Source organism: Lissotriton vulgaris, chromosome 1_1 (genome assembly GCF_964263255.1).
Source record: "Lissotriton vulgaris chromosome 1_1, aLisVul1.2, whole genome shotgun sequence".
Classification (NCBI taxonomy): domain Eukaryota; kingdom Metazoa; phylum Chordata; class Amphibia; order Caudata; family Salamandridae; genus Lissotriton; species Lissotriton vulgaris.
In genome coordinates this window covers 818167144-818311322 of record NC_141685.1, presented here as the reverse complement: position 1 = coordinate 818311322, position 144179 = coordinate 818167144, and the positions used below count along the sequence as shown (strand labels likewise).

The following is a 144179-nucleotide window of genomic DNA, read 5'->3' as shown; positions in this document are numbered from 1 at the left end:
AAGTCTGGCAAGAAGGCTTGTTTCTCGTTTAGCTGTCAGTCCCTTCCTCACCTTCACAGTACAGAAGGTTCCCTTCCTTCCATTTCAGCTTGGACATCTCTTCTGACAGAATTAACCTTCCTGCGCGGTTGCCGTTTAACAAAAAGTAGGGGAAATGTTTTTGTTGAATTTACAATTCTGGGCACATCGTGCCCCACAGATCCCGCCCACTTAAAAGACCTCTAATTGCAACACATTTGGATATATTTATATCTGCTTGCTCCTGATTTCTGTCCCTACTATTTTTAAGATTGTCCTCTAGGTATTCCTTCAGGACTTCATTGATTTTGTAGCAGTACCTTCTGGGTCATATTCTGCTTTGTTCCATAGCAGTATAGTGCCTGGTACACTCCAGAGCATCCACTCTTACTGAAGGACCCTTATACCCAGTTTACTTAGAAGGTTTTAATGTCTTTGGGACATTTGCTCCTTTTTATGGCTTTACTTTGCCGACTCCTGGTGAGTTTTTTGATGTGAATAAGGAAATGTTACACCGGATGGTGGGTGAGCTGCTGTGTGCCCTTCCAAAATAGTTTTTGGGCATTTGATGGATAATCTTCACGCGGCTTCCAAGGTCAGAGGGGAGGATCACCCTCCCTTGAAAAAGTGAATGGGAGGCTGTAGTTTGGAACTGGCTCCGGACTTGAAACGGCGCAGCGAGCCAATGATAAAGACATTCACTTCAAGTTCCTGGACCTTACTATAAGGAGACAAACTGATTAAAAATACAAAATGCCAATGCACACACTTAGGGAAAATTGTTAATCGCTTTGGGGACCATAAATCCCAGAATGCATCACTGAAATTTGCGTAACTAGCAAAGCCTACCAGGAGGCTCGAAAACCAATTAAAAAACCGGAAATAGGATGCCAAAGCGAGTCGCATTGCTTTTTGAAATCCAGCCCGAGGAAGAGGCAAGTAAGCCTTGAAACGCCTTGGCGAAGGACAAAACTCAACCAGAGGTTTGATGTGAATAAGGAAATGTTACACCGGATGGTGGGTGAGCTGCTGTGTGCCCTTCCAAAATAGCTTTTGGGCATTTGATGGATAATCTTCACGCGGCTTCCAAGGTCGGAGGGGAGGATCACCCTCCCTTGAAAAAGTGAATGGGAGGCTGTAGTTTGGAACTGGCTCCGGACTTGAAACGGCGCAGCGAGCCAATGATAAAGACATTCACTTCAAGTTCCTGGACCTTACTATAAGGAGACAACTGATTAAAAATACAAAATGTCAATGCACCCACTTAGGGAAAATTGTTAATCGCTTTGGGGACCATAAATCCCAGAATGCATAACTGAAATTTGCGTAACTAGCAAAGCCTACCAGGAGGCTCGAAAACCAATAAAAACCGGAAATAAGATGCCAAAGCGAGTCGTATTGCTTTTTGAAATCCAGCCCCGAGGAAGAGGCAAGTAAGCCTTGAAACGCGTCGGCGAAGGACAAAACTCACCAGGGGTGTGATGTGAATAAGGAAATGTTACACCGGATGGTGGGTGAGCTCCTGTGTGCCCTTCCAAAATAGCTTTTGGGCATTTGATGGATAATATATATATATATATATACATATATACATCTATACATGTATATTAAATACCTGCGATCACCAGAAGGTAGTTATAGTTAGGACATAGTTTCCATAGACAGAGCGTTTTTTGTTTTGCTAATAAATTTGGCACTGTTTGACGAACCTCCACAAAATTGACACAGTCACACACACACCCAAACAGCCCGTCAGAGACCCACATAGCCACTTACACACCCAGTAATACACCCACCCATCACACACTCACATGCCCATTTACACAGCCACACAACCACTCACACACCCATACAACCACGTGAACACCCACTCAGAGACCCAGAACACCACACATACTCCCATGTACACACCCATACAGACACTTTCACACCCAGTCACACATCCATACAGTTACTCAAAAATCCTCTCACTCATCTATAAGTCACTGATACATCCACTCAGAAACTCAGAGAACCACTCACACACCCTCTACAGACCCACACAGGTACTCACATACCCACTCACACATCCACTTACACACCCACACCAACACTCGTACAACCACTCATACACCCATACAGCCACTCACACACCCACTGTGTTCAATGTGTTGTTGTTTTGTATGAAATGTGTGCTTTTGGTTGGGAATGGATCCACGGATCGGAGTGAGAAATGAGAAAAAAGGATTTGAAAAAAAAACAGTTTGGTAAAAGGGTTGGCTCTGAAAAGAACCTTTGTGTTTATGGTGTGTAGATGATAATTACACATAGAACAGGATTCTGTCTTTTAAGTTGTTGAGGAACACCCTGTTGCCTGTGTAATAGAGCTGATTTTGTGGTCTCTGAGAAATGCAGAAACCGCTATATTGACATGTTTGCTGGTTATCTCAATCTGCAGATAGAATTGGGTTGACCACTGCCACTTTTGTCTTTGGCAGATGTTGGAGAACACCAAGGCAGTATTAGGATTTCCCGTCCTACCACGGTAATTGTGCCTAGGTCATTGCCACCACAGTGCGCGATCATGAGGTCTGGATGTTGGCAATCCGCAATGCTTTCTACCAAAGGTAGCAATTGATGCCACTTTAACCCTCTCTGGGCAACCCCAGTAACCTCTACATTAGATAAACCACTCTTTATAGCTCTCTATTTGGCACAAAACACAAAACTATGGTCCACAATCCAGACTCTGACCATTTTGGAGACAAGCAGGAGTAGCACACAGGAAAAGGCTGCAGCCTAATGAGGCAGTTTTGAAGATGAAAGGAAGCTAAAATGGAGGACAGCAAGTAAAAACAAAAAGAAAACATTTGATTGGATGGTGGAGATGTGCAGGGAACTAAAATTAGGTAGTGACTTTAACAAACAAGCATTTGCAATGCATAAGGTCTCACATTAGGAAAGTTTGAGCTATTGGTATTGTATATGACACATTTTTTATTTATGTGTTGGTTTTGAAAATAGCAAACATAATAGCTTTGTCATTTACAATGCCAATAGTTATAACTTGTGACACCTATAGCATTTGTAATGCAATATGTGTTGTATTCACGTGACTTAGATGTATTGATATTACAAATAACAATGGCTTTAAAATGTTTTAATAATTAATACTTAAATAACAGTTATTGTAATTTAAAATGGCAATAGCTTAAACTTTTGTAAATAACTTTTGTGAAGAATATGTTCAGTGTATTTTATTGTGACGAAAATCCAAGAACAGAAGTGAAATACTAACCTCTTTTTGTGACATTTGTAATAAAGCTTGAAACATTGAGAGAACATATTTGACCCAGTTGTTGTTGAATGGTTGCACAGATTGATGCTGTGGTGGCGCTGAGTGATGTTGTGGTGGCGACTAGTGATGCTGTGGCATTCAATGATCCTGTGGTAGCGCATAGTGATGTTGTTGTGCCCCTTAATGATGCTGTCGTGGTGCTGAGTGATGCTGTGGTGATGCGATAGATAGAGTGAGGGCGATAGATAGAGTGAGGGCGATAGATAGAGTGAGGGCGATAGATAGAGGGAGGGCGATAGATAGATAGAGTGAGGGCGATAGAGAGATAAATAGAAAGATAGATAGAGTGAGGGCGATAGATAGCTAGACAGATAGAGTGATGGCGATCAGTATCTAGATAAATAGATAGAGTGATGGCGATCAGTATCTAGATAAATAGATAGAGTGATGGCGATCAGTATCTAGATAAATTATCTAGATAAATAGATAGAGTGATGGCGATCAGTATCTAGATAAATAGATAGAGTGATGTGATCAGTATCTAGATAAATAGATAGAGTGATGGCGATCAGTATCTAGATAGATAGATAGATAGAGTGATGGCGATCAGTATCTAGATAGATAGATAGAGTGAGGGCGATAGATTGATATAGTGAGGCCGATAGATAGATAGATACATTGATAGATAGAGTGAGGGCGATAGATAGAGTGAGGGCGATAGATAGAGTGAGGGCGATGGATAGAGTGAGGGCGATAGATAGAGTGAGGGCGATAGAGTGAGGGCGATGGATAGATAGATAGATAGATAGATAGATAGATAGATAGATAGATAGATAGATAGATAGATAGATAGATAGAGTGAAGGCGATAGATAGATAGATAGATAGAGTGAGGGCGATAGATAGAGTGAAGGCGATAGAAAGATAGATAGATAGATAGATAGATAGATAGATAGATAGATAGATAGATAGATAGATAGATAGATAGATAGATAGATAGATAGATAGATAGATAGATAGATAGATAGATAGATAGAGTGAGGGTGATTGATAGAGTGAGGGTGATAGATAGAGTGAAGGCGTTAGAGTGAAGGCGATAGATAGATAGATAGATAGATAGATAGATAGATAGATAGATAGATAGATAGATAGATAGATAGATAGATAGATAGATAGATAGATAGAGTGAGGGCGATAGATAGATAGATAGATAGATAGATAGATAGATAGATAGATAGATAGATAGATAGATAGATAGATAGATAGATAGATAGATAGATAGAATGAGGGCGATTAGATAGATAGATAGAGTGAGGGCGATAGATAGAGTGAAGGCGATAGATAGATAGATAGATAGATAGATAGATAGATAGATAGATAGATAGATAGATAGAGTGAGGGTGATTGATAGAGTGAGGGTGATAGATAGAGTGAAGGCGTTAGAGTGAAGGCGATAGATAGATAGATAGATAGATAGATAGATAGATAGATAGATAGATAGATAGATAGATAGATAGATAGATAGATAGATAGATAGATAGATAGATAGATAGATAGATAGATAGATAGAGTGAGGGCGATAGATAGATAGATAGATAGATAGATAGATAGATAGATAGATAGATAGATAGATAGATAGATAGATCGATAGATAGATAGATAGATAGATAGATAGATAGATAGATAGATAGATAGATAGATAGATAGATAGATAGATAGATAGATAGATAGATAGATAGATAGATAGATAGATAGATAGATAGATAGATAGATAGAGTGAGGGTGATAGACAGATAGTGAGGGCAATAGATAGATAGTGAGGGCGATAGCAAGATAGAGTGAGGGCGATAGATAGATAGAGTGAGGGCTATAGATAGATAGAGCGAGAGTGAGGGCAAAAGATAGATAGATTGATAAGAGTGGGGCCGATAGATAGATAGATAGATAGATAGATAGATAGATAGATAGATAGATAGATAGATAGATAGATAGATAGATAGATAGATAGATAGATAGATAGATAGATAGAGTGTGGGCGATAGATAGATAGTGAGGGCAATAGATAGATAGTTGTGTGTGTGGTTGTGTGTGGTTGTGGTTGTGTGTGTGTGGTTGTGTGTGAGTGGTTGTTTGTGTGTGTGTGTGGTTGTGTGTGTTATGCTTTGTTTTGCTATGCTATGTTTTGTTATGCTATGCTATGTTTTGTTGTGTTTGGTATGCTATGCTATGTTTTGCTAGGCTATGATATGTTTTGTTTTGTTATGCTATGTGTTGTTGTGTTTTGTTAAGCTATGCTATGTTTTGTTGTGCTTTGCTATGTTTTGTTATGCTATGTGTTGTGGTTTGTTAAGCTAAGCTATGTTTTGTTGTGTTTTGCTATGTTTTGTTATGCTATGTGTTGTTGTGTTTTGTTATGCTATTCTATGCTTTGTTTTGTTATGCTATGCTATGTTTTTTTGCTATCCTATGCTTTGTTTTGTTATGCTTTGCAATGCTTTGTTGTGTTTTGTTAAGCTATGCTATGTTTTGTTGTGTTTTGCTGTTTTGTTATGCTATGTGTTGTTGTGTTTTGTTTTGCTATGCTATGTTTTGTTATGTTATGCTATGTTTTGTTATGCTATGCAATGTTTGTTATGCTTTGTTTTATTATGCTATGCTATGTTTTGCTAGCCTATGCTTTGTTTTGTTATGCTATGCTATGTTTGGTTGTGTTTTGCTATGTTTTGTTATGCTATGTGTTGTGTTTTGTTTTGCTATGCTATGTTTTGTTATGTTATGCTATGTTTTGTTATGTTATGCTATGTTTTGTTATGTTATGCTATGTTTTGTTATGCTATGCAATGTTTTGTTATGCTTTGTTTTATTATGCTATGCTATGTTTTGCTATCCTATGCTTTATTTTGTTATGCTATGCTATGTTTTGTTGTGTTTGTTACGCTATGCTATGCTTTGTTATGCTATGCTATGCTTTGTTATGCTTTGCTATGTTTTGTTGTGTTTTGCTATGCTAAGCTTTGTTTTGCTATGTTATGTTTTGTTATGGTATGTTTTGTTATGCTATGCTATGTTTTGTTATGCTATGCTATGTTTTGTCATGCTATGCTATGTTTTGCTATGCTATGCTATGTTTTGCTATGCTATGCTTTGTTATGCTATTTTTTGTTATGCTATGCTATATGTTTTGTTTTGCTGTGCTATGTTTTGATTTGCTATGCTAGGTTTTGTTATGCTATGCTATGTTTTGTTGTGTTTGATATGCTATGTTTTGCTATGCTATTATGTTTTGTTTTGCTGTGCTATGTTTTGTTGTGTTTTGCTATGTTTTGTTATGCTATGTGTTGTTGTGTTTTGTTATGCTATGTTTTGTCATGTTATGCAATGTTTTGGTCTGCTATGCTATGTTTTGTTTTGCTATCCTATGCTTTGTTTTGTTATGCTTTGCTCTGTTTAGTTTTGCTATCCTATGTTGTGTTTTGTTATGCTATGCTGTTTTGTTGTGTTGTGTTATGCTATGCTGTGTTTTGATATGCTATGCTTTGTTATGCTATTTTTTGTTATGTTATGCCATGTTTTGTTGTGTTTTATTATGCTATGCTTTGTTTTGCTATGCTGTTTTGTTATGCTATGCTTTGTTATGCTATGCTTTGTTATGCTATATTTTGTTATGCTATGCCAAGCGTTGTTTTGTTAGGCTATGCTATGTTGTGTTTTGTTATGCTATGCTATGTTGTATTTTGTTATGCTATGCTATTTTTTGTTGTGTTTTGGTATGCTATGCTAGGTTTTGCTATGCTTTGCAATGCGATGTTTCGAGATGTATGCTATGTTTTGTTGTGTGTTATGCTATTTTTTGTTGTGTTTTGCTGTTTTGTTATGCTATGCTTTGTTTTAAGTTATGTTGGGCTATGTTTTGTTCTGCTATGTGTTGTTGTGTTTTGTTATGCTATGTTTTGTTATGTTATGTTATGCTATGTTTTGTTATGCTATGCTATGTTTTGTTTTGCTATCCTATGCTTTGTTTTGTTATGTTATGCTATGCTATGTTTAGTTTTGCTATGATTTGTTATGCTATGTTTTGTTTTATTATGCTATGCTATGTTTTGTTATGCTATGCTATGCTTTGTTATGCTATGCTTTGTTATACTATGTTTTGTTGTGCTAAGCTTTGTTTTGTTGCGTTTTCTTATGCTATGCTATGTTTTGCTATGCTTTGCAATGCTGTGTTTTGTTATGTATGCTATGTTTTGTTGTGTTTAGTTATGCTATGCTATATTTTGTTGTGTTTTGCTATGTTTTGTTATGCTATGCTATGTTTTATGTTATATTATGCTATGTTTTGTTATGTTCTGCTGTTGTGTTGTTATGTTATGCTATGTTTTGTTGTGTTTTCTTATGCTATGCTATGTTTTGCTATGCTTTGCTATGCTGTGTTTTGTTATGTATGCTATGTTTTGTTGTGTTTAGTTATGCTATGCTATATTTTGTTGTGTTTTGCTATGTTTTGTTATGCTATGCTATGTTTTAAGTTATGTTATGCTATGTTTTGTTATGTTCTGCTGTTTTGTTGTTATGTTATGCTATGTTTTGTTTTACTATGCTATGTTTTGTTTTGCTATTCTTTGTTATGCTATGGTTTGTTTTGTTATGCTATGTTTTGCTGTGTTTTGCTATGTTTTGTTATGCTATGTTTTGTTATGCTATGTTTTGTTATGCTATGCTTTGTTTTATGTTATGTTATGCTATGTTTTGTTCTGCTATGTTTTGTTGTTATGTTATGCTATGCTATGTTTTGTTTTACTATGATATGTTTTGTTTTGCTATGCTTTATGTTATGCTTTGTTTTGTTATGCTATGTTTTGTTATTCTATGCTATGTTTTGTTGTGTTTTGTTATGCTATGCTATGCTTTGTTGTGTTTTGCTATGCTATGATTTGTTTTGTTATGCTATGTTTTGTTTTGCTATCCTATGCTTTGTTTTGTTATGCTGTGCTTTTGCTATCCTATGCTTTAGTTTGTTATGCTATGCTATGCTGTGTTTCGTTATGCTATGTTTTGTTATGCTATGCTGGTGAGGGTATGTGAGGGTGTGGGAGTGTGTGTGAGTGTGAGGGTGAGTGAGGAGAAGGGGGGTGAGGGTGTGTGAGGGTGAGGGTTTTTGAGGGTGATGGTGTGTGAGGGTGAGAGGGTGAGGGAGGGTGAGGGTGTGAGAGTGAGTGAGGGTGTGTGAGGGGGTGTGAGGATGTGAGGGTGAGGGGGTGAGGGTGTGTGAGAGTGAGGGGGTGAGGGGGTGTGAGGGTGAGTGAGGGTGAGAGGGTGAGGGGGTGTGAGGGTGAGTGAGGGGGTATGAGGGTGAGTGAGGGTATGTGAGGGGTGTGAGGGTGAGAGTGTGTGAGGGTGAGGGGGTGTGAGGGTGAGGGGGGTGAAAGGGTGTGAGGGTGAGGGGGTGTGAGGGTGAGGGCATGTGAGGGTGGTTGAGGGGTAGTGAGGGGGTGAGGGGTGTGAGGGTGAGGGGTGTGAGGGTGAGGGTGTGAGGGTGTGAGGGGGTGTGAGGGTGAGGCGGTGTGAGGGTGAGGGGGTGTGAGGGTGAGGGGGTGTGAGGGTGAGGGGTTGAGAGGGTGAGAGGGTGAGTGAGGGTGAGGGTGTGTGAAGGTGAGGGGGTGAGAGGGTGTGTGTGGGTGAGAGGGTGAGTGAGGGTGAGGGTGTGTGAGAGTGAGGGGGTGTGTAAGGTGAGGAGGTGTGTGAGGGGTCAGGGGGTGTGAAGGGGTGAGGGGGGTGAGGGCGTGAGGGTGAGTGAGGGTGAGGGGGTGTGAGGATGATAGTGAGGGGGTGTGAGGGTGGTTGAGGGGTAGTGAGGGTGAGGGGTGTGAGGGTGAGGGGTGTGAGGGTGAGGTGTGTGAGGGTGAGGGGTGTGAGGGTGAGGCGGTGTGAGGGGGTGAGAGGGTGAGTGAGGGTGAAGGGGTGTGAAGGTGAGGGGGTGAGGGGGTGTGAAGGTGAGGGGGTGAGAGGGTGTGTGAGGGTGAGTGAGGGTGAGGGGGTGTGAAGGTGAGGGGGTGAGAGGGTGTGTGAGGGTGAGGGGGTGTGAAGGTGAGGGGGTGAGAGGGTGTGTGAGGGTGAGAGGGTGAGAGGGTGAGTGAGGGTGTGTGAGAGAGAGGGGGTGTGAGGGTGAGGACGGGTGTGAGGGGTCAGGGGGTGTGAGGGGATGAGGGGGTAAGGCCGTGAGGGTGAGTGAGGGTGAGTGTCTCCAATGAATGTCGCTGCTTTGAGCATGCCGCCCTAATTATCACAGCATGAGGCCCCAAGGTGATAATTATCACAGCATGCAGAGAGGCCCCCATGCTGCTGGAGCACTCAACTGCACATTAATTATAGTTGAGTGCTCCAGCAGCCTGGGGCGCCTGTTGACATGCTGTGATAAGTGGGGTATCATGCTGTGATAATTGTTACTTGCAGCGCACAAGCTGTTCCACTGTGAAACGTGTTCACAGACCTGAATCGGCTTGTGCCCAGGGTAGAATCGGCTGGTGCACAGGTCTGTAGCTAGCTCTGCCTCCCTTGGAGGCACAGACAGCAGCTATAAGACTCGTGGCGGCAGTGCTTCGCACTGCAACACCACGAGACCTAAAAAGTAACAATCTATGTGATATGCTTGGGGGAAAATGTTATGTTATTTGGGATATGCTTCGAATTGCTACCAGTCAACCACATCTGCTAAAGTTAGTGTGAAGCTAGTATACTATTTAGAGAAAATCTGGTGGATGTTTCACTTACTGGTAGGCAGAGACTATTGGAAACATGGTTACCATGGAAACTGAGGTAAAAGAGTGTAGGGGAAGGGAATGAAAGAAGCTGCAGTGTGAAACTGAAAAGTAGACTGGTGTACATAAATTACTCAGTAGGGAGTGTATGTCTTGTAATTGACAATATTTTACAAACTGAAACATAGATGAGATGAAAAGCATTAACAGCAGATTGGTGAATGCAGCCCCAGATTCACGCAGAGGCCGTGCTGAGTGCCGCAGTGGAGCATCAAAAAATCTACCAAATTGGCCTTCTTTATAGGAAACATGGAAAGGGTTAACAAATAGTGACAGTGGAGGAGTAGTGTAACAAAAATAATAGATTAAAGGAAGTCTGTGATTTACTAAGTGCAGGAGTATGAGTAAGAGCATATGGGGAATGGTAACCATTTTAGGAACTTTTCTACTGAGAGTGGAGGAGGTTTGCCAGGCTTGAGATTTGCAGTGGAAACATATTTTAACGGATAGTACAATAAGAGCGAGACAACAGCAAAGAGGTTTTACAGGTTGGTTACTTAGGTTGTACTAAAAAAGGTATATTGAAAAAATGCTGAGTGTATTTAAGCTGAAAGAAAATGTTTAGCTTCTAGACACTGCATTAAAAGGCAAAATAGAAGAGAGCTTAGATGAGAACATTAACCAAACACATAGTGAGCAGCAAAGGAGTAGGAGAGAGATTGCTATGCTGAAACTAGTTATTTCAATAAGCCAGTATGAATGAATATGTTAGAAATTAGAGGTCGGTGCTTGCTTATAGTATGTAATTTAATAGTATGAAATTTGTACCCACTCACACAGTCAGGCAGACACTACCACAAAAACACTGTGTACCCCCACTCATATAGCCAAACAATGATTGACACACTCAATTGCACACCAATAAAACCATTCACACACCTATCTACTCACCTATACATCCACTGACATAGGCATTCACACATCCATACAAGCAGCCACACCCACTCACACACCTATATAGCCATTCATGTACCCAGCACTCAGTCAGTTACAGATAAACTTACACACCCATACACCCAGTTATACACCCCGTCACCCACCCATATATTAACTCCCATACCTACTTACAAACCCATACAACAACCGACACACCCAGTGAGACAGCGACAGAAGAACTTACACATACATTCACACACCCACACAGCACTTATGTATTCACCACTAGTAGAACCACTTGCATACACAGTTACACACCCAAACACCCACTAACACAGCCAGTAACAATCCATAGAGCCACCTACCTACCCATTTAGACCCTGATACAGCCAATAACACACCCAGTCACATACAAACAGAGCCACTTATACATCCAGTGAGTAGTGACACATTTACAGAGGCACTGATGCACTTACTCACATATCCACTCGCACAACCAGTCACCCAGTGATACAGCCACTGATACAGCCACTCATATACCCATTTATATACCCATACTCAGACATTTACACAGCCTCTTACACACTGACATAACCTCTTAGCTACTCACTTAATTATTGTATGTAATCTAATAGTATAGAACATCAAGTTAAATGTATTCTATATTTGCTTTACAGATATCTTTTTGTGTTCAAAGAGTAATGGAAGATGAAAGGATGAGGTGAAAAAAATATTAAATGTTATAGTTCTTGGCAGTAATCATAAACTGGGCAACAATGACATATTTAGTTCAACTGGCATATGGCATTTAGCACAATAAGTGACCATGTCTTGTACTTTTGGTGAAATAGCAGGGATGGTAAGTATCTGATCAGGTGGTAAGGGTCCCACAGATGGTCCAAGTGCTGATGATAATGCACCACCTGCCGCCGGCAGTTTCTTTTTTTGGGGCTGGGGGCATTGCCCCGCCTGTTTTGTTGCCCCTGGGAGGCCCCATATTAAATGTTTTCAGTCCAGTTAGCTGCATCAGCAAGGCCCCGGCAGAGTTTGCCTTTGAGAGTGAGTGAGGGCGGGCAGATGGCAGTGAGGGTGGTGTGGAGCTTGAATGATGACAGGTTCAGCCGGCCCTAGGAGTGAAGTGCACATTTTGAGTTGGACGGGTGCCTTTCCATGCCCAGCCCGACATGCGCACTTGAACTTTCTCCTACCTGCCTAATGTTAGGAGCCCAGGGGATTACAGCCACAGTTCCCAGGTCTCCTACAGAGCACTAGGTTTGCCTGACCGAGCAAATCCTCACGCTGCTCTCATGCTTTTTACTAACAAAACAGCAAGGGAGCAGCGTCTTGATTGGCTCAAGAGTCTTGGGGGTGGGCGGAGCTGGTGGTCACAACTTTCTCCGTGCACGCCCAGAGGCCGCGATTCACAACGAGTGTACTTCCCTGTGACGCCGGTGTCTAACACTGTGGATGGTGCCTCGATATTTTCAAGCTCATGAAAGGTACGCACTAAAACTTTGTTTTTAAAATTACACTTCTGAATTTACTGGGCGCCCTTTTCGGCACTCTAAAACGTGACTGAGCATGACTGTGTTCCAATCTTGGAAATAGAGCGAGAAGTCCTGGGAGTGCAAGCGGGAGGATGGGGAGAGCACTGCCCCAGCACAGGAGGACCCCAGGAGAGCAAGGGCCCCCATACCAGCTGCAGTTTCTTTATTGGGGCATGGGCGCATTGTCCCCCTGTTTTGTTGCCCCTGGATAGCTCCATATTAAATGTTTTTATTCCAGTTAGCCGCATCATATGACCCTGGCAGAGTTTGCCTTTGACAGTGAGGGAGGGCAGGCAGATGTCAGTGAGGGGGGTGGAGCTTGAATTATGAATGTTAGAGCCGGCCCAAGGGGAGAAGTACGCATGTCGAGTTGGATGGGTGCCTTGCTATGCTCAGCCCAACATGAACACTTGAACCCTCTCCTACCTGCCCAATGTTAGGAGCCCGGGGGATGACAGCCACAGCCCCCAGGCCTCCTATGGAGCGCTAGGTTCGCCTGACCCAGCCAATCCTTGCACTGCACTCATGCTGTTTACTAACATAAAGAGCAAGGGAGCAGCATCTTGATTGACTCAGGAGTCGCGGGAGGGGACCGAGCTGGTGGCCTTCCATGCACACCTGGAGGTGTTACTCTTCTGAATTTACTGTGCGCCCTTTTGGGCACTCTAAAACGTGACTGAGAATGGCTGTGTTCCAATCTTGGAAAAAGTGCGAGACGTCCTGAGAGCACGAGCAGGAATAGGGTGAGAGTGCTGCCCACCAGCACAAGAGTACCCCAGTCCCCAGGGGAGTGAGGATCGGCACACCACAGGCATGCAGTCAGGGGCTGTCCCGCTGCTGCTGCTGGGGCTGTGCGGTGAGGGTGGCTGGAAAGCCCTGGGGCTGTGAAGTGAGCTCTGTGGTTGGGGGTAAAAGCTGCCCCCACCAACGGCGGTGGGGCAGTAGATCCATACCCTGAGTCTCGCTGTAGAGGCCTTGTATGACCGCACAGTGCTTACTCCACGCCCCCTTTCAGGCAGCATCAATGTGCTTTTGTGTGGTAGAGAAGTTGTTTGATGTTGTTGTAAGCTGCTTCAAAGCGCTTGTCACCTATGTTGGATGGTGCAGAGTACCATATATATGAGCAAGGATTTAAGTGGCATGAAAAAAACTGGGGTGTCTCTCAAAGGGGCGTGGCTAATGTAATTGAGGGCGTGGCTTAAAAACAGTACTTAAAAATCTGTGTTTAACTAAGTGTGCCGCCCGACTTGTTGTTCGCTGTTTCTGTCATTGCATCCAGGTATATGACACAACAAGTAACATCATACATACAAGTCAGGACTATTGGATTTGTCAATGATTGTTAGTTGCGTAAGATAAATAACAGCAACTATGGCTTGTATAGAATATTGAAAAAGCTTCTACTTAAAGCCCTGGTGACACCACAACAATGTTACTGCTCTTGTGTTTCAAAAAGAGAAGGGAAATCCAGAGAGACAGAGAGAAAATGACTCTCTTTAAAGGATTTCCCTACATGACCTCATGCCGTAACTTTCCTCTTGTGAGTAGTATAAGCAGAGTACATCGATGTGCCTGCTGTCTCGAAACGGGTCTCTATCGTGCTCTGTTTTGTGCCCTGGCACTTTTTGCCGGACTGCTGTGACAGCAGATTGCTGTCACTACAGTCTGGGAAAAAACGGACCACCTGTGACCAGCGCACAAAACAGAGCCCGATAGAGACCCGTTTCGAGGCCCCCTTTAAACAAGCATTTACAATGCAATGGTTTTGCCTTTGTTAAAGTTAGAGCTATTGGCATTGCTCTTGACATTATTTTTATTTATGTTTTTTTCTAACATAAATAAATGGCATTGTCATTTACAATGTCAATAGCTTAATCTCTCGCAAATGCCACACACAAACACCCACAGAGGGCCCCCCCCACACACACAGAGCCCCCCCACACACACACCCACACAGAGCCCCCCCCACACACACCCACACAGAGCCCCCCCACACACACACAGAGCCTCACGCACACACAGCCACACAGAGCCCCCCTCACACAGAGCCCCCCCACACACCCACACAGAGCCCCCCACACACTGCAAGCCCTCCCCACACACTGCGAGCCCCACCCACTGCGAGCCCCCCCCACACACTGCGAGACCCCCCACACACACTGGGGATCAACATGAAAATAGGGCAATGACTGAGTTAGACCAAGAAGCAGGGGGTCAGTGTATTCTGCACTCCTCAATACGTTGAATAATAGTGGGGCTCACCAATCTATTGTCTTTGAATAAGTCAATAGGAACCCCATTTAGGCCCAGCACTTTGATACCTCCCTTCAGGGTAATTTGGGGGAATCATTACTATTTATGCTTCCTGGCATACACCCACACAGAGCCCCCCACACACACACATAGCCCCCCACACACACACAGCCACACAGAGCCCCCCTCACTGAGCCCCCCCACACACACCCACACAGAGCCCCCCACACACACCCACACAGAGCCCCCCACACACACTGCGAGCCCCCCACACACTGCGAGCCCCCCACACACTGCGAGCCCCCCACACACTGCGAGACCCCCCACACACACTGGGGATCAACATGAAAATAGGGCAATGACTGAGTTAGACCAAGAAGCAGGGGTCAGTGTATTCTGCACTCCTCAATCCGTCAACCATCGACGGTTGTTCTGCCCACCACACTTTTGTTTAAGGAAGGGCAGTCAAAATAGGAGAAATGTACAACTACCCCAAATTCCTGTCAAAAGTTTCCATTGTGTCTCGACCATTGCTTTCCTATTTTTCAACGCAAACCACTTATTTTGGGGTTTGTTTCTTTACAACAGAAACATGCAAGTCGAGCTGGCATGACCAGCAGAATGCTGTTGTTGTGGCATTGGCCTGTTTGTGGGAGCCCTTTGCCAAAAAATGTTCACCTTCTGAAATATTAATTTCTCCTTTTTAGCTTATGAGGCTCAAGGCTGTGTGGTTAGCAAACAAACATCAGACCAAGAAGGCTAAAATGAAAACTAATATATATGTTCTCCAGGTGGGGTACCAAGCACACAAAAGCAAATTTTTCCGCCAACACAGTAGAAACCTTTAATTACGGTGGGTCAGCTTCTTCTAGACCACAGGGGGCAGCAGCCCAACAGCCCAACAGCTTCACTGCTAGCCTTCTGTGGTGTAACTCAATGATATTCAGATTGGGCACTCAATAGCTGAAATAAGTATTTAGTGGACTTTTTCCAAGGTACTCTCTTGTCACAAATTTTCTTTATAAAGTGTCTGGCAGCCTCTACATTTACGAAGACAAGGATCTTGCCCTAGTGTTGCAGGTGAAGTATTGTGTCGTGGCATCAGAAGCAGAATGTAAACAAACCATTACAACGGGTTTGTCTAGAACACATTTACTATTTCCAAAATACACTTCGCCCTGAGTCACAGAAAATATATACGTGTCAATGACTTATTGCTTCAGAATATCTAAGAGGTCGATGGATTTTTCACAATCATAAGAGTGGCGAAGGGTCAGAAACATAATGGTCTCCATGTCGCACCGTAGGTGGTGGCACCTGTGTTGGTGTACAGCCTCAGGTTTGAACCTACCCACCCTGTGCCCTGGGGGGGAGGGGGGGGCACAATCGCTGCAGGGTAAACTCCTGCACCCCCGAGCTGAGTAGGAACTGTGCTCCTCTGGCGTGCTGTGCAACCGCCCCCCACACTAACCAGGGGCCAGTGGGTAAGAGGGACACTGCAAGACCTGACACACCCCAGAAGTACTTTCTCAACCAAGGGCTATACCAGGTGGTGGCCAGGGTCAGAAAGCAGGCCCCAGCACCAGAATATAAGTGACCCTAATTGGCCAATCAAATAGCAAAAAAAGTGCCCGGAGTTCACAAACTGGGGCACTTCTGAACTTGCAGGGTGTAGAAGACTGAGTGTATTTGGGCTTGCTGCAGGCAATGCTTGTTTTAATATCTGGGAAACCTAAAGTAATAAAAACTGGACCAACAGAGCATGAAACAAACCCCCAAACAGCCTGCCTCCTTGGACTAACCTCCACCAGACACCCTGCATTAAAAGTCAAGACAAAATGCATAACAGCCCAGACACCCTGCATTAAAATCCAGACAAAATGCATAACAGCCCAGACACCCTGCATAACAGCCCAGACACCCTGCATTAAAAGTCCAGACAAAATGCATACCAGCCCAGGCACCCTGCGTATCAGCCCAGACACCCTGCATTAAAAGTCCAGACAAAATGCATAACAGCCCGGACGCCCTGCATACCAACCCAGACACCCTGCATTAAAAGTCCAGACAAAATGGATAACAGCCCAGACACCCTGCATTAAAAGCCCAGACACCGTGCATAACAGCCCAGACACCTTGCATAACAGCACAGCCACCCTGCATAACAGCACAGACACCCTGCATATCAGCCCAGACACCCTGCATTAAAAGTCCAGACAAAATGCATACCAGCCCAGGCACCCTGCATATCAGCCCAGACACCCTGCATTAAAAGTCCAGACAAAATGCATAACAGCCCAGACACCCTGCATTAAAAGCCCAGACACCCTGCATAACAGCCCAGACACCCTGCATAACAGCCCAGACACCCTGCATAACAGCCCAGACACCCTGCATAACAGCCCAGGCACCCTGCATTAAAAGTCCAGACAAAATGCATAACAGCACAGACACCCTGCATATCAGCCCCGACACCCTGCATTAAAAGTCCAGGCAAAATACATACCAGCCCAGACACCCTGCATACCAGCACATACACCCTGTATTAAAAGTCCAGACAAAATGCATAACAGCCGAGCCACCCTGCATAACAGCCCAGACGCTCTGCATTAACAGGCCAGACAAAATGCATAACAGCCCAGACAAAATGCATAACAGCCCAGACAAAATGCATAACAGCCCAGGTACCCTGCATTAAAAGTCCAGACAAAATGCATACCAGCCCAGACACCCTGCATAACCGCCCAGGCACCCTGCATTAAAAGTCCAGACAAAATGCATATCAGCCTCGACACCCTGCATTAAACGTCCAGACAAAATGCATACCAGCCCAGACACCCTGTATACCAGCCCAGACACCCTGCATAACAGCCCAGATACCCTGCATTAAAAGTCCAGACAAAATGCATAACAGCCCAGACACCCTGCATACCAACCCAGACACCCTGCATTAAAAGTCCAGGCAAAATACATACCAGCCCAGACACCCTGCATAACAGCCGAGTCACCCTGCATAACAGCCGAGTCACCCAGCATAACAGCCCAGACACCCTGCATTAACAGGTCAGACGCTCTGCATTAACAGGCCAGACGCTCTGCATTAATAGGCCAGACGTCCTGCACAGACAACCGCAGGTAACATATCCTGGCGCCCCCGACACCCGGCAAGGGCGGCCCCATCCTCTGCACAGGCCTCCCCCAGACGCCCTGCATTACCAGTGCAGAGTCCCTGCACCGACAACCGCAGATAAAGTATCCTGCCGTGCCGCTTCCAGACTTCTTGTGCGGGCTGCTCATCCCCTGCAAAGGCCTTTCCCAGACACCCTGCGTTAATAGTCCAGACACTCTGCACTGACAAGCAAATAAAACGCCCCGGCGCTTCCAGACACTGCACAGACCCGGCTGGACACCGTGCATAGCCACCCCCCAGACTACGCATGAGACCCAAAGAGGACCCCTCCATACAGTAGCCCCCCCAGCCCACACCCCCCAACAATCACCTTAAATTAATCCCCAAAATACCATGTATCATGTTCGCTCTGGCAGCCAGCCCCGGTACACGGTCCCACTCCGCACTTCTGCATATTTACTTACAATCAATCATAGCGCCTCGATGCGAGCCGCTGCACGGCAGTCTTGTTAGTACGCATGCAACGACCAGCCAATGGTTTCCTCAGCTGAAGGTGGCTGGGCTGAGGCGGTCGTGAACTTCATGTACACACACACACATATATAACAATGGTATTTACAGAATGACACGTGGGCGGGGGCAGGGGTCACATTGTGACTAGTACGCGCTTCTGCAGTGCCCCAAACCCTCTCTGACGCCCCGTTGTATAGCGCCTAGCCTATGGCCCTGGATGCCCTGACCCCTGCATTGCCTCAGACTCTACACTGCCTGCCCCTTTGTACCACCCAAGCCCCCCTCAGCATTGCCCCATGGCATTTCCCAGACCCTCCTTTATTACCCATCTGCAGTGCCCTAGTGCCCTGCACACCACCTGTGCCCATCTGCAATAGACAAGCCCTCCTCCCTGCCCCGTGGTGTTGCCCGGGGGTCCCTGCATCACCCATCCCTGCCTGCAGTGCCCCCTCCCATTGCCCTTGCATCCAGTGCCAGGCTCCCAGCACCCCCTGCATTGCCCCATCACCCCTGCATCCTGCCAGCCCCCTCTCGTTGCATTGCCCTCACCTGGCATTGCCCCCCTCATCTGGTACCCCGGCCCCATCCCTGCCCTCCAGTGCCCCCTCTCTCATCTGCACCCCTGCCCCTGTCACTCACCCAGCACCCCGGCCTCCGGCTCCCCCCGGGGTTCCCTGGGCTCGGCTCTCCCGGGCATGCTGCGGCTCTCTCCCGCAGCTCCGCCCTGTGCAGCTCCGGAGAGGAGGGACAAAGGCAGGGCGCGGGGCCGGCGGGCGCCGCACACACACTATCGTGCCCGCTGACAGCGGCGGCTCTGTGGATCCTGGGCGCGCGCGGACCCAAGGCGGGCGCAGGAGGGAGAGATACAGAAACAGCGCGCGGGCGGGCCTAAAAACCTCACAATGTCCGCGCAAACAACAAGGATCCTGCGGTTCACTCCCACTATCGCCGTAACCCAGTCACCGGCCGGGAGAAAACAAACACACAGCATTGGCTCCTTGGATCACCGCCACTGTCTCCTCAAAGTGTTAATTGGGAGGGATGGTTTTTTGACAGGGACTGCGGATTACTGGCTGTCCACTCCTCCTCCGGATGACGTGGAGGAGGCTCGGCCAGCTGGGCCAATCCCAGCGCGGCCCTGGCTGGAGGCACACGGCTGCTTCCTTCGGGCCGGATCTCGCTGCGGGCAGCATCTCCGGTCTCCCTCACAACACGGGAGACCGGCAAGGCAGGAAATGGCTTCCCCAAGGAAGGGGGAAGCGGAAACCACGTCCTCCCGGCCCCGCCCACAACCAGGTGGCGGGCCGGACATCTTCTTCCGGTGTTTCCAATGCCGGCCCAGATTGGGTGGGGCGTTCCCGAGAACAGGCTTTCGGCTGACGTCGCCAAAAGCCAAAAATTCTCGGGAACGCCCCCGAATCTGGTCCTGCATTGACGGACAAACGTGTCTTCCAATGGCTAGCCTCCATTTATGGAGCTAGCCAATGAAAGACGGGGGCGGATTCCCAGCCCCCATACTATACTCATTAGCTTTTTCCTAGCACATGCGTACTTCGTACGCATTGGCTAGGCAAAACCTAAAAACTGCTGGTGCTCAAACCCGGTGAGACCCGGCCCACTTTAAGCCCTCTATATGAGAATGGTTGAGAGACAGCAGAGGTGGAGGCATGCTACAGAAGACGTGTGAGAAGCGGGGATAGCAGGGTGAAAAAGATAGGATGGAGTGAGAGGAATGCACAGGATAGTGCAGAGAGGAGTTACAGGCACCACGGGAAAAGCTGCATGATACATCACAAGAAGGATGTGAAGGCACGCATTTTCAGAAATGGATGTGACTGCTGTTAAGTCCTGAACATCTTTCTCCCATTTTCCCCTCCTCTGTTCCTCTTTTGAAAGGCTCTTTCTGATCTCTGGTAAAGCGCCTAGAAGCTGCAGAGTTTACTCTTGCTATGCTAATGAGAAGTGGTACCTCTGGGCACCATAAATACCCCAAGCAAAACTAATAGGAATAAAGTGCTGTGAAGCGTTAGTGAGATGGCCCCCGGCGCTGTGCAAGACGCATGGACTAAATACATGCCAGCCAACATGGGTGGTACTGGGGTGAACTGGGGTTAAAATTACCCTTTGCATGATGTACACACTTTAAAGCTGTGCTTTACATGTCATAACTTCCGGAGAAATCCACTTTCCATGATTGAAGGCTCTTTCAAAGGAAAATCAGCACTGATCTGATCTGATAGAGGAGACATAAAACAGGTATTGAACTGTTAAAAAATGAGCATCCAGGAGACAGGATGAGTTGAATTCCCAGGCATGTAAATTCGGTTTCAGTGCAGGTTGGCTCCAGAGGCGGTCCAACTACAGGGTTTAATCTGTTCATGTCATAACTACACTTTCACAGTTGCTCTATTAACCTTCTTGCTTTCTAAAATATGCTTGAAAATCCTCAATTTTTCCACTCTTTTTGTCAAAAATTTTACTGGGGGAGAACCCCCCCCCCCCAAACCCCACTCATGCCAGTAGGGTTAGCTCACTATGCTAGCTCGCCATGTGGTACTCAACTAAAACTTTTACACCCACCACTTTCAAATCTCACCAGCCACCACTGCCACCTTCCCTCTCTCTTATCGTCCTCTGATACTTCCTTGTATGTATGGTTTTCAGGTGTTCCGAAACAGAGGATGTGCTTGTGAATACTTATTCACAGTACCTCTTGACAGTTTTTGCTACATAGATTGCATTGGGTACATTTTGCACAAACTTTTCTTTCTACTGAAGGTATGGAGAAATATTTGCAAATGTCAGAGGAATTCATTGGAGGTGATAAGTCTTCTTCTTCTTCGTCCTGCTCTTTCCATTCTCCTCTATCATCACCAGAAGAGATCTTAACTTTGAAACTCTTCTTCTTTTGAAGGAAAAGCTATAATACAATGGAGCTGTGCTTCTGAGACTGTCTCCAGAGACATGTGAAACGAAAAATAACTGATTTAGGGTATGGTTTTCGATGTGGATGGATGAACACATTCGTGGTGATCTGCCGATCCATAAAATGAATAGAACACAGAGAAAAACTTTGTGTTTTGTATTTGTAAAAAGTTTAATAAGTTATGTTATGTTCATTTGTTAATTGTTTTTAAAATTTATAATAATAAATGTGTAAATAAAATGCATTTATAAACTTGTTAAAATGTATATTACTAAGTTGAACTTATAGGTGAAATTGTAGTACAATTTATATTTTTTAAAACTGTGAAATTCGCTAAAAACCAAAGGTTTCAGGGACGTTATAGTTAGGAAATAGCATAAAAACGAAGTAGAAATTCACCTAAACAAAACAAAGATTATAGGGACATTATGCTTAGGAAATAGAATTCTAAAAAACCTTAGCAATTCACTTAAAAAAACAAAGGTTACAAAGACGTTATTGTTGGGTTCCAATTTTACACTCACAAAACCATAAAAATTCAGCTTTTATATTTACCTAAGCTAACTATATCTTAAGCCCCGCACTTCACTGCTTATGTCCTCACATATTGCATCACTCATGACATGTGAAGTGACGTCACTGATGACATCACTGATGACATCTCAAAGGATACTTTGGACAGTTACCTGACCACAAAAACGTTTTTGAAGCAAGTTTCCAACTTTAATGGACAATCGCCACAAAGTCAGTGGAGTGGTCCTGATGTTGAGGGATGCAGGCAAAGATGCTCAAAAGTATACCCCACTTTTGGTGTGGTTCGGTGGATGGGGGTGTTTTAGTGATGGTTCTTCAGACCATGGGTGATGTGGGGTGACTTTTCCCATAGATCTCGGGGTCTCTCGAAGTCCATTTACTTTGCAGTAGTCGGACAGCTGATGCTGCACTACTGATCTCGCTGCAGTGCGGTTGGATGCAATCTCTTTGGTGGGGGCTGGTGTCCTTTGTGAATGACTAATCTAAACTTGGACAGCACTCCCGGGTCCATCAGACTCAGATGTAGGTTATGGCTATTTCTGGTTTGCCTTTTGTTGTGCCTGGTGACTGGCAACAGCAAAACATCTGAGGTGACTACAAATGTGTCCATTTGGGCTCTTTCAGCTCTTGTTGGTGCTGGTTCCAGAAGATCAGCAAACTTATCCTCAGATTCACTGGTTTTGGTAGAGCTGGAAAATCAACTTTTCCCAGGGTCAGGAGCCTCAGGCACAATCCCATTCTTAGTAGCCCAAAAGTACAGCAAGTGCAGTCCTCTCAGTGGTGCTGCCTTTCTTTGCACAGTTCAAGGGCAGTCCTTCTTCGGTCCTCTCTTCTTCTCTAATGTGAACTGAGGGGAAGGGTGCCAGGGGTGCTATACTTATCCCAGGAAAGTGCCCAAGGGGACCGTGCAGTCACTAGCCAATGGGCTACCGGGTCCCAACTTCTTCAGTGTCGAAGTTCCTGTGATGTGTGTCATCTGGCTATCCCAGAGTACGTGTATGTAACAAATAAGTGGAGAGGGGTCTAAGGGGAATCGATGTTTATAGACCCAACGGACAGTCTACATCCCCATTTAACATGTAGAAACAAACATACAGAACTGTCAGCGGTCTATACTGTAAACAAGGGCAGAATAGAAAGACTATTGCCCACATGCATCAAAGTCAATTGCATTCGCAAACGGTGCGAATCGCAATTTTCGGCCGTTTGCAAATGCAATTGACTAATTTGTGCCCACATGCATCAAAGTCAATTGCATTCGCAAACGGTGCAAATCGCAATTTTTGGCTGTTTGCGAATGCAATTGACTAATTTGGAATGCATCATGCATTTCGCAATTTTAGGAATCTCAACCATGTTGCGATTTCTAAAATTGTGATTGCATTTAAGAAATCGCAATTTCAGATTTCTTAAATGCAATGCATGATCATTTTTTTATTGCGAATTCGCAATTTGGGAGTAGTAAATTAGCATGAAGTTGAACTTCATGCTAATTTACCGAAAACTTTCAAATATGCACAAATTGCATTTTTGAAAGTTTAATTTACACACACACATGCCCTTGGGGCATGTGTGTGTGTAAATTGCATTTAAAGTCACATTTCAAGGGTGCAGGGAGGGGTTCTTTGGACTCCCCCTGCACCCTTGAAATTGCATTCACATTTTGCGAATCGCAATTTGAAATTCGCAAAATGTGAATGCCTTCCCATTCATTCCTATGGGTCTTTTGGCCCATAGGAATCAATGGGAAGGGTTTTCCTTAATTGCGATTCGCAAATTGTGAATCGCAATTAAGGAAAAATATTGAATCGCAAAAATAAATGCGAATTGTTCATGCATTGCAGTTTGCGATTTCTAAATTGCGATTTCTTAATTTTTGCAATTTAGGAATCACAAACGGGTGCAATGATGCATGTGGCCGTTGGAATGCATCATGCATTTCGCAATTTTAGGAATCGCAACCATGTTGCGATTTCTAAAATTGCGATTGCATTTAAGAAATCGCAATTTCAGATTTCTTAAATGCAATGCATGATCATTTTTTAATTGCGAATTTGCAATTTGGTAGTGGTAAATTAGCATGAAGTTGAACTTCATGCTAATTTACCGAAAACTTTCAAATATGCACAAATTGCATTTTTGAAAGTTTTAATTTACACACACACAAATTCCCTTGGGGCATGTGTGTGTGTAAATTGCATTTAAAGTTACATTTCAGGGGTGCAGGGAGGGGTTCTTTGGACCCCCCCTGCACCCTTGAAATTGCATTAACATTTTGCGAATCGCAATTTGAAATTCGCAAAATGTGAATGCCTTCCCATTCATTCCTATGGGTCTTTTGGCCCATAGGAATCAATGGGAAGGGTTTTCTTTAATTGCGATTCGCAAATTGTGAATCGCAATTAAGGAAAAATACTAAATCGCAAAAATAAATGTGAATTGTTCATGCATTGCAGTTTGCGATTTCTAAATTGCGATTCCTTAATTTTCGCAATTTAGGAATCGCAAACGGGTGCAATGATGCATGTGGCCGTATGTGTCTGATGTAATGTAAGTATCACCATAAACAGGAAGTGAATCCCATCAGCCCACCCATATGGCGGAGCATCATCATCTGGGACTCTTTATGGATACTGGTCCAGATAGGGAGACACACCTGTTGGAATAGTGTGTTATTCTCCACTTCTCCAAAACCACCAGCGATGGATCCAACCATACAATGCCAAAAATGGTTGAAGTGGTGTGAGATATTAATTGCAGTGAGAAAAATGTGTAAACAAAAAACAAGTGTATAACTTAAAATTGGCTACCATGACAATAAGGAATAATTTTAATAGGGAGCATTCATGGTGTCAATGTTAAAAAGGAGTGTATGACAGTTTGACATAATAACTGCCAGGAAAAGATGGTATTGTGGTCAACATGTTTCTGCCATTTCAAAGGGACATTCCCTACTGGCTTTCATCAGGACCTAATAATACACTACTGCAATAAGGTGTGCAAAGCAAAACAAAGTATTTACACCAACACAAATGATACCGGATATATTGTTGTACGCTGAATGTCTTCTGCGTCTCTTTGTCCGGTTCACAGCTCTAATGGATTCTTTCCCGAAAAATTCCAAGCAAAAAAACATACACATAACAGACACATAGAACACATATTTCTAGCCTAATATAATATGTTGCTCGTAGGTCAACCTTCTAAGAGATAGTAATCATATTTATGATGAAATCTTAACTTCACTCACCCAATAATTCTTGGGAGCAAACCTCACCTCTTCTGCCAACTGCTCAGGAATTGGATGCCCGCTCTAAAATAGTGAAAAAATAATTAATGGTAGTATTGGTTCTCTCTCAAGGTGATGCCAAAACCCATTATTCCACTATATTTACAAACTTTAATTGAACCTTGGTATTCAGTTCTGAGGAAATGAAGACAACGGTATCCACTGCAGCCCGCACACAGCGGCAACAGTGTTTGGTGATGTTAAATCAAGCTGACAAAAAAACCCCGGGGATGGTCATAGCTGCCAATTGTATGTTGTTGAAAAAAGCTCAGTCTAAATTAACCCAATGACTAGGGTTATCTCCCCTGAGAATGGTCTATACCAACAGTACTGCTGGCTGGCTGCTCAAGCGGTAATGCCGGTGTTTAAAGAGGCAGCAGTAGATAAATTCACAATCCTGCTAGCCTGGCGGAACTATTCCACAGCACAAGACCCCTTAAAAAACGGTGAAATTCGCTCAATGCAAGGGAATGGTGAAATCCGCTGCATGCAAAGCAGCGCCCGTCGTCCTGCCACCGCTCACCTCTCTGTCGGTACCTCTGGCCTCGTCCCGAGCCAAGGGGGGAGGTACCCACTGAACGAGGCAATGTGCTTTTCTACGGTGTGTGAGCAAATCATGGCCCTCAATGCAGTCACGTGCTAATGCGGACCAAAGAGGGCAGTGCACATATCACCGGCGAACCTCAATGAGGCCCGCAACCTGTCATAGGCACCGCCACCGCCCATTGGACCGAGGTACAGCCAATAGCAGGCGTTGATAGCTGCGGGCTCGTACCCGCTGTACCTAAAGTACGACCTCGTTGTTTAGATAAATAATAGGTATAACCAGGTAGGGCCATGTGTTTTCACAAATCACCACCCTCAATATAATTGCGTGATATTGCAGGCCCAAAGAGGGCAAAGCACGTGTCGCCGGCAAGCCTCGATGAGACCGTCATAGGCACCGCCCCTGCTGATTGGACAAAAATGCGGCCAATAGCAGAGAGCTGTGTCAGAGCAGCAAAGTTGGTATCTGATGTAATATTGTCGTTTCAATCAAATAAATGAAGAGTGGATGTTACCAGAATGCAGGTCAAAAACCTCTCTGTAGTTTTTGTGAAGAAGGCTGTAACAGAAGCCTTCGTTAGTCCGACTAAGGACCGACATGAAGCCCGCTGACTCAAAGCCGTATGTCAACATCCGGTCTATCAGGGGCAGGCCTAGGACATGCCGGAGAGACCGGATCACCTGATCAGTACAGTACGTCAATCATTAGCGGAAAAAGGTCGTTACAGACCATAAGCCTTGCACAGTGGTACCGCGGGTTGGTATCTGGCCCATAGTGTGATCAAAATGTGTATGGCTTTATCAGATCTTCCATCAATATTGAGGTCATACGTGAGCCACAGCCCAAACCCGAGGCCCGCAGCCAGCAATGACAGCCCTCATTGGATCAATGATAGAGCATATGTATGTACCTGGAGGCGAGTCTCAAACTGATGGAACCGTCATAGTTGTAGTAAAGTCGCTACTAACCACGGTGTCTCATGTGAAATATTTGTATATAGGAAGTCTACATGTTGCATCGATATCTATCGCAACCCAGTCTAGCAACTGCTCATCAAGAAGGCAGATTGAGTAGACAGTCTTGAAATAAAAGATGTAGTCGATGTGTATTATCAGCATCTACTGTTGGAACGCCCGGAACATAAATGGTCCTATAAATGTTTTATAGAACAGTTATGATACCTGAGCAGTTGATGTATCTTTGAAGTGGCACAATGGGTCCTAGATAGATACCCACGGGATCTCATTGTTCAGTCCCTGAGTGTCACTCCTCAGCCTATAAACCCATTTCTGTTCTCTGATAAAGAGGAACCTGGAGATGCCTCTTACATGTGGGGGCACCCAGGGTTTTTCCAGAACTGTCCAACTCATTTCTTCCGGAGCATGTTTCATTTGTATGAAATGGGTGGTCAGTCTGGTCGCCTGTTTGTTGCACCGAATTGTGGTCTTATGCTCGTTTATTCGCAATTTTATTTTCCTGGTAGTCATCCCAACATAACGCAGGGAGCAGGGACATGTGATTAAGTATATCAATTTGTCTGAGTTATAATTAGTGTGACTCTTGAGGACCCATGGTCTCTGAGTCCCTATCTCAATCTTTAAGGTCTTTTTCGTTTGAGGACAAGCGGTCCCAGAGTACCCCATAATTGCCACTTCAAGATGGCACGACCTTTCCTTGGTTGTCAGGAGCAGGATGCCCACCCTAGCGGTGTGGCTGCTAGTGGCCTACCTGCCCACGGAAGAACCATTTTGGACACAAGTTTCCATCCCTTAGCTCTGTCTCCTAATTGTCTGCAGAAACAAAAGACATCCTGCTCAGAGATGTTGCTTCAAGCGGCCCTTCAAAGGTGGCTTCACCTTTGAAGCCTACCTTTTGGGCTAATACCCTGAATGGCCATCCTGGGAGAGGAGGTGACACCTCGCTCTGTGGCAACTGCCTTTGTTCCCGGGCCTGGGAGTCATTTACACATCTTCCCAGGCTGTCAGAAACCCATCTTTGTGTCAGTGCGTTTGTGAGGCTACTGGACTAGCCGGAGTGTAGAGTGGCAACATTCTAAAGTTTGCTTAACTTTAATAGTGACTTTAAATCTGGCCTGGGCATCAGGTCAGGTTTAATGTCACAATTAATTTGATACCTTACTTGTCTTTGGTAGGTCGTCCCATTCAGAAGTTAGCTTGCCGGTAACCCTGTGTTTGCCAATGAGCCTCTAACCTTTCCACAGCAAAATGACAATTTGGAAGTGTTGCTGCTAAGATATATAAAAAGCATATGTCTTACTTGGCAGAATGCAGTTCCCTGCCAAAGGAATCTATAAGCCTTCTTGAGGGGAGACATACAGATATTACTTAAGGGAAGTGGTGGCTTTTCCATTAGGTGTAATGGCAAAGTCAAACTGGCAGTGCCACACTCTGCCCTCTCAGTCTGCAGTGGCAGGCTGAGATCCATTTTGTCTCTGTCACATGCAGAGTGGCACAACCAGTGTGGCAGCCCTGGGTGAACACTGGATTATTATCTGGAGCATTGCTAGAGTTGCTGTTTCAATCTGGCATCTGGCATCTGGCATCGCCAGATGAGAAACCTTATCTTAAAACCAGGAAGACCCTCCAATCGTAGCACAGAAGACCAGCACTTCACAGTATATAAGTTAACTACAGTCTCCAGACACCCAACCACCCCCTTTCTTTCTTAAAATCTATGCAAGTATCCATTGTATTATTGGTCACCTGAAGGGTGGAGCCATCGGCCTCCATCCTTAAGATCCATGTACATATCCAATCAACTTTGTCTTCAGAATCCCGGCTTCGCTAATTGATACATATGGTGGTAGATGTTCTACAGCGTTAAGAGCAGTGATAGGAATATGTGATTTAAGAGAAGGTTCCTGAAAGAGTTTTTAACAAGAATAGGGACCGAAGAAGAGAGCAGGACGTCGAAGGAAAAGATGGCAGGTGGCACTGTAGATACTGCCAGGAACGCGGAGTCAGCCTCTGACGTCATACATGTTTGTTTTGTATTTGGCGTTAAGGGAGATTATCTTTTAGAAAAAATCTACTTCCACCGCCTTCCCTGTCAAGTGAACTTCACCCTTGAAAAGACTGTGACACAAATAAAGGCTTCTTGGAAGTCTCCTTGCAGTGGCAGAAATACAAACGTCGCTTAGTGACAGCTCTTTCTAGGCATGAGCTTGTTTTCTGACATAACTGGCCCGCTGAAAGAGCGCCTGCTAGATGGCACGTGCCGGAAGGGGCGGCGCCTTATTGGATGTCACTCAGTGCTTAGTTTGCGACAGTGGTTTCCTGAGGAGCCCATCTGCACTGGTTTTTGGGGGGCCGGGACTTATTTTTCATCGTCAGATTTAGACCAAGAACAATCATAAAAAAAGAGAAAAAAGCATAAGAGGTAGAAAGAAGATGGAAGTGAAAGACGGACATCTCTGGCAAAGGGAGGAAGCTGGGATGAAATGGAACCTATGAAGAATGCGATATTCTGCATGCAATGCCGCTGGCGGGCTTTTTAAGAAAATGTAGGCCCCGCTGCGGCACTTAGGGCCTTATTTATGAAGGACTTGCGCCGCTGGTGCGTCACTTTTAACATGGGAAAAAGTGACGCACCGGTGGCGCAAGGCCTTCATAAATAAGGCCCTTAGTCTTTTACAGATTAAACTCCCGATGACGCTCATTAGTAGGATGGGCCCTGGACAGGATAAAGGAACACTGTGGAAAGAAGTGCCATCTGGACCTTAATATGTCCAAAAAACAGCAGCATGTAACACCTCAAGCAGTCCTGGCGTTTATATCTAGAACCACGTTACAAATTTGGACTTGTAGCCTGTGTTAAGATGGGAACCATATGTCCCGAAACAGTAAAATCCCAGTACGTGTAAAGCCCATATTTTAAAATATCAACTATAAATCATCGAATTCAAAATTATGTTGACTAAAAAATCCAAATTTAGTGGGCTGCACCCTAGCGTAGTGTCACTCCTTTTTTACTCTGATCACCTGAGTTTTGGGAAGTACATGGGGCCTTATTTATGAACGCCTTGCGCCGCCGGTGCGTCACTTTTAACATGGGAAAAAGAGACGCACAGGTGGCGAAGGCTTTCATAAATGAGGCCCATGGAACTTTATTGAATTAATGTTAAATACTGCTGTAGAACAGACTTCGGGGGTTGACATAGATAAAATCAGGCGCATGTCTTTCCAGGCTCTGGTTGGATTCACTGTGTGGTTTTGGGCAAATGAAGATATCTCCCTATCCTGGTAGGCGTCATTTTGGCTGCCAAAGATCGCAAAATTCACGCTACGAGTGACTAGGCCTGCACGGGATACTTTTTCACTCGCTTACTCGTATACTGACTTTCCTACTCACTTGTTTACTAACTTTCTAACACGCCCACTTTTTGCTTCTCGCTTGCGCTCTGCAGGGAGGGGCGTAGCTAAATTTCCAATGGTGTAGCGGGTGCAGTGGTACCGGGGAAAAGATGCTTAAGGAGCCCACTCAATCCTGGTCATTGCTGTATCTCACAGTTCAAACAGCAGCCCGAGGGCCCGTTTTCTTCCTTGCACTAAAGCCAGTGACACACTGGTTACGCTACTGGCTTCCGTTTCTTCTCATACCCACCCAACCACTCTAACATGCATTAATCTACTCTCACTCACTCACTCACTCTCATTCACTCTCCATGAGGCTCAACAACCTTCACACACCCCCATTCGTGTCCAGGGCATTGCGGGTTAAATAATATAATTTGGGAAACAGTGATGCTTGAAGGATTTCCTCAAATATACGTAACCCTGGACTGTCTGTCTTCGTACATTCATTTATTCATGATATCAACTCATTAAGTCCCCACAGTGTCAACCTAACGTAGATACACGTTTAGAATCAGTTATGGATGAGGTGAAACCCAATCTTGCTAGAAAGCTGTACCTACAGTTTAGACATGGGTCACTACCCTTGTTTGCTTTCACCCATAAAAGGGACTAATCATATAGTGGCGATGACCAGGTGTGCCCGGCCTGTGGCTGGTCTGCTGAAACTATGGCACACGTTATGTCCTTTTGCCCAAGGTACAGATTGGCAGGGTTAAAATGGATTATACCTATTGGTAGGAATTTGACGTTTGCCCAGCACATGAAGGCTTTGAGAATGCTCCAAACGGACACAAGCCAGCATATTGTTTTTGCACTGTCAAAATATTTGTTTGCAATGTGGTGCATTAGGAAGAAGTTCATTTTATCTGGTTCAGTTGACCACACACTTAGGACTACAAATGTCAATATCAAATAGGCACGCAAACTTAAGACTAAAGGCCAAGAGCTTGTTCCCAAATCCCAATATTTGATCATTAATGTCTGGTAAACATAGTATTTATACATTTGCTAGGATATGCACGGGGACATGTACCTTTTAAATCACCTATCCGAGACAAACTGGGCACACATCACTAATCACATATGTGCACACATTATGTGACTGTTGGACCCGGCCTCGTGGCGTGGTCCCACTCCTCCCGCATGGTGGGTCCCGGACTACCTCGACCCCTGTTCCCCGGCCAAGAGCAGCACCTTCCACCTTCCTCGAGTGCCGCCCCTCCGGGCCGCACCAGCTCTTCCCCGACGGAACTCGACCTCATCTCCTCAACCCTCTCGGCTGGCCCGGACCCCTTTCCCGGACCACCGTCCGGTCCAGCCGCCATCTTGGACCCTCCACGACTAGGCCTCGTGGCCTCGGCCCGACCCCAGCCTCAGGCCCAGCAAAGCCCCGACATCGAGGCACCACAAACCAACCAGGGGGTAAAGAGACCACTTGACGAGTCAATGGGGAAAGGAGTTTCGATGGTCCCCCATCCGCCTTGTTTCGATCGCCCCCGGCCTCCCTGGGCGCTGGCTCCACCCCCCTGCTGGGTGTCTGGACTCGCACATCCCAGACCCCCGACCTCCAAGTGTGAGGGTCCGGACATCAAAGGGCTCCAGACCTATAACTGGGGCAGCTCCGGAGCAGGTCGGCAGTTGTATCCTGGAGTCGAGAGACACCGAGGCGAACTCATCTTCCTGCAACCATCCTTGGAGTCCTGCTGGCGCTGCCGCGGCTCATCGTCGTGAACCATCCTTGGAGTCCTGCTGGCGCTGCCGCGGCTCATCTTCGTGCACCATCTTTGGAGACCTGCTGGCGCTGCCGCGGCTCATCTTCGTGAACCATCTTTGGAGTCCTGCTGGCGCTGCCGCGGCTCATCTTCGTGAACCATCCTTGGAGTCCTGCTGGCGCTGCCGCGGCTCATCTTCGTGAACCACCTTTGGAGACCTGCTGGCGATGCCGCGGCTCATCTTCGTGAACCATCCTTGAGGCCCTGCTGGCGCTGCCGCGGCTCATCTTCGTGAATCATCTTGGAGTCCTGCTGGCGCTACCGCGGACCATACCAGAGAACCCTCCACCTCGAGGATTGAGAGCTGTACGCCAGATATCCCTGTACCAGACCGGTACCAAGACTGTCCCGCTACCCCCTTCCCACAGAGACTAAGTTTAAAGGGATCTCAGCATCCCGTTCCTACTGTATCATTAAGATAACCTGCCTAAGAATACCGATAAAAGTGTTGAGAACCTATCTTTGTGTGGTGTCCATCTGTAGGGGGGTGGTTGCTTGTCCGTACGATCTGAGGAGAGGGCCCTCGCCAGGAGGCCTCTCCCCCTTGCTCGGCCGACCCTCAGGTTTCCCGTCTAACATTGGTGGCCAGCGGCGCGATCCGAGCCGACGCAAATCGTACGGAGAGTAACTCGCCCCACTACAAACGAAAAACACACAGCGACCATGACGACGAAAGAAACCGGAACAACCGCAAAATTCCAAATGGAACGGCTGGAAGAGTACAGTCACAAGGAATTGAAGCAATTCTGCATAGACTTGGGTATCGCCACCACCGGACTAAGCACCAAAGACGATCTCAAGCAGGCCCTGCAGAATTGGGAGGAAACAGGAGCGTCGCCTACCCAAAACGAAAACATTACAATCACTGAGAGCCTTGAAACCCCCCAGGAAGAGAGGAACACGGGCCTCTCTCACGAGGATGCCCGAGAACGAGAAAGGAGCCGGCTCCACGAGTTAGAACTGGCTAGAACTCCGCCTAGATGGAGAACTGAAACTAGCGGAAAAAAAGATAGCTCTGGAACACCTACGATTACAGGGAGAACGGGAAGAGAAGAAAAGCCAGAGGGAGCTGGAGGAGAAGAAGCTCGCGTACGAACACGAGTGCGGTTTGAAGGAACTAGAAATTAGGAAACAAAACAAGGACACCGGCATCTCCGAGAACCAGAGCTCCGCTCCCTCTACGGATACCAAGGTCCACATCCCCAAAGATGTCGTCCGAGAGTACTATAAGAATGACGACATCCAGCAATGGTTTAAGGCCTACGAGGTAGCCATGACCTCTCCCCGGCTCCGCGAAAAGACTGGGGGTCCGGATTGTGGGGGAGATTCGTCAACGAAGGGAGAGACCCCTGCTACAGCTCCCCGACGCTGAGATGACCTCCTACGAGCATATGAAAGCCGCCCTCCTCACTCGCTATGGGCTCACTCCCGAGATGTACCGGCAGCGATTCCGAGACTGTAAAAGGATCCCCGGTACCACCTGGGTAGAATATGTGAACTTTTTTAGCAGAGCCTTAGAAGGGTGGATCAAGGGCAGCCAGGTCACCACCTACGAACAATTGGTCGATCTCATCTTATGGGAACACCTCTCCAATAACTGTTTCGTCGAACTAAGGCAGCATCTCCTCGACAGTAAACTGACCGAGCCCCGGAAACTCGCCATTGAAGCGGATCGATGGGAGAGCACCCGGGTCCCCCGGAACTGGGCGGGAGACCAAGGCCGAGCCTCCCAGGGATCCCACCGTCCGCGAGGAGGCGGAGGAGGCCAGGGCCGGGGCCAGGACACCATCACGGTGCCCCCCACCAACACTCCCCCGCCCCTGGCCGGGAGAGGAAGTCCTCCGGCCCGGCCGGGATACCGCTCCAACGTTACCTGCCACAAATGCCAGCGACCCGGTCATTACGCCAATGACCCCAACTGTCCAAGAAACCAACAATCCAATACCACGGGTCCGCTAAACCGCCAGATGACCGCCGTCGCCCTCGGGGAGGAACAAGGCGAAGAAGAAACCGAAGACTGTGAACAATACCAGACAGAGTGGGAACCCGCAGCCATGTCCCTGGTATGTCTAGGCGAAAGAGACATGGTCCCACGGGCCCCCATCCCGGCCAACACGCAGAAGTACAGCCAGTGGGTCACCATTAATGGACGCCAGGCCGAAGCCCTCCGCGACACGGGAGCCAGCGTGACGGCCATCCGTTGCCATCTGGTGACCCCAGATCAAATCTTGCCCAATGTGCTATGCCCAGTACGGTCTGCGGACAACTCTGAGAGCCTGTGCCAGATGGCCCGCGTCCCCTTTGAATGGGGGGGAGTGTCGGGCATGCTGAAAGTCATCCCGTTCCTACTGTATTGTTAAGTTAACCTGCCTAAGAATACCGATAAAAGTGTTGAGAACCTATCTTTGTGTGGTGTCCATCTGTAGGGGGGTGGTTGCTCGTCTGTACGATCTGAGGAGAGGGCCCTCGCCAGGAGGCCTCTCCCCCTTGCTCGGCCGACCCTCAGGTTTCCCGTCTAACAGTGACGTTATGTCAATCTAATTTTTAAAGGTATTTTAATGTTCTTAATGTTTTAATGTTTTATTAACATGGAGAAGGATGATAAGCACATTTTATTTGTCTATTTTTTTTGAAGATTTTTGTACTTGAAATGTTTTTATTTGCTTTCTGTCTTTTATGGTGTAATGCCCAAATGAAGATTTTGTAATGTAACAATTACTTAATCCACCATTGATTACACATATTATTAATAATTTTTCCACAAGTAATCTCCGAAGTAACGTGATTATTTGTATGGCAACCAACGCGAACACCATGTTCCTATTCCGCATTTTCTTTCGAAAAGGATTTTTTTTTCGAATCAGAGGCATTCATTTGTTCTTCCTCTAAACCCCACAGAGCTGCCGAAATAGTGTTTACAGCATTCCAAAAGTAATCTGTAGCAAGTTACATTTGAAAACTAGTCACTTCAAGGTGGTTTCTGCCTCAGTGTTCGGTAATATGACGAGAGTGCGCTTTTCAAAAGACATTTTAAAACTAGATTAGAATTGTTTGCGCAGTACCAAATGCAAGGAAGTCTTAAAGAGTCTGACTAGGGGATAAAAGCAGGCAGCGCCTCAAGGCTGTTCGCTGGTGCATAAATTACATCCATTCACCAAAAGTCACGTTTCCAGCGCTCATCTCTAAAATAAAGGGATAAACGTAACCTGCTCTGTTGTAGCCTCTTTGCGTTTTTAACAAGCACTACTATTGGTAGGCATAAAAAAGTTGAGTTTACAGACCTTTGAAAGATGAGAGGTTGAAGACGACATGCTGGGCTCAAGACAGTGACCCATACGTAGCTCCCTGATCGCTGCAGCAAGTGCATGAACTCACCGAGCTACTCCAATAGGTAGCCAATCTTATTGCAAAACCAACTTTATTAAAGTATACAGGCTGTCTCTCAAGACCTGTCCGTAAACAGCCCTGGTAAAAAATTACATGTGACTTAGGTGTGCTATAGTTCAACTTTGAAAAGTTACCTTCACAGTTTGTGGCCTAATGTTCTACTTTTCAGGCTTGGGCGCTAACACAGACCCCTGTGGCGCAGTGGGCCTCACAACCATGCAGGGGCCCCCTAACCTTCAAAAAAGTAAAGGGAGCCCCCCCCCCCACACACCTCCAGGCCAATGCCTGTGAGATATGGGAGACCCAAGGTCCCCTCACCACATTCTGCAGGGGGGGCACCATTTTGTGGTAAGCCACTGGACTTCATGCCCAGTTTTTTCAAGCCTCTACCCCCGGCGCGGTTCACAGCAGACACTTAATGCACTTTACGAGTCATTGTTGCTGCACACGGGCCTGGTTACCAGGCGATGGCTTCCAGCTCTCTCTCCCTTCCAGCCACAAAGGGCTGCCTATTCTTCTTATGGCAGTCAAAAGTGACAAAGGCGCGGGGCCAGAGAGTACAAAAGGAGCTGCCAGGGAGGCAGACCTTCATTCCAGCCCAGGCCGCCCAGGCACACACCGCCTGCAGCCAGGATCAGCCCGCCTCCGGCTGTCTGCTGGGCCTGGCACGTATCTAGTCCTTCGTTTCACTCCAGGCCCCAAGGCTTGCACAGTCCAGGGCCAGGATCAGACCCCACCAGGCTGTCTGCTGGTTCTTGCAGAGTTCCAGATCCGCATTCAGGCCCTTTGGGATCAGTGAATGGAATTCAGTAATCTATCTTCTATTTTGAAGTTTTTGCCTGGAGGAGCTGGCTGCACTAGGACACTTCTTTTCCTCAGTCTTGGTTTGGTCTGTGGAGATTTAGAGGGCAGAAGGGACTCTGAGGCGGGCGGACACTTGACACTTGATGCAGACCTTTAACCCTTGGGCCAGACCATTGACCCTTGGTGCAAGTTAGAGCAGGCTGCCGAGGCTTTAACTGGTGCCAACATTCACAGCATCCCACAGTGCTCTATAATTGTACCAGGTAAGTGTCACCCAGGGCTCATCAGCTTATAACATGAATACTATTAATTAATTGCATAGCGAATGCAGCATACTAAATTGCCTCAAATTAATATGAGGGGTGCTCATTTTGTTACCACTGGAACTGGAAGGATGAAATACTGAGCCATGTGTACTGTGTGAATGAATGCTGTTGTTAGCACACACTGTGAAATTAGTTCTTTTTGTGCCATTCCAGGCACAGTTATTTAAAGAGGGCTGTCCAGGGTCACACTGTTTGGTTAAGTAGGGAAGGTGCAAAGCTGCGATTCAAATAATAATTTTAGCCCCAAGACCAATGGCTTGCTTCTTTCTTACATGCACATAATTTTTGCATTGGGCAGTCATTAATGAACTATTGAACTAAGCAGAAGAGAAGGTAATTTTAATTTTTTTAATTGACATCACATTTTGTGCTGGGCTACTGACTCTGATATTAATGCTGTTAAAAACTCCTTGCAAGCAAGCATTGGCAAAACTAATAGGTGTGTCTTGCATTTTGAGTCCCGACTTCAATATTTTTTTTAAAGTCGTGTATAGTTCATTGAAACCTGTGCACCCACAAAAGCTTTAAACTTTCAAAAGGATAAAATTAAGCACATGATACATGTTTGTAATTGTAAGGAGTTGCTAAAGTGCATATGGGCTGATAGGACAGGCAGTTATCAGAAGGTATTCTATGTGGCCAGAGACGCCATTTTGGACTTGTGGTTCTATAACATAAAGTACCGGCGTTGATAAAGTTCAGTCACAAATTTGGGTCAATAGAGTAAAGTGCTGGCACCATTAAAATGCATGTAGGCAGATGGGTTAATCATTTCTCGAGACAGTTCTTTATGGGGCCAGAGACACTCAGAGACCTCCCACTTAATGAACCGGCTCTTGTTTAAGTGAAAAAGTTGCAATCCTTTGTTCTGGATTTAAAAATACCCAGGAACTTCGCAACCCGAGTATTTAAAAATGTATTTTTCGGGTTTAATGCTGCGTTGAGGGCTTGCCAAATAATTAAAAAGCCTGCTGGAATGAAAAAGCAAAACACAAAACCAATTGTTTCATTATGCAATGTATTTTGAGGTTAGGAATTTAACGTGATGACTGTGTACTTTTAAGATGCAAAAAAGCTCCTCGTGCATTTCATTCTGGCGCAGGCACTCTATAATTAGCGGAACGATACACCAACAGTCAATAGCACCAGGTGAAGCAGCGCTTCTTTGGGCTGGTTTAAAAAGTCCAATCTATGTATATTCTAAAGAATTTCTAACAGTAGGCCATTATACACCTGTGCTGCAAAGAGAGACTAAAAAAATAATAATGATTATTTTTGCAACCAAAGATAGTTCTCTGCTATTTGTACTATCTTTATTATCTCACAACGTAAGAATGTCCATATTTTCCAAAGGGATACGCTCACGACACAAGTTCAATTATCTCACGAAGCTGATGATTCTGAGTAGGTATTGTTTTAAAGCAATTTTAAAGCACTCGTTTTAACCAAAAAGCATATAAGGCTGAGCCGCCCTGATGAATTTGGAAACTGAATACATGCTAGAGTGACTCAGCAGCAGGGGCATTGGTCAACTGAGCTATTTGTGCAGCTTGTATGTCAATCACTTCTCTTCTGTGATACAGCAGCAGTAGGTGAACTGGTATCTTGGTCATTTTTTACACACATATTGTGTTTTTGCAAAAGTAAAACGTTCCCAGACTACAATTTGAGAGCTCTGCGAGATATGCTCAGGATGACACAGTGCGTCTACAGGGGGGCGATTAGAAATCGGATCTAGTGGTTCCGCAGTCGGGCTAGCTGTCCCCTACCACTTCCTTGCAGTGTGCCCGATCCTTGCCGCTCTTGCCCTGCCATTGATTTCCCCCACATTCCTGTTCAGCCTGCCAGGCAGGTAAGGTTGGTTATCCCTTATATGCCAGGCAGGCTCGCCTTCAACTTAATTTTTGTTTTTTGCAGTTTTATTTAGCTGGAACTCGCCCGAACATATTGGATCTCTTTACACAGGCACCAGTTACATTACACAAGGACGTTTGATAGGCACAGGAAGATTAACTAATTTGCTGAGGATTACAGGATGTTGAGCAGACACCGAGACTTGAACCTGGGGCCAGATGTACATAGACTTCCGTTTGCGATCTCCTAATAGCGAGTTTTTGTGATTAGCTATTAGGAAATCACAAATAGTTCTGTACAGCAGTGTCTTTTACACCGTTTGCGATTCCCAATGGGTTACAAGGGCCTGAATCATTAATATTCATGAGGCAGGTCACAATGTGCGACCCATTGGGAATGGGTGGCACTCACAGGGATGGTGGCCTGCTGTGGTCAGCAGATCACATTGTCTGTGACTGCTTTTTAAATGAAGCAGTTTTTTATATTGAAATGCAGCCCGTTTTCCTAAAAGGGAAACGGGATGCATTTAAAAAATGAAAAGTTTCCTTTTCATTTTTTAAGAGTAGGCAGTAGTCCGTGGAACCACTGCACCACTGCCTGCTCTAAAATAAATGTTGCGCGAGGGTCCTGTCCTACATTCTAATTACATTTGTAGTTTTATAAATGTAATAAATTTAATAAAGCCTTGTTTGACCTTGCGCCTAATTATTCACCAGGCTTGGATGACATGGAAGTGGCGGCCAGCTCGGTGAATTCCTGGCTTTTTGAAGCTATTAACATCTGTCTCCCCCTTGCTCAAAAGAAAAAAACTGTCCATAAATCACCTGCCCTCTGGTACAATGAGACACTTCGTCTTCAAAAATCCAGATGCAAAAAACTGGAACGGGCCTGGAGAAAGGATTACTCCATCCCAGACGGTCTTATTTATAAAACGGAACTAAAACAATATCACAAGGCTTGCGCTCACACTAGAGCCACTTATGCTAACAAAATGATCACTGAAGCAATAAACAAGTCCAAAGTACTGTTTAATGTGGTCAGAGACCTTCCCGGCTCTCAGACTACTGCTATACCCCCCCTCTCTCTAGCAGTAAATGTGACGAACTTGCCCAGTATTTTATCTCTAAAATCGAGAATATTTACCAGGATATTGCTGCCCGTGATGACAACAATGCTTTGATGTATTCACCTTCCATTGTGAATAATGGTGCAGACCCCCTGTCGTTTCCCACTGAATTATGTTCTCCTTCGGCCTCACTTTTGACCTGGCCTGATCTTTCGCCTTCTACTTTACTGGAGACCTTGAACAACATTAAGTCTGGCTCTCCAACTGATCCTTTACCTATTCCGATTCTACGTAAGTTAGAGCTCCCTCAACTTACTATGATTTGCACTTTACTCAACTTCTCACTTACCTCGGCTACAGTTCCTAGCTGTTGGAAGCACGCAATGGTCTACCCTGTTATTAAAAAAACGACAGCAGATCCTAATGTTGCCGCTAATTTTCGTCCCATTTCATTATTGCCTGCATTCTCTAAGATCCTTGAAAGGCATGTTCATTTGCATTTATCGCATTTTGTGGCAGTTAACAATCTTCTTCACCCCGCCCAGTCTGGTTTTCGTCAGGGCTTCTCTACAGAAACCATCCTCCTAGGAGTGACTGAGAATCTTCGGCTGCTACGGGATCGAGGCGAAGCGGCTGCACTGATATTACTTGATCTCAGTGCAGCCTTCGATACTGTATCTCACAGTATCCTTCTAAATAACCTTGCTTCCTTCGGCATTGGCGGAAAAGCCTTATATTGGCTTACGTCTTTTCTCACTGACCGGACTTTTCAAATTTTCTCTCACACGTCCACTTCCGAAACCACGGGACAATCTAGCATCCAGAGCACACTACAACAAAGCATATCGCATTGGGATATATTTATATCACAAGTTTAGTTTTTAAATCATTTTTAAATTTATAATGCGCAACAGCTACCCAAAAATGGTTTCCCGGCGCAAGAGGCAGGTCAAGGCGTAGGAGACAGAGAAAGCATATTATCTGTCTAGGTTTTCTCACATCCTTAGAGCTTATCAAAGCTCAACAGAGCGCACCACAGCACAGTAAAGTGTATAACTTAAAAAGAGGACCGCCATAGCACGGTAAAACACAGCAGTATTAGAAAGTCACGACTCACAATAAAGCGTTTCACACTCACAGTGACACTATCTACACCAAAATAAAGTGCATGGCAACATAACAGAACATAGTTTTTCCTCAGAATGAGGCCATGTTGTCCACTCCAGAGTCACCCCTTTGACTTCTACTCTTCTTGCAACCTCAGGAATGCTACTCACTGTACAGATGGCCATGTTTGTGCCCCTCAGGTGATAACATGTGTATTTCTCTGTAACTACACACATGTTTTAGCCGTTCATTGACTTTATGTTGCAAATCGACACAGTATCACATTCTGCAGGGAGGCCTCATCATTTTGCGTTACCCCCTGTAACACACCCATGTCATTAAACAAATGACCATATTTCCATACCTACTCCTTAATAAAACTCACGTTAAAGAACACTGCGGACCACATATGAAGTCTTGCAGTCTATTTTTTACTATCGTGTTTATCTGGAAATCCGCCTCGTTTAGGAGTCAGGTACTGCTAGGGATACAGCTAATATTATTGTACGTGCAGTGGTACCAGAGCCATGGGTCTGAAGGGCACCCTAATTCTGAAGTTATTTTACTACCTAAGGTAGTGTTATTTTTCTTACTTGTATGAGGGCTCCATAGCTAGTGGAATGAAGGGGGCCCTCTTGAAGGACTGGTCGTGGGGCCTTGAGGGTTGGAGGCCCCATCCCCGTAGGGGCTGTAGGGACTTGACCCAGAAGGAGTCTGTAGGACCAGTGTTACGCCTCAGTCTACGGAAAATCAGAAATCGCCCAATTGATTACCGTTTAAGCCAATTTATTTTTTATGTTCTAGATTTTATGTCGGGGAAAGGCAGGTCATTCTAAAAAGTACCTTCACACACCCTGATGAATGTCATGCTTCAACATTGGGCCTGCTCCTCGTCGGGCCGGCGCTGCAATGCCCGACGGGCACCCACGAAGTAGCTCTTCGGCGGAGATCTTTTGTTGATGACGCCGTAGGGTGAGTGCAGGTGTGAGGGCTAGGTAGTGCGGTGAGTGTGAAGATTAAAATAGACCTAGAACAACCCTAACTACTAATGTTTTTATTCCCAGGGAGCATTAGCCTAACTAAAAATTGGGAGCCCCGGCTGGATTTAATGATCCTATAGGGCTAGTGTGGTGCATAGGGTCGACATGTTTCATGCCAAAGAAGCAACCTAAGGGGTCTGGTGACACTTCATCAGGACCAAAAAGGGATGTGATAGTACTCTAGCACTACCCCAATACTGTTTCAAGGATTCGTATAGTTGGCTAGTAACCAGATGCAGTTGGTTAAACCAGGTCCCATTGACCCAGAGGAAGAAGACCCCTAGGTAAATGGGGCTTTGCTGACGGGATTACAGAACTCTTCGTTCCTCTGATGGCAAGGAGGCGATGCAACTAGCTTCAGTCCTACCCTGCCATCAGAGCAACAAAGTGCTCTGTAACCTCTTCCGCGCTACCAAAGTATTCTAAATTTAGTTGATTTTTCCCCATCAGCTTGGTGGAGAAGAAAATTCTACTGCAAGGGCAGACGCAGAATCCCCCACCAAACTCTAAATCAAGCTTTGAATCAAACTCGGAATGTATTCCATTTCTCTGCTGTTCTTTCACACATTTTGCTGGCTTTGGAAAACAGCGGTTTTAAGTAAATGGGCCTCAGTAACATAAGTTTTAATATTTACACTATAAGTAAGTAATTAAGTAATAATTTTATTGTTTAGTTAATTAAAACCATAACAATTTGAGCATAAAATAAACAAAATATACCCGATTTCTCAGTTAAAAAAGACTTCACTTCTCAAAAGCATAATAACACTATAACCCTAGCTCTTCAGTGAGTGTCTACAGCTCTCACCACTTGACCTTGACTACAGTTTCACTGGGATTAAGTGTGCTTACTTTCATCTTTCGTGACTCATCCAAGTATTTTAGCTTCAAGCATGATTCTGAATAGCGGAGCCTTCGTTTTGTAAGCAGTGGCATTACGGGTGCCTCTGAACATTAGGAAGGTGTCAAACTTTCTGCAAAGCTAACCTGCCAAGCATTCTTCATTTACTTAGAGCATTGAAATGCGAGAGCTCCACCAATGAGAAAGGAGTGATAGAAGGCCAATGATGGATGGTATAAGTCTTCTGCTCCAGAATTCCAATGTTTCTTTGTAACACCTAGTACATTGCATGCTTTATATTGCATGAAAAAAATATTGCATCCACTTAATCAAGCTAACCATCACCTAACAAGGTAAGTGTAGGTTATAACATATGCTAAGCCTGATGGGGGGATTATTAGTTATATGTGACTATTCCGTAAATAACGATGTAAAGTGATCCTTGAGTCAAAATTTGATCTATATTTTGAAATGTCAATAGAAATTATACTTTAGAACAGAGTAAGTGTAGGGAAGTTGATGGGGGTTATAAATCGAAATTATATATTTACCTTGACGATGTAGCGGTAGGTAATGTAGGTAATGTAGTGGAAGCACTATTTCAGAAGTTTGATAATATTGACCTCAATATAGTGTCAGAAAATCCAGTTATTGGCAAATTTCAGGATAATAGAAAAATTGAGAAGCTGAACTCACCTAAGCAAGACTGAGTGACATGTGCCAACTGTTCTCGACACCAAACACACCACCTGCATTGATCCACCCGCAGTAACATGCACAGGATGTAGCAAATGGATAATCAAAATAAATCCCTCACGCCCTAACCCTCTTTGTAGTGTACCACCATAATACAGAGTTTTAAATATCATCCCAAAAAAAATTGCATACAAAACAAGGATTACAACAATATTGTGAATTTAAGTAAATCGAAGGAAGTCAAGATTTGCTATTCTCAACTCCGCATCTACAAAACTTGCAGCTATATCTTCATCGCTCCTATCTTCACAATATTGTGGCAGTCAGTATGCTTGATGCAATATTTTTGTAGGACAATAAATATCTTCAAGGTTCATAGATGTGGAGTGAAGAGTAGCAAATCTATACTGGTCTGCAGAGTTTGATTGACAGAACAGGGCTTGAAAACATAGGCAGCTCTCACACTGCATAGGGTAAGCAGCATAATGTTTGTCCATATGCCGCTCGCAGTCGCAACTGTGATTTTGCCCTGTTTCCAGGTCCAAGTACCGTGAGGAACTGCCCCAGCTGCCATCACTTCGTGTGTGCTTGTGACTCTTGGGGTGATTAGACTACCGCCTTTGGATTTACGAGTCCGGGACTGCGAGGCCCACAGGTACCTCCGCTCACCACACGACGCGCACCTGTTGCCTCTTCCTGGACTCCTCCTCCTCTCTATATCAATCCCGCGCTTACCGCGATAGCGGGACGCGCGCGGGACCAAGCCCGGGGCTAAGCCCGGGCAAAGGGCGGGCCGTTTGAGGCCGTACGAGGACGTGAGAGACTGGACTGGGCCACCCCTCTAACTTCCATCTCCTGCAATCCATTTCGAAACATAGGTACTGTCTTTTCACTGATTCTGCTCCTGCGACCCTCGATATATTCTTTCTCGCTGATCTTACATCTATGTTAGAACCTTTTCCTCTGTATTTGTCCAATTGGAAAAATGGTGCTAACTAGAGGAAACAAAACCAAGGCCCCTGGGAGTGTGGGTAAGCTGTTAGGCCCCATGGACGATTTTATTACCAAGGCAAACTCATTCATTGATCAAAGTATTTCTTTGATGGAGGAAAGGGTGTCCTTGGACTTGGCGTTCTCTAAGAGATCTTCTATGGGTAACTTGGCTGATGCAAGAACTCCCGCACCTGATAATAATGCAGGGCAGAGGTCCCTTTGTGAGGACAGGCGTAGCCTGCCAAACAATGTGGACCTGTCGGCCTCCCAGCTCTCTGACTCCCAGATAAGCTCAGACCTAGAAAGAACACCAGAGCTAATACCTCAAATTTCACCCCAAATTACATCAGATTAAAGAAGGCAAGCAAGAGGGAGGAGGGAGGGCGCAATAAGGAAAAGAAAGAACGGTCTGAAAAATCCCATCCTCAATGAGATCAGCAATATCTCTAGTATGTTAGAGAATCCACCCCTTAGAGCAGAACAGCTAGTAGTTTCTGCGAGTATCCATCACCCCGCACATGACACTCCTGCCCGCCCCCATTAATTTGGAATCCCCTATTCTTCTATCCTGTAGTAAGGAATCAACTGATAGCAATAACTCCCAGCTGCTAAATAAGATTGCTGACTTATTAAAATCCTTTCTTCAACCAGTAGAAGCAAAGTTAGCGCAGATAGATGTTCAGCTATCCAAGTTTACTAATCTCCCACAATTTAACCAAGTGCCAGGGGCTCAAAAAACGGGGGGAAACACACAGAATAAACAAACCCTCTCTAAGCCGGCAACTACACAAAAGAACGCACCTTTACCCCCAGTTGCAACAGCTAAATTAACACTTCCGGAAACACTGAATAATAAGAGCACAGTGAATCCATCTACCAATGTCGCCACAACTCTGTCACAGGGAAATGCCCTGTCAACAATAACACCTGCACCTAAGACAGCGGCATCAAAAAAAGTGGCATCTAAAACTCCGGTGACTCAACCTCCAGCCTCTAAAACCCCGGCCCCGAAAACCCCGGCCCCAGTATCCAATAGAGATGGCCTTAGGAGACCCACCGAAGTTAGATTTCCTGCTGACATGCCACCGGAAGCATGCTCTTTTGTAGTGGTAATGACAGGTGTGCCCGAGCTAGTGTACCACAATGCAGAACCTATGTGGTCTTTGAAAAATAAGGCCCAACACTGGCTAAATACCAATCGCCCCATTCCGCCAATTTGGCAAGGTAGGATTCTGACGGTACGTAGGACCCCATGGGTGGGAAATGCAGAAGAACAATCCCGGGAGACTGCATTGTGATTACATTCGAAGACCCCCGAGTAGTAGATTATATTTGCTCTTGGGACCACACGAGTGTAAATGGAGGTATAGGTACTAAACCACTTTCCTTTTTCTACCCCTTAAGACAACGTAAAGGTCCTTTTTATGACCATGACACCCCTTGGGTTGTAGCACCCCCCGTCACTTCGAATATGCCAATACAAGGCAAATAGGGGGCTCTCGTCACCATGACTAGGATAGTTCCTTGCACACAGTCGGTCCGCGTTATCAGGGAGGAGGATGGGATGACTGGGGTCCACATACGCTGAGAACGGCTCATAGAGAACCGCCTCGCTGGGATCCCTGGTTCAGCATCCCGACGAGGAATAGATTTAGCGGCCTCGAAATGGTCGACTGACCATTAACGGAGATCGAACCCACGAATTCTAACTCACCCCAGTTAATGCCTAAAATAAAAATAATTTCTCCAGCAAACGAAGCTGTAGTGACTAACTTAGAGCCACAGCCCATACCTATCCTCTTTTGGAACGTTGCAGGTTTACGCCCTAAGATCGAGGATGGGACCGCCATGTATTTCCTGGAGCCATGTAAAATAATCTGCCTCCAAGAGACATGGTCTATGATAGAGCTTCACCTCTTGGGCTATAAAACATACTTTACCTCAGCCCTGTACAGTACTCTAGGTAGACCTAAGGGAGGGCTAACCACGTACATTGCAAACTCCGTGAACCACCTAAAAGTGTCCATTGTCGACTCCGACCCAAATTTCCAATTACTCTCTCTTTCCTTTGCGAACAAGGAGTCCATCCTCTTGATTAATGTCTATAACAACTTAGAGGATGATCAATTCTTTATTCTTCTGTGTAACATTCAAGAGAGATTAACTCAGCTTTATCAGCTGAAGGCAGGACAAGGGGCAATTCATCTTTTATGGGGAGGGGACTTTAATCTCCACCCATGCCCACAGACTAAAACAAATTGCTGCGGGATAGCGGATGAACACAACGCTCCACTAGTGTATTTTGTCCATACCAAGGTGGGGAGTGCTATGAACAATCTGCTATCTGACTTGGATCTTGTAATAGCCAATAGCCCAAGTTCAGGCCAAAACTCCCTCCAACCGACTTATGTGGGTAGGGGACACCAAACGACAGTTGATTACATCCTCCTGTCATCTGGACTGCTACATACAGCTAGATCCTTTCAGCTTATGGCTAATACACTCAGTGATCACTCCGCTCTGAAGATGGATCTTCACTTGACTGATTCCAAGCCCCGAAATACAGCTATAGCGAAAACTCTTACCCAGAATAAAGTTGAGTTAGGCAAACAAAATGGATACACATTAAAATGGGGAAAAATAAATCCAAATGAAATTACAAAAAAACTGGTAAATGCGGCATATCCAAATATAATTAAATGTCTGGATCTATCAGAAACTGATGAAGAAGTCCTAAATAATTTCACTCAAATATTAGAGAAAATCAAGGGACTTCTCACCGTGAAACCAAGGGCCGCGAACCCAATTAGTAAAGGGTGGTTTAATCATAGTTGTACCGTGGCCCTAACCAATCTAAAGCTGGCTCTGCATAAAACACCCAGAGACTTGGGGCAGATTCAACTCCTTAGGCGGCATTATGGAAGGGAACGTAAACTAAGAATCCATGAATTGAAACAGAAACTTTGAGAAGACCTGCATACGAGTGCCGTCTCCAAAAACAGTGAGGCTTTCTGGCGAATTGTCAGATCACCCTACTTAACAGATAACAACAGTCCCAAGATAGAAGTGGCTATAGACGAAGATACATGGGTGTCCCACTTCACCAAAATCTTTAAAAATACTCCAACAGCAGATGGGACAGAAAACATACTCCCAATAGTCGAATATCCAATACCCCTGCACTTTGATATTCCCGATCTATTAGTGGCACTGGAAACAAGTAAAAATGGGAAAGCTATAGGCCCAGATGGGGTCCCAGTGGATCTCTTTAAACACAATTTGGATCTCTGGGCCCCCATTCTTACTAGAGTGTGTACAGCAGCTGCAAACGTGGGACTGTTAAAATCTTGGACCAATTCCATCATGGTCCCCATTTTTAAAAAAGGGGACAGTCAGGACGTGAAATGCTACTGCCCCATCTCATTGCTGGACTCTCTGGGTAAGGTTGTTGGTAGAGTAATACTTGAGCGACTCCAGCAATGGGTGGAGGAGGGAGGCATTATTTCCGACCTCCAGTTTGGATTTCGAGAGGGGTTTCGAACGGTAGAGCAGGCCCTTAATCTTAGCCTGATATTGGCCAAATACACCCAGGCAAAGAAGGACACGGTTTACATGGTCTATGTAGACCTGTCACCCCGCTTTTGATTGCGTCTCGCACGCAAAACTCTGGACGGTCCTAAGACAAATGGAAGTGGATCCTCCTCTCCTAGATTTTTTGAGGGAGCTCTATTCTAAAGCATCGGCGAGGGTGCGCTTTGGAGTAAATGGAGAGTTGACAGCATCTTTTGGAGTAGAGCGTGGAGTCAGGCAGGGGTGTGTCCTGGCCCCCTTTCTCTTCTCACTGTACACTAACGGCTTGGAGCTAGAGATGTTGATGGGGGGCCAGGATCTCCCACGGGTAAAACAGCGCCTGATTCCGCTCTGCTTTATGCAGATGATGCTGTCATCCTGGCGCGCATTCCGCGAGAATTACAGAAATCCCTGAATAGATATACGGTCTTCATGGGTGGATTGGACCTACACGTGAACGTTAAAAAACTTTTGTTATGATAGCAGGTAGAGGGAAAAAACGAGTAAAGGACATCTATCTCGACAACCAAAAACTCGAGGTAACCGCCCAGTATCCATATTTAGGAATCATGATCGACGAAAGGCTGACTTCGAGGCCAGCAGTAGAGGCAAGGTGCCACCTGTTTAAAAGATCCATAGCGGCCCTGATGAGCTTCTCCCAGAGACTGGGGAGGAGGGCACCAGTGGAGCTATTAAAAATTTATAGTGCCAAGTGTCAGGCTATTGCCTTGTATGGAGCGGGCGTTTGGGGACACGTAGATGTTAGCGCCCTTCAGGTAGCAGAAAACATCTTCCTCAGATTCCTTTTAGCTACTCCGAGATGCACTTCAATTTACGCATCCCATTTAGAACTCGGAATCCCCTACCTAGAGGATTTGCTAAAGATCCAACCATTGATGCTATGGCGGCACATTTGGACCTCAGACAAAAATGCGCTGACACAAGCAATCGTGGTAGACACAATGGCTCTTGATCAATCCTCAAAAGTAAAGTGGCTTTGCTATATCAGAAACTTCCTTAAAGACCTTGGTATCGAGAAATACTATTTCCAACCTGAAGCTAATATTGACCTTCCTAAGGGAGTCCTGAAACAACTGGCCCTCAGACATTTAGAGTCCTTGAGATTGACTTCTGAGTCGTCAAAACCCTCGGTCCTTCATGCGAATCTGATTCAGGCTACATATTCTATCCAGCGGTACCTAACATTACAGATTAGTACACATGAGAGAATGTTAATGACAAGATTCAGATTGGATCTTTTTTATAGATTAGTAGCATTTCCTGAGAGTAACAGATGGGACCTAATCCCCCCTCCCTGTCCCTGTGATGAGGAATCTAAACAGTCCAACATGCACACAATACTGTTCTGTAAATTCCATCATCCACACAGGAAAATCTGGCTATTACCACTACTAAGGCGTTGGGGATTTAGACAGTGTCGTCCTGCAATGCTACGTCTCCAAATGCTAGAATCTGAATTTGTTTGTTATCTTGTCCTTAACTTCCTAAAATGTGTCATGAAGCACAGGAAAAATCTGTAAAATGTATCCCGAACCTAGCCCCAGTTGATGAAATGAAATAATTTGACACTCTGTTTTAAAATATATTAATTTGTCTTTGTATGAATTTTACTACATTTTATAACATGTTCATTCGTTTAAACACCTAATTGTATTTTCAAATGTTGCTTTTATGGTTTTCCTTTATGCAAAGCCGAATAAAGAAATTTATAATTATATACTTGTCTTTACGGTATAGTGATAGCTGATGTTCTGGATGCAGTATTTTTGTAGGAGAGTATTTTTGTTGTCAATATTGTTACAAAGCGCCCCGCACTGATGCACTCACATCCTAAAGCACACCTCCATTACAGTAAGTGGCTTGTTCTGTTGGCATATTATTATACTCTAATAATCCCGAGACTCCAGACAAAGAAAGCTTCTTTAAAGATCTTGACTCAAATCTGGATTCTGTTCCACTATCTACCCCTCGCATGTCCTCTTTAGTTTCAAAGCTAATCTGAAGAAATATCCACTAACCACTATCTTCCACCAGATTCTGAATAGCCACTGACTCTTCAGTACATACTCCCTTTCACCCGAGCCCCACCCACTCTCCTATATACCTTCTCTCTTCAACACCCACTCTGCTTCAAATTAACTTCTTCGTCTCACCTCTCTCATAAAGCAGATTTCCATATTTTAAGTAACCAGCCTGTTGCTTGTTCCACCAGTCTCCTTTACCTTCATTTAATAATACCACTAGCATCATTGTCTAGGAGAGGAGTCTCCAACCTTTTCTGTAATAAGGGATACTTATGAGCAATGAGAATTATCCTGAGCTACTAATAGTGTTATTACATTCACAAGATTACATTAGCGGCTCCATCATCAGGCACAGCTGCAAGCAGTAATGTAAACAAGCATTTACAATGCAATGGTCTCTGCATTGTTAAAGTTAGAGCTATTGGCATTGCTAATGACATAATTTTTATTTATGTTTTTGTTTTTAAAACATATAAATAAATGACATTGTCATTTACAATGCCAAAAGCTTAATCTCTCGCAAATGCGAGGCCTATTGCATTTGCACCCACACACAGAGCCACACACACAAAGCCACCCACACACACATACAGAGCCACCCACACAGAGCCACCCACACGGAGTCATTCACATAGAGCCACCCACACACACACACAGCCACCCACACAGAGCCACCTACACACACACACAGAGCCCAACACACACACACAGAGCCCAACACACATACAAAGACATCCCTCAGTCTAGGTCAGCCACATGCCCATCTCTGCCCAGTAATGCCCCAGGGAACAGAGGCAAGAAAAACACGATCAGAAGCAGGGAACAATCAGAAGCAGGGAACAGAGGCAAGAAAAAAAATGATCAGAAGCAGGGAACAGAGGCAAGAAAAAAACGATCAGAAGCAGGGAACAGAGGCAAGAAAATCGAGCACAAGCATGGAACAGAGGCAAGAAAATCGTTTTTGTTTTTTTTGATGAATATGAATGATCTCAATAATTGGAGATCCCTAGTCCTTAATTACTTTGGTCAACATGTTTCTGCTATTGGAGCCCAAGTCGCTCAGCATTCATCAGGACCAGTAATGTGATCCTCTGGCGGTCTGCACGTGCTAAGGTGCACCCAACCGGGAGGATATATGTGTGAAAAAAAGTGAATACATTTTTTTCAAATACTCACGGCTTGCAGCCATGGGGGCACATCCAGCAATTTGCTGGGGCCAGATACAGGAGGTGTTTTTCACCGTGCTACATGGGCGGACACGGCAGGGGGTAATCTTCATGCCGTGTTCCTAATACGCTGACGGCTCCCCGCAGGCTACCTAGCCTGTCACCACCGCGGCCCGAATGAATACATTCAACACCACAAGCCGCAGCACACGGCCCTGCGTCACCGCACTCAGCATCGCGAGACCAATGAGGTCCTACACTCTCCTAGCGCGAGAATATGAAAACAACCTCCATTTCAATATGACGTCATTCCATTTTGAAATGGTGCTGGATCTGACTTAGTGGCGAGTTCAAAACTAAAAACAAAAGTTGATACAACTGGTATAACATGCAAACACCTATCGAACTGATTTTAATCATGTCTGCTATAATACATTGAAACAACACTACAATGCTAGTTTAATGTTTTGAATGCTTGCCATATAATACGAACTACATGTGTGTTTTCAATGTCACTAAATGTAATTCTATGAATATCTGCGGAATGCTTGTGGTGATAACACTGCTCTCATATTCATAACCGTGGGTGACGTTTAGGTGTGTGAACGTGGCCACTATCTTTAAACTATCCACACAGGGTTATTTTTCACAAGCAGACCTGCAGCGATCGAACCCTTATTTTCGAGGAAAGAAAATATCAGTTTTCTGGAATTAGATTTATTTTTCTTGAAAAATATTTCTTCAACATGCAAACCATTCTATTAATCCCAATTATATACGTGAACCAATATATTATTATCTTAGTTCACTGCTGTTGCTGCGATGGATATAGATTTTTACTGCCATCTCTCGCAGAGAGGTAACAGGTGCTATGGCGGTTCTCATTTAACTAACCTTGGAAGAATGAAAACCTTTGTTGCTTTGAACAAGACTGCAAAGTTGGTATAAGGCTGGCCACTTTATCAATATAGCCCACTGAACTAGCTTAGCCAGTAAGATAGGCCAATTGAGCAAGAAAAGACGAGCGCAGGCAGGGAACAGAGGCAAAAAAACTTACCGGCTCAGGGGGGAGTCTCTGTTTGTTGCGCGGCCGGTCGGACAACGCCATGCCCACCACCATGTTTCTCCGAGGCGCAGCAGAAATGCCTCGGAGAAACCACCATCATTTTCGGGATTGAGGGGCGTGTTTTCGTTCTCTCCTCTTCCTATTGGCTGGAATGTAAAAAAAATCCAATGGGAAGAGGAGAGAACAAACCTAAAAAAAACACGCCCCTCAATCCCCAAAACACGGGGCTTAAACGGACAGACGCCCACCCCTCTCCTCCAATGTCTGGCCTCCGTTTAGGAAGCCAGCCAATGGAGAAGAGGGGCAGGTTCAAGCCCCCTACTCTAAGACATAAGATCTCGCCGGCGAGACTGCGCAAGCGCAGCCTACGCAGGCCGAGACCTAAAAAGAATTTGCTATTGAGGAACGCCTCTTAGTGAATAATTTATGACAGCTTAGCTACAATGCCCTTGGCACACAGTTAATACACAAAAGTAATCTGAGACAAAATCCTAACTGTACAACTTTCGGTATTCACAAAGGGCATTTAGGAGTAGTAAAGTTAGGATGTTGTCTCAGTTAAACTTAAGACCAAAACTTAAACTTAATACCAAAACTTTGTCTCAGTTAAACCTAAGTTTTGGTCTTAAGTTAAACTTAAGACCAAAACTTAAGTTTAACTGAGACAAAATCCTAACTTTACTACTCCTAAATGCGCATTGTGAATACAGAAAGTCGTAAAGTTAGGATTTTGTCTCAGATTACTTTTGTGAATCGGGCCCTGCATATCCAATGCCTTCTCATTTATCAATGAAAAATCAGCCTTAAATATCTTTTGAAAATTCAGCCATTTTAGTCCAAACTTGAGCTTACGAGTCATGAAAATGCACACATTTTATTAGAATTTTGCTATACATGTATGAATTCAACCAAACCAAAGCTTCTAGTTTAGTAAACTGGGCTGCACACAGGAGAGCTACTTACAGGTAGTTGGAGAGCTACCAGTAGCTCATGAGCTACACTTTAGTGAAGTCTCGTCAGGGGTCTTCAAATATCTTACCTTTCTCTTGAATGACTCCCTTTTCAATGGCTCCTACATAGAATGCTTTTAATCTGTGGTTGTACTACAGCCGCAGTCCGTGCAGGTAAGAGCGGTTGGGCAGGGTCGGGGGGGGATTTCGACTGACGGCGACGAGGGAAAATGTATTATCTATTACATTTTCCCCTCGTGGTCGTCTGTGAAATACCGCCACCCCCCAACCCAGCCCCACGCTCTTACCTACACGGGCCGCGACTGTTGTTATACCTTCGTTTACCGCATCGCTGCGGCGGCTTTTCCCGCTGTGTGCGGCAAATTACGAAAAGCAGCGTTACATGACAAGCTCAGCTCGTCATCCGCACACGACCACCGTGGCTGATGACGAGCTGAGCTCGTCATCAGCAGCAAAGGGGTTAAAGGAATGTGGGAATAACCCTCCCTTACCATCTTATTTCTGTCCATCACCTTAGCTACAATATAAAATGCATGGTGATCCTGCACAGAATCACAACAAAAGTGTCCCTGACATGTTGGAACAAAACTCCTAGCATGTCAGAGTCATATTGTATCATTTATGGACAGTTTAAAATTAAATTTAACTATCAAAATATTTAAAAAGGTCACAGTAAAAGCAACAATAAAAATAGCAGTAAATATGATGGTTAAAAACAGATATATATCAACAATTTTACCTACGGCTATTTCACAATTCATCATAACTTCACCAAATCCAATACCCTATGGTAATCGATCTGTCCTGCTATCTATTACATTTTTGCCTCACTGACCATACTATGTAATTGCATTTATATAGCGCTTACTACTCCAGGCGAGGCATCAAAGAACTTACTCTGGAACTCAAACAGGATTAGTGGTGAATTACTATACGGGGGTCCCACAATTCAACCAGGGTAACTCGATAACTTTTTATAGTACTATTAGAGATTTTAAACTCTCATTGACTGTAGATATCTACTCAGTGAAAGGTTTTTATATTTTGCTATTCGCAACAGAGACTAGTTTACGGTGGGTGTATTAGCACACGCCACCCGTGGGTGATGACGAGCTGAGCTCGTCATCAGCATCGAAGGGGTTAATAAACCGAGTGCTACTCGCTGGATTTTTTAAATGGTGATATTCTTGTGAGGGGAATATCCTTGTTGTCTTGAAGAAAGTGGTTTCATATTTCATAAACCTCAGAAAAACATGTTGACGCGTACTGCGTGTTAGATTTGAGGCACAGTTGATCACATTAGAAAATAAATTGATTTCTGATTTGTGGCGTTTTTACTGATTCTCACAAATTTGCCTGAATTATTGACAGATGTATGTTTTCTCTCCTTTACATTATTGCATTCATGTAGTCTTTATGTATATATAGATTTTATGTCTTCTTTTTATATTAATAACATTTCAAACTCATGAAACAATTGCAATTCTTTTTGATACATTGATGGGAAAAAAGTTTTAAATTGGAGATATAAAGATTTGAGTTACTGTGCAGCAATCGACTCATTCAAGACTGGAGGTGTGAATGTGAGGTGATTGGATGTCTGTATGTTCAGTTAACTGAATATAAGTGGTTCCAAATGGAGTTATTCACGACTGGAAAGTCTATTGCCGAGTTCTGTCCTTTTGGATTGTGGGGCTCCTCTTTCTGCATTTGAGGTACTGGAAATGTAACATTCCTTGGAGGTACATTTGGCAGCATGGGCCCCAAAGTGATTGCCGGGAGACTGGTGGGAGTCACCTCTGGGGAGACAATAGGGAATGGGGTTAAGGGAAAATTCTTACATCAATGAAGAAAAGCTTTCAGCGTGGTGAACCATCCTCTACAGGTGTAGGATAGGTGTTTTCTTCACTGGTGACTGGGCAGTGTGACCACCAAGTGTAAATGACCCTCAGAGTCTTCATCGTTTTAAGACTATTCGCCACTATTTACCACTGCAGTTTGTTTCGCATAAAGATATGGTCAGCAGGGGTGATTTGACATAAAATCATGTCTGTTTTTAAGCCTTCGCAGAGATGCATCGGTCGAACACACAGGGGCAGGCCACGGATAAGCAATGGGAGATCGGACGACGCGATGACCGGCGGACAGACGTCAGGCTCTCCCATGGCCTGCAAGACATCGAGGAGGCCCGGAGGTATCACATCAACAGCATGGCCTGGGAGAAGAAGCGTGTGCAGCAGGACCTACTGAGAATTAGGCAAGGTGAGGTCACGTGCTTCCCTGAGGGGAGGAGATAGGGAACAGAGGAGCGGGGCTGCTGCTGCTCAGAGAGGGATTGTGGTCTCATGAGCTGGGGTAGGGGCGTGGGGGGTGGAGATAAAGACATGGGTCATTCTACTGTTGGTCACTGAGAAACCCTCAACTCGGGGTGGGCAGAGGGGAGAGAGAGGGAGAAGGGGTTGGGCTGCTGTTGGTCTGGGAGGGACTGAGGGCCTTGTAGCAGCAGGGATTGCGTAGAAGGGGTGACTGTGGCTGCCCGCGGCACACACAGTGGTCCCTGTAATAGGGTGGCCCTCTTAGTGCCGCATTAGGCACATCCCCATGCCCTGTCGCTGGGACCCCCTCCTTGGGAGTTCCTCCTAGGTCTGGCGCCTCAACGGCGTAATTTCCAGTGTGCCGTGAGCTGGGGACAAGTATTTGTACCTGCCTGAATCTGCGGCAGCTCTATGAGGAACCTTGAACCAGGGGAACTCTGGGCACAGGGAGAGGGAAAAGAAACTGGGTAGCAGAAGAAAGGGTCTGCTGGTGCTCAGGGAGGCCCCCAGGTCTACTGTGCTGGTGGGAAGCCACTAGGATCCCCACCACTCCCAGTTTATACTGGACAGCTCTTGATTGATTTACATTGAAAGTTTTGTCCCACGTGGGACGGACAGTGAAACAACACTTTTAGGGTATTGGGTTTCAGATCTAGAAACTGTTGTTTTTGTGTGCATAGGAATGATGTTTATCAATAACTTAGGAAATCAATGAATAAAGGTTTGGCAGCGCCTGGAAAAGGAAGGTGCTCATCATCTTGTCATTGGGGAGACAGAGCTAGTCATGAAGCTATCAACAGTGCAGCAGGTGCAGTGGCACAGGAGTCCAGAGATGTGAGGGGCCCACTGCACCAAAATAAAGGCAGTGTTAGCATATCCAACAGAGGGCAAGGGGGGCACCTGCTCTTGTATTTGGGCCCAAGGCACACAGGGCTGAACATCTGGGGAAGAGGAGGACATTACCTGCAAGGGTGCCCATGCTGTTCTTGAAGCCTGCTGGTGTCTGTATTAGCCATAAAACTGATTACTCTCATTCGCGATCCTTGAGCTCACCTCATAGATTTTGGACCCATTTACTCCAAATTGTGGGTCTCACCAGCACACCCACACTCTACACTTTTGCTCCCTTCCTTTGCTTGCCTGAACTTTTGTAGCTCACCCACAATATCGGGTTAGCTAGGAAAAAGATGTATGATCCTAACAATGGTTCAAGAAGCAATTTGCTTAGAAATACAATATTTACACACCAATCCAGAACAGAGACAGGACAGATAAGCAACAATATAGAAAGAGTAAAGAAAAAGAATGCCCATATGCAAAAGACAATTTCTGAAAGATTATCACAAATGTATTATACATTATAAAACAATTAAGATAATAGCGCTCAATACAGAATGCTGGTATACAAACAATACATATCACAAAACAGACAGGTGGCAAACGAAAAATACACGTTACAATAAAGGAACAACATGTACAAAATGAATGTGTCCTTCGTTAGTTTTATGGCCACATAAGCGCCAACGGCGTTTCGACCACTGTAGAGTTACACGGTCATCATCAGGACTGAGGATTCCATTGAGCGTCACAAACAGTTCTATTTAAAAGAGAAATCCAACCGTATTTACTTGAGTTGGTCAAAGAAGAATTTCAAAATATCATTAAAATAGGCGAGTATGACTTCAATCAGTCCCAGAGAAGGGTTAGTTTCAAATTGGCTGCATCTATCCGGACATTATTTTCCTAATCATAAGGATAGATGCAGCCAATTTGAAACTAACCCTTCCCTGGGACGGGAAGCAAAACACTGCAGAGACACCTTGCGGTTGATGGCTTCATGGTACAAACAATAAGAGTTTTCCCTCACCTGGTTCAGGTGACCACTGCCCTTGTTCTCTGTCGTCCAGACTATGCCATCTACCTCTACCCAGGTGTGCCTGAATATCTGCTATGTAGACTCCGGCAAAGACAATACATAGCAGCAAGACTTCATCTCCAGGAATGGACCACATCAGCCCAGTGATCGATAAACTATCTTAGCTACCGGCAACAAAGAGAATCTATTTTAATGTCCTCTTCGTCATCCAATGGTCATGCCATGGAGGATGGCCTTGTTTCCTCCAGTGGAAGACACATTCTTCTATCTTCGCCCATTAGTCTTATCTCAACTCATAAACAGGTACTCCAACCCTTCAGCTAATAGACCCTGCCTCTCAAAAACGTCTGCCATGCCTGCACTAAAAATGCGGTGAAGGAGTTTGAATCCTTCAGGGAGCATGGGCCATGACATTGTCTCCTGGGCACTCTAGGCAGAGCAGTGTCTATAAGGATTTGTGGAGGCCCATAATATGTCCAGAGTTGGACTGGCCTAAAGGGCAATCAGAAAGTGGTCCACAGTCAGTGTGTGTACCGGTTTTTCGGCTGCTTGTGGGCTGGTTTTATGGTCTGCTGGGCCGGTATGTACGTTGAAGCCATGTGGTGAATACATCTTGGAGACATTCAAAAAGCTTCTCTGGGAATGCATTCTGTCCATTGCTTACCATTTGGCTTTGTGGTTTGTAACTCACATTTCCCTGCTTTCTATTTGCTGGCTCCATTTGTTTTGGGTTGCCCAGCTGGAGTTCATCCCTGCCCTTGTCCAAACCTTGTTTACTGAATCCTTCCAAAACCTTTCTTTCTGTAAACAGGCCTTTAAATCCTGTTCTTCTATTATCACATTTGCTGTGCATTTAAACACAAAGTCAAAAGTCAGGCTCATTTTCTGAGGGTATAAATTAACAATAGAGGGGAGGTAGAGTATAGAGATAGGATTCTCACTCCACAGGCACTGTTAATTAAACAAAAAGAATCCTACTCATGGTGGACAGGAAGAGTGTAGACCGCTTGAAAGGGGGACACTCAGTGTTTTGTTAAAATACCCCTCACACACCAACAGGCCCCTTGGTGTCATGCTTCATCATCGGGGTCTTCGCACCCCACTAAAGGGATGCGGCGTGCTGCGACGTGCTGCGACCTGCGACTACGCGGGAGCACTTTAAGGGTAGACTATGTGTGGTGTGTGTAAGGTGTAAGTGATGGGGTATTACTGAATGTGAGTGGTGAGGTATAGTGAAGATTAAAAAGTATCTGGCTCGTAGGTTCTAAGAAAGAATTTATTTACAGTGGTGAACTAAGGCTATGGTGTGCCTACAGCAGAATAAGTCTATGCAGCTGCATGACTCATTATTTCATATTTTCTTGCTTCATGAGCATTTCCAGAACGTCAGGGTTGGTTGATAGATTCAACCAGCGGAGCAGCGTTAGGGGTAACACAGAGGTAATCTCGTTCGGATTCTATTACGAATCTATCAACCAACCCTGACGTTCTGGAAATGCTCATGACGCAAGAAAATATGAAATAATGAGTCATGCAACTGCATAGACTTATACCGCTGTAGGCACACCATAGCCTTAGTTCACCACTGTAAATAAATTCACTTTTTATTTTTACACCAAGGAAATTTTTCTATAAAGAAACGTGAGTAAGGTGGGGAAGTTGTGCCCCCGTCCTGAAGAAGGAACACAAGTTCCGAAACATGTAGACGCACACCAGAGGTAACTCAACGGCCTACCACCAGGGCCGGATTTAGCACTGCTGGCATCTGGTGCGACACTCTACGTCACTTCACTCTATTCCTTTCTAATCTACTCTGAACCACTCTACTCTATTCCAGTGCACTCTACCCCACTCCACTATGCATTACTGCACTCTTCACCACTGCACTATACACCAGTCCAGTCTAGGCTACTCCACTCTACTCTGCACCACTCCATTCTATGCCACTCTACTCTGCAACACTGCACTCTATGCCACTGCACCCAATGCCAATGCACTCTATGCCATTACTCTATGCCACATGCAAAATGAACAATTGATGGACAGAATGCAGAAAAATGTCATACATTCACCCCAGTACAGAAATCTGAGCCTAAATCATTGTTTGTTGCTCACCATGCCATTCCAGTTTGGATCCAGCCATATGCAAATCAGTCTTGACCCTGCGCCCAATGGAAACAGTCCAGCCTGAACTACCAGGCCAGGTCCTCCCTGGAATGGAAACAAGCATCCTAGGACTGGTTCCGGGCTTTCACCCCTCATCAGCCTGGATCGCTTGACTCCAGTGGCATGGAGAGCACGGGACCCACATCGGGGCATACTCGTCCCACTCAGGGACAAATGCAAAAACAATTGATGGACAGAATGTAGAACAATGTCATACATGCACCCCAGTCAGGACCGGCTCTAGGGCGGTGCGATCGGTGCCGCCGCACTGGCTGCTAACTTGGGGTGGGGGCGCCATGTTTATTGTTTGCAAAGCACCTGATGCCACGTTTCTTGACCCAGCAATTTTCAAGCATCAATAAAAATGTTACAATAACTCAGGTGATTGATGTTCTTTCGGAAATACCGGAGCCTTGTCTGGAAGTGGAAGTTTTGAAACATCACAGTGCAGAAAGTTAATATGCCTGCTGCAAAGAACTTGTCCCATTCAGATCATAAAGTGCATACACTATAAATTAGTCAATAGGTCATGGCTTTTGTCATAGACATCCTTTTGTTACTTGCAGTTTAAAATGTTAAATCCTAATATAGAGATATGAGGTATTAACTGTCATCAAAGAGCTGCATGCAAACGTCAAGGAATATATTACAGCTACATGTTTTTTTTGTTAGGGCTCGCCCCTTTCCTATTCCGCAGGAATAGGAAAAAGAGCCTTAATGCAGTTAAACCACTACCAAGGGCTCTCCCCAAAAGAGGATTTTGGGAAGTGCACCCCTCGTGCACAAGCTTGCCTGAGCCTTCTGCCTATCAGCCTGCCAGTTCTCCTCCCCTAACTATTCACTTCACTTATTCACGGCCGCAGGCCGTGACTCTGGCTCTTCAAAGGCTCTGCTCCCCGCCCAAACCCCCCCCCCACCCTCCCCCCGCCTGCACTTCACGGCCGCCAGGCCATGCCCCTGTCGCCTTAATCTCCCCCTGACTACCCCCTCACCTCTCCCACTCCACTGCTTCAGGCCCCCACCATTGGCTCAGGACATTGCTTGTTGAAAATTATTCCTTTGTGGCCCGGCCAATGCTTGTTTTTGTAGGAGGTTCGATAGGAAAAAGTCATTTTAATAACACTGTCAAGCAGAGTACGATTAACGTTTCCATTATAAATATTAACAATCTAATGTTTTATTTGCTTTTTATAACATTATTGTAACTGACTATACCCCAATAGTGTGCTCGGTGTCTTGGAGTACGTATCTCTGTAGCTGATGCACTGTAAATACACCATGATTATGATCCCCCAGCCCCACTAAAGAGGCCGAAAAGATGCTTTTTTTTTGGTAGGAGGTTCGATAGGAAAAAGTCATTTTAAAAATACTGTCAAGCAGAGTACGATTAACGTTTCCATTTTTTGTATGTGTTTTTTCCGTCATACCGTGGCCTAAAATGTTCTGCATGTTTGGGTTTAAGTACAAGAAAATATAAAACGTAGGAAAGCAGCAAGAAAGTTTATAAATAAAAGGACCAGAGCAAGAAGGCGTCATGGTATAAATGTTCGCAGCAGCACCATCGTCTGCAGTCTATTCAGCTTAAGGTGTTGGTAAGTAAATCAGTTTTCGCTTGCAGTGACAAAACAGACCAGGCCTGTGCAGCAAGTCTTACTGTTCACACCCGGTAAAGTCCAACTGTGGGCAGTAAAACTATTCGTAATTTTTCATGGCGCTATGGTGGATACAGATATGCCTTTTATAAACATTCTTTTCCTTATTTGTTTGCATTCAGCACGGGTGTAATTTCCTTTTACGTTGTCCTCAACTTTATTACTTGCCACAGTCAGGCTATCCATGTCATTGTTTAGAGCGACTTTTTCTGTACCACTGCAAAGGAACACGTCCAACTCAACACATTTCAACAAATATGAAAATATTACAGCCAAAACTTGGTTGTGGGATTTCCAACTTACATTTCCCTGCCTCTGGGGGAGGGGGGAAGAAAAGTACCATTTTCCCTACTGGAACTTCTTTTTTTGATGTAGATGGGTTGGCAAGCTCGTTCCTTGTGTGTCCCATTAAAGAAAAGCCAGTTTTCCAGCACATGTTGGTTTAATGTAAAAGTGTTTTCCACTACAATCCATTGTTCGTCAGTTGGAGGGAGGGGGGGTCAGCCTTCGTTTATCCCTTCAAATATAAATATTGCCTTGCAAACATTCCAGGTATTGATCAGGGGCACTTCACAATATATATGTGGCACATTGATATTTTAGCCCTGGGAAAAAGTGAGACCTGTTGCCTTTACTGCTGGTTCGGCCCTCTAGGCTATGTATCGGAATTGTATATTTCGCTTGACATATGACCAAAATTATCCCTTTGAAACGCATACTTATATCGTCTAAACCCGTCATATTAGATTACTGGCTTTTCTATCTACTTTGCTTTGAAAGCCTTAGCAAAGCTTTTTTTATGTCATTTTGGGGTTGAGGGGATTCTCCTACATTAATTATTCACTCGTGCACGGCTTTTCATTTATTGGGAATAAAACACATTCAGAGACATAGCCCTGCGCAAGTCAAACAAAACTGGAAATATGTCATGTGCTTGGGAATATTGCCATTCGCCCAATGTTTGTTAAATAGATGCTTTTGAAAAACGAACACTTCTGGTGTTCCTGCAGCAAGGTCAGAAACCCTTTATTTAGTGTTTGAAGTTCAAAAAATGCAGACAGCGCGGCTTGGTGTTTGAAGGAAACAGACGAGGCGCCACTGTGGCATCCTCTTTAATTCCGGTTTCCCCTCCGCAGGGCATTTACCACTGTGTTGTTGAAGTCACGTAATTTTGGCATATGGGTGAACGACTGCTAAATGGACGACTCAAAAATGGAGGCATTCAAAATCTAACAAAAATTGTAAAGGGATTTATTTTTGGGGTAACATGGACACGGATATGATTTCATTTGTGTTTTGGTTTTACTGTGACTGTTTTACCATCGCTTTTTATAACCTTGTGCTCTCTCTGGTGTGTATGGATGGTTCGTATTATTGCCTCGTTTATTTTCACCTTTTATTGCTATTTATGTTATATTGTTCTTTACAGCCTAATTAACTATAAATGTAGCGCTATTGGATAATTTTTTTTAATTTGCTTTATTTGTTGATGCGCAGGACAACGACAAATGCTTGTAACTAAGACAAATTCCAACCATAGACCTGCATGAGTAAATCGAAAATGGTAATATTTCCAAGCGCACTCCACACGCGACCTGGTTTTGTTTGCTTGTATTCAGATAAAAGTCCAAGGTAACATTAGCAGTGGAAGGCTTTGGATTCAAAGCCTTCCACAACAATAGCACTCTCCATAATCACAGAATTACTCAGGGCCACCCCAGCATTACTCAGGGCCACCACAGCATTACTCAGGGGCACCACAGAATCACTCAGGGTCACCACAGAATCACTCAGGGTCACCACAGCATCACTCAGGGTCACCACAGCATCACTCAGGGTCACCACAGCATCACTCAGGATCACCACAGCATCACTCAGGGCCACCACAGCATCACTCAGGGCCACCACAGCATCACTCAGTGCCACAACAAAATTAATCAGTGACACCACAGCATCACTAAAGGCCAACAACAGCATCACTCAGGGCCAAAAACGGCACCACTCGCAATCACCACAGTATTACTCAGGGCAATAAAAAACATCACTCAGCACCAGCACAGCATCACTCAGTGCCACCACAGCAGCACCAAAGCATCACTCAGTACCACAAAAATATCACTCGTCACCATCAATTCAACACTCCCCACCACCACGGCTTCACTCAGCTCAACCACAGCATCACTCACCGCCAACACAGAATCCCTCTGCACCACCACAGCATCACTCAGCATCACCACAGCATCACTCAGGGCTGCCACAGCATCACTAAAGGCCACAACAGCATCACTCAGCACCTCCATCGCATCACTCAGCACCACCACAGCATCACTCACCACCACCACAGCTTCACTCACTGCCACCACAGCTTCATTCACCGCCACCACAGCTTCACTCAGCACAACCACAGCTTCACTCACCGCCACCACAGCATCACTCTGCACCACCACAGCATCACTCCCTACCACCACATGTTCACTCACCGCCACAACAGCATCACTCTGCACCACCACAGCATCACTCTGCATCACAACAGCATCACTCTGCACCACCACAGCATCACTCTGCACCACCACAGCATCACTCTGCACCACCACAGCATCACTGCACCACCACAGCATCACTCAGCACCACCACAGCATCACTCAGCACCACCACAGAATCACTCAGGGTCACCACAACATCACTATGCGCTACCACAGCATCACTGAACGCCACAGAATCACTCTGCGCCACCACAACATTAATCTGTGCAACCATTCAACAACAACTGGTTCAAATATGTTCTCTCAATGTTTCAAGCTTTATTAGAAATGTCACAAAAACAAGTTAATATTTCACTTCAGTTCTTGGATTTTCGTCACAATAAAATACACTGAACATAATCTTCACAAAAGTTATTTACAAAAGTTTAAGCTATTGCCATTATAAATTACAAGAACTTTTATTTAAGTATTACTGATTTAAAAAAATTAAAAGCCATTGTTATTTGTAATATCAATACATCTAAGTCACGTAAATACAACACATATTGCATTACAAATGCTACAGGTGTCACATTTGCAAAATGTATAACTATTGGCATTGTAAATGACAAAGCTATTAATTTCGCAATTTTTAAAACCAACACATAAGTAAAAAAATTGTCATTTACAATACCAATAGCTCAAACTTTGCTAATGCGAGACCTATTGCATTGCCAATGCTTGTTTCCTTATCCTAATATTGCAAAAAGGGTTCAGTTGGGTAGACATCAAGTTGTCTAATTGAAGAAAACCCCTAACAATGGTGTTACATTTTAAATTCTGAATTTGTGCTTTACCAGACCAAGGTCTCTTAAACTATACTGCCTACCAGTATGGATGACATGTGACTCCTACACCTTCTAGACCTCTGTCTTATGTCACATTTCCTATGCACTGATGTACACATGTATGATTGTCTCTGTGCAACATATGTGTGATGTAACGTGTTCTGACACCTTAAACTGGTATGACAGGAGCTATAAAACTAAATGAATCTAAAAGACAGTGGTTATGGAGACTTGGGGGTTATTGTCAAATGGTGGTAGTGAGGGAATCTGTGGTGAGGTGGTCATGGAGGGTGCAAACAAACATGGTCGCACAGGGCACCACCAGGACTAAAGCTGGCCCTGACCCCAGTATGGAGATCTGGGCCTAGAGCCATTGTTTTTTGCTCATCATGCCATTCCAATTTTTTTGCTGTAACACTTTTCGCCCTAAGTGGGATGGGTATGCCCAGACGTGGGTCCCTGCTCCCTGTGCCACTGGATTCAAGCTAGTCTGGCTGAAGAAGGGTGACATACCCTGAAACCGGTCCCAAGTTGCTTGTTTCCGGTCCAGGGAGGATCTGGCCTGGCAGGTCGGCCTGGACTGTTCCCATGGGGTACAGGGTCAAGACCGATTTGCAAATGGCTAGGTCCAACCTGGGGTGGCGTAGTGGGCAAAAGAACAATGGATTTAACCTAGATCTTTTGACTGGGGAGAATGTTTGCATTGTCAGCATTCCGTCCATCATTTGTTTGCTGTAACCCTTTTCGCCCTAAGTGGGATGGGTATGCCCAGACGTGAGGCTCTTGCTCACTGTGCCACTGGATTCAAGCTAGCCTGACAGAAGAAGAGTGACATACCCTGAAACTGGTCCCAGGATACTTTTTTCCTGTCCAAGGAGGACCTGGCCTTGCAGTTCGGCCTGGACTGTTCCCATGGGGCACAGGGTCAAGACTGATTTGCAAATGGCTGGATCCAAACTGGGGTGGCGTAGTGGGCAAAATAACGATGGATTTACCTAGATCTTTTGACTGGGGGAGAATGTTTGCATTGTCAGCATTCCGTCCATCATTTGTTTGCTGTGACACTACTCTATGCCACTGCACTCTTCTACACTGCACCTCTCCACTCTATGCCACTTCACTCTACTCTTAAACAATTTACTCAACACCACTGCACTCTACACCACTCTATTCCACTCTGCGGCACTCCACTTTATGCCACTACACTCTCTGCCAGTACTCTATGTTACTGAAATTTACCCTGCACCACTCCACTCTGCACCACTTCACTCTACTATGAAACAATCTACTCTACGCCAATCTACTCTATGCCACTCTACTGTACATGACTCCACGCTATGTCTCTAAACTCTGAAAGACTGCACTCTCGGCCACTGAACTCAATGCGGCTCTACTCTGTACCACTGCACTCTACGCAACTGCATGCTACGCCACTGTAAACTATGCCACTCTACACCTTTGTGTTCAGTATCACCGCACTCTATGCCATTCTGTTCTACTCTGCACCATTGAAGTCTACACTAATGCTCTCTGCGCCACTCTTCTCTGCGCCCCTCTACCCTATTCTGCAAGACTGCATTCTTCACCACTGAACTCAACACCACTCTACTCCACACCACTGCTTGCTATGTCACTGCATGCTACGCCACTCCACACCATTGTGCTTCAAGCCATACTACTACACTCTGCGCCACTAGACCCCACTGCACTCTATGCTGGCCCACTCTATTATACACCACTGTAATCTACACCAATGCATTCAAAACCACTTTACTCAAAATATCTGCTCTCTATGGCAACTACTCTGCATCACTGCACTCTCTGCCACTATTCTCTACTCTGCAAGACCTGTTTCGGGCTCATAAAAACTTTGAGAAAGTTTTTTAATCTGATCCCTTTGGCCGCCAAGAAGACAGTGGCGGTGGCTCTCATACTATCGAGACAGGACTACTGCAATAGTCTCCTTGCAGGAATTAACAAAAATAACCTGAGGAGACTACAGGTGGTCCAGCACGCAGCAGCCAGATTAGTTCTAGGTTTGCCGCGTAGGGCATCGGTTCTCCAAGGGCTCCCGGTCCATAAAAGAATCCTGTTTAAACTATTACTGACGACTTTTAGAGCCCATCGTCATCTGGGCCCAAGATACCTTTCAGTAAGATTCAGTCCTCATACCACTGTAAGAACATTGAGGTCCACCACTGCAAGCTTGCTCAGAGTTCCGGCATTCAACTGAGCCACCAGAGGCAGAAGAACAGCTACAGTTCTGGGAGCAAAGGCCTGGAAGAGTATGCCTAGGGAACTTAGAGTTATTGAACAAGAGGGGCAGTTCAGGAAATCGTTAAAGACGTGGATTTTCTAAAATCTGATGCTTGTTGCCTAAACCTTATTTAGATTTTTCCTTATATAGCTGATCTGTTGTTACTCACAGCGCTAGCAGACTCCATTAGGAGTGGCAGTTGCGCTATAGAAAAACTACTTTTTATTTCATTTCACTCTAGGCCACTGCATGCTACACAACTCTGTTCTACTCTGTACCACTGTATTCAGCGTCACTGTACTCTTCACCACTCTACTCTACTCCACTCTACACCACTGCACTTTACATCACTCTACTCTGCAAAACTGCACTCTGGGCCACTGAACTCAATGCCACTCTACTCTGAACCACTGCACTCTTTGACACTGCATGCAACGCAACTGCAAACTACACCGCTATACACTATTGCGCTCTGTTACTGCACTCTATGCCACTCTGTTCTATTCTGCACCACTGTATTCTATGCCACTGCCTTCAGTGCCACTCTACTCTACAAGACTGCACTCTCTGCCACTGAACTCAACACCATTCTACTTTCCACCACTGCTCTCTAGGCCACTGCATGCTACACCAGTCTACACCATTGCGCTTTACATCACTGCACTCTACTCCACTCTATTCTACTTTGCACCAACATTCTCTACGCCACTGCTCACTGCACCACTCTACTCTATGCCACTGCACTCCACACCTCTGAACTCTACTCTGCACCACTCAACTCTATGCCAATCTTCTGTACTCTACACCACTACACTCTGCATCACTCCACGCCACTCTAATCAGTTCTACACGACTGCACTCCATGTCCATGCACTCTACACCACTCTACTCTACACCGTTGCACTCTACACCACTCTACAGCTCTGCACTCTACCCAGCACCACTCCATTCTACCCTGAAACTCTTTACTCTATGCTACCCCACTACTCTGAAATAACCTACTCTACGCTACTCCACTCATTACCAGGAAGAAGCCACGACCGACTGATCCGGACTAACTACCTTCATCCATACGCAATCGAGCACAATGCTGACGCGTCCTCACTTGGCTCCCTGATTGCTAGTTGCCAGGTCCACTTACACAATACTTTTTGTTGTCCTGCCCTGATTCTTTAGGGTGGGAGTTATCGGCTACAAAGGTGTATATTGTTTAGGCATTATCAATGTCCTGATGATGATCCCCATGATTAGATAGTGGGAACGAAACGCCGTCGACTTTTCTGTACACCATATACCTATAACGTACATCATGTGTTATATGTTTGTAATGGTGTGACTGGAAATTCTGTTCCATTATTATCTACAGGAATCTGAAGTTCTTGCCTAAAAGCCTTGTGTTTCTGTTTGTGACACTCTTCACCATGCCAATTTGTATGTGGTAGGGTACAGGCTTGTGCCCCACTACGATGAATTGTTGAAGGAAATTCTTGTTGATTTTTGTGAAAAAGTAAAAAGATTGAGACCTCTGTCCGGCTGGACATGTCCAAAACCAATATATTATCCATTGTGTCTATATTGATTATTGTAAGAATTTTGATTATGCATGGGACCACTGTTGTTTTCATAAATATGTTCCCCGAGGTCCCTTGCTGACTCGTATGGGTGCCCTTGTTGACCTTTAAATATACTGCACTCTACTGTGCACCACTCTACTCTATGCCACTGCACTCTACATCACTACACTCTATGTCAATGCACTCTACACTATTTTACTCAAAAGCAATGCATTCTGTGCCACTACACTCTTTGCCAATCTACTCTGTACTGCTGTAGTTTGCACCATTACACTCTACTCCACACTACGGCACTCCACTCTGCAATACACCACTGTGTGAAGCTCTACTCTAATCTACAACAGTCGACTCCACTCTGTGGCATTCTACAACACTACTCCATTCAGTGATGCTCTACGCAACTCCCTCTATGAAATTCCATGCCACTTTACTCTACTGTATTGTGCAGCACACTACTCCACTCTACTTCACTTCACTCTGGCCACTCCACTCTACTCTGTATCACTTGACTCTACAACACTCTACTCCACTTTATGCCATTCCACTCTCATACACTACTCCACTCTATATCATTCTACTCTAGGACAGTCTACTCTGCACCACTCAACTCTACTCCACTCTACACAACACCCTCTACGCCACTCCAATCTTATCTACACCACCCCACAACACTCTGTGGTTCTCTATGACACTTTACTTGAATCTGACACTCTACACCACTCAACTCTACTCCACTTTACACCCTTCTACTCTATGTCACTCTACTCTATACCACTGCACTTCAAGCCACTCTATTCTACTCTACACCACTGTACTCTACGCCACTACTCTCTGCACCACTCTACTTGGCACCACTCCACTCTATGCCACTGCACTCTACACTGCTGCACTCTACTCTGTACCGCTTAACTCTACGCCACTACACTCTGCATCAAACTACGCCACTCTAATCTATTCTGCAACACTGCACTCCATGTCACTGCAATCTGCACCACTACACTTTACGCCACTCTGCTCTACACCTTTGCACTCTACCTTGCACCACTACACTCTACGTTGAACCATTGCACTCTACGCCACTTCACTCTACTCTGAAACAATCTACTGTATGCCACTGCACTCTAGTATGCACTACTCCATTCTACGCCACTGCATGCCACTTCACTCTGTCAATGCACTGTACACCACTGTACTCAAAACTAATGCACTCTACGCCAATCTAGTCTGCATCTCTGAACTTTACGCCACTTCACTCTACTCCACTCTGTGGCATACCATTCTATGAAACTCCACTCTACGACTCTCCGCCCTACGACATTATATTCTACGACACTACGCTCTACGATAAACTACTCTGATGCTCTACTCTGCTCTACCACACTTGTGCCACTCTACAACACTACTCCACTCTATAATGCTCTATGCAACTCCCTCTATACCACTGCATACCACTTTATTCCACTCCTTTCTGCGACACACTACTCCACTTTACTCCACTCTATGCCACTTCACTTTATGCCACTCCACTTTATGCCACTTGACTCTACAACATACTACTCCACTCTATGCCATTCCAATCTCGTACACTACTCCACTCTATACCACGCCACTCTGTGACAATCTACTCTGCTCTACGCCACTCTACTCTACAACACTCTACTCCACTTTATGCAACACCCTCTTCGCCACTCCACTCTGCTCCACACCACTCCACAACATTCTACTCCACTCTGATACTCTGTCACTCAACTATACTCCACTGTACACCCTTCCACTCTACGTCAATCTACTCTAAGCCACTCTACTGTACATCACTCCACGCTATGTCTCTAAACTCTGAAAGACTGCACTCTCGGCCACTGATCTCAATGCGGCTATACTCTGCACCACTGCATTCTACACAACTGCATGCTACGCCACTGTAAACTATGCTGCTCTACACCATTGTGTTCAATATCACTGCACTCTACGCCATTCTGTACTACTCGGCACCATTGTAGTCTACACTAATGCTCTCTGCGCCACTCTTCTCTGCACCACTCTACCCTATTCTGCAACACTGCACTCTTCACCACTGAACTCAACACCACTCTACTCCGCACCACACTTGTTATGTCACTGCATGTTATGCCACTCTACACCATTGCGCTCCGTCACGGCTTTCGGCACCACTCTACTCTTCATCACTCTACTCTTTGCCACTGCTCCCTACTCTGTACCACTTAACTCTACCCCACACTAATGTACTATACGCCACTACATTCTGCATTACTTTACACCACTCTAATCTATACTGCACCACTGCACTCCATATCACTGCACCCTACACTACTCTACTCTATACCACTGCCCTCTATGCCACTCTACTCCTCTTTATTATTATTATTAAACTAATTTTTAAGGCGCACAAATCATACCCCAAGGGATCTCTCGGCGCCTGAGAAAGAGACAGCTGGAGGAGAAGTAAGCAGTCACTTTTCAGAATAGCCAGGTCTTAAGTAACTTTTTAAAATGGACAAAATTGGTGCAGGTTCGGAGAGACTTAGGAAGCTTGTTCCAGTGCGTCGGGCCAGGTAGGAAAAGGCACGTCCTCCCATTTTGACCTTCTTGATTCTTCTGCCACATAACAGGTTACTGTTACTCGACCTTAGTTGTCTTCCTGGTTGGTAGCCTTCGATCTTCTTAGCCAAATACGACGGACCCAACCCATGCAGCGACTTGAAGACCATGCAAAGCAGATCCTCTGCAATCTGCCCTGCACCACTTGACGTTACCCTGACCCACTCCACTCTATACTATTTCACTATACTCTAAAACAATCGACTCTATGCCACTACACCACTCTACGTCACTGCACTCTATGTCAATAAACTCTAAACCACTTTACTCAAAATGAATGCACTCTACGCCACTTCATTCTATGCCACACTAGTCCACTTTACTCCACTCTATGTCACTTCACTCTATACCACTTCACTCTACTCTACACCACTTGACTCTACCACACACTACTCCACCATATGTCTTTCCACTTTTTTACACTACTCCACTCTATGCCACTCCACTCAATGGCAACATACTCTGCTCTATGACACTCTACTCTACATCACTCTACTCCTCTTTACAGTACTCTCCGCCACTGAACTCAACGCCACTCTACTCTGCACCACCTCTCTCTAAGCCACTACATGCTAGGCCATTCTACACCATTACACTCTACGTCACTGTGAAGCCAATACCTATTGCATAGGCGAGACCTATTGACTTTGCCAGTGCCTGTTACTGTTTTATTGCTAATATCTCTGATATTAAAAAAACAATGCCAGCAGCAAGCTAAAATCCATACAGTTGTCCATGCCTGGCAAAAACATGTATACTGCATGTCAAGTTCAAAACTGCCCCTGCTTGCAAAAAAGGTCCACTTTCTTAGCTTTCTAATTCACTAATGAGGGGCACCTATATTTTGGTGCCCAGGCCTATTTCTGCCCCAGCTTGACTCTGGTCTGGGCGATATTCACTGGTGGTCAGGGTGATGGCACTGCCCAGAATGGGGGCATTAGTGTATAGTGAAGGAAACCCTGCTATCAGGAGCACACACTAATGCAAGAGAGGAGCAGCTCAGGTATTTCAAGAGACTCCGTGCACGACACATGCACTTGTCATTCCTCCTTCCAACCAACCTGTGTTACCTCTGGACACCTTGGATTCTTCTTTTTTAGGTCTCGCCTAGACGAAAGCAAAAGCGAAGCTTTTGCTGTCTAGGGCGAGACAACTTATGTTGTTACTTTTGGGGGAATGTGGACAGCAGAGTTCCACGCGCTTTTTCTGGCCGAGATTTCACCTCGGGAGCGTGCCTCATATTCCCATTCGCAAACAAAGCCACACTCACACATGCGCACATACACAGCCATACACAGGCAAACACACACTGCATACACACACGCACCCCCCCTTAAACAGACACACGCGCACACAGACAGACAGACGCACGCACGCACAGACACACTCAAACAGACACACGCGCGTACACCCCCACCCTCAACCCCACTCACCGGGCTCCTCTCCCCTTACGCATGGGAAGGCACTGTGGAGCTCTGTGCCAGAAGGAGCGCTGTTTGAAATCACCGCCGCCGCCTGACCCGAAGGAAGCGTGAAGCGCCGTGCGGGGGAAGCGCTGTGTGCGACTGTGGCCCACATATTGAGGAAGGCAGCGTGGTATAGACTCCCACAGCGGCATTGTAGGGACATTCAAGGTTGCCTCCCCGTAAACACCGCCGCAGCCCGGGAACTTCGGGAGCCTCAGAAATCCCGAGCGCAGCTCCTCTGACGTCAGACGAGGAGCCGCGCTGGGATTGGTGCCGGTGGGGCCGTTGCCTGGAAACGGAAGACTCGTCGACGCCGGGCGGGAGGGGCTGCTTCGCTCCTCACCCGGGCAGCGCCTGCAAGGATCTAACACCCCGGAGACCCACGGAGCCTCGCACAAGTGCCTACAATCCCTGCCGCAGGTAACCATTGTGGGTTCCGGGTTGCTACGAGTCAGCGGGTTGTGGGCCGGGCAGGAGGGTTACCTCGCTCCTCCTGAGGGGCCTTCTCTTTTTGAGCTGCCGGGGACTGTCTGTACACCATTGGGGGCCTGTTTGCCTGGACTGGTTGCTTTGGGGCATTTGTTGAGCCGACAATATCATTGTCAGGGACAGCCTTTCCCTACAAGTACAGCGGGGGCATATTAACACTGGGAACTACCGGACCTGGTAGTGAGGGGGCTGCCCGCCGATGTTCTTCACGACGGGACATTTTCACTGCTTTTTTTAAAGTCAGTCACCACTGGTGTTTTTTGTTATTGAAAGAGGACCGCGCTTGTTTATAGCAAGCGGCGTGTGGTAACTTCTCTAGAACTGACTATCCACGCATGCACTGATTATGTATTCACAGTTGTGTTGGGGGCCTGCTCACTCCATAAAACTGCTGAAATTATTTACATTTCTGTTTACGATCCAGTCACCTCCCATTTTGTTTTCTATCCGTTGTGTTCCTCTTTTATATAGTTCTACATAGCGCGAACTAGACCCGAAGGTATCGGAGCGCTTTAACATGAGCGTACGTTTTGTTACATAGTTCTCGTATCGTGCTCATTTTCCGTGACCCAGCATGAAACCACAGTACCAAAGTACGTCTTGAGAAACCGCAGGCACAGCTAAAAACGTTCTAGTTATAAAGACAATTTACAGCTCAACCGAGCAACACTGGCCAGTAATATATTAATTACATGCATTTTAATAACCATGTTTCCATGTAAGAGCAGATAGTCTTGGTGTAGATTCCTGAAATTATTTTTAAAATGTGGCCGTTAGAAAAGCAATTGCGGAAAACGAATTTCACTGTCAATGCAGAGTGCTAAACTACTCGTCATGTGGTTGTCCTAATCCGTCAGCTTTCTTCTTGCCACAGGGACTCCCTCAACCCTCTTTTGTATAAAATACTAAGGGGGTCGGCTTCCTGCTCCAGTGGCCAGGAGCTCTCCCTTCTCTCTACGATTATACCGAGGAGCCAGCCCCATGCGACTAGCAACCACACCTGCTTCCATGGAAGCCAATGTGTAGCGAGCCTGCACTTCCCTACCCTTCCCAGAATGTAAGGCGCTTTGCCCTGAGAACGCAGCACCGTGTAAGGTCTCAGAAGGGTGGGCAGGGACAGACCCCGTCAGAGGAGCTATAGTGAAAAGGCCGGCGATATAAAGGGTCAGAACCCCAGAGAATAGCCAACGCATGGGGCTGTAGAGAAGAGGTTGTGGAGAATGGGGGGAAACAAGGAACAAAAGCGTCTCTTAAGGAGCATTAGGGGCAGGAGTAGCCAGCCTCCTGGGTGGGGGGGGAAGGGAATTGCAAACTATTACAGATCTCCGATGGCACTGGGAATACCAAATTTGTGTTTATTGAACAAATGCAACAATCACCATTAGCTAAACCACAACAACGCCGTGCCACCAACACCAAAAACACAACACTACCAACATAACTGCATCCATATGCCTCATACTACTCGCATCCACACTCACAAACCTTCTAGCGCACACTGCTCTTCTCCGTAACACACACCATCCTTCTGCTTAACACTGCTCTTATCCTCATCACTCTGTCCTTCTGCATCACACTGCTCTTCTCCGCCGCTTTCTCCTGCAATCTCCCTCACAATACTCTCCTACACCTATCTACTTCCTTATGCCTAATACTAAGCAAAATAATCTTACCTTCCTGCCACCTCACTCTACTCTTCTACTTCTCACACTCCTTTCATATCCTTCCTACTGCTTGTTTACTCCTCTCTCCTTCCTTATGCATCATACTGCTCTCGACACTTCCCTTCCTTCAAAATCCGCTAATCTCCTCCACGCTCTCTTCCTTCTCCCTCATACTACTCTCCCCACTCCCATTTCTTCTTCCTCATGCTCGCTGCTCGCTGTGTTAATAAATATAATGGGCAAGACCCAGTGCTGATCTGAAAAGGATCCACTCTCACTATACTTCATTAACGCTTATGCTGTTCTTCTACTAACTCCCTGTCCCAAATCTTAAACACTGCTCTTCTCCTATTAACTACTACACACATAACAATTACAATTCAACCAACATAAAGGCACAACATATCACATGCAAACACTCAATAAGACATAGCTAAAATACAATACCATTAGCAAAGCAAATGCTTTAACTTAAACAAAGGCAAGACCTATTGCATTTCCAATGCTTGTTAAATGGGTCACAGAAGGGGCCGACTTATTATGTGTGTGTTGGGGGGGGAGCTTTACAGGTCCACTTTTGTGAGTTAAAAAGACTTTTCTGACTCTAAAAATGTTATGATGTTATGTTATAGCATTTTGTAACGCGCACAGCTACTCTAAAGAGTGTTCTTTGCGCGAGCCCAGTGTGAGGGAAGGAAGAAAAGAGAGACAGCTAATTAAAAAGAACGGTCTTAAGTCTCTTCCTAAAATGTTTGGGATCTTGAAGGTTGCATAAGTCAATGGGGAGTGGTTCCAGGCTGCTGCCACCATGTAAGCTAGGGAGCTGCCACCTACCCTTTTAAGACGGAACCTGGCGGTGCAGGCCATCAGCAATGTGGAGGAGTGGAGCTGCATAGAAGGCACATAACACTGAAAGTGTTTCCTTAAGTACAACGGGCCACGCCCATAAAGGGCAGCATCCGTGCTTTCACCGGTAACTAGTGCAGGTTACGAATGTGCGGCCTATCGCTGGCCCTCTTAGGGAGATTGAGAAGGATTCTGGCTGCGGCATTCTGAACTACCTGAAGTTTGTCCAGAAGGTAGCCAGGCAGCCCAATATACAATGCATTGGCGTAGTCAATACGAGAGGTAATGAGTGCATGAGTGACTGTTTCCCTAGCGGAAAGATGGAGTAAAGGCAGAAACTTTTTTAGTGCTTTCAAAATGCCAAAGCACATTCCAGTCTGCTTTTTGATCTGAGGGCCGAAGCCCAGCTTTTTGTCGAGCCAGATACCTAAGTTCTTAACAGGTTGGCCCCGGGGATGGGCCAGGGAGAATCATCTGGTCAAAAGAAGTGCCAGTACTGGGGAGGAAATTTACAGAAGAAAAGGATCTCGGTTTTATCCTCATTCCATTTAAGCTAGGCAGCTTTGAGCCAGTCAAACACTGCAGTCAGACAGGTTTTGACATTGGAAGAGGACGTCTCATTTTTATTCTAAGTGAAAAGAAGCTGAGTGTGATCCGCACCCAGCTCTTCTGCCATTCAAATGAGGGGCGAGGTATAGATGTTGAGCAAGATGGGACTCAGGACTAACCCCTGCGGAACCCCGGTAATCAGATTCTGGGGGTTAGTCATAAAGCGAGGGATCCAGACTTGCTGAGTTCTGCCCTCGAGGTAGGATTTCAGCCTCTTCCATGCAGAACCTGTAATGCCAATGTCCTGAAGACGAGATAGGAGTAGAGCGTGTGGCACGGTGTCAAACTCTGCCGAGAGGTCAAAATGGGCCAGTGCCTCCCTGCCCCCCTCATCTAATGTTTCGCGTTTGGATTCCCAGATTTCCACCAACGCAGATTCTATGCTGTAGGAGGCTCTGAAGCCTGATTGTGCTGGATGCAGAAGGTCATGCTGTTCCACAAAAGCAGACAGCTGTTTGTTGACCAATTTCTCACAAACCTTGGCCACAGCAGGGAGTAGGGAAATAGGGTGATAGCTGGAAGGAAGTTTGGGATCTAGTGGTGTTTTTTTATTAAAGAGGGACAATCCGCGCTTGCTTTAAAAAAGGAGGAACTGTAGCAGAAGCTAAGGAAGCATTTATCAGTGAGTTCATCAGTGGATTGCACGGTCCGAACCTTGTTAATAACAAAAGCTAGAGAGTTTCTCACACCAAGGAAGGGACGGGGTGTGCCAGTTGGTTTCTGCTTTAGGAGCTATAAAGCTTTGTAGGATATTAAAGATTTCTCTGGCGTCATTGCCAGATAGGGCAATACACTCAGCATAGTAGGCACTCTTTGCTTGGGCAATGACGGCATAGTAAATTTTTGTGCCTTTTTGAGTGAGGTTCTGGCCATAGGGCAGTATTCCTGTCTCCATTTCAGTTCCAGTCTTTAAATTGCTGTTTCTGCATTTTCAAGGAGCTAGAAAACCAAGGCTTAGTGAGGGGATTTTTAGTGCGCCCAGGCGGTGACTCAATCCAATTATTGAAATTCTCCAGTGCAATATTCAGACCTACAGCAACCCAAGGGTGTGATTCGGCTAGAGCAAGACTGAGGGCAGGTGGGTCAATTCTATGGACAGCTTTAATCTTATGTTCTCTAAGTGGTCGAGTAAGCATAGATTCACTATGGGTTTTCCATGAGAAGTGAATCAAGAAGAGGTCTGACCAAGATACTGGTAATGGGGCAGCCACGGTGAAAGGGGTGCTGGAACAGATTAGGTCCAGAGTGTGGGCCTTGCAATGAGTAGGATAGGTAACACATTGTTGAAGTTGGACCAACTGCAGAGAATTAAAATCTCCAAGGAGCACAAAGTGGGAGTAGCGGAGTGCCCGACGGGTGATCAACTCGTCGAGGGTTTTTAGAAAAGGACCTGCAGGACCAGGAGGTCTATACATCAGTATCCCCTACAAAGAATATTGAGGGGAGAATTTGATGCAGAAGTCGAGGTCTTCAGTCTCCGGTAGCTCCTTAAGTTCGCTCCACTGACACTCCCATTCATCCCTCACCACCACAGCTACACCACCTCTACGCCCAGATTTTCGATCTACTCTAGAGATTTTAAAGCCATCAGGGATGGCCATCTCAATCACAGGGCTAGAGTGCTCCGCTAGCCAGGTTTCTGTGAGAAAGAGCAAGTCTTAAGACTTGTCAGAGAGAAGATCAAAAATGTTATGGGAATGTTTATGACCAAGCGAGAATTAATCAGGGCCGCCTTAATCGTAAACACCCTATGTCTGCCTCTGGTCAGATTAGAACAGTGGGAGGTCACCGGAGGTAAGCGGAACTTGCATTTGTCACAGACATGAACCATGTTAGCATCTATGTCCCACCTACAAGTTCCACCACACTTCAGGGAGTTTAAGGAAAAATCTCTTCCCTGCTATAGGAAATGGACAAGAACTTATAAAAGGGGTTTAGGGCATGGGACAGCACTATTTTACTTACACAAACCTTGCGATTTTACAAATTGAGGATTTTTAGACAGCAAAAAAGTATTGTACCCTAAGCCCATAGTGTCAAATATAAGAAAAATTTCAGGGTCGATTCTTGAATGTACCCGTAAGGGCTGTATGGTGTAACTACATTCGTAGCCACGGGAGAGTAAGATGGGCTATAAATGTGTAGCCTTGTGACTACTTCTGGCCGAAGCAGAATACAAAACATTGGCTTTCAACTAATTTATCTCAAACGAACAGGTGGCACAAAAGATATGCTTGAAAGACCAGTGGCTGAGGAGATGCATGTGTCAAGGTCCTGAAATAATGAAAATTCAGCAAAGATTTTAACCCGCTAACTCTGTGAACCACCTAACCACAAACCAGTCATAAATTTGCACCTAGTGTAATAGGGTCATGTGTTACCCCCTACTGGGTGGAGTAGCATGGGAGGGAATGCAGGAACCTTGCTTGCCTCTTGGCTGCACTTCATTTTTACGTCTTGCATTAACCAAGATCTCATGGAGCATATTTACAAGAAATTGATGCATCTGTATGGATGCGTCAGTTTCCCTGCAACTGTGTTTGAAACCCTTGCACCACCATGGATGAGCCGTATTTACAATACGGTACACCATGGTGCATGGATATACAGATGCATCAGAAATTTTGATGCATCTGTTGGTGCAAAAGTCACGCATTGCTGGAGTTGTGTCATAAGCACGACGCAAATCCAGGAATGCATGACGAGGCCTAATCCTAACACACTGCGTCACTCCTTACACCTGCTCCAAGCAGGCGTTGGGTTTTGACGCAGTAGCATCCTAGAAATGGCGCAGTGAAATCTTGTAGATTTTACTGCATCACTTCTATAAGGCTTTCCCACGTGGGAACGCCCACTTTGCATACATTATACCTGACACGGTTATAATGTGGCACATGGCTTTGCAAGGTGAGGCATCTCCCGAGATGCATCACGTTGTAAATGGGGGCAATGTGGCGCATTGTTTAGGCAGCCTCTGGGTCACAAAAAGTGACACAACAGTGGCGCAAAAGGGTTGCAAGGGGCTTGTAAATCTTCCCCCATGATTTTTCCAAAATATGTGTAAAGTATACTTACTTGTAGGTGTTTTATGCCAGCCAGCTTCAGCCATTGGTCAGTTTTAAGTTCGATATACATTCGCTGTGCCTACACATTTCATACGCAAGACGACACGGTCACAAGTATACAACTCTCTATGATGCTGTGTCATTCATCCATCTTTGTGACCTTGTTCCTCTTGGCAATGTTACTTTGGAGGGAGCAGCAGATGCAGGAGGGAATTATGTAAGAACACTTCTGTCAATAATGGCCGATCATTGGGTTGTGGTCATAATATGAAAGCTAAAAAAAATCACATCCGCAATATCAACTACCACTATGTTGTCTAGGAAAGTAGATTTGAAGTTAAGAATAAAAAATCTATACTTACCTATATATATATTTACCTGGATGATCAAGTCCACCTTTCTCAGGAAACTCTAAAGAACCGTCTAGAGGTGGAGCGGGCGCAGAAGATCCTGACATCGAAAGAATTGGTACAGTGATTATTCTTGGGCATATTGTGGCGATATCCTGTCTCAGGTGTGATGAGACAGCGAAGAAAGGACCACACTAGTATAATGGACACTCGCATTCGCAGAGAGGTGTTCTACAAGTCTTGCTGAATCCACTTGCATGATGATAGCCCCACATGTTGTCTATGATGCACTCCAATATGCTCATGATAAGTGTGAATTGTATCAGACCTTTGTATTCAATCAAGCTTTTCTTTAAAAATAAAGGTATCCATTGTAGTGGATGACATTTGCTTTTTTCGTCTCATTCGCAGCGGGTACTGTATCAAAGAAAAGTTTTGCCACTGGTGCATTGTCCATTAAGAAGAAAGGAGGTTGGCATGGACATCCAACTACCACCAAATTTGCTCACATCCCTAATATGGACGAAGAAAGGTAAGACTAACTTTGTAAAATAAGGATTGTGCCCAGCCAAACAAAAAGCTGGGGATGCCCACCTGACTCATGTATAGGACCCTTGCAAATATGCAATTCTGCAGCCCGTTTTCCGCATAATGATGAATTTACTGTACTTGCCACATAATCCACCCTCTACTGCATTACTTGTAGGTATGAAGAAAACAAATTGTAACTCAAAAGGGTCAAAAGTTGCTGATCAAAGTGCCCCATATGGAGCAACACATTTGCAGATCCTTTGCAAAGGTTTACTGGTCATATTTCAATTGCTATTTCTCTTATGAAGGTGAATTTTTGTCCAAATAGTTCTAATGTGTATTTATGATGATATGAATGTGCAATAATACTGCTACAGGATATACAACATTACACTGCACAATGCGCCATTTCTTGACACATATTTTGGTCCTCCATTGCCTCATAATTCCAGTGACTTTGCTTATGACTTGTCCGCAGTCACCATGTGCTCTTAACCACTTGGATGCTAATGACAAGGGTAACTCGTCATGCACTGCAGCAGAGCTGACCATTCATTTCAATGGAAATTTAGGGATGCTGCTCAAATTGTCTTAGCACTAAAGGGGTTAAACAGCTTATTTGTAAATGTATTTAGCAAGCAACAATGTCACAACAGGAGGGGCGTGGCTTGGATACCGAGGGGACTGGCAGCGTGAGCCCGGAGCTCCGCGTCCGATCCCCGATAATATCTTGAAAACGGCACGAAATCCGGCATGCACAGAGTTGTCCTGGCAGCACAGGACATCGGAACGGCAGCGGAGCCCCAGGAACCGGACACAACGCCCCTCTGGCGGTATAACGGCCCATTAGGAAGGACAAAGGAACATCGGGCGCTTTGGCCCAAAATGGCGGATGGCACACAGAGCCGGCGCAGCTGAGAACCGAAGGTGCACGGCGGCCTCCTTGGACGAATCGGGAAGGGAGGCGGCGCCACTCGGGTCCAGTTTGGAGAGCTGATTTTTGCACCGGGGCTGGCCGGACCCAGAAGTGGAAAGCTGGGTGTGCCTGGCAGAGGAGCGACCCCTCAGAGCTGGAGGCGCATACGACAAGGCGTTGAGCAGTGGCTGGGATATTGGCACTCACCGGCACCTATGAACTAAAGCCCGAAGTGTGTTACAAACGGCTTGAGAACCCGGACTAGCAAATCTGTTGGCCCGGAGTGTGCGCCTGCTGAGATTCCACTGCCTGGAGGGGAGCGGAGAGAACCCCCCTCTGGATTTGCGGAGAGGGTGCTGACGGCTGGCGAAAAGGACAAGATGGGGAAACCCAAGGGGAGAGTGGAGGGACCTGCCGGCTCTGAGGCACCGGATGGCACGGTGCAGAGCCCTGCGGATTTACAGCAGCTACAAGATCGTATCCTGGAAGCCATTACGGCCACGAAAGACGCTCTGCAGCAGGATATAGCTCAAGTGGCGACGGGGTTGGGGCTTCTGGGAGCAGATCACGACAAACTGAAAGACAGGGTCAAAAGCACGGAAGATACCCTGCAAGAGATGGTACCAGAGCATAAATCCATGGAGGGGCGGTTGGTGGATGCACTTGATCGTATACAGGCACTGGAAAGGCGGGCGGAGGACGCTGAAAACCGCAGCAGGCGCAACAATATACGCTTGGTGGGTCTGCCGGAGAATAAGGAAGGCGATTGCATAGTTGGATACCTTGACAACTGGTTACGGTCAGAAGTGGCGCCGGAGTGCCTTTCACCTTTCTTCACGTTAGAACAAGTGCCCCGAGTCCCAGCTAGGCCTCCTAAGCCGGGCCAGCCACCCCGTCCAGTGGTGATAAAACTGTTGCACTATAAAGACAGAGACTGGCTGTTGCAAAGGGCCAGAGACGTGGGCCCATTCCAAGTGGATAACAGCAAAGTAACACTGTTCCCTGACTACACGTTTGAAACTCTGAAACTGCGTGCCTCCTTTTTGTCAATCAAGCGGGAACTGCGAGCAGAGGGCATAAAATACTCGCTCCTATTCCCAGCCAAGCTCAGAGTAGTGGTGGATAGCAAGACACTCTTCTTTCCTACGTCAGCGGATGCCTGGGCGTGGTGGGACACTTACAAGGCCGGGACGGACGGTGCAAAATTCAGAGCCGAAGAGGAGCAGCGTCAACATCCGGTGCAGAAATCGCAGAGGCTCCGGAGGCATCGGCAGAGATCTAGAAAACCCACGGAGTCTCAAACGGAAGAAGAGAGAAGAGCAGCGCTGCAAGCAGTGGTGGATTTATTGGGGACTGTGAGAACCCTTTCACGCAGGGGCTCAGACTCAGAGGGCCAGGTTACGGGCTCGGAAACAGACCTATCGGAACTTAATGGCACCAAGGGCCCAGTGATAATGCCGCAGACATCGGAGGAAATTATTGAAGCTTGAAGAAGGAGACGAACAGTGCTAACTGTATAGGATGCCTGGGGGGGGGCTGTGCCTACCGATGTTGAAGCATACGACAAAGCAGATTGGATGTTCGTGAGTGTTTATGGGGGATTGCGGGGCGGGGGGGATGGGACTGTGGTAACCACCTTCGGAGCCGAGATACGCCCTATTGGCCCATAAGGCCACCGTAGTGTAGACTGCGGAATAGGTGGGTAGTTGAGGGGGGTTATCTTGCCCTTTCTAAGTTTGAATGGGAGCTCCTTTTGCGAAGTTAGGTCCTGTTCTGGGGGGGAGGGAGCCGAGAGTAGTTGGGGGGGCTCGAGGCGGGGGACTTGGGGAGGGGAGGACTGTTGCTTTGAGGTTGGGAGGGTGCCACCAAATGCGCCTGGATGCGGACTTATGCTACCTCATGTCGGTTAATATGGGACTATGGCTAATTCTGGAACAGTGAAATGTGTTACCTGGAACATGAGGGGGCTACATACTATGGCAAGGAGGCATAAGGTTCATGCTTATTTAGTTCGTAGAGGGGTTCAGATTGCGCTACGGCAGGAAACAAATCTGACAAAGCAAGAGGGTGTTGCGCTGCAGCGAAGGTGGAGAGGGCAATTGTTCAACACCACATACTCTGCATTTGCAAGAGGCGCGCTGATCTGGATACGGGCGGGGACTCCTTTTCAAGTGGTTAGGCATACAATAGACCCAGAGGGTAGGTTTGTGGCCGTAGAGGGGAAACTTAAGGGCCGGGATATAGTGCTTTGTAGTGTGTATGCACCGAATGTCGACCAATCATTTATCTTGACGAGGCTCTTTGGCGCGCTTGCGAGCTACTTAACGGGTCCCGTCGTCGTGGGTGGAGACTTTAATTCAGTGGCAGACACTACATTGGATAGGTCCCATCCACCTCTAGGAACATCCCCGGTGCACCGACTGGCGAAGCGTAGGCTTGAGTGGCAAGAGAGATGGGAGTTGGAGGACGCTTGGCGAGCGCAACACCCAACTAAAAGGGACTACTCGTATTACTCTAGCCTGCATGACCTCCATGTCCTCCTTGACGCTTTTCTGTGCTCCCCACTCGTGATCTCTGCTGTGGCGAGTACTGAGTACTTAACCCGCACGCTGTCCGATCATAACCCCTTGCTGCTAACGCTAAATTGGATGACTGATACCTCGCGAGTTCCGACGTGGCAGCTGCGGCCTGACACACTGGACGACCCACTGTTTCGGGAGGCGTTGGGAGAGAGGATTACACATTATTTTGAGGAAAACGACTGCACCACGGCATCCAGAGTGATGGAGTGGAACGCCTTCAAGGTTGTTGTCAGAGGCCATTGCATAGGGAAATATGCAGGAGTGCGCAAGGCTTTACTGGATGATTTAGATAAGGCAGAGAGGACACTGCGGGAGGCCGAGATGGCACGACCTAATCATCCTGAGCTGCAGGATGCTGTCTGTAAGCCCAAGGAAGCAGTGGCGGTTGAAATGGAACGGCTTCGCAGCTTCGACCATAAGACCTATTTGACGAGAGCACACGCTGAGGGGGACAATGCTGGGACGTTGCTCGCTTGGTTGGCTAACCCCACTAGACATAGCCACCCGATCTTAGCCATAGAGGGGGAAGGAGGCCGTATATACAACACCCAAATGGGAATATTGGACAGCTTCCAATCGTACTATGGAACACTATGAGAGTGCGTTGGAAGTACAGGAATGTGAAATTGACACCTTCTGGAGGGGCTGCAATTACCGCAGCTAGACCAGGAGCAGGCAGAGACCCTGGGCAGGGATATTGAACTAGGGGAGATCGGGAGTGCTGTGAAGCGGATGGCTCGTAATAAAACCCCAGGCTTGGACGGTTTGCCCATAGAATTTTACAGTAAATACCTGGGGCAACTTGCTCCGCAGCTCCAAACGGTATATAATGAAGCCAAGGCTAGAGGCAGGTTAACTCAATCCATGTGTGAAGCTCTGATGATCCCGTTGCTGAAGCCAGGGAGAGAGAGAAGCAGACCAGCATCCTATAGGCCGTTGTCCATGCTAACAACGGACTACAAAATCCTGAGTACCATATTGGCGACCAGACTGTTACAGCACATGTCGGAGCTGATCCATAGTGACCAATCCGGATTTATTCCCACGCGAAACACTACTATCAATATACGTCGACTGATACGTCTGCTGAGAGACCCAATGCCAAGTGCGCGATCGCCTTCAGTACCATCAATCGATATTGAGAAGGCATTTAATAGCTTAGAGTGGGAATATCTGTACAGGGTCATGAAGCGCTTTGGCCTTGGAGACGGTTACATAGGCTGGACGAGAGTGTTGTATGCATCAGTGATGGCACGAGTGCGGGTGGGCTCTCTCATATCGCACCAGTATCGGGTGTGCCATGGCACTAGGCAGGTGTGCTCACTCTCCCCCCTGTTGTTTGCATTAGCAATAGAGCCCTTTGCGGCGGAGGCCAGGATAGGACATTATTACAAGGGCCTAGTCTACAGGGGAAGCCCACAGGTTATTTCGCTGTACGCGGACGACCTCCTGTTATTTCTAGAGGACGCAAGCGATGCGCTGGAGGGCGCAGAGAGACTTCTTGCACTCTTTGGTAGGCTGTCTGGTCTAAAAGTCAACTGGTCTAAATCCTGTTTATTTCCACTGCGACAGGGGGAGATGCGACCTACCACCCGCCCGCTGCTCAATTGGGAGCCTAATTGCCTGAAAAACTTGGGAGTACATGTGTACCACAAGGCTGCGGATATGCTGGAGGGCAAAGTGGGTCGCTGTATCCGGGCACTGAAGGGCAGCATGTCCTTTTGGACCACCCTCCCGCTTTCGGTAACAGGACACATTTCACTAGTGAAAATGATAGCTTAGCCACGCCTTCTCTACTACTTTCGCACACTGCCTGTGTGGATACCCAGTTCTGTCTTTCAACAGCTGAGATCGATACTGATATCATTTCTTTGGGGCACGGGCAGGCGTAGGATAGCTTTAGCCACGCTGCTCTGACCGAAGGATGAGGGAGGCCTGGCGGTCCCGGATTTTGAGCTCTATTATCTGGCGGCTCAGTTGCAGATTTTCACGCAGGAAGTGGCGAGGGTGTATCGAGGGCCGGAGCACAAGAAGGACGGGGGCACCCCCCATCATGTTCTGGCGTACATCACCTTGCAGCAGAGGCTCTCCCTCAGAGATTTGTCTCTAGAGGAGCAGACGGTTAGGCTCTGCTGGAATCGATCGCAATGACGAGCGGGGATGCGGCGCATGTACGCACCTGAGATACCGCTGGGTATGGTGACGGCGCTCCCCCACGGTGGCGGTTGGTCGCGATTTCAGGGGTGGGAGGAAGCAGGGCTGCAAATGCTAGGGGACCTATACGAAGATATGGCGTTAATCCAATACCAAACCTTGCAAGATCGATTTGACCTCCCGAGAGGGGACTTTCTGATGCACGCTCTTGTAACCAGAGCTATGCAAGCGCACTGGGGGAAGAGCTCCTGGAGCCCGCTACGTCCATGGCTTGCCAATATACTATGATGGCAGCTGGTACTTATAAAGCGGTAACGTGCCTTTATTCTAGAATGCTGCTTGAAACTTTGCAACCTTTAACAGCACTGAAAGCTAAATGGGAATTAGATCTCCAGATAGAGATCCCTGACACCACTTGGGCACAAATAGTGAGGCGAGCGAGGAAGAGCACGAGAAACGCACGTTTCCGACTGATACATTTTTATATCCTTCATAGAGCCTACCTCACACCAGGGAAAATCGGGAAGTATTTTGGAGCGGAGAACGCGGCATGCCCCAGATGTAATACGGCAGGGGCGGACCTGGGCCATATGCTATGGGACTGCTCACACCTACGGGACTATTGGCGGGAGACTGGCGAGACATTAAACGAAGTAACGGACAGGGATTTACAGTATAACAAGGCTATTGGCGTGTTGCACTGGTTTCCGCACACACCCAAGAATAGGATCACAAGTAAATTTATAGCTATGGGTCTGATCCTGGCCAAGAGGGAAATAACAAGAAATTGGAAATCGAAGAAGGGTCCCACGCACAGGCGGTGGGTTAATGAGTTTCTCAAATGGGCGGCGGGTGAGAGTGCACTCAGGTACCAGCTGGCTCGCCGCAAGTCCGACGACAAGGCACTGGAGGCGGCAGCGGCGTGGGAGACGTTAGTGCAGGCCTTGCGAGACAGCACGTTGGAGGAGGAGGAGGGACTCTCTGACTTAGGAGCTGAAGCTCCCATAAACACACCAGGTGCACTTTCTCAATAGTTAATCAGTTACTCCTGATAGTACTCATACACGCACACTAACAGTGAGCTCATGCGTAGGTGGAGGCACTCGTGGGTGGGCGGGGGAGGGAATTAGGGAGTAAAGAAGTTGGGGGGGAGATGGGGTTCAGGGTGGGGGACAAAAAAGTAAAAGCGGACTGAAGAAATCCTTGCAAGAAGAATGATAATGTTTAAAGGTTGCTGAGAATGGAGATCCATCGCTTGACGCCGCCCGACCTCCGGGTTGTGGGCTTACAGGCCGTGTGCGAAGATTATTTGAATAAGAAATACGCACTAGCGTTGGCAGTGCAGGGTCATTATAAAAGTATGCTGTATATCTTAGTTCTGCAATAAAAACGGTTTTAAAAAAACAATGTCACAACAGGTATTATTAAAGGAACATTTTCTTTAAAAAAAAACAGGCACAAAAGAGTTGCAAAAGGAGGAGGCAGGGAGACATTAATCGTTTTGGCAAATAAATGCAAAAATGGTCTGTATTGACACACACAGAAGTAACAAGAAAAAGAAAAGGAGGGACAATAATGATGGCATTCATTTGCATTGAATGTACACGTAACCTCTACAGACTTGCGCACATTTGTGCTTGTGAGAAACAAATTGAAGGGTGCATTTGACAAGTGAGAAATGCAGCTATAAAATTGCACAAGAAAAAAACACAAACAAGGTTGTCAATATATACAAGAGACTTTTGGTGGTTCCAAAACATTAATACATAGTTAAGAATACAAGTAATTCAGTTGAACCACGAAAGTTGCACTGAGGGTTCGACTGCGTTTCGACCTACACAGAATTCAGGTCATCTTCAGCACCAGGTTACTCATTGATAGGAGTGCATCAGGTACAGTGGGGTAAAGTAAGGTGGGCATGAGGACTTGTATGGCACCGATTGAAGCGGAAGACTAAAATGCGTAAGTAAGCATTAGCGGCAAGTCAACCAGGGTGCGTGGCCAAGTTGTGATTAGGGCGGGTAAATAATCAACATGAATCAGTGTAGAGTGCAACGGGTGCCTATGTCTGGTTCGGGATCCGCAATTTCGACAGTTTTGTGTGCGCGGGATGCGCTGATGACGGGGGGGATGGAGGTCTGCCAGGTCAGTGCATATCCTCTGTAAACCACAGGACAACCGTCGTTAGTCACGCCCTAATTGCTACTTGGGCCACGCACCCTGGTTGGCTTGCCGCTAATGCTGGCCAATCAAATATCTTGTCAAGTAGTTCGATCCAAGTTTATATGGATTGGCCATGCACAAAAGTTGCTTTTCACTTCCCCAGTAATTGACTGGCAGTTTATAGCCATTAAGGGTCGTGTGGCACTACAGAGCCCCAAATGACTAATCAGCAATCCAGCTGGGCAGTAGCTATTATTGGGGGGGGGGGGGGTAGATCCATGACAGAAAGCCCTCACCAGCCTGCCTCTACACCCTTCTTCAGGGGTTCGTTAACATTACCCCAACATTTGCTGCTTGTGGAGCGGCCTTCACCATCGCCAAGCATCAAGAATATATGACTTGTGACTTTTACAAGGATGGCTCATAGTCCTTTTAAAACTCATTAAGAAACAGGTCTGGTCCCCTCTAATCGCCGATGCTTCCGCTTGCCAATAATCCCTTTTTGCTGTTAACAACTGATAGAGGGGTGCTTGTAACTTTCCCCAAACTGGGGCTCGACACTTTTGGATCCTTATTCCCGGACGGTCGGGCACGCGAGCTATCCGATTTGACACAACTTCCTGGGTTCACCAGTGTGGATACTCTTCACGTGGCTCGGCTCCACTGGAGTCTTCTCGCTACATTCTCTACTTACCCTTCCCCTCATGACGACTTTCCCCCGTTCATCCTTCTTATATCTGACAATGTACAAAGAATGTATGGCCCTCCGGCCGGGGCGGGACAGCGGAGCATGTCAAAGATGGGAAACACCGGTTCTGCGAAGGAGGCACAACAGGTCCCACGCTGGTGCTGGCCAGAAATCCTGGCTTCACCCTGCCACTTCAATAACCTTGGAGCTATCAACAAGCATTGAAAGCGTGATCTTGAGAAGGGAATCCCCCCTCTCACAGCTAGATACACTTTAGGGCGTGTAGACACATAGACTACACTACACAACCCCTAATTTTAACCCACACATATTTATTGTCCTGATGAAAGCCAGATTAATATAAGGCACTGGCTGAAACATGTTGACTACTCAAGGACGTAGGAGGTCGTAACCCGCCTCTAACGTCCCACAGCCTTATTTTTAACCGCTGGCAGAGGCCCTTTTAATAAAGTATCCTCACCCCAGGGACCATCTGCCAAGCCGTTTTAATTTCACTTACCTTAGCACCTCACACCGCACACACAGTGACATACCTGCTCCGCTGTAATCAGGCGTCGAAGCACACCCGGGACACGCTAGGTGTCACTGGGTGGGCCCGATGATGAAGCATGCCACCAACTAGGTTGGTGGGTGAGGGCTTTCAAAAGACACCCAAGAGGTGCCATTGCCACCCGGCAAAATACTGAGTCGCTACATAACTAATATTAATCTACCATAACCGTGTCAGATTAATCCATTCTAGAGCTAGTCTCCTATTGATACCGATAAAGATGGGAATCTGACATCGGACGCCCCCTGACGGACAAAGAATGGGCTTACTGCTTGGGGCAAATGCACAAGATATCCCCTAACCATAGACACAAGTTACTTCATTTTAATTTTATCCACAGAATCTATATGACTCCTGTTCAACTGGCCAAATGTGACCCTGCTAAACCATTGAATTGCCCTAAGTTCAACGCTCTGGATTCTGACTTCGCTCATATGTCCTGTTCCTGCCCCCACATTTTCCCCTACTGGCAGGAGATATTTGGTATGCTAGCTCAAATTATAGAAACCCTGTTGTTTCCCTCTCCTGAATTGGGGCCGCTAGGAATGGTTCATCGCCACAAACTGTGCTATAGATGCTGTACAGCGATTGCCCTACTGCTTGCGAAGCGCAAGATAGCCTCTCTCTGGGGAGCCAGGGCCCGTCCAACTAAGGCGGCCTGGCTTAGGAGCATGGTGTATTGTAATATGTAGATACTCAGATTTGGTATAGTTTATTACGTATGTATATTATTTGATTGTGTCGTCATTTTTGTCTTCTGTTTCACACTTTTGAAAAATAGTTTTAAAAAGTCATTAGGAAAAGATTGGAAGTTTAGAATTTGAAAGGTGTCTTGCCTTATTCTTTTTTGCACCTGAAGGGTGGCTCGGATGTTGGAGTTCAGACCCTGGGTGAAGTATTCATGTCACTGAAAAATTCCTGCACCCCTAGAAAGAAAATTAAAAAGTATTGCAGTGTGTTTATGAAGATACTAGCAGCCCGTCCCGACGTTGTCCGGGTATGAATTGCTGCCGGCCAGTAGTATATTGTTTTGTAGGATTTCGTTTTGATAGCATTTCTTATATGTGACAGGCCTGTGAAACGCTCCGATTCACAGTACACTGCTGATGCCCTTAAGAGTGCGCGTTCAGTAGTGTGTGAACTCGAGTTTCCCTACTTTATTTATCCTTGCAATATTATTATTATTAGCGAGAACTCGACAACATGGAATGAGCACAATTTACATTACAGAAGAACAAATTCATTTGTGGTAGGCACGGGGAGACAAAGCGATTTGCCTGGAATCACAGGATGCTGAGCTGATGCCGAGATTCGAACGTAGCTCCCCAGCTCTAAAGTTCGCAATTCTAGAACTTGTGGCGGGAGGTGTGTCTAAAAGTGTATGTCGGCGCTGGCCATCAATGAGAGAGACCTGTGCATTTTTCAAATGGGTGGTGAAAAAATATGAGTAGGTTGCTGGAGATGTGGGCCGCCGTGCCACCAATGTACTTACCGGGAGAGGGTAAACACCCATTAATCCGCAACTTTCTTTCCGCATACCATCACCCTGCATACTATCAGTACGAAAGTACCATGACTCCGCAATGCCATTATAAAGCATGGCATTACATTGTATATGCCTTTACCACGCATACATTTACAACGAAATTTGTTGTAAATGCATGAATGGTAAAAGCATGTTTTTTTTTAAATGTTTGGATAAGGTAAGTATGGGTATAGGGGTATATGTTTTGGGGTACTGAGGTATATGTTTTGGGGTGTTTGGGTATTTTAAGGGTTCAGATATAGTTTTGGGTTATGGGGTACAGGGGTAGTATTAGGGTTTAGGGCTAGGTATGGGTTTTGGTGTACAGGGGTATTTTTAGGGTTCAGGAGTAGGTTTGGGTTTTGGGGTACAGGGGTATTTTTAGAGTTCAGTGGTAGGTTTAGTTTTGGGGTACAGGGGTATTTTAAGGGTTCAGGGCTAGGTTTGGGTTTTGGGGTACAGGGGTATTTTAGGGTTCAGGGGTAGATTTGGGTTTTGGGGTACAGGGGTATTTTTAGGGTTCAGGGCTAGGTTTGGGGTACAGGGGTATTTTTAGTGTTCAGGAGTAGGTTTGGGTTTTGGGGTACAGGGGTATTTTTAGAGTATAGGGGTAGGTTTGGGTTTTGATGTACAGGTGTATTTATAGAGTTCAGGGTTAGGTTTGGAGTACAGGGGTATTTTTAGAGTTTAGGGATAGGTTTGTGTTTTGGGGTACTGGGTATATTTATAGGGTTAAGATGGGTTAGTGTTTAAAGGTGTTGGGGTATTTTAAGGAGTAAGGGTGGGTGATGAATATGGGGTGCAGGGGTATTTAAAGGGAGCAGGGTGGGATTAGCACACGATATGAGACATGGCATGAAGGGCGGAAAGTACCACACGGCCCCAGCGTTTGTCACGCCCCCAGCACAAGCCCACAGCACAACGCAGACACGCCCACAAGAGGACTACTTTACTGGCACGGATCTTTTACCTTTTAAATGTATATGGTGGGAGTCTTCATAGCCTATGTCCTTCTGCTGCAACTGCCGTTTCCAAAGCTGTATTTGGTGTTGTGATTGGTGCTGTGGTTCCTGAGCTTACCCGCCTCAAAGGTTTGGGCTCTCTCTTTATTATATTAGTATAGATCACTCTTGAAAAACTGTGTTTAAATAACTTTTGTTCACTTTTTTCATGTTATAAAACATATGTGAAAATTACTTAACCTCCCCTTCAGTGGTTTATACCTTTTTCAGTTTATATTAGGATCCTCACAGCTCTTATTTAGTTTGACATCAATAGATCTTCGCGGCAACCCCCTGAGTCCAAGGATTGTTTTGAGGTGCCTGAAAAGAGTCCCCTCAGCACGCCATCAGGGGACAACTAAGGGCTGATTACAAGTATGGTGGAGGGGTTACTCCATCGCAAACATTGTATCCCCTGGCACTTGTAACAAGATGGATGGAATATCTGCCATGTTTGTGAAGCAGTAACTCGTCCAGCATACTCTAAATTAGGCCTTAAGTTCATTGTGTTGTGCTGATGTAAAAAACCTTCCGTCGTGTCTGCCCAGGTCCCCATGATGCTCAACCTATGAGCTTTCTCACCTCTCCACCAAAAGCACACCCAATGGCCCCTTCTGCCTCAGTGTGCCAGCCCCACTTGCCCTCTCTCTCTGTTACTCAAGGCCCGGCCAATCTCCCTCCCATGCTCTTAGTCCCTCCTGGGCAATCCTGGGGTGTTAAGATGTACTGTAAGTGTTGCCAAGGCACAGATGGTATAGGTGTGATATCTCTCGGTTCCAGGTTGGAATGTAGAGGGTAGGAGAATGTTGGGGAGGGCGGTTGGGGGTTACAGTTGGGAGCAATCTTTTTGATGGTGGGTGCGTTACCTGCTCTCTCCATTTCTCAGAATAAACCTACTTGTGCTTACTCCAACCGCCGTCATCTCTTCCTTACAAATCCTTTGTCCCCCATTGACAGTTTAATTTGTACTGGTGTTTTCCGGTACTTAGCACCAGTACCTATTTCTTAACACCGGTTTCTTATATACAGTTGACCCAAAAACCATTTTCTCTGAGCAGAGGGTTGACAATGGACTGCATATGGGCAAGGTTCCAAGGGACATGATTTCTTCAGGACAGTAATTGGTCACTGTATGAAGCATGCACACATTTTATTTTGCCACAATGTTCTTTAGTAGCCTGTCAGATCACACAACAAGTGCTGTTGTAAATTGATTATTGAGTTGTCGTGTTTTGACATTATTTTCTGTCTTACAGCATCTTGAGCTACTGAGAGGATCTAATGGGACATTACTAGTGTCTCTAAAGGAAAATAAGAGTATTTGTTTATTCTGTGTAGCCCATTAAGGCAACATTATTGCATGTCATGGTCCTGAAGAAAGCCCATTTGAAGGGGCTAGTTAGGGCTGAAACATGTCGACCCATCATAGGCCTTTCCATTTTAACCTATCCCATCAGGAGACAGAAATAAAATGGCAGTTGTCCAGGGCACAGGTCCTAAAAAAAGAAGGGGAGCGTAACCAAATTATGCAGAAAACAAGTGAGATCATGGCTGGTGATATCACAGTGTGTGTCATCAGGGCCGCTATACGGCAGGGCAACCGGTGCCACCACATCAGGTGTTACGTCAGGGGGCACAGTGTTTGCAAGTTTATTTTGGTTTTAAAAGCACCTGCTACACCGTTCTATGCCTAATTGCTAGATCATGGAACAAGGGGACCATACTCACAAGGAACCAGGGTAGTCATATTATTAGCAGAAACAATGCATCCTGTGGAATAATACAAAAATCTGTACTGACATGAATATACACAATCACAATGGGAAGGGTTAGGGTAATGCCAAAAGGAAAAGAGACCACACACACCTATGTTTTACTTTATCACAGTTGTTTTTATGGTTCTCAAATATATACAGAAAAAATTATAAGAATAATAGTGCGAGGTGTCCCCAGTGAAACCTAAAACATAGGTGACATATTTGTGAACACTGTGCTTGGTTTCCAAAATATTATAAAGTCGACAATTTTAAAATGTTCACAGAGTGGACCACGACTAAATGCAATGATACGCGCTGGTTAATGGTTCGCTTTAGTTCTTTGTTGATGACGTTTCGACCCTTTGTGCAATGTAGGGTCTCTTCAGCACCTAGGAATGTAGGTACATCTAAAGAAAGAAGGATACTATCAGTGTATGAACAGTGTGTGGCCAAAATAATGGCAATAAATATTAAATAGGAGCATCAAAGATTATGGGTTAGGGAGTACCTGAGCAGATGATTGCACAGCAATGCGATATGTGTGTGCCACCAGCAGGTGAAAAGGAAAAATGGGAACGGATAATCATATGGGGCCCAGATGGGTGCTGCATATGTGAGAAGGAGAATAGAACAAGGTATAGTACATTAGAGGAGAACATCATATTTATTAAGTAATAGCTGTATGCTTGCCACATCGTCTAAGATTCTAAATGGGAACTTACCCCAAATGAGGGTAAGGCAGGGCTGGCAATCTGGAGAATAGCACAGCGCTATCAGTCAAGTCATAACGTAGAGGAGATGTAGCAGCGCACAGCAATAAGTGCGAACTGGTGGGAACTCTGTGGAGAGTGAGGTGTTTGACAGCCATGGTATGGAATAATCGGTCTGACATGAGAGCATGAAGGAAGTATTCTTACCAATAGGATGATGCAACAAACACGAGGTGAAGTCGCTCCGACCTGTGTCCCTTACAAAATGCCAGCAGTTGAATCAGGGATGCATGTGGATAAAGATTTTCTGAGAACCAACAGGAAATTGGAGATTATTTTTAAAAGAAAAGGAGGATAATGGTGCATACGACTTAAGCGCATCAAAGTCAAAACGGTGACTCTTACCTATTGTTTGGAGTTACATGGTGTGTGCCAATCCATTTGCAATAATTCTAAAAAACAGGTGTCTTTTTTTAGACAAGGGTCAACAGCAAAAAACAAGGTACAGAGCACCATGGGAAATGAGAACACTGAATCGCTCGTACAAATCGTACGGGCATCTTCCATAGTCAATTTATCCCACAAAATACTTTCTAGAGATGAAGAAGCAGTATTAAATTTGGGTCTTAAATTTGTTCCGTACAAACAAACCGATTATACAAAACTCAAATTAGAAGCAATTGAGTTTTGCAGAAAAATCAAACTGAAGGCCTTTTATGCCAATCAAGAACTGGCATCCAATAAAGAGGTCACTGGACTAAGGAATAAATCGACATCTGTCCCTTCTCAGAACATCCCTAAACAAATATATGCTTTTGAACAGACAATGTTTTCATCAATCAATAAGTTGGAAAAAAGCAAAAAATATGTAAAACAGAATATTAGCCATAAACAACGAGTGGCTATACAGAGCTTGAAAGAAGATACTTCTGTTATCATAAAACAAGCCGACAAAGGCGGGCCGTTGTATCTGGCCCAGTGAAATGTACTTAAAGGAAGGAAGGAAACAGGTTAATAACAATACCTGGTATAGACAAGTGCAAGATGATCCAGTCCGTCACATTCAAGAGACAATTAGCCAAATTCTTCAAGTGGGCATAGAAGAAGGTTTTTGGTGACAGAAAGAACATTACTTTTTAGTAAAGAAGTTTCCCAGAACCCCAATACTTTATTTTTTGCCCAAGATTCATAAAAACCTTGAGGAACCCCAGGGTAGGCTGATAGTTTCAAGTTGCGATTCATGTCTGGAACCAATTTCAAAATAAGTAGACTTCTTTTTGAAGCCGTTCTTAAAAGAGGTAAAGGATTTGAGGGATACTACTGACTTTCTCACAAAGGTAGAAGGAACTTCCTTTGATGAACAAACCCAAATAATGGTAACAATGGACGTTACATCACTGTATACGCAGATCCCTCAGGACGAGGCATTGGAAGTGATGGAGTTGTATCTTGAGATTAGAGTAAGGCCCCATAGGGTCCCAACATCTTTCATTCTGAAATTGGCTGAAATTGCACTAAAAAATAATTATTTTAAATTTGATGAGCAATTCTTCATGCAGGTCAAAGGTACTGCGATGGGGTGTCCTTATGCCCCAGAGATGGCAGTACTGTATATGGCCCAGTACATTAATACTAACAATCCATTCAAAAAACACATCAAACAATGGCTACGCTACATTGACGACACCTGGCTCCTGTGGCAGGGGAGCCAGGTGGAGTTAATGGCGTTCCATGAATGGCTTGATGCACGGCATGAGGACATTAAGGGCCCGATTCACAGAATGAACTTAAGCCTCAATTGTAAATTTACTACTATTTTGGTATTCACAGAATGCACTTACTACTTTTGGCATTCACAGAATGCACTTAGTACTTTTGGTATTCACAGAATGAACTTACTACTTTTGGTATTCACAGAAGTTAGGATTTTGTCTTAAGTCAAACTTAAGACAGACTTAAGACAAACTTAAGACAGACTTAAGTTAAGATTTTGTCTTAAGTCTGTCTTAAGTCTGTCTTAAGTCTGTCTTAAGACTAACTTAAGACAAAATCCTAACTTCTGTGAATACCAAAAGTAGTAAGTTCATTCTGTGAATGCCAAAAGTGGTAAGTGCATTCTGTGAATACCAAAATAGTAGTAAGTTTAGGATTGAGTCTTAAGTTCATTCTGTGAATCGGGCTCATAGTTTTCTATACAATATAGTAAAACTAAAATGACATTTTTAGATGTCGAGATCAAAAGTGCAGAGAGCCAGCTCAAAACATCCCTCTATAAAAAAGACACCAACAGAACTACAATTCTGCACTACAGGAGTGCCCATCCACGGAACTTAAAATCAAATCTCCCGTACGGACAACTCCTGAGAATTAGGAAAAACTGTTCAGAGGTCTGTGATTAATTATGAGAGACACGCACAGACATTCTGTGGTCAGATGACACAAAGAGGATACCCCAAAAAAATGTTGAAACATTCATTGAAGAGGGCTAGATTTACACCACGAGAATGCCTCCTTCAGGTAAAAGAGAAGAAAGAATTGGATCAATTGGTATGTGTGACTACTTTTGGATCTGAGACACACAAATTCCGGCAAATGGTACACAAAAATTGGCACCTCCTTGAAGACTTACAATGCCCTTTCTCAAAACCAATTTTTGCTCTAAGAAAAAATCACAGTATAGGACAACAGGTAGTCCGTGCCGACATATCATTGCCAAAGCCTAAAAGTGATCAATTATCTAAGTGGAACATAAAACCAATAGCGGGCCACCACAAGTGTGGCAATTGTGTGGCTTGCTCAAACACAATTGAGGGCAATAAATTCATTCACCGGGGCGTAAAATGGAAACAATCAGGCTTCACAAATTGTAAGACCAAAAACGTGGTCAATGCAATAGTATGCCCCTGTATGATGATTTATATAGGGAAGACAAACCAACAAATAAACGTGAGAATTACCCAACATAGGTCACGGATTAAGAAAAGCACCAGCACCGATGGTGGAACATTTCATCCAAAAATCGTATGGGAAATACGATTTTAAAAGGACAATCTTATTCAGTTTGAATGTGATGAAATGCCCCATCGACACTGATAAAGCTCTGTTACAAAAGGAAGGCTACTTGATTTTGAAATTTAACAGTGCGCAAATAGGATTGAACTCGCTGTCTGATATATCAAGAGTGTAACTATTCATTTTACTGCATTCTACTAAAAACTCAGTTTCCCATAATACAAAGTTTTGGGTTTCACAAAACTACACTGACGACGTGCACTGCATCACCCAGAATTCTTTCTATGGACATAAAGAGGATGGGGCCCGCCTCTGAGATGTCTGCCCAATTTGTGCGAGGAGCCGACGCACGGCCGTGCAAGTAATGCTTGCTCTGGTCGAGCCACATTTAAAATAAAGGCAGGTATGGAGAGAAAAATAATAAACTTCTTTTCAACTTCAGAAAATGAAGTAAGAAAATTTTGCGAGCCACGAGTGGGAGCGGCACCTGGGAAAACTCCCTAAGAGGTACGGGCGTTTTGTACTTTGGTTAATATAGCTAACATTGGGTTGAGGGCTACAATGAAACTCAGAACTGGTTACTGAGTGTGTCCCTTATTTGCCAGCTTGGTTTTAAAAGAGACGGAGTGAAGATAATAGACGCACCTTTGATACAAGGGAAGAAAACGTGAAGGTGTAAGGCAGGAAACCATTTCCCTAGATTCGAAACGCGTCAGCACAACAAAAGGAGCGCATTAATTGGAAATCAAAATCCGGTTTTGAGATAATTTGATATTATTTGGTCAAAACGGCTCCGCTAGATTGCGAATTCGGATTTTGATTTATTCAGTAACCATCAAGGATATGCAATTATTGTCTGTTTTTTTTGTGTAAAGTTGTTTCTTGTGTAGAGTTTATTTGTGTAAAGTTTTGTACTTAATGTAATGTGTAAAGTATGTCATATTGAAAATGTGGATTTAAATTGGTGTTGTAATTAATTGTGTAAGTGTTTGTAAATGTTGTACAGAATGAATTCTTTTCATATATAAAGTTTGGTAAAAGCGAATTCAAAGAAAATTCAAACAGAAAGGTATAAATAAAATACTGGTGCAAACAAAAACTAATTGTGTTTGACAATAAGCGAGAATAATGAGAGCTTGAATTAATTGTGATATAGGTAATTGTGATGTTTAATGATTATTATATGGCCTATCCTAGACTACATTCCTAAAAGGCCTAACTCCTTAGTTTGTTTCAAAATACATTGCGCATCAGCAGGACAGCGTGTGTCTGTCTGCTGGGGCCAAATGACAATGTGCGGCCGGTGACCTTCCCTTTAAATACCCAGAGGTCCCGCCAAAACCAGATAGAACCGCAGGCATCATTAGCAATTGCCACTGGTCGTGTCATCCGGTTTTCAGTGTCCATGTGAAAAATAGAAAAAAGACCCGATAGCGAAGGACAGAGTGAATGAAAGAGTGAAACAGAAAAAATAATTAGAATAATAAAGTTGGGGCAGGAGGTGTGGCTGGTCAAATGCAGAACATGGTTGTGGAATTCTAAAATTTCATCTAGTGGAAGCGCGTTAAATATCAAAAGGGAAGGAGTGTTAAGGTGTGGAGAAATAGACTAGTACATGTACCTGGTCGAGTCGCCTGCATACAGACGATTCCTATGCACTCATATGGAGTATTAAGGAGGATGGCACACTATTGTTGCTGCACAGCCTGCAAATAATGATTTGAACAGCGTATACAATGGTTGCTAGAACACACAACCAGGTTATAAATTGCAATGCAGCGTATGTGTGAAACATGCCAGAATGTGGCGAATAATGACAATTGGACAGTTGAGAGCACCTTGTTCATAACGGTCAAGATGAATGATACAACAACCTTAATCGGTAATGCACAAAAAGTTGCATGAACAGTTTCAACATTAAAGTATGCATACTTGGTTACGACTGCAACAGTATAATACACATAATTAGTTGCATGAGCAATTTCGACAGTGTAGGTACAAATGTAAACATATGACAGAATACATTAAATCTGATTATAAAGGGATATACCTATGGATAACATGAGTGGGGTGCCAATAGGTGGCTCTGTATAACCTAGATCTAGTTTGTTAATGAGGTCACAAATCCTCGCCACTCCTTGGCTGAATTAAGACCATGGACTATGGAATTCGTCCTCTCTATCCAACAGCATTCAAGTCGTTGTAGAATCTGTGTGAAGTCTCCACCTCTTTCGGGGAGGATAGCTTTGTCAATGATCTGCCATCTTAAATGTTCCGGAGTGATTTTTCTCAGAAAAATGAGTGACTAAGGGAGTATTGGCAACAGAACGCTGTATGTGACTGAGATGTTGCCCAATACGTGACTTAATGGGTTTTTGCGTTTGTCCGATGTAAGGCAACTCCCAAGGACACCATATGCAGTACACCACATTGCATGTGTTTGGAAAAAGAATTCCAGTGTATGTTTCACATTAGCATGATCAAATTTGTTGGTGTTGAATGTGAAGTCACAGGAGACCCAGTTACCGCATTTGTAGTGTCCATTAACCTCAGGTAGGACCCAGGTTGATTGCAGTGTGCTGGTTTTTCGCACAGTACTTTCTGTGGATGATCTTATTAAGTGATCCTTAATGTTCTTGCCACATTTAAAGGCAAACATTGGGGTCTAAATCTCAGGATCAATGCTTTTAATTATGTCCCAGTTTTTTTATTATTAAATTGCAGACCTTGTTAGTATGCACTTCGAATGTGGCCACACAAATGAGTCTATCCACTGTGGTTTTCTCTTTGGTAGCTAAAAGTTCTTCCCTGGGACAAAACCAGGCACGTTTCAGTGATTTCCTTACTAGCCTGTTCGGGTAACCTCTTGCCACTAACTTGGCTTTCAATGTTTCTTCCTCTGTCAAGTAGTCCTCATTACGTGTACAGTTTCTGCGCGAGCGCAGAAACTGGCCAAAGGGTAAGCTATCCTGTAGTGCTCGTGGATGGTGGCTCCAATACTATTGAAGTGTATTTCTCCCAGTCGGCTTTCCATGGAGACAAGTGTACAGGACACCATTGGCATGTTGAATATTCAAGTCTAGGTCCTGACACCTCACACTATTATTCTTATATTTTTTTCTGTATATATTTGACAACTATAATAACAACTGCGATAAAGTAAAACAAAGGTGTATGGGTCTCTTCTCATTTTGGCATTACCCTAAAGCTCCCCATTGCGATTGTGCATATTCATATCAGTACAGATTGTTGTATTATTCAACAGGAACCATTGTTCCAGCAATTTCTAGGCAAAAAAAAAAATGTCAAGATACCTCCGCCGATTAATGTTCTTCCTGGCGAGAGATCTGAGTTTTGTCTAGTTGAGATTTTGACTGATCATAAAATAGCACGGAGGATTCATATGCCTGCTGCAAAGAAGGTGTACAATGCAGATCACAAAGTGCATATAATGTAAATAGTTCAGTGGGTAACTGATTTTCTAAGAGACATCCTTTTGTTACTTTCAGTTTATAAGTTAAAATCGTAATAGAGAACGGTGAATTATTAACTGTCATCAAAGAAATGCATGCACATGGCAAAGTATAGATTAGAGCATTTATTAAAGTTGCAAAAAGGGTTCATTTGGGTAGAAATCGTTTCATTTTATTAAAGAGAATCCCCAAATATGGTATTCCGTTTTCAATTCTGAGGTTGTCCTTCTCCTTATCAAGCACTCTTAATCTATACTGCCGACCAGTATGGGTGACTTGTCAATCCTACACCTTGTAGCCCTCTGGCTTATGTAACATTTCCTATACGCTGATTTACACGCGTATGATTGATTGTATCTGTGTAATGTGTGTGTGATACAAAGTGCTCTGACACCTTACACTGTGCCGACTTTCTGCCTCTTAGGCAATGAGCATACCGCAACTACGGCAGTCACACCAGCCGACGCTCGCCGCGGTAAATGCGAAGAGACTCCGGCCTCTGCTACGATGAGGAGCCGCAGTGCTTATAAAAGCCAGTAATCTTCCATGTTGTCCCACACTCCTGCACTACCGCTATCTAACCTATCCAGAACAACCACAACAAATACTTTGAAAAATTCTAACTACACTACCAAAATGCTCCCAGCCACCAGGTTACCAAACCTAAAATGGTGGCTGGGAGCCCAATGTGCACAACCCTTATAACTTGGGCTGCTTTGGGCTATGTTAAAACCAGCCCAACTGGGATGCTAAATAATCAAACTGGTGGCCACCCGGCCTGCCCCCACCCCTCCCAATCTGCCCAGGGGCAGACCTCCCTCTGGTCGCCTACACCTCAAATCCCCTTTTCAGAGTGTGGCAAATTCCTCTCTACTTTTAATTCAAATCTTTGTGTAAAAGTGTTTTGGGTAGTTAAAAACAGGGGCAATTCCTTTGTCTCTTATTCCATCATACTACTATTATAAAGAGAGAACATACACCTTTTGGCAAGGTAAACTCGGGAACCACAGCGCCAATCCGCACACCCAATACATTGTTGTAATCCTCAGGGTATGTAGATGGACATAGGCTGCATAACATTTTTTTTAAAACGTAAATTAAAAAATTTAAGTTTATAAACAAAGTAGTCACCTAAAACAAGCGCCGGCCACGACGTAGCGCTAACCGCGACCTACACCTGCGTGATGACGACAGGCGGGGAGGATCGGTGACGAGCGGCAACGTGCGGCGAGAGTGACGTGCGGCGAGGAGTGGCGCGGCGCCTCAGGTAAGGAGAGGCAGGAGGCGGGAGCCGGTCCAGGCAATGTCGGTGCAGGCGGGGGCCCAGGAGTGGGGGCTAAGTCCGGAGCGAAGGTAAGGCAGAGGCGGGAGGCAGGCGGGAGGCAGGCGGGAGGCAGAAGGAAGGCAGGCAGGCGGGCGGGCGGGCGGGGGTGCAGGAGCAGAGTTCATCTCCAAGGCCTCATTTTGACCTACAAGTGGCATTTGAACAAAGCTGGTATTTATCGCATGCGTGAACCACCATAGGGTCATGAATTGAGAAACATATGCTTAAGTAGATGTATTCGTATGTAAATACCTTTCGAATCATGTTCTTCTTGGACTTGGTGAGTGTTTTAAACGTTGTTTTATAAAGGCACTCAAATCTCCATATCCGAAGTCTGAATTTAACACAAGCGCCCCACAGGTGCGGATCGTGCCGGTCGAGGCAGCTTGGTAAGGGCTAGCTAGGATGCTGCATCGAAGACTTTCACACTGTGCACGTTCTGCTCTCTAATAGTCTGTACGCAATGTCGGGGCGGGCGGGCGGGCGGGCGGGGGCCCGGCCGGGACTAAGCAAATGCTCAAAATGCAGCCCCCAGCCCCCTTCTGCCCCCGGGCAACGCCGGGGCGGGCTGCTAGTACTAATATAATAAAGAGAGAGCCCAAACCATTGAGGCGGGTAATCTCAGGAACCACTGCACCAATCACAACACCCAATACAGCAGTGGAGAGGGCAGTTGCAGCAGAAGGACATAGGCTATGCAGACGCCCACCATATACATTTAAAAGGTAAAAGAACCATGCCAGCAAAGTAGTCCCTTGTGGGCGTGTCTGCGTTGTGTTGTGGGCGTGGGCTGGGGGCGTGACAAACGCTGGGGGCGTGTGGTACGTCCCGCCTTCATGCCATGTCTCATATCGTGTGCTGTGGGCGTGTGCTGGGGCGTGTGCGGGGCGCGGGATTGCGGAAAAAAAAGCGAGCGTTGTGCCCAATATTTCATTATTTTTTCTTCCCAGGTTCTGTACATTCCAGCTCTGGGTGTCCACCCTGCTCCCTTTAAATACCTCTGCACCCCATAAACATAACCCACCCTTACTCCTTAAAATACCCCAACACCCTTAAACACTAACCCATCTTAACCCTATAAATATATCCCGTACCCCAAAACCCAAACCTATCCCTAAACCCTAAAAATACCCCTCTACCCCAAAACCCAAACCTAGCCTGAACCCTATAAATACCTCTGTACCTCAAAACCCAAACCTACCCCTGAACCCTAAAAATACCCCTGTACCCCAAAACCCAAACCTAGCCCTGAACCCTAAAAATACCCCTGTACCCCAAAACCCAAACCTACACCTGAACCCTAAAATACCCCTGTACCCCAAAACCCAAACCTAGCCCTGAACCCTTAAAATACCCCTGTACCCCAAAATCTAAACCTTCCCCTGAACCTTATAAAATACCCCTCTACCCCAAAACCCAAACCTAGCCCTGACTCATAAAAATAACCCTGTACCCCCAAACCCAAACCTACCCCTGAACCCTAAAATACCCCTGTACCCCAAAACCCAAACCTAGCCCTGAACCCTAAAAATACCCCTGTAACCCAAAACCCAAACCTACCCCTGAACCCTAAAATACCCCTGTACCCCAAAACCCAAACCTAGCCCTGAACCCTAAAAATACCCCTGTAACCCAAAACCGAAACCTACCCCTGAACCCTAAAAATACCCCTGTACCCCAAAACCAAAACCTAGCCCTGAACCATAAAAATAACCCTGTACCCCAAAACCCAAACCTACCCCGGAACCCTAAAATACCCCTGTACCTCAAAACCCAAACCTACCCCTGAACCCTAAAAATACCCCTGTACCCCAAAACCCAAACCTAGCCCTGAACCCTAAAAATACCCCTGTACCCCAAAACCCAAACATACACCTGAACCCTAAAATACCCCTGTACCCCAAACCCCAAACCTAGCTCTGAACCCTTAAAATACCCCTGTACCCCAAAACCTAAACCTACCCCTGAACCCTAAAAATACCCCTGTACCCCAAAACCCAAACCTAGCCCTGAACCAAAAAATAACCCTGTACCCCAAAACCCAAACCTACCCCTGAACCCTAAAATACCCCTGTACCCCAAAACCCAAACTTAGCCCTGAACCCTAAAAATACCCATGTAATCCAAAACCCAAACCTAGCCCTGAACCCTTAAAATACCCCTGTATCCCGAAACCCAAACCTACCCCTGAACTCTAAAAATACCCCTATACCCCAAAACCCAAACCTAGCCCTGAACCCTAAAAATACACCTGTACCCCAAAATCCATACCTATCCCTAAACCCTAAAACTACCCCTGTACCCCATAACCCAAAACTATATCTGAACCCTTAAAATACCCAAACACCCCAAAACTTATACCTCAGTACCCCAAAACATATACCCCTATACCCATACTTACCTTATCCAAACATAAAAAAAACATGCTTTTACGAATTTTGTTGTAAATGTATGCGTGGTAATAGCATATAACATGTAATGCCATGCGTTATAATGGCATTGCGGAGTCCTGGTACTTTCGTAATGAAAGTATGCAGAGTGATGGTATGCGGAAAGAAAGTTGCGGAATAATGGGTGTTTACCCTCCCCCGGTAAGTACATTGGTGGCACGGCGGCCCACATCTCCAGCAACATACTCATATATACCACCGATTTGAAAAATGCACAGGTCTCTCTCATTGAGGGCCAGCACCGACATACACTTTTAGACACACCTCCCGCCACAAGTTCTAGAATTGCGAACTTTAGAGCTGGGGAGCTAGGTTCGAATCTCGGCATCAGCTCAACATCCTGTGATTCCAGGCAAATCGCTTTGTCTCCCCGTGCCTACCACAAATGAATGTGTTCTTCTGTAATGTAAATTGTGCTCATGCCATGTTGTCGAGTTTGCGCTATGTAATATTGCAAGGAAAAATAAAGTAGGGAAACTCGAGTTCACACACTACTGAACGCGCACTCTTAAGTGCATCAGCAGTGCACTGTGAATCGGAGCGTTTCACAGGCCTGTCATAGATAAGAAATGCTATCAAAACGAAATCCTACAAAACAATATACTACTGGCCGGCAGCAATTCATACCCGGACAACGTTGGGACGGGCTGCTAGTAAGAGTATAAGGGGCTTATTTACAAGCCCCAGAGCAACCCGTATGTCACTTTTCCCATGTTAAAAATGACGCAAAAGTGGCGCAAGGGGCTTGTAAATATCCCCTAAATTCATTAACCCGCCTTAAAAAAACATTCCCCCCACCCCACCCCCCCCCCGTACAGGTCTCCATGTAGTCCCATTTATAGCCATAAAGTTATATTGGTGCTTATAAAAACATAAATGTTCAAAATATCATGACAGATGAATTACTCAACTCCCTTTCTAGTTGCGTCACGTTGCGTTGAATGCAGAACATCTAGCTACGTGCCTAAGCTTCTGTGAGGCAACAAATGTCCCCAGCTGAGAGTGGCTCCCCGAGGCGGGCACAACCCTGCATTGTGATGCAGTCACCGGGGGCCGGGGGCCGGGCACAGGAAGAAGCTGCGAAGCAGCTCAGATGAGCGGCTGCTGCGTGACAGGCACCATGGGGAACAATTCTGGAGGCCGATAATATCTGGGAAACACCAACGAATACAGCTGCCACGCTGAGGTATAACCTAACTTGCTGTGTGTTTTATGCGGTTACGTAGGGTGACGTGCTGATCAGAGTTGTCAATGGGCTGGGAAACCCGTTCTGGAGATGAATGACGGTATTTGTGGCTTTATACTTTAATTGGTGAACGACTCGCTGAACGTTAGCCAGTGGCAGAACACAGAAATGGATGACATACTTCGAGCATGTAAATAAAAGATCTGAATATTTAAAATGTTAATAACGTTGATCATCTCTGTACAGCATTCCACACACAGAAGTGTCACTTGGCCTTTTGTATAGGACATTTTTTAGAATTCCATTTCAGTGGCACCGATTTTGAAGACAATAGAATTAAACGGTGATTGGGCCCAGCCACGATTTCACTCTATAACCTGCAGCAGGAGCTCACCCCAAGGGTCTGTTAAATTAGGGTAGCTTTATCTCGTATTATTGGTGATAGCTTACATTGTACTAGTGTCTATATGTTCTTCTAGGTTCACAATTTGAATTGTACCAGAAAAAAACTGTCCTTGGCTCCATAACCCCATTAAAGCCGGTGTCTGTAGACAAGAGAGGTTAATGAGACACTTCCAATTGAAGGTTTATGTAGGATGAAAACAAAGAGGCTTATTTACAAGAGCCTTGCGCCACCGGTGTGTCACTTTTAATCTGGGAAAAAGTGCCCTACCGGCGGCGCAAGGGGCTTGTAAATAAGCACGGCAATGTTTTCAAGGGAGCTGTGCCCGTCCCCCACTTTTCTGTTTGGTCCCATCAGAGCTTCTCTCAACAACCCCTTTTCAGCCCCTCAACTCTTCCCAGAGACTATTCATGTGCCTGTTTTAGCCTCATTGGGGGTCATCCAGAAGGGTCGTCCTTTCGATCTCAAGTGAGTCATCGCCCCCAAGTGTTGTGCAGTTCGGCCTTTTACTGTGCCCATGTGTAAGGTCTTACCGATCTGTGAAATCCATGTGACCACCTCACATGTAGGCAGTTTTCTTTTTAGCAATACGCGTGTGGGAGACTAAGCTAATGTCTACCGAGATCTTCTTCCTTATCCGTCCCACCTGGTATGTGTGCCTTCCCACATCCTTCCAACAGAGCTGTCTTGCTGTCTAGTTTCCTTTGATGAATCTACATCTTCGACCTACCAAAACCTACAATATCACTCTTAGTGAAGGACGATACCTAAAAATACTTTCTGCCCAAATTTGATAGTCTCGCAAAGTTCAAACCATGCTCCTGCCAATAATGGAGCTCGAGCCCCCCTTTCAGATCCCCCAACCTGGAAAATACTGTAAGTCTTGGTCCAATATATGGAAGCTGCTGATCCCGAACAAGGTCACGCATAACCGATGCTGGTGCTACCTCAGCACAGGACCAGGAGTCAGCCTTTTCCTAAGTGTAGGACCAAGCCTCCATGAACTGCTGCCTTGGAGAAGTGGGTGTGCTTTAACCAGGAAGTGCGTTCATGCCCATCTGTTCATCTGTCTGCGAACCAGAGGTCCTACCCCAGAGTAAGAGAACGTCAGCCTGGTCGCAACCGGCCCTCCAGCCTCTCCCGCCGACCTGAGACCATGAACACGGACCAGGAGCAAAGAATACGCATTGATGAAGTGAAGAGAGCAAGAAACCAGAAACGACACCACTGGGACATATCCAAGAGAGGTCCTCCCTTGAGAAGAGACCCCGCTGATGGGCATTCTCACCAGCACTCCAGTGTGTATCTGCTGTGCACCTCTGGAATAATCTACAGCTGCACCACAGCCCTCACACCCACCATCTCAGATGGCAACTTTGTTTAATCATTAGTCAGAGTTCATTAACGCAGCTCTAGAAAATATTTAAATGTGCTTTCCATTAATATTACTTATGTATTTTCTAAGGCTGCGTTGGTGATCCCTGACTAACAGTTAAAGTAAACACAGGCAGAATGTTCCTGTTACAAAGGTTCACAGAGTTAGTACAGGCCTTTGCATACCATTGAATGGTATTTTTTTTCTTGGATAGGAGGCAAACTTAACAGATGTTTTACCATGCATTTTCTACCTTTGTTTTCTTTAAGTATTACTCGGGGATCATTAACACAGCTCTCGAACAAATTTAAATGTGCTTTTCACTTACATTTCTCCTTATTGTTCTAGGGCTACGTTAATAATAACTGACTTATAATTAAAGTAAACACAGACAGAAAGCTAATGTTTCCATTGATTTGAGAAGATTTTATTTGCAGTCATATTTAAGTATTGTCTGGGCCTTTGCAAACAATAGGCCTGTATCATTCTGCCAGAAAGATGACAAACCTATGTGTTAACTGTCTCCTTCCCTTGCAAATGGTTTTTATTCCCCTTTCCGATTGAAAGGTTGGGCTGCTTCCTTTCCAAGACAAAAAATACCAGCCATTTGATTATGTTTTAGCAGTACCCAACGGCCTAGAATTAATACCTAAACAGGATATTATATTTAAAAAGTAATGTAATCATTTGTACCATGACTTCTCTGTCTTTATGTACTTTAGTTATTCAGGCAGTGACACAGCAAATGCCACTGATTTTGGTAGTTGCGTGCTGCACTCACATGAATGGTCAGTTTCTTGGCACACGTACCCTTGTCTGCAGTGCACAGAGACCTTATACTGCCGCGCACAGTGGAAACATTAGTGGGGACATTGCTGCTTGCAGGCCACTGCTATATTTCAAATGGGACACCTTTTTCCAACCTCCCACCATTTAATGTCTGGTTCTTCAGCCAAGATTCACAAATGTCAGCAATTACACTTTACTCATCTGTACGGTGGTTACCGAGCATCCATCTTGTGTCTTGCTTTAACAGAGGAAATCCAAAATGGATTCCACGGGTCTCATTACAACACACCTGCCTAGCTTAAAGATTTGTAATACCATTCACTTAAAATTCCTAGTGCATTTACTATACACTAAGGCTATCAGCAAAGTACCTGATTAGAGCACATTAGCAAAAACTTTGTAGAGCGAGGCGTGGAATTATATTTTATTATACATTTGTATACCCATTAATCCCCCTCTGTGGGGTGGTGAAGCACTTAACCACATAGGTAACATCACTAACAAGCTACCACCATGTGGGTGCATGGTTGTAAGCATGTTGTCTTCGGTTTGAGCCTATGTGTGAAGAGTTTCCATTTTATGTGTGATGATCACTGAGGTGTGGTTTATCGTGGTATGGTATGCAGTACTTAGGCTTCTTGTTTACTACCAGAGACAGGAAAAAAAGTCTGGTCTGGTACTAAAGGTTAACAAGCATTTGCAATGCAATAGGCCTCGCAATCGCGAGATTTTGAGCTATTGGCATTGTAAATAACAATGCCTTTTATTTATTTTTTTAAAAACCTGCAATGTTAAAAGGCATTGCCATTTACAATACCAATAGGTCAAAGTTTCAAAAATGTGAGACCTATTTCATTGCAAATACGTGTTATAGACAGGAAACAGTCAAATTCATACAACTCTAGGAATTAAAATTAAGCGTTCAGAAAGAGGTACCAGGGCCGGCTCCAGGCTCATGGTGGCCCTGTGGAGGGAGCGTAGGTGGGGGCCCTGGAAGAGGGGGTCCAGACGGGGCGGAGCTCAGGAAGGTGTTTCATAATTAAAGTATCTCTTTAGAATACATGCTGCTAAGACCACCTTATTCATTTTGTCTTCCGTCTTTAGGGGATTTCTTTCTTAGCATTTTTGCTTTTGGTTTAAATGAAGTATACATAGATAAATATGTTGGCTCTAGCAACAGCAAGTGCACAGTATGCCATGTTATATGTATTTTTATATAGCTAGGGCAACTAGTAGCTAAAGGCAGGATGCGTGAGAAAAGGCTTCTGGCCTATGTTTATATGCCAAATTAGAGGAAATAGTGAATTGTGATTGCTGGATTGTTAGCCGACCTATGTATGTGTTTGTTTCACTTGGCAGGACTGTTGGCCCCAAGCCCATCCCATTAATTCAACACCTGTCCCACTACCGTCCCACCATTGCACGGACGCCATCAGATGAGTTTTCAGTGCTAAAGGCGGTATTCAATAATACGTTGATCCTATAATCTATAAAATTGTAGAGTGCTGCTAGGAAAGCATTTCGCCTTCATGCCTAAGAAAGACATTTCACAATTGCCGTTCTCCTTTTGTAGAGGTACTTTGCCACAAGAGGCACCCTTGTTGTTAATTGAGGCACACCACATTAAAAGTGAGACTGGCATGAAAGGCATATGATTATGATTACCGTTGAATTTATTTCCCCATGTGATTTCAAAAGGTCGTACTTGGGCCTCATGAGTCGGCCGGGCGGGCCTGCCATGCCATGACGCGAAATTGGGCAAAGGGCTGCCTAGTAGTTAGTTTACAAGCAGCACGTCGAGCACCACCACACTCGTGCTTGTACATAAATTAAGTGAGTGCCACAAATGTCAAAAACAAATAATCCAGTCCAGACAATGAAATATAATCAATGAAATGAATCTCGACGTGAGCCCAATTAAGAAAACAACTGACAACACAATCCATCGGAAACTAACTGTTTAGGGTTGGCTTACAGAACCAACCATTGGGGTGACACATGACACAGAACAGTCTTACTCTCTCTTCTCAAAAGCAGGCAGGCACGACCACCTCACATAGTTACACACGCGTGTCTCATGTCGTGAACATAATGTGGCGCACTGGCGCAGAGACAAAAACCAATATACCATTATTCAGTACTATTGACGACTACGCTGCGCATCAATCATGTTATTACACAATCATGATAAATCATATAAATACATTACTATAGCAGCTCAACTGGAAAGCAGGCAGGCCAGGCAATTATTACAAGTCATTAATTTATAAATATATTTTGTGAGCACACAGTCTCAGTCTCACCGGTGTTAGTCGGACTCTCGGGGGGGGGAAGAGACTTGTCGGAGGAGGACACTCAGGTGTTCTAGTGTCTCTATCGACGATGATGATCAGGGGACAGGACGAGGAGTCGCTTAATTTATCTTTATGATATGATTTTTAATTCTTGTTCTCTACACACAATGTGACCGTGACGAGCTCAGTCGGAGTCGACGCACCGCTCACAGTGACAACGCACTCTCCCACAGTGAGGCGCCGCAGGGCGGAGCGTGACGTCGTGGCTAAATTGCGTACTGCGCACAGCGCGCGGGGGCTGTCCCAGGGGCGTCACGTCATCATAGGGTAAGATTGACGGCCCTGGGACCCAACTGATGGCTGCTGCCTGCTGCCTGCTGGACAACTTAAGTGAAACCAAACTGACTTGACTATGTAAACAAGAGCGCTCACGCGTCGCGCGTTGCTCTGCCAAGCCATTGCCCGGTCGGAGGCCGCCAAATCCTGCCAGGGGGCCGCCACAGTGATAGATCCGAATCCGATCCTCGGCTCGGTCGGTCGTCGTGGCGGCCCCTCGGGTTTGGCGGCCCTGTGCAGGTGCACAGTTTGCACATGCCTTGGGCCGGCCCTGGAGGTACTTTCTGGTAACGTATGAACAAATATATGCGCTGTTAATATGTAACAAATATGTGCAAGAGTGTGAGCACATTCACTTATGTTCCTTTCCATTTAAACATAAAAATCGAAAAAATATGCAGTGTCTTTTTATTTTGCTCCCTCCCGCATCCCCATATTTCGGAAAAGCTGCTGAGTACACAGAACGCTTTCCAACTCAGTGGGACAACAGTTATATACATAAACAGTGCGAGACAGAAAAATAGAGTGGAGAAAAGGAGAAAGGGGCAGAGAGAATTAGAGAGAGTGAGGGAGAAACACAGAGAGAGAGGATGTTTGTTAAAGAGAGTGCAGTGCATCTCAGAGAGAGAACAGGAGTGTGTGTTAGTGTTAAGAAGCAAGAACGTGAAAAACCGAGTGCCTGTAACAAGGAGAGAAAGAAAAGACATGTGTCAGAGAGAAAAAGACAGAAAGTGAGAGGTAGGACATGTGTGTGTGTGTGTGTGTGTTAGAGAAAAAGATAGTTGAGAGAGAACATAACAAAGATACACCGAGTCTCTCTGTTTGTGTATAAGATAGAAAAAAAGACAGAGACAGGATAGAAAGGGAGGGTAAGGGGAGGGAGAGAGACAGGAAAAAAGAGAAAGGGAGAGAAAGAGACAGAAGCAGAGAGAGAGAAAGTGAGAGAAAGAATCGTATGTGAGCACTGCCTCAAAAAGTGTTTTAATTTAAATAAATTAAGGCAAACGTCTTCTCTTCCAGGCATCGATGTTGCCAAAATTATTTAAGGGTGGGGTTGGGAGGTCAAGTTAATAACGTTTATTATATTGTGACCAATACAACTGCCCCAATGCTCTTGATAAACACTAAGTAAAACCACCACCACCAACCACCTCCCAAAAAAAACCTAGAGCCCTAAACTCCACATCCTCCACCATCTACTGTTGATATATTTTAAAATGCAACACGACATTGAACTCTCCTAAAACGCACTGATGCAGAGCCATAAACACCTTGTTAAGTGTGTATGCCCTTCTATGTGACAGTGACATCAATGTGATCTTTTCTTCAATATGTACTATTTGACACACCCGTTCCAAGTAAATGTAAATTGTAAATTGATACTTGTATAGTGCACTACTCACCCGCAAGGGTCTCAAGGCTCTTGTACGAATACCACTGTGGAACCCGTCCTGGCTTTCCCTGTGAGGCGTCCACTCCTGGGCACCCCCAGGGTGAAGGCCAGGCATCCTTAGCGTTGTGGGGGCCGTTGTGGAGATTAAGCAAGCTATTGGCCAGAGTTGCAGAGTCGAACTCTATGAATGGAAAAGGCACCGAGGCGAGAATTATCAGGTCCATGAAATTTTTGAGCCCAAGACCCGCCGAGGCGGGGAATTGAACCCTGGTCCCAGGCTAGACCTCTGCATCAGGGTCTGCCGCTCTAATCATTGAGCCACACTTCTCCGCAAGTCAGATTTGTAATGCCACAGTGTACCAACACATACACAGAGACACATAAAATCATCAAACCAAAATATCAACAATGCACCGATTCACAGTCTGTAGGGGCTTATTGTTGTTACACAATCATCTTAAGAAATGGGTTGCAATGAATTTCTGCTCCAGCGGCTCAAGTGAAGAGAGCTCAGAGGATAGCGGAGCGTGGAGAGGTGGGGGAGGAAGCGACTAGAGACAGGGGGAAAAGGGGACACCGAGCAGGAGGAAGGGAAGGGTAAGAAAGCGAGCTGGGTCAAGGAAGGGGGGGAGGAGAGCTGGGATGTGGAAAGACGCGGAGTGGGGTATGACAGAGATGGGGGAGGGAATCACACCAGGGTTTACTGTCTGCGAATGTGCAGCAAGGCGGAAGAGATGCAGCGCGCAAGCAAAATATCCAGTCTGGGTAAAGGAGGCAGGGCGGGAACAAACAAGCCTCACTCCAAATCAAAAGCGAGCGTTTAACAAAAAGTGTGACGCGTGCCAATGAAAAGCATTGGCGGAGCTTCGACCCTACTTCCGAAAGCAACCCGACGACAATAGATCTTGCAGAGCGAGAATCGCATGCATTGCGACGCTAGGCGAGATCTAAAAAGTGCTATGCTGCTACCACAGTTAAATGTCTAGGAAGCCAATCTTGGAGTTCTATTTCGGACCACAGAGCCTCGTTCTGGGTGGTCAGTGCCTTCAAACATGCAAGGCTCTAGTGCACAAGCATGACTGTCACATGTGCCATGCATTTTAAATCCAAAATACTATGTAAACTCTAGGCACAGGTTAACTCTTGCAGAACCCTTCCTGTCCCAAAACAGCTTTAGCTCTCTGTTGTCAAAGACCTGCTGCTCAAGATACAATAAATATAGGGCGTACTTTGAGTTGATTGTATGACAAAACAGTCACTATGGAAAAATCATGGTACCAAAACATCATGGGTAAGATATCAAGGGCCAAAATATCGAGAAGGCAAATGCATAAATGTAACAATAAGTTTATTATTATGGAATGAACGCCACATCTACATCTTCTGAATATGTATATGGGCAATAAATAGTTATATATATATATATATATATATATATATATATATATATATATATATATATATATATATATATATATATATAGTTATATATATACTAGCAGCCCGCCCCGGCGTTGCCTGGGGCAGAAGGGGCCGGGGGCAGCATCGCAGCAGGAGAGGCGCAGCAGAGCGGCCGTTTTGTTGGATCCTGGCCGCTTCTGCCCACGCTTTGTTTTCCCCGACGTCCCGACTTTGTGGAAAAGGCTTTCTGAGCACTCAGTGTTCATGGCCCCGCCCGTCGTAGGTCCTGGCCGCTTCTGCCCACGCATTGTTTTCCCCGAAGTCCCGACTTTGTGGAAAAGGCTTTCTGAGCACTCAGTGTTCATAGCCCCCGCCCGTCGTAGGCCTGGCCGCTTCTGCCCACGCTTTGTTTCCCCCCGACGTCCCGACTTTGAGGAAACTGCTTTTTGAGCACTCAGTGTTCATGGCCCCCGCCCGTCCCTTGGTGTGCACCTGCGGCTGCTTCACTTACCTCATACCCACGCTGCTGAGTTTACCGCTCCACTGCTCCTCCGCTTCTCGCCGCTCCTCACCGCTTGTCCGCTCGCCGCTCCTCCCCGCCTGTCCGCAGCTCCTCCCCGCGCTCATGTCGGCTGCTCTTGCTCTTGCTCCTGAACGCCGCTCCTCCCCACGCTCCCGATGTCATCACGCACGTCGCGGCCGGCGCAACTTCCAAGGGACTACTTTTTTTTCTTCGTAAATTTTTTAAAGAGCGTATATTTTTTATTTTTATATAGCCTATGTCCTTCTGCTTGCCCTGCCGTTTTCAAAGATGTCTTGGGTGTTTGGATTGGTGGTGTACTTTTCAAGTTTACCTGGCTTAAAGGACACAGTTCTCTCTTTATAATAGTAGTATAAATATAGTTTTATATATATATATATATATATATATATATATATATATATATATATATATATATATAGTTATATATATATATAGTTATATATATATATATATATATATATATATATATAGTTATATATATATATAGTTATATATATATATATATATATATATATATATATATATATATATATATATATATATATATATATATATATATATATTACCTACTGGCGGTCGCCAGTAGGTATATATAGTTAGGATTTTTTTCCTATGGGATTTCTGAAAACTCTATGTCAAATAACTTTGGCGTTTGTGGACGGAATTGGCTGAAATTTTCAGGAAAATGGCACATTTTGTTTCTGAGCAGCTTCTGAAATTTGGGAGGGTTTCGTCAAGGGGGGGCTGAGAAAAAAGGGGGGTCCCAAAACGCATTTTTCCCATTCATTTTTCCATAGGGCCGTTGGAATCACTTTTAGCTCGAACGGCTCAATGGATTTACACGAAACTTGGCAAAATTGTAGATATGGTTTGCCCGACGTGCCTTTGCTATGTCTCAATATATGTGCTCCAGTGGATTTTGAGAAATTAAAGTTTTAAAAAACAGATATATCTGTAACAGCGCTCCGGTTAGCGCTCCGGTTCGCGTGCCTGACGCGTAACGGAACTTCGCGAAGCGAAGCTGATTGGCTCTCCGGTGTCTGTCAACATTCTAAACAGTCCGGACCGGCCGCCATCTTGTCTCTCGGTAGGATCGAGAGACAAGAGGTGGAGAAAAACGAAGGGGGAATTTAATGAAAGGGGGCAAGGTAGACCCCTCCTGACCCCCTAGGATTGATGAGGGGGATATGAAAGTGCCCCGCTGGGCAAAAAATAAAAAAATAAAAAATTTTGCGATTTTTCGCCGTAGAGGCGCGTCCCGGTACGCGAACCGGGTAGCTTACCGGTAGCGTAACGGGAGTTCGCCATTTTGTGTTTTGGACAAATTTAATCACAAGATGGAGGAATAACAATGTGGGAAATGGGTATAAGGAGGCACGGGAGACGTATTTTGACCCCCTAGGTTTTCTGAGGGTAGCTGAGGAGGCTCATATATGTCGGGAAAAAAAATTGAATTTTTCGCGCGGTTAGCTGCCGGTACGCGAACCGGGTAGCAAACCGGGAAGCGAACACAAGTGAAAATTAGTGAAAAAAGGTACATTCGAAATTTTAAAAGAGTAATTATAGTTAAGGTAGCTCTGAAAAGAGCTTTTGGGTTCTGTGTAAGTTCTAGGTACTTATAAGTAGGTACCAATACACAGTCTTAAATTGTGTACGAAAACTCTGTTTCCCTCATCTGAGAAGTGCACACCATCTCCTCTGTAGATATCTTGCATGTAGTAACGTAAGTTATTGTTGTAGATGACGCCCATTCCATGGTCTCTCATATAAGCTGAAACAGACTTATTTACATGCTTCCTCGCTTTCTCAATTTGTGGACAAATTTGATTGGACCACCTCCATTTCTGTCTTTGGCATATATTGGAATATACCAAGGCAGTTTGAGGGAAAAGTGCCATTAATTGCTCAAAGGTGTCCTTTAAGAGCATTTCCAGACCTACCCCAGTCAAAGTGCCCAAATCATTTCCCCCACAGTGCACTATTATGAGGTCAGGGTTTGGCAAATGTAAAAAGGTTTTCACCAATGGTATCAATTGGTGACATCTCAATCCTCTTTGGCCAATCCATTTGATTTCCACATTTTGTAAATTGAGGTTGTGTAAATTTCTGTTATCAGCATACCTGTGAGCCCAGTGGATGTAACTATGTCCAACAATCCAGACAGAAAACATGGTGAGAGGAGGTTCTGCTGCAGTCAGATGAAGTGTGGGAATGAAATGTTTTATAAAGACAAGGGGAACCCAACGGATAGCTAAGAACCATGGGTATAACTTTGTTATGGAAAACAATGGAACCTAGCTTATTCAACATATACAAGATGTAGTATAGAAACTCAATGGAAGCTATACAAATCAGGTTGTCCTGACCCAGCCGGGGCAGGAGTTTATTACCAACAAACAATGTCAAATGTACAATACAATTTTTAAGACACAAGCCTGTGCCGTACTGACAAAGAAGGGAGAAATAGATATAGGGTGAGAAAGAGGGTGATTATCAGGCAAGGAAAGAGAGCAAAGACAGGGCACTGCAAAAAATGCAAAGATTACTGGCAGTGTCGCCTGGAGTGGAATGTACACAAATTTCTTTAGAAAATATTATGAGTGTCAACCCACTCTTGGGTGTCGACGTTTCGATCCCTAAAAGCTCTATTGGATGCATGGGATCATCATCAGGACTTATCTAAGTAGCAAAACATGCCTGAATGAGCAAAGCCTGTTAGAGAGAAAGAACAAAAGGAAACAGAGTTTCTTTAAAGATCCGTTAGCCAACAAGGAATACATAGAAAGCTAGCTGCCCACGTTGTAAATATATTCGAAATCGTGGTGCGTGACCCAGTGCATGGTGTTTTGTGCCAAGTAACTAGATTAAAACATCACAATGCATATTAACATAGCATCCGAAATCGCAGTGGCATGCGTGAGGTTCACTCAACTCTGGGGCTCTGTGGTGAGTGTGAGCCTAGTCACAATGCATATTAACATAGCATCCGGAATCGCAGTGGCATGCGTGAGGTTCACTCAACTCTGGGGCTCTGTGGTGAGTGTGAGCCTAGTCCAAGTCTATTGATACTGCCAAGTTAAATTGCTTTAGTCTCTAGTCTACCCAAACCCCGGGAAGGAGATGAGTTCAAAAGGGTAGTGAGTCTATGGCTACTTTATTAAAAAAGTCTCTTAGGCTTTTGGGCGGAAAATAATATTAGCCTGTTGTGGATGTAGATTATTCAAACCCTATGGGGCATATACCGCGTTTTTTAACGTACCATGTGGTTTGAGCATCCACGTAAGATTCAGTGGAGTTCAATGATTATGTTGAAAAGCTTCAACGTCCGTCTGTAGGTGGCCACACTGTAACCAAGGAATGAGCCAGGGGTTAAAAACGGGAGGTTGGAAAAAGCCGGCATGCATGTCCCGTGTGGGGGTGAGACACGGTTACCTTTTAGATTGCGTGCTGGCGTCGGAATCTGCAGTATAGAGGCACCAGTGGTACTATACTTTTGCGTCAGTATTCCGTTTTCGTTCTAAGGAAATGAAAAGGAGACTCAGCTTACTTTACAATGCGAGGCGGTGGTCAAAACTGATCTTATCTAAAACATTAAAAGAGTACTCACGAAGACACAGGTTGTGGCTTGCCTCGCCCTGGGCTTCAGCAATGTGGATACCGGGCGCTGAAAATAAGGATTTAAGAATCAGCGTGCGCGGAGTGAAAGCTGCACCCGATTCAATAATGAGGGTCAGAGCTAGCGTCTATGCACGAACGTTCCACTTACTTAGTCATAGTTAGACAACCGCCTCTCCCAGGGGTGCTCGGTCAATGCCGGATACAGCATGGAGGCATGTCCGCGGCAGCGGTTTGTAAGGCTGACCCTGATCACGTGTTGTGAATGGTGGGCGCCATTTTGGAACGCCTATAGCGCTAAGGTAGCGGCCATCTTTGAATGGAGGGCGAACAGCAAGCTATAACTGGCCATTAATTGGTTGCGAGTGCCATACTGCTAGGGTTAAGGCATTATGAAACCAGTTCTCTCATAGAGTGCTATGTTAAGAGGTTGTGGACCTATCTAGAATATTTAAAATGATGGTGACATATGTGAAACAAAGTGACTATTGTGCACAAGTGAATAGGTGACTAATAATTAATAAAACAAAACAACAATTCTCAATCATCAACTCCAGATGTCAGGTTGTGCTCAGAGTGTCTCAACATCACATTAAGCTTATAATGTCTTAAATGAGACCAACCAAGTCACATTTTGCCTCACAATCTTGATTTTGGAATGTTTATGGAAGCCCCATATTTGTTCCCGGAATGTTTTCAGACCCGAAGTTCCAGCATAGTAATGTTGTCCAATCCTCGTTCCGATTCAAGCCTGTGTGGATCGTATTGAATTGAATAATGGATTTTAATTCTTCCCTGTTGAGCAGTTGTTGTAGGTTACCACCTCTCTGTGGTAATTTGACAGTTTTGAGGATGGTCCATTTCAAGTCGTCTGCTGAGTGGTTCATGCTTGTGAAGTGTTCAACCAGAGGGGCATTCAGGGTTCCACAGCGTATGCGGCTCCGATGTTGACTTATTCTGGTCTTGATTTTCTGGGTCGTTTGTCCCACATACAACAAGGGACAGGGGCATACAATAGCATAAATCACATTGCAGGTGTTGCAATTCGTGAAATCTTTCAAGTGATTCGTGATGTTATTGTGACTGAAAGTGCGCCCCTCAAGTGTCAGATCGCAAACAATGCAGTTCCCACATTTGACTTGAGGGGGCATGTGAAATGTGGGAACTGCATTGTTGTATGTGGGACAAACGACCCAGAAAATCAAGACCAGAATAAGTCAACATCGGAGCCGCATACGCTGTGGAACCCTGAATGCCCCTCTGGTTGAACACTTCACAAGCATGAACCACTCAGCAGACGACTTGAAATGGACCATCCTCAAAACTGTCAAATTACCACAGAGAGGTGGTAACCTACAACAACTGCTCAACAGGGAAGAATTAAAATCCATTATTCAATTCAATACGATCCACACAGGCTTGAATCGGAACGAGGATTGGACAACATTACTATGCTGGAACTTCGGGTCTGAAAACATTCCGGGAACAAATATGGGGCTTCCATAAACATTCCAAAATCAAGATTGTGAGGCAAAATGTGACTTGGTTGGTCTCATTTAAGACATTATAAGCTTAATGTGATGTTGAGACACTCTGAGCACAACCTGACATCTGGAGTTGATGATTGAGAATTGTTGTTTTGTTTTATTAATTATTAGTCACCTATTCACTTGTGCACAATAGTCACTTTGTTTCACATATGTCACCATCATTTTAAATATTCTAGATAGGTCCACAACCTCTTAACATTGCACTCTATGAGAGAACTGGTTTCATAATGCCTTAACCCTAGCAGTATGGCACTCGCAACCAATTAATGGCCAGTTATAGCTTGCTGTTCGCCCTCCATTCAAAGATGGCCGCTACCTTAGCGCTATAGGCGTTCCAAAATGGCGCCCACCATTCACAACACGTGATCAGGGTCAGCCTTACAAACCGCTGCCGCGGACATGCCTCCATGCTGTATCCGGCATTGACCGAGCACCCCTGGGAGAGGCGGTTGTCTAACTATGACTAAGTAAGTGGAACGTTCGTGCATAGACGCTAGCTCTGACCCTCATTATTGAATCGGGTGCAGCTTTCACTCCGCGCACGCTGATTCTTAAATCCTTATTTTCAGCGCCCGGTATCCACATTGCTGAAGCCCAGGGCGAGGCAAGCCACAAACTGTGTCTTCGTGAGTACTCTTTTAATGTTTTAGATAAGATCAGTTTTGACCACCGCCTCGCATTGTAAAGTAAGCTGAGTCTCCTTTTCATTTCCTTAGAACGAAAACGGAATACTGACGCAAAAGTATAGTACCACTGGTGCCTCTATACTGCAGATTCCGACGCTAGCACGCAATCTAAAAGGTAACCGTGTCTCACCCCCACACGGGACATGCATGCCGGCTTTTTCCAACCTCCCGTTTTTAACCCCTGGCTCATTCCTTGGTTACAGTGTGGCCACCTACAGACGGACGTTGAAGCTTTTCAACATAATCATTGAACTCCACTGAATCTTACGTGGATGCTCAAACCACATGGTACGTTAAAAAACGCGGTATATGCCCCATAGGGATTGAATAATCTACATCCACAACAGGCTAATATTATTTTCCGCCCAAAAGCCTAAGAGACTTTTTTTATAAAGTAGCCATAGACTCACTACCCTTTTGAACTCATCTCCTTCCCGGGGTTTGGGTAGACTAGAGACTAAAGCAATTTAACTTGGCAGTATCAATAGACTTGGACTAGGCTCACACTCACCACAGAGCCCCAGAGTTGAGTGAACCTCACGCATGCCACTGCGATTCCGGATGCTATGTTAATATGCATTGTGACTAGGCTCACACTCACCACAGAGCCCCAGAGTTGAGTGAACCTCACGCATGCCACTGCGATTTCGGATGCTATGTTAATATGCATTGTGATGTTTTAATCTAGTTACTTGGCACAAAACACCATGCACTGGGTCACGCACCGCGATTTCGAATATATTTACAACGTGGGCAGCTAGCTTTCTATGTATTCCTTGTTGGCTAACGGATCTTTAAAGAAACTCTGTTTCCTTTTGTTCTTTCTCTCTAACAGGCTTTGCTCATTCAGGCATGTTTTGCTACTTAGATAAGTCCTGATGATGATCCCATGCATCCAATAGAGCTTTTAGGGATCGAAACGTCGACACCCAAGAGTGGGTTGACACTCATAATATTTTCTAAAGAAATTTGTGTACATTCCACTCCAGGCGACACTGCCAGTAATCTTTGCATTTTTTGCAGTGCCCTGTCTTTGCTCTCTTTCCTTGCCTGATAGTCACCCTCTTTCTCACCCTATATCTATTTCTCCCTTCTTTGTCAGTACGGCACAGGCTTGTGTCTTAAAAATTGTATTGTATATTTGACATTGTTTGTTGGTAATAAACTCCTGCCCCGGCTGGGTCAGGACAACCTGATTTGTATAGCTTCCATTGAGTTTCTATACTACATCTTGTATATGTTGAATAAGCTAGGTTCCATTGTTTTCCATAACAGTGTGGGAATGAAATGGCAGTTGAAACAGTAGGAGTTTGTAAAGAAAAAAAACTGTGGAGTTTCAGTGCTAATGATTCAGTTGCTTCCGGGTGCGCTAACGCGGCGCGTCATAAGACGCTTTACGCGCTTACGCGATGCGTCACGATGCTGTTTTCTAACGCGGTAGTTGCGCTAACGGATCATTTACCGGTTCGCGGACCGGGTCGCGGAACCAAATGGAGCGAACGGGAAGCTGCCCGGTTCGCGGACCGGTAGCGAAACAAAAAATAATAATTAAAAAAATATAAATAAAAAAATGATATTACAAACATATAAAATATATTTTTGCATTAAAATAAGAATACATATTATAGCTTTTGATATTTGCTATTAAAAAACCATTGAAATTCACTGAAAAAACCATAGGTTATAGACCATATATAGTTAGGAATTAGCATTTACAAAACCTTAAAAATTCACTGAAAAAAACATAGGTTATAGACCATATATAGTTAGGGATTAGCATTTACAAAACCTTATTTTACTCACACAAAACCATTGAAATTTGCATATATAGTTAGTTGCACTAACTATATATCGCGCACCCGCAATCCACTGCTAATGATGTCACATATTACATCATTCATGACATGGTCAGTGACATCACTGATGGCATCACTGATGACAACATCCAGTGACTGTATGTTTCTGTAAAGTTAAAATATGTCTTACATATTGAAGAATGAGTGGATGTATAAGTGTCTGGATGAAGGATTTAGTAGGTGCATGACTGACTGTATGAGTGAGTGATTAAATGTGTCTCACTGAGTGCATGGGTTAGTGACTAAACTGTCTTAATTTGTGCATCATTATGTCTGTTGTTGTGTAAGCTGCTGCATGTGTTGATCAGTAGCTATATGAGTAACTATATGGGTTATTGATTGGTTGCCCAAGTATTTGTATGGGAGACTGAGTATGTGTGTGGGTGGCTGGGAGTTGTATGACTCTGTGCATAGATGTGTGAGCAGTTGATTCACTAGATGTATGGGTACAAAAGTGCAGGTGGAAACAGCTCTATGGGCAGTTGACTGTGTGCATGAGTGTATTGGTGAGTGAATGGATATCTCAGTGCTACATGTCAAAGTAAGTACATATGTAAAACACAATACATGTGAGAGTTGACATATATAAATAACTGTGCATACGAGCCAGTGAATGTGTGAGTGGCTGTATGGATCATTGTGAACTTCAATCAAGGATTGTATAAAAGAGTAAATATGTGTTAGTATATGTTTGAATAAGTAAGGTGTGTATAACTGTATAGTTGAGGAAATGGAGGTGTGATTGATTCTTTGCATGACTGACTAGGTGTGTGAGTAACTCCATGGATGAATGACAGTCTGTGAGTGTCTGTTTACACTGAGTGTATGTAAGGTTATATTAGAGTCTGAAGAGGTTCAACGTATTATCACATGAATGATATCATCAGTGATATGATCAGTAATGTCAAATGAGATGTCATCAGTGATGTCATCAGTGATGTCATTTGAGATGTCATCAGTGATGTCATCAGTGATGTCACTGACCATGTCATGAATGATGTAATATGTGACATCATTAGCAGTGGATTGCGGGTGCGCGATATATAGTTAGTGCAACTAACTATATATGCGAATTTCAATGGTTTTGTGCGAGTAAAATAAGGTTTTGTAAATGCTAATCCCTAACTATATATGGTCTATAACCTATGGTTTTTTCAGTGAATATATATATATATATAACGCTCCAATTCCTCTTCGCTTGGCAAAAAGAAGACAAAACAGCACTCGAGGGTTACATGCCAACCACGCTAGATTTTATTCGCGAGGGGGCTCACACAGACGCGTTTCGGCGTGCTGCCTTCGACAGTGTGTGTTACACAGATACAACCACCGGCATGTTGATAAAGTTTTCCAATGATCATGAAAACTAACAAAGAACTTACACCACTCTGATCATAGTGCGCGCCATCTTGGAATGATATACAATACATCATATTACTCAACATTAGATATTTTTAGATGTTTTTAAACCCACAGATTGGCAAAGGCACCTAGAAAAGAGGGGATGTTTATATTATTCAAATTGTTTGTAACATAAACAAAAAATATATATATATAGTTATATATAGTTATATATATAGTTTTACATATATATATATATATATATATATATATATATATATATATATATATATATATATGATTGCCACACACTCTTGATCCTCGAGTGAAGAAATAGACGGCACTCCAAGTCGGTGTTCACCACAAAAGATTTATTGGCAGACCCCCCTGCCTCCTCAACAGACGCGTTTCACCGTTTTGGCTTCGTCAATGTCTTTTTTTTTTTTTCCGGTGTTCACCACAAAAGATTTATTGGCAGACCCCCCTGCCCCCTCGACAGACGTGTTTCACCGTTTAGGCTTCGTCAGTGTCAACCATAATTGCGTGTAGTTCACCATTATATCCCCACCCCTCCCTAAGCATAGAGAGAGGACTAACCTCGCTGAGAATCTCTCGGGGGCCATCTTATAATGTGCAATTTTATACTTCGTATAAAGACATTAAAAACACTCAATAAGCTGGGGAAATGGTGACAACAAAGTGCTCGTGCAGTTTTAAAAAAACAACAAGGTTATACCCAACATTGTCTCAATTACATTTCATTATAGCGCAAATGTGCAAAGTTCTTCCTATACGATAAAGAGCTAGGAGGTAAGCAATTAAATAAAGTTATTTATATTTTTCCTCTTGCCGTTAGCCAACCTCACGCTGTTCACACTCTAGTATATCATGTCTCTATTGTGTGTGTTCGCGAACAGCATTGCCTGTCAACATACTCCTTCTCTTGGGTATTACATTCCCCAGTGCACTTTTACATGCGCTATTTAGTTTAGCCCTGTATGGGCATATTCGACTGTTTTCTGTTCCCTTATCCTGTTGTTTCGCCCTGTGTGGGCCTATAATACAATTCAGACATCTTTGTCCCGGAAAACCGGTTGGGAGAGAGAGAAAAAGTATGAAAGAGGAGTAAGATGATATAAACTCAACTCAGACTTCCTAACTAAGTATCTACCCAGCATACCTGGCTCGGTAGGAAGTTTCTGATTGCAGACATAAAGCTATATCTTGTAGTACCACCTTTTTGACTGGACCAAATTATTCCAAATGAACCCAAAGTTCCTTGTCATTGTTCAATCCTCTGGGTTGCATACTCTGGAGGTAATTTATATACCTGGATTCTAATGCTCTTAATGACCTTCTCCACCCCGTTCTTTCTTACCCAGTTGATCAATAAGGTAAAAGGACAATAGATCCCTATTGCTCTTATGGTGGGTCTCAAAGTGGCGTGCCACCGGGTAGCTCTTATCTCTATTTGTGATAGCACGCATGTGCTCGAGGATACGCTCTTTCGCCAGGTTAATTGTACTCGCAATGTATCTCTTGGAGCACGGGCATTCCAGGCAGTAGATTACAAATTCGGAATTGCAATTCAGGAATTTTGTAATCTCTCTCACGGGTCGTGGGTCATTCGGTCTTCCTTCATATTTGGTCCGCTTTTTGCTGTACTTGCATGCTTTACATTGCATGCACGGAAATAAACCATTTATGGATTTGGATTTTGATGTTCTGGGGGGAGTCCTCAAAGTGGCTGCTGGTCAGATGATCACTAAGAGACTGGCAATGTCTATAGGTTACAGACGGCTTTGGCAGTAGTATGTTTTTCATAATTGTGTCCGTCCCTAAGATGTGCCAGTTTTTGTTGAATATTTGTACCAGCTCGCTGGATCTCATACTATAGCTGGTGATCATTCTCGCTATACCCTCGGGCTCGGCCTCCCTGACTTTCATCTTAATGAGATGAAAAAAAATATATATATATATATATATATATATATATATATATATATATAATTTCCACGTTTGCTCCGAGTGATTGCAGATGGCCCCGTGGGAGGTGGCGTGTACTCCGGCCGAGCATGCCGGTCATTCAACTCTCCAAAAAGCACCAATGTTCACGCTCTCAGGGAAATGCCACTCCACGCCAGAAAGTAAATCCAAGGGTGTTTATTCACACCTACAACATGTTTCGGCTTGGGACAAGCCTTGATAACGTAAGTGAGAGTGTGTACAAGCTTTGCTAATAAAGTGAACATTCAAAGTGTTGTGAACACAAACGAAGGGCAACCACCCCAACAGAAGACGGCAGACATCTTTGAATGGTAAATATATATACAAATATGCATGCATCTCAAGGGTCAGCCTAGTTGATAAAAACACGGGCCAAATGAATATACGAGGAATGCAAAACAAGTATAACTGTCCCCTCTAAGGGTGTCAGACCCCTCGGGATAATGAGCATGTTGCACAGGTATATACGTGCATCTCGTATGTGTCATACAAATCCTGAATTGGATACATAACGCTGAAAATGTGGATGCACGAGGAGAAATGCTCATATTTAATGTTAATAAATCACTTGTAGAAATAGTGTCTAACAACAGTGACTAAATGGCAAGTAAGCTGAACAGGCTGTAAAGAGTCATATCTGAGCCTGCGAGGGTGGGGATGTCCCAGCGGGGCTAAGTCCAGTTATCAGGTAAAATACCTTTCAATGCCGGGATGAGGGACAGAGTCTCGATTGGCCGGACCTGTTAGAATCCTGTCGTGTCCCGTCTCTGGGACTAATGCCCTTCTAACCGTGCTCTGTGCAGAAGTGACAAAAAAAGTGGAAAGGGATGAGAACTGGAGTGGGTCGTGCAGAACAAGTGAAGTAACGTGACCCTGTTCCCCATCTGTGATCCTGTCAAATAAACATAAAAAATATAATTAGATTTGAAATGTAAGCCATGTCTTGATATATACACACTATGAGTAAACTAATTACAGCACTTGTTATAAAAACATGGGAGGAAACTGTTCACAACGGAGATAACTATTTCAACAGAAGATAGTAGGTGGCAAATACATTGTAGGGAAGCTGACAGAGGACCAGTGTATTAGTTGTCTTTAAGGTGGACCGCCAGTTCTTCGTCCTGGTTTAGGCCTCCTGGTGTCTTAGACTGAAAATTTATGATGTATCTGGACTCAACCTGTCTGAGTTTGAGCACTCTATTGCCCCCCCCCCCCTCCCCCCGGGGTTCCTCTCAATCTGCTCCAGAATGAAGTAACTCAATGGTGCTGGATTGGAGAAGTGCTCATCACGAAAATGCCTCGTCACGGGGTACTTTTCATCTTTGTGTACAATGGCACGATAATGCTCTAATATGCGTTTTTTGGCATGTGCAGTCGTGCTACCAATGTACCAAAGCTTGCAGGGACATACTATGACATAGATCACGAACATGGTACTGCATGTGAGAAATTGTGTAATTTCCCTTTCCACGCCATTGTATTTGATTCTTTTGACATGTGTGCTATTTTTACAGGCTTTGCAGTACCCACATGGGAAAAATCCCTTCAGACCCAGTCCCTGGTTGTTGGGATAAATGGTGATGTCACTACGTACACAGAGGTCTGTGATGTTCTTCCCTTTCCTGTTCGTGATACTGGGTCTATTGGGAAGGGTTTCACCTATGACATTGTCACTTTTCAGAATGTCCCAGTTCTTTCCCAATATTTTATGTATTTGCTGTGATTCAGCATTGTATGTCAAGATCAGACATGTGGTGTTCTCATCATTGGCATCAACATCAGAAGGTTTGTTCTCCAATGTGGGTGGTTCTGGAGATGGTATCTGCTCTGGCCTTCGCTTTATTTAACACCCATGCAGGATAGCCTCTGCTTTTGAACCGTCCAAGCATGAGTGAGCTTTCACGTTGATAGGCCTCATTAGTGTTACAGTTTCTTCGTGCCCTCAACAGCTCCCCAAATGGAATGCTCCACTTGAGCATTTCGGGGTGACTGCTAAGGGCATGGAGAATACTGTTGCCGGCGGTGGCCTTCCTGTGGAGGGAAGTCAGGATGTGCCCGTCCTGGATGCCAATTCTGACATCCAGGTACTCTGCCGTGTCCTTGCTGATGTTACTCGTAAGGACAATATTTTTGTCATTGATATTAAGTAGGTCAATGAAGATTCTGGCATCCTTCTCTGATCCTCTCCAGACAACAAACAGGTCATCTATGTAATGCTACCAAGTGGTGAGGTCCTTTTCCCAGACTGTAGAAATGTATCACTGACATTTCTGAAGCTGGAGGGAAGATAGCAAGACAATGAAGTAGAAACTTCTGATTAGTCTTCCTCTGCGCAGCAGTTTGATAAATGGGGGTGAGGGGTGGGCTGTAGCCCCCTGTTGTTCAGAGTTTGAAGAGTCCTTTAGGTGAATCTAGCCTTTTGATGTCTTCCTGAGTGCAACTGATGATGGCCAGACCCAGAACGCTCTCACCTCTTTGTGTCTCTCTTGTGGGTCTGGAGACGACCATCACTCTGCATAAAAGATGTGTCTGGAAGACAGCCTAGAGAGGACACATGAAAGAAGAATCAACTCAAAACAGTTTTAACAGTGAAGACAGAGAGTCTGCATCGTCTGCCGGCTTTATCTGTGTAAGAGTGGGAGCTGCAGACCTGCCTATTGTTCCAGTTACAAGTTCCCTTTGACCAAGAAAGGAAGGGCATCTCAAAGTACTCAAAAAGTGGCTGTGCAGCCACAGGCAGCTTCCCAGAGGTGAGGGGACATCACCTGGAGTCTGACCTATAAGGAAGAGCTGTTCCCCTGTCCTAAAGTGCATGAAAACTGACCTTCCGCAGAAGAGAGGGAGAGAAGAAGTTTACCAGCCCTGCAGGAGGAGTGATGAACCAGGGTTGTCAGAAACAGTTAACCTTGGATATGATGGTCCATCTGTCCAAAGAACCTCAAGAGAGCTTGATCTGGTTTCTCCTAGGATTGGAGCGCAGACACTCTTGTCTAAACAGCCTCCAGCATTGCACTGCACTGAAGTGTTTCTTAGAGTACTGCACCACTAAGATCTTGAGGTGGATTTCACTGTGGCACTCCCCCAAAGCCAGCATGAGTAGACTGCACCATGTGAAATCGAACATTGTGCCTCAGAAAACCATACTTCTGCAAAGCTTACAGTTGTGGCTTAAATGTACAGTGTCACTGCAATGATTAAGCCGACTTGGGCGGACTCTGCTGCTGTTCTGTCACCTTGAGCTTTGCCTGAACTGCATCACCACCAAGAAGTGGCTGTGGGTGCCCTGTGACCTCTGCCCCCGCAACTCACCGTCCGACTAAACTGGAGCCCAGAAGTGGACCTGTGACCTCACGGAGACCATTGATGACTCCGGAGCCTATTGCAAGAACAGACTCTGTGTAGTGGCCTCCACTGCTATTGCGGACAGGTTTTGAGTGCTGCAGCACTCGTAGCTGGCGCCGGTCCTCACAAAGGACCGAGGGACACTTAGACGTGTGCTGCGGGTTCCAGTTGCAACTGGCACTGCAGATGGATTCGCAATGGTGAGATTAAACATTGGGACTAAGTGTGCTAACTAAGCACACATAAGAGGGGTAGCACTGCACATGTGCATAAAAACTGTCATACAAAATTCCCTAGTATCCTTAAAAAGAAGCTAAAAGGGAATTTAAAGAAAGGGCCAACCTTCCGCCCAAATGGGTACTCAATACAAAGAGCCCCAATCTACAACTGGGATGCTAACAGATAGGTTGGCATCAGGGGGAGAAGCTCCTTTTTTTATGGCGTTGCACACTACTTGTGTTATACTATAACTTTGGTGCCCAGTAACTAAGGGTGTGTCAGCAAGTGATCAAATGATCCTATTAATGTAGAGAGGAGACACCTTGTGGGCGCGGCACAGGGGGTTCCAGATATTGAAAGCCACCGGGTCCAGGGATTCTCATAATTGGTGCACCCTTTTAATTTGTGACTGAATTCCATCAGAAGAACTGCTCGCGGTAAAATTTCCCCTCAACATTTGGTGTATAGTCAGTGTTGTACTAAGCCAACATATGACTAGCACTTTTTTAAAGAAAAGTATCTTTACAAAATGAAATGAGGCCTTGAGGAGACATGTCCACTAGAAAACTGAATGAAGTTGTTAGAATTGGGGGGGTCTCTGGTTGGCACAGGTAGGTACTTGTGCCAAGCAGGGACCCTCTCCTCTAGTCAGGGCAAGGGAATTACCCTCTTAAAATAACCACTGTTCACCCTCTAGGCGGCGTGGCGCGAGCAGTCAAGGCTAGTCCAGAGGCGATGTAAGTTAAGCATTTGTGACCACATACAGTAACCCAGTGGGAACACTACAAATGGACACCACACAAGGTTTTGTATCAAAAATAAGTTATACTTTATATAGAGTTACCACAAGACCAATAAACGACAAAAAGAATCCACAGTACTATCAAATTTCAAGAGTTCTGGTTAAAACGGTGTAAATCAAAGTTCTGTGCGAGTCGGTAGACTTGTCCGGCTACAGCGTGCTGCAAGAACACAGAGTCTAACAAATCCAGCAGACCGCAGCGGTCCGGGCCCACTCAAATGTCGATAGACTCAAACACAGTACCTTTTCCTTGGGGGGGCCGGCACGGATGTGCGAGCTGGTTCCGGTGATCGTCGCAGTGCAGGAAAAGAAAGTGTTGCAGGTCACGTGTCCCTTTCGTCTTGGTGCAGGCTACGGCTCGTTGATGGCGTCTGTGAGCTCAGAGCTTGCGTTGTTCGGGGCGGACATTGCTCGTTGCGGTGCTTCCAGCTTTACAGTGCGGCGTTCAAGCCGGAGTTCGGGAGCTGGCATCGGTCAGTCCAGATAGCGGTGCGAGTAGGGCAGTGCGTCGCGAAGTGTGCGAGGCAGTGCCCAACTCCGATGCGGTCACAGGACTCGAAGTCAGCAGCAGTGACCGCGCCGGTCAGACCAGTTCAATTCGGTGTAGCGAGGCGTTGCACGTTGCAGTGTCCTCCCAGTCGCGGTGCAGACTATGGCTCGTTGACGGCGTTGAGACGGAGTCAGTGAGCGCAGAGCTTGCGTTGTTCGAGGCGGACGTTGCTCAGTGCGGTGCCAACAGGACACTGGGCCGGTCGTGAGAGTCCGTCACAGCTCCCTGCCTCTGTAATCACTGGAACAGTAGCAATTCCCAAAGGCTGGTGAAGCCCACTGGTCCTGGGACCTCGGTCAGGGAGCAAGCTCTCTTCCAAGCCCTTGGAGATCTTTTTAGCACAAGTTGAAAGCAAAGGTAAAATCCACAAAGTCCTTTCTCCTCTCTAGGCAGCCAGGCAAGCACTGCAGGCCAATCCCCCAAGCAGCACTTCAGCTTGGGGATAGTCTCTCCTCAGTTTCTTCAGGTTCCTTTTCCTCAGCAGAGGTTTTTTCTTGTCAGTTCCAGGAGTGATCTAATTTCATGGGCTCAGGGTCCCAATACTTATACCTCAAAATCCTTTGTTCTCTGAGGGGAGAGGGGCCTGTGCCCAGTTCAAGCCAGTTCGGAAGCACTCTGTTTACCTGACTTCTTCTTCCCTTTCACAGCATAGGGCAGGCACATCAGACACCCCACAGGAGGTGGAGCCAGCATTGTGGAAGGCAAGTACAGTCCAGAAGCACTTTGCTGAAAGTATTCCTTCTCTTCTTTCAGTGTGCAGGGCAGAGACATCAGACGCACCACAGGGGGTGGGGCCAGCACTGTGGTGGGCAGGCACAGTCCTATTCAGGTCCCAGGTGCAACTCCTCCCTCCCATCTCTTTGCAGATCTCCCTATTCACCACCGGGCTGCCCCAGCCTGTCTCCTGGAATTCCCCAGTCCTGTCATACACAAACCCAGACAAGGAATACACAACCTAGCAGAGGCAGGCTGAAATGGTTAGGCAAGCAAATACCTACTTTCTAAAAGTGGTATTTGCAAACACAGAATATTAAAATAAACTTCACTAAAAGATGTATTTTATTATTCTGAGTCCAGGCTTACTAAACTCGAATTTCTACCATGTGCTCTGAGTCTGGTAGGATTATAAACATGTAATATTCTAGCAGCCCATTCGGACCTATGGAGAACAGGTAGCCTTGCAATAGTGAAAAACGAAAATGGCTGTAACTCACTATTAGGACATGCCACACACATCAGGGCGTGTCCTACCTTATACTTACAATTCACCCTGCCCTTGGGCCTACCATAGAGGTGACTAATATGAAGACAAGGGAAGGTTTAGGGTACTGGCAAGTGGGTGCACTTGCCCAGTCAGCATGACAGTACCAGACTGCACACAGGTTCTGCAATGGTAGACCTTAGACACATTTTACAAGGCTGCTTCTGTGGGTGGCACAACCAGTGCTGCAAGCCCACTAGCAGCATTTGGATTTATACGCCCTGAGCACACAGTGCACTATACTAGGGTCTGACAAGTAAACCAAACATCCAATCACAGAACCACTAATAAATACATACATTAATTTACAGTAGGGAGAGCATATGCACTTTAGCACTGATCAGCAGTGGTATAGTGCCCAGAGTCATAAAATAGACAACAACAGGTCAGAAAAAATATAGGAGGAAGGCAAAAAGTTCAGGGATGACCCTGCAAAAAGGGCCAAGTACCACAGAAGTGAATTAAAAGAGCGGTGGGCAGGCTACATGCGCGTTCCTACGCTGCTGATACCTTTTAATTACACAACCCAGCTGACTAAGAGCTGTGTTGCGCACTTTGTGTGTATTTTTTATACTTTTAAGCTGAATGCTAGTAACGCGCCAGCATCTTGATTTTTGCACTTTGGTAACTGATTGCCAGCTTACCTCTTTCATCTCGCTCTCGACCCCGGTCCGCCCCGGCAATGTGCCGTTTGTGCGGAGGGTCAGCCTTACGAGCGACACTTCCTGCCTGGTTCTGCACCACTTCCGCCCTGCCTCTCCACCGTGCAGGTCAGCGGTCTAGTGGCTCACGGCAAGACGGCATAAATGGCGACCTGGAGTAAGCGCAGCGGACGAGCGCAGCGGGAGCGCCGACTTCGCGCCGAAGTCGCGCATAAGTCAAGCCCATCTGCGCCCGTCCACGGCCGACCGGGGCTAGGAGCACGTCACTCTGCCCAATTTATCACCTACACTTCCTCCCAACTCCGCAGCTTCCAGGGCACTTGGCCTTTAACCGCCCGTGCTCGCTCTCGCATATCTTCTCTTGATTTGTCCCCTGCCCCCTCTTCCTCCCATCCCCCCCTCCCCCCATTCCCCCTCATCTTCCTGGGGGAGATGCCAGCCCAGGATCACCTAGAACCCTCTCGGCCTTCTACCTTAACACCCGGTCAGCAGTGGCCCACTCGCACGAACTGTCGGTACTGGTTTAGTGATGACTCTCTCCCCGTTCTATTGGCCACCCTCCCCGCCCCATACTATGCTCTACGAGCGGACCGCTCTGCTGGTAGGGCAGGGGGCGGTGTAGCGGTCATTACCCGGGCTGACCTCCCTTTTCAACTTTTATCTCTGCCAGATATTGCCACTACGGAGTACCTGGCTATTCGTACTACTTCTACCACCCCCCCTCTTACTTGTGTTCTTACTTACCGTCCCCCACAATCACCCTTGTTGTTCCTCTCCGATTTTCAGGAGGTACTGGCCACGATTACGGTCAATAACTCCTCTATCTTACTACTGGGAGACTTTAACTTTTGGCCTTCAGACCCTGCGGAGTGCCCGTCCTCAAGAGAGTTCTCAGATACCCTTCGATCTCTTAATTTTGTGTCCCATGTCCACTATCCCACCCATGTCAAAGGACATATCTTAGACCAGATCTGGTCCCTGAATTGTCCGGTAGACTCCCTATCCATCTCACCCTGCACCTGGTCTGATCATCATTTGATTTCATTTACCCTTCCCATCAACCCCACTGTTAGGCCCCCACTCCCTAAGAATGTCTGGGTCCACGCATGGAGCCGAGTGGATCCTGACAATCTATCTGCTTTACTAACCTCTTCCTACCCCACCTTACAAGGTCTATCCACTCTCTCTGAGGCCACTGCCATTGAACAATGGCTTTCTTCAGGTTGTGACTCCATTGCTCCACTGAAGCAGGTTACTTCAAAGCGGGAGAAGGATGCCAACTTGTGGTTTAACGAGGATCTCAAGACTACCAAACTTACGGTGCGCCGAGCCAAGCGTGCCTGGAGGAGGAACTACTGTCCCTTACTCAGATCTGAGTTTATTAGTATTCTGGCTCAATATAAAAAGGCTATCTTGGCTGCTAAAACAGCCTACTTTTCCTCAAAGATTCTTGCAGCTGAGAATCAACCGAGGGAAATTTTCTCGATTGTGCATAATCTGGCATTCTCCGACAGGACATCTTTGAAGCCCACCCCCTCCCAGGAACTTTGCCACTCCTTAAATAATTTCTTCATTGAGAATATTGCTATTATCAAAGCCAACATTCCCCCACCTCCCCCTACTTTTGTTGACCCTCAGTGCCCTCTCCCTAAGGGACAACTCGATGCCCTCCCTCCCCTGACCAAGGAATCCCTGACTTTGATAATTCCCCTTGTTAAATCTGGCTCCCCATTAGACACTTGCCCTGCGCACATCCTCCGCCATATTTTTACTACTTGTCCAGACCCCCCTCTCCACTTCCTCAACAGTTCTCTTTCTCAGGGGGTTGTAGCCAATTCACTGAAAACAGCAGTCATTGTTCCCATCCTAAAGAAGCCTGGCGCTGACCCTTCGGTCCCCGCCAACTATTGCCCCATCTCTCTCCTGCCATTTCTGGCCAAAGTGCTCGAACGTCATGTCACCTGTTCTTTGAGCTCTTTTGTGGAGGAGTATGGGGTCCTGGCCCCTCGCCAGGCCGGTTTCCGCCCCGCACACTCTACGGAGTCCGTAGTACTCTTGGTCCTTGACAACCTCAGGGAGGGAATGGATACCAATCAGACCCAGGCTTTGGTCCTCCTCGATCTCTCTGCCGCCTTTGACACGGTTGACCACACCATCTTGCTTTCCCGTGTCAAGGCGGCGGGGATCGGGGGTACCGCCCTGGTATGGTTGTCCTCCTTCCTAAGGGACCGCACCCAGGCTGTTCGCCAGGGTGATTTTTCTGCGGACTTCCGGAAAGTCCAGTGCGGGGTCCCCCAAGGTTCCTCCCTCTCACCTCTTTTGTTTAACCTTTATATTGCTCCCCTTATTTTTTCATTGCAGCAAATGGAGGTCAGCGTATACAATTATGCGGATGACCTCCAACTTGTCTTCAATCTGTCTTCTTCCCCTGCTTCTATCTTAAATTTCCAGTCTATTATGATTTTTATCCGGGACTGGATGAACCACAACCATCTGAAACTCAACCCGGACAAGACCGAGCTGGTGTTGACAGTGGTTCATCCAGCCCCTGGTGTTCACTTTTTTGGCCCCCATCCCTTGGTTCTCCCCCGGTCCCTTCTACCTCAGTTAAAACATTAGGTATTAAACTCAATTCTCAGCTCACTCTTCACTCCCAGGTTAGTTCTGTGGTGTCCTCTTCCTTTTTGTCACTACGCACCATACGCAAGGTATCCCGCTTCTTTTCCTTTGATGCCTTGAAATTGATCACCTTGGCGATGGTTATCTCCCGCCTGGATTATGGCAACGCTCTATATGCAGGTATACCTGCATATAGTTTAAGGCGTCTGCAGTTGATCCAGAACCAGGCGGCACGCTTGGTGTTCAATCTGCCAAAATCCCACCACGTAACTCCCCTTCTCAAGTCCCTACATTGGCTCCCTGTTCGTGAACGTGTCCAGTTTAAGCTTGCTTCTATCATCTTTCAAGCACGACTGGGCACGGCTCCGGCTTTCATTTCATCAGAGATCGTTCCCTATGTTCCTACTAGGGAACTACGCTCATCTACTCAATCCCTCCTAACAGACTCTCGTTTTCGGAGGAAGAAATGGGGAGGATCAAAGTTCGCGACCCTTGTACCAGTCCTATGGAATTCCCTGCCTTTAGAGCTTAGAGCTTTACCTCTCTACTCTCAATTCCGAAAAAAGCTCAAAGCCTATTTATTTGCTAAATCTTTTAATTAGATCACTTGCTGTTTCTGTCTTCCTTTCTATTTTAATTTCTGTTATTCCCACCCAAGGGGTCTGTCAGTTGCAGCGCCATGAAACCGCTGGTGAAAGTGCGCTATACAAATATTTTTAAACTCAAACTCAAACTCAAAAGCATCAGGGCAATGCATGTATATTACTTTATGTTCTGCACTCACCCCCTTACACATACTAAAAACAGTGGACTTGGAGAACCAGAGTTATGAACAAATAGCCAACATGTTTTATCGCCTACAACCTTACAGCAAATTCACCAGGACCAATAATAACAGGCCAATAAAGGGTCTCTGAAAAAGGCACCTGAGCCCACTGGGGTGAATACATGGCAGGCAACACAGAGTAAGGTGCATTAACAGTGTAAACGTTGCCCTTCGATAACTTGCAATTCTAGCGCCAGCAGCCACCAGCCTAGCAAATACTGGTGACCTTCATGTTGAGGATACCAAGGGCCTTATTTATTAAGGCTTGCAACACTTTTACGGCACGGTTGGGCCACTTTTTGTGATGTAGCAGTGGTATAAATAATGTGCCACGTTGCGCCTGATTTCCAAAGTGACACATTTAGGCAGATGCATCGCTCTGTAAACCCCTGCGCTACATTATACCTGCATCAGATATAATGTATGCAGGGTGGGCGTATCACTGCAAAAAAGCCTCAGAGAAGTGGCGCAGTGAAATCTATCAGATTTCAGTGCACCACTTCTAGGATGCCACTGCATCAAAACCTCACGCCTGCCTCATGGCAGGCCTAAGGGTGACACAGTGCAATGTGAATAGGCCTACCCCATGCACTGCTGGAGTTGCATCATGCTTATGACACAACTCCAGCAATGCATGAGTTTTGCACCTTCAGATACATCAGGATTCCTGACGCATCTCTACAGTAAAAACGGCGCACCCATGGTGTTGCAAGGAGGGTGCAGTGAAAAGTGTTGCATCGCTGCTTTCACGCAGCGATACAACACTTTTCATAAATAATGCCCTAAATTCATTATTGAGTAAACGAGGTAAGTGTGCAGGAGAGATATTGAGATCCCTGGATACAGCCCCATACACCACTGGACTCTGTATTTACATGTTGTAGTATTTAGTTTTCATTTTGAACATATTACTACAGGGGTTGTACTAGGCCAAGATTGCAGACCTATAGTAGTGGAAGCAAAATCCGTAGCATAACTTAGAAGGCCTGGGACAGTCACAGATTAGCACTGGGGATTAAGTAGAACATGTGGCGTGCCATAAGCATGGAAATGGGCAGTTTAGCTGAGTCCGAGAGTCCTCCATCATGCCCACTTCGTAGTGTAGAATGTGGGTCACCGTAAGTGATACCTAACGCACTGTTTGTTTTCTATTTGCAGAGCGGAGTCTTTCACCACCAATGAACCTGTGGCAGAATCGAACACCTCTTCGTCATTGCAGACACGTATCAATGATTTTTTTAGCACAACCTCCTCCAGTAAGTCGAAGACCCCTTCCGTGGATCCGAGCAGTGCACTCACTGGAGAGTCCTCCTCCGAAGACAGCGATGTGGTGAATGTCAAACAGCTAATGGCAAATCGAATGAACCTCTCTGCAAAGGCTGCAACAGCGGCTGAAGCAAGCAAGGACAATGCGCATATGGCTGAAGCAAGCAAGGACAAAGGGCATAAGGTTACCACCCAGATTGGAACATCAACCAGAAACAATATAGACGAATCCATCCTGGCGGCAACTGACGGTCAAAGCTCAAAGCAAATTTATTCACATTCTCCACGCCGAATCTCTATGCCTGAAGATGCTCTGACCTACGATGAGGAAATCTATGCGCCTGATGGCTACCCCAGGACCATGCTCACCATGCCAGACTTTGAGAAGGCCATTGAGCAGGCCAAGAAGGCACGGTACGTCCGCCACAGGGTCAACCCCGAATGGAACACAGAGCTGAGTGTCGATGAAATATTTGCAAGAAATAAAAATCAGGAATCATCAGATGCTCAGGAGAAGAAAGCAGGAGGATCATAGGTGTTTCATCTGCAGTGACTGTCAACTGAAACAAGACAGCTGAATGGCGGAAGAGGAAGAACGTTAAAATGGGTTTTACTGCCCCGATCAATAATCATAGAACATGTAGGACATAGCTCGATCATTTACCAGCCTTCTGATGTAAACAGTTCACGGTGTGCTGGTGGTTCTCTTCATAATTCACCTGAGCGCCAGAATGGTGTTGTATCGTTAATGGTTAAAGTGCGTGGTGGAATTCTAGTGGTTGTGTGCTCGTGTCATTTCCCTATCTCTTTAAGTAAACTGTTTTTTTGATAAATCAATGAACGTTTGTTTGGATCTGTTTCTCCCTTTCCTGGTATTCATCTTGGGTGACGGATAGGTAAATGGGATGCAGAAGCAATGCTACCCCTAGAGCAGATGTTTGAGTGTCTTTCTGGATTGACAATCTGCTACAAACAACCAAATCATTTGCAGTATCTTCATTTACAGAGTTAGACATGTATATATGAGGTGGTCCTACAAGATCTTCATAGACAACCGGCAGCTACGACGAGCCCGAAGGTAGACCATCTGTCCGGGGCTTGTGACAGCCAGCAGACTCCTACCTGAATATGGTATGGTTCTAAGTCACGCACCCGAACACAACCTAGACTCAAGCAAAGTGCCAACTTGCTAGCACACACCAGATGTATTCATAAGTTCCATGAAGACAGATCAATTCAGGTGCTGGGAGCCCAACTGTAGGAAACTCTGAGACCAGAGTTAAGCTACCAACCAAACCTAATTGCATTCAGGTGGAAGGGAATGCAAGTCTCTTCAAAGAGGATTCCCCATCTCTTCAGTAATCCACCAAAACGAATGGCCTTCAAGCTCCCAAAAAGGAACATGGTCTCGAAGAGAGCAGTTGGATCCCTGCCAGTGATAAGATCTAAAATCCAAATGAAAACGACGCGATCCTTTAACCGCATCAGACTAGGCACCATCTAGGAACAGGATTAGATTTTTCCTAATACTTCCCTCATTGCTAACATCAGCGCTACGAGGTGCCTGCCACAAATCAGCACTTTACAAAACAATGTAAATAATTGTATTCAATATACAGCATAACTAGTAACAAAACCTCAACCCTTGACCTGCGCTTTTAACCATTGGCCACTTTCTCACAAACGGAAGTCATTTTGCAGCGGTCCTTTTGCTTCATTATCTCAGGACATGGCAGAGAGATCTTTTTAGAGCTGTTTGAAGAAAGTTGTCGCTCTCAACCAGAGATAGCTATGGTGAGAAGGGGCAGCTGGAAGCGATAGGAACATGCATGAGAACCAGCTCTTCAGTGTTAGAAGCAGTTATGTAAAAAAACAAAACTATGCACAACTGCCCATTGGTGCTTCTGGGGCTGGTGTACGTTTTTCATTCACGGCTGAATGCACCTCCTTCCAGCAAAGCAAAGAATCTGCGAAGATTCACTTTCACCGTGGCACCCTGGGCGACTCGCTGGGTGCACTTTGCTCCTGCTGCCATGGAGCATGCCCGTTGTTCTCAGGGAGAGATGTGTGGTCACAGTGTTGCTACAATGGAATAGGTGCTGCTTGCGGAAGTGTCTGCCGTTAGGTGTGTCTGTGGTCAGTGTCCTTATATTGGCCATGTTGAAGTCAGGCACTGCTGTAACTGGTGATGTGCAAAATACAGACATTCTAAGTTTAACATTTCCCTCATCTGAAGTCCAATACACACTTATAAAAACACACATCCAGGGCCTCATTTACAATCTTTTGCCATAAACCAGCACCACAAGCCTTCCGGCTGCTCTGCCCTATGGCAAAAGGAAAGGGCAGGAATTCATAGTATCTTCAGATACGGTGCAGTCCTTTCTTCTTTCCCTGCGCTGGCGCTCAATTGGCTGCCATGCGCCAACACAGGCACTCTTGCACTAAGGTGCCAGTATGTCTGTGTAATAGGAACTATTGTTTTTGTGCAGGAAGGGACACCTTCCTGCTCAAAAATAATCAATAGAGGTGATTTTCCCTTTTTATGTGTGCTGCTTAATGCTGCACACATAAAAATTTAAAAAAGTTATTTCTCCTCTTTGCGATCCCCTACGTCTCTACTGGGGAGGTGTATGCTTTTGACACATTCCGAGGTTTACAGAACATTTCAAATCTGGGAATGTGTCAAATGCCATTGGTGTTACATGGGAACACCTACCGTAGCTCATGTCACGCCTCCCCATCATAGTGTGAGGCAACGCAGTGACTTGCACTGCTTTGCCTCACTCCGTATCTACAAGGCCATGAAAAGCCACGCAGGGTGGCTTTATGTGGCCTTGTAGATATGCACTGCAATATGTGCAGCCGGAGCATCATTAACAGTGACATTCCAGTTGCGCAGGTGCCTAGTAAATGAGGCCCCCAGTCTTTATGCTTAGTTTAAGAAAGCTTTTCCTAATAAATGAGTCAGATGTATTTGTGTTCGCAATGCTTGTTTTATTAGATCATATCTAACCGTGCATGGTAAAGAAAACAAGCATTTGTATTGCAATAGGTCTCACATGTGCGAGCGTTTGAGCTATTGGCATTGCAAATGACAATGCCTTTTCTTTATGTGTTTTGAAAACCTGCAAGTGGTGCGTAAACATGCACTTTGTACTTATAGTGGTTGCTTATGAGAAGCAAGGCTGGCAGTAACTGTTCCTCAAAGACAAGGCGGTACTAATGAGGGACTAACAAGCCTATTAATGAATCAGAAGCTAGCATTCATGAAGGACAATGACACAAGCCAATGACAAATATGGGCGGAGAGTGGGCGGGGCTTCTTACCATACTCCAATACAGCATATTGTAGAGCTTTGCATGCGCTGCCCAGGCTCAACCTAAAAATGGAAGCATCAGAATGCTGACGCAATTGAAGCCTAGCCAAGGGTCACATTTGAGTTCCATTCAAAATGGATTTCATTTTCTTAATTGATCTTAATGCAAAATAGAGAGAAATGTGAATCATTGTACATAATTATATTAGGTTAATTCGGGGATTTCTTACGCACTACTTTCCACCTTATGGAGTTCACGTAGCACTTAAAATGTATGTATATATAAATGTAACTTTCTTGACCCTGCTCACACTTTAACCTGTACTTAATTTGTAAAAACATAAATAGGAGCCAGGGCTCTCATCAGGAGGTCATTTCCGCCTGAACTGCCCATTGCCACTGTCAACGCTGCGAGCTGCAGTAACACCACAACTACTAACCATCACACTCTTACAGTTGGGAAGGTACCTTAACAGAGTATATTACACTCTCCCTCCTACCAATGTATTTTATTTAATTCAAGAGATAAACACCTGCGAACACCGCCCACCTCATGACTTTGTTGATGACTCACTATCATTGATTAAAAGAATTCTTGCCAAAATGTTGATATCATCATTTCATATAAAAAACTACATTTTTCAAACAGAAGGTTTCGTGTCCATGAATTATGCTGAAATGGTGTCATAAGAAATTACTTTAAACATACAAGGTTCAGAGCTGTTCTTAAACACCAGGTCCATGAATCTCTAAGCGTACCTATGCTTGTTAAATAAATTCAAGTACTCTCCTGGAATTAATTACTCAGATGTCTTACTAATAGAAACATTTGTAAAACTCATTGGGATTTTTAGGTTTAAAGTATTTTTATTGCAGCATTGAAAGAGAAAGGACAACATCACAAACAAATAACCACAGGTGCCCCCGCGAAATAGTGTATACAGTTCAACATAGACATGAAATCCGTTCGTGCAGTGCGATGGGCACATCCTGTTCCAAAGTCGCATGGCTAGTGCACCTGTGGACGGGGACAAACCAAAAGGAGAAAGAAAAACAAACCCCCCCCCCAACCAACTGCCCCCCCAACCCCCCTACTCCCCCCCCCACCCCCTGTACTGTGCCATCAAACTTCCTTCTTTTCACTATGGCAGCGTAGTCATCCGTCCCCCCCTCTAGCTAACTACTCGGGCAACTCAGATGGGCGGGTCTGGCGGAGGCGTCAGCCGTAGCAATCTGAGATATCTAGGGCAAGTAATTTCTTTGAATTCTGACCTTAACAGTGTGTGAAAGGGTGACCACAGCTCCTCAAATGTGTCCACCTCCCCCGCTACCACCAGGGACATCTTTTCCATGCCTAAGAGATGCCACAATCTATGTAGCCAACCAACAACAGTAGGGGTTGTGGTAGTGCGCCAGTGAATGAGTATATTCTGTATTGCCGAACCCAGGGCGATCGCAATCTGCCTACCCCTCTTAGATCTTAGTGGGTACATCAAACCGTTTGGCAAGCCAAGTAGAACATAGGCAGGAAAGCGGGGTAATTCAATCTCAAAGCATTGGTCAACCTCGTTCAGCACCTCCTCCCAGTAAGGAGTCAGTAGGGGACATTCCCATAGTATATGAGTGAGTGTGCCAGTCTGTCCGCAGTCTCGCCAGCAGGTCTTGGGAATTGAGTGGTTCATTTCGTGAAGTTTCTCGGGGGTGCGATACCAGTAAGTAGAAATTTTTGTGAAAGTCTCGGTAAGCCCAGTGTGGTAAGCAGAGTGCCGTGCCCAGTAGGAGATGTGGTCCCAGTCTGTGTGGCTCAGCGATCGCCCCAGCTCCCGCTCCCAACGGTCTCTCCCGGGATTGTAGATGTGAAAGGGGGGAGGTTGCAACAATTTATAAAGGTCAGAGATAAGCTTGGCGTCCGAGGAGCGAGTCACCAACCACCGCTCATATGCCGTGAGTTTCCGGTCCGCCGAGGCTCGTACCTGCGGCTGGAGCGCGCGGCATGTATCTCATGCGCTCCGTCTCGGGCAGACCGAAGTCCCGCCGTAGATCCTGGAAGGAGACGGCACCCTCCGGGCCATACATGTGGAATAGGGCGGAGCAACGGGCTGCCCGCCAGAGCTCAAAGGCTCCCGGTTCCATACCAGGGCTAAAGTCCGGGTTTCAGATTATTGGTGTAAAAGGAGAAGGAAAGGTGGTAAGGTCGTGTTTGGTGGACACGGAGTCCCAAATTCGGAGCGGGACCCGCGTGATGAAGGACGCATAGAGGTTTGGAGGGCGGTGGGCCCTCCGCAGGAAGGGCACTTCCTGCAGCGTCCTGCCCGCCACCGCCTGGTCCTGAAACAACCAGTGTTTATCTGATTCTCACCGGCTCCACTCTACTAGATAGCGCAGTTGAGCAGCTTGGAAATACTTGTGCAAGTCCGGTATACCAAGGCCACCAGACTCAGGCGCTAGCGTGGCTATGGCTCTCTTGAGCCTAGGTTTTCGGCCCTGCCACACAAAGCGTGTTATATCAGACTGAGTCTGTCCGAGCCATCCCTTGGGGGGTTGCAATGGGAGGGCCCGAAAGAGATACAGGACTTGCGGTAGAAGGGTCATTTTCACTGCGGCAACCCTACCCAGCAACGACAACGTGCCCTTGACCCAACGGGCCAGTTCCTCCTTGATCTTCTTACTTAAGGCCGAATAGTTGGCCGCGATCATAGCAGGAAGAGAGGGTGCTAGTAGAATCCCCAAATAGGGTACTTGATCTTTAGACCAGCTCAGCGGAAAAAGCCTCTGTAAGTCAGCCCTGGTGGCGCCGGACAGCGAGATGTCGAGGGCCGCCGATTTCCCAAGGTTTACCTTGAAACCCGCTACTGTCGCGAAGGTTTCCAGCTCTTCAATACAAGCAGGCAACGACCTCCTAGGGTTGTCGAGCGTTAATATCACGTCGTCTGCGTAAAGACTAAGGGCGTGATGGAACTCCCCCATGCGGACGCTCGTGACATTGGGGTTCTGGCGAACTCTTTGTGCGAACGGCTCCATATAAAGAGCGAAAAGCAGTGGCGACAGTGGGCACCCCTGTCTGGTGCCCCTCTCTATCGCAAATTGCCGGGAGCTGCAACCGTTCACCCTCACCACCGCGGACGGGAATCGGTAGCAATTGAATACAAGGTGCCTAAACCTCTCTCCTATGCCAAATTTACTCAATACCTTCTCCAAGTAAGGCCAATGCACTCTATCGAACGCCTTCTCCGCGTCAATGGAAAGGAGCATGCGTTCCCCGGGTATCCGTGAGGCCTTCTCCAATATGTGGGTCACCCTTTTAGTATTATCGACAGTCTGCCGGCCCAGGACTAACCCGGCCTGATCCGGGTCAACCATACCCGGGAGGTGGAGTGACAGGCGTGCCGCTAGAATACTGGTGAAGATCTTCAGGTCTGAATTTAAAAGTGAAATCGGCCGGTAGGACCCGCATTCAGTCCGGTCCTTGCCCGGTTTAGGGATCACCGACACCGTCGCCTGAAGGAACTCCGGAGGGATAGCGCCCGGTTCAGGGAACAAATTAAACAGGCGCGTTAACAGTGGTGCAAGATCCTAGCAAAAGGTCTTGTAAAAGAGAGGGATAAAACCGTCGGGCCCCGGGGCTTTCCCGTGTTTGAGTCGGGAGATAGCCGTAACCACCTCTTCAATCCGGATCTCTCGCTCAAGATATTGGGCCTGGTCCGGCGTGAGGGACGGGAGCGACACCGACTCCAAATAGTCAGTCTCGGCTCGCGCTGAGGGGGGGACACCGGCATAGAGATCAGCGTAGTAACCACGGAAAACGTCCGCAATCTGGCCATCCTCCGTGACTGTCCCTCCAGTGGGGGCCGCCAGTTCTTTCACCCGATGCTGCTGGTGTTGTACACGGAGTTTATGCTCAAGAAGCCGGCCACACCTATCACCGCCAGTGTAGTATTTGTGCTTCAGGCGGAGTATAGCGTACTCTGCTCTGTCCATGTCGAGCACGGACAGGAGCTTTCTGGCAGCCTTAAGTTGCCTCCAGACTCGAGGGGCTCCCGTCCGTTGATGCACCTGTTCTAGCTCCCTCACCTGGCGTGTAAGTTCGTCCTTTTTAAGCTGACGGTCTTTATTCTCCGCCGAGGAGATGGCTATAAACTCGCCGCGAAGCACTGCCTTCAAGGCGGCCCATTGCGTCGCGCGGGTGGTGTCATCATTGTCATTATTACGCTTATATTCCTCTATGGACTCGCGGATATGTTTCACCACGGATTGTTTGTGCAGCAGAGTGTCCCTGAGACGCCAGACCCCTCGCGAGGGAGACACCGGGGGTAGCCGGAAAGTGCCCTCCACCGGGGCATGATCTGAGAGAGACAGGACCCCTATGTCAGCGGCCGAGGCCAGCTCGTACATCGGGCCCGTCACCAGGAGATGGTCCAATCTTGCATAGGATTTGTGGGCGTGTGAATAGTAGGAATAGGCGCGGGTCGCGGGGTGGAAGCGGCGCCACATGTCGTGCATATCAAGATCCTCCAAACGGGAACGAACCGAGCCCGAGAGCTCTCCCGATTGTAGGCGCCTTTGCACCGACCTGTCCAGGGACGCATCAAATACCATATTCAAGTCCCCCCCAAT

At 45.5% G+C, this 144179-nt stretch overlaps 1 protein-coding gene across 1 annotated transcript; it reads left to right on the top strand.

Moving 5' to 3' along the window:
• Positions 1-35871: 35871 nt before the first annotated feature.
• On the top strand, positions 35872-139536 carry CCDC190 (coiled-coil domain containing 190). Its single transcript, XM_086957170.1, has 4 exons — positions 35872-36326; positions 54866-55066; positions 79474-79594; positions 136138-139536. The coding sequence occupies exons 2-4, from the start codon at positions 54877-54879 to the stop codon at positions 136778-136780; spliced, it is 954 nt and encodes a 317-aa protein (XP_086813296.1). The 5' UTR covers positions 35872-36326; positions 54866-54876; the 3' UTR covers positions 136781-139536.
• The last annotated feature ends 4643 nt before the right edge of the window (positions 139537-144179 follow it).

Excerpts from the sequence above, each read along its gene's own strand:
- CCDC190 (XM_086957170.1), top strand. The coding sequence starts at position 54,877 with ATGCATCGGTCGAACACACAGGGGCAGGCCACGGATAAGCAATGGGAG. Across the intron at positions 55,067-79,473 it reads CCTACTGAGAATTAGGCAAG|CGGGTACTGTATCAAAGAAA; the intron begins GTGAGGTCACGT and ends TCTCATTCGCAG. Across the intron at positions 79,595-136,137 it reads CCTAATATGGACGAAGAAAG|AGCGGAGTCTTTCACCACCA; the intron begins GTAAGACTAACT and ends TTCTATTTGCAG.